This window comes from Echeneis naucrates, chromosome 19 (genome assembly GCF_900963305.1).
Source record: "Echeneis naucrates chromosome 19, fEcheNa1.1, whole genome shotgun sequence".
In the NCBI taxonomy this organism is placed as follows: Eukaryota; Metazoa; Chordata; class Actinopteri; order Carangiformes; family Echeneidae; genus Echeneis; species Echeneis naucrates.
Window position 1 is genome coordinate 11,180,036 of NC_042529.1, and position 139,869 is coordinate 11,319,904.

At 40.9% G+C, this 139,869-nt stretch overlaps 2 protein-coding genes across 2 annotated transcripts; one reads left to right on the forward strand and one right to left on the reverse strand.

Moving 5' to 3' along the window:
* Positions 1-951: 951 nt before the first annotated feature.
* On the reverse strand, positions 952-4,911 carry nptx2b (neuronal pentraxin IIb). The gene is made up of 6 exons (XM_029528049.1): positions 4,834-4,911; positions 4,396-4,767; positions 3,705-3,924; positions 2,946-3,190; positions 2,674-2,853; positions 952-1,564 (listed from the first exon to the last, which is right to left on the reverse strand). The coding sequence occupies exons 1-6, from the start codon at positions 4,909-4,911 to the stop codon at positions 1,334-1,336; spliced, it is 1,326 nt and encodes a 441-aa protein (XP_029383909.1). The 3' UTR covers positions 952-1,333.
* A 7,391-nt stretch (positions 4,912-12,302) lies between these two features.
* Positions 12,303-86,333, forward strand: trrap (transformation/transcription domain-associated protein). The gene is made up of 72 exons (XM_029527334.1): positions 12,303-12,333; positions 12,915-13,124; positions 13,778-13,827; positions 14,121-14,231; positions 14,458-14,562; positions 14,729-14,812; positions 15,056-15,112; positions 15,263-15,388; positions 15,936-16,013; positions 16,223-16,311; positions 16,921-17,017; positions 17,803-17,941; positions 18,253-18,331; positions 18,963-19,197; positions 19,300-19,636; positions 19,780-19,877; positions 20,048-20,242; positions 20,380-20,571; positions 20,661-20,826; positions 20,943-21,199; positions 21,614-21,814; positions 24,700-24,851; positions 26,545-26,744; positions 27,004-27,221; positions 27,395-27,592; positions 27,808-28,068; positions 28,279-28,440; positions 28,759-28,855; positions 29,151-29,272; positions 30,703-30,873; positions 31,360-31,428; positions 33,193-33,312; positions 33,591-33,710; positions 34,012-34,176; positions 34,324-34,505; positions 34,648-34,846; positions 38,549-38,677; positions 39,544-39,810; positions 40,212-40,418; positions 42,381-42,539; positions 42,789-42,926; positions 43,709-43,819; positions 44,643-44,789; positions 46,590-46,803; positions 47,081-47,209; positions 48,047-48,196; positions 49,629-49,828; positions 50,245-50,366; positions 51,924-52,137; positions 52,315-52,494; positions 52,741-52,887; positions 53,716-53,835; positions 55,074-55,361; positions 55,843-55,980; positions 56,266-56,378; positions 56,934-57,069; positions 58,634-58,825; positions 61,076-61,271; positions 61,979-62,097; positions 62,220-62,366; positions 63,460-63,560; positions 65,772-65,973; positions 67,434-67,595; positions 71,190-71,280; positions 71,569-71,774; positions 72,632-72,893; positions 78,752-78,977; positions 79,351-79,568; positions 80,406-80,590; positions 81,532-81,735; positions 83,378-83,572; positions 85,084-86,333. Exons 2-72 carry the CDS (start codon positions 13,025-13,027, stop codon positions 85,366-85,368), a joined length of 11,532 nt encoding a protein of 3,843 aa, XP_029383194.1. The 5' UTR covers positions 12,303-12,333; positions 12,915-13,024; the 3' UTR covers positions 85,369-86,333.
* The last annotated feature ends 53,536 nt before the right edge of the window (positions 86,334-139,869 follow it).

Sequence of the window (139,869 nt, forward strand, 5' to 3'; positions counted from 1 at the left end):
AAATGTCACAGAGCATCGGGCAGTTGAGTTGAGCGTTGAGCTCTCAGGGCCACAGTAAAAATAAGAAAAATTTAATGGCTGACGCTTCATCCACAGGCATTCTGAAATTAATTTCACAGCAGTGGGTTTTTTTTTTTTTTTCACATTTTCATTTATTGGCAAGGCGAATCATTTTTAACATTTACAAAACATTGAATGGCACTTAAGTCTCCATTACAAGGCCACAAGACAATATTGATACTGCCTATTATGAGGACTAAAAACAGAGATCACATAAAAAAAAAAAAAAAAAAACTAAAGTCTTTTACAAGAAAGACATTACATGATGAAAATCTACACAACACACACAGATGAATAATGTCTAACGTCTACGTTATAAATACATGTGCTAATGGGTAATTTTTTGTTCTTTATGCATGGCTACAATATCTACTGCACATTACGAATCCCAGATAAAAATATGTCACAAGACTGATAACTATATATAAAATTATAAGAATAGGAATATTTTTTTATATGATCCACCATTTTAAACATGTTTTGTCCAAATGGAAAGGCAAGATTGAAAGCACTGTGACTCACTAGTATCACTGGTATCAGTTACACAAACAAAAAGCAAAGCTTTCCAATAAGGTCAGGTTTCAACTACCTTATACTTAAACTGGTGAAATATTGCATGTATGATTCAGGACTACGGCACCAGCCAGTGCTACACCACAGATACAGTGCCAAATGGTAATTTTCCAGTTATAGCTCCCCGACAAATGGCGGAACATGTCAGGATCAGAGGCTTGATTGATGTTGGCTCTAAGCCCATTCCCTGGTTAAGGAAAAGACATAACATTAGCCAGACCTTTAATCTTTCCTCCCACACAGCACGCAACACCAACTCACATGCCAGTGCCAAACAGTCAGCTTGTCTGGACGTCAATGTATTTGTAGTAGTAGCACGGCTTGCGTGTGTCTGTGCCGCATTTGGGTGGACTGTCATTACTTCAAAGCTTTCAAGTTTGAAAGGAGGGGGTTGGTGTTTGCAGTAATACCTGAGGGGACCTCTTTGCTGTGGTGGGTGTAGTAAAGTTAATTATTTGTAGCAGTGAAATAAATGGCATGTTAATGCTGATTGTCACTATTCAGCCTAAATGAAAGCCTCATTAAAATTTGCACTTTGGTGTGTAACCACATTCACCACTATGGGAGCCGATTGTCTGTCATCAGATTCACAAATCCTAAATATCTCAGTGCGTTAACTGCCTTACAGTAAGCAGGCAATAAAAAAGTGCTGCAGGGATGGAAACACTAGTTAATAAAGATAGAAGCAGACAGGCAGTTTCTAAGCATTGGGCAGCCGCTCCTGACACATCTCTAAAGGCCGTTTGAATGCCCCCCTCCCAAAGACTTCAACATTGCTTGCCAGCCAGGAGATTATGTTCCCGGCGATGTAAGAGCTGCAGTTGGCCATCGACTGGATCTCAACCGGCTTCAGAACGCGGTCCCAAATGTTCACCTGACTCAGCTCGCCCACAAAGGCCTGTCCGGCGTCAAACCGCCCGCCCACAACATCCTGTAAGGGCCATAAACAGGAACACGTGAATATAAAGCATTGCCAACAGCAAAACTATAATCAAAGGTATTATCTCATTGAGGAGGAGGCGGTTGTCTGTGGGGCCATGTTGGATGAGCCATTAACTTTAAAACTTTCAGGTTTTAATAAGTGTTACTGCTTTGTTCGGGTCTAGTCCGAGCAGTACACAGCGGCTGCCACTGAGAACAATGATGTCAAGTCCTTGGTATAATTTTACAGGAAGGTTTTGATTTTAACAGCCTGCGGGGAGGTTACACTCTGTTATTAAAATATTAGCACATGGTGAGCAAGTTCAGACCACTGTTACTAGAGTCGGTACATTAAAATGCGACTTTCTGCTCCTGCCACTGAAAAGAATGACTTTCATGTTGGAAGATAAAACACACAAAAGATATATTCAGACTGTTTAAACTGAATAAATGAAATGTGAAAAAAGTTAAAATTTTAAACTTATTAGGCTCAGACTTTAGACTTATTTTTTAACGTCGAAGCCCAAAACATGCTGATTGTGGTGCTTTCAGCTAAAGGCTAATGTACGCATGACAATGCTAACATGGTTACATTTTGCACATGTGGTGAACCCCTAGCTGCTGAATCTGATGGGAATGTAATTCATATTACACATTTGCTCTTAAATCAAAGTAAATAATGGAAACAAAAACATTGTCTTGGAGATTTAATTAAGTAATTACAATTGATGCTTAGGGAAGGATGCTGCTTTTCATCCTCCACATCTTATTCCTTCATTTTCACATCGTTAATGATGCACTGATTGGTCCAGAGGGAGACCTCAGTGTGATGGGCCTGCTGTTGTCATGTTAATTGTTTTGTCATGATACCCTGCTATGAGAAATACTGCTGCTCTAAGACTGGCTGATTTTCTTTTTTCAACCTGCAGTTTTCCAAAATTAACACTTAAGTAACTCTTAATAGCAGAGCTACTTGTTGAGTTTTGAAATTTAAAAATTTTAAAACTGTGAACATGCAGCACTGAAAAATTAATGGGACACTGCTAGTGAACTTCACTGTTTAAAAAGAAAAAAAAAAAACCTCTCATGAGATTTAGATTTCCTTCTACACTTCCTTACCTGCTCCTGTCCCAGGATGATGACTCCCCCAGGTTTGATAGGGTGCCAGGCCGCCAGGTTGTCACCACTTCCCAGCTTTTGTCCATTCTGGTAAGCCTCCCATTGGCCGTCCCGTGTGGTCCAGGAGATGCAGATGTGGTTCCACCTTCCATCACGCACTTCTAAAGGCAGTTGAGCGACCTGGAATCACAATACTTAATGAAATAAAAAATTTGTAATCATAGTTTTAAGATTTTCAAGATGTGAATTACACACGAGAATGAGCTAATTGCCTTGTCATTGATGAGAAGCTCTATTGGGTTATTGCCCCATTCAATGAGCACTATTTCATTTGCTTGACCCGGCACTCCATATGAGAAGGGCGTCCCGATGCCAGGACTGGCACTGGACTTGATCCACATGCAGAGTGTAAAGGCGTACATCTCTGGCAAGCTCTTTGTGATGCGGCCGTACAAGTAGTTGGTCCGCTGAGGCAGCGACAGCTTAAACTGCTCTGGGGACTTGAAGTCTCCTCCCCCTGTAGTGAGACAGGCAGAGGAAGCGGGGAGAAGGAGATGTGGGAGGTATCCTGTGGCAGTCTGTATTTTCTTAAACTTGTTCACCTTTGCATGATAATTGAAATGAGGAGACGAAAGCATCTCCTCCCTTCATTTTACACAGGCAGCCAGCGAAAAAGTACTTTTGCTGTGAATAATATATACGTCTTTCACTTTTATTTGCCAGTCTAATTCATCAGCTCTCTCATCTTCTTTATACCAAAGTGCCCTCCTCTGCTTTCTCACCATTATTATATTACAGGAAAAACAAGGTTGAATGTGTCAGTAACATCATGCATCTTCGCCAATTCACTCATCCTCTCCACTGTTCACTAATACTGTATCTGCTACCCAACTGGATACCTGTCTCCAGCTGGCAGTGACTTCCCTCATACAAAAACATGTCATCTTGATTTTAGCAAGAAAACTCTGATGGTGTCAAAGTGACAATGTAGCAGTTGAGCAAACACTTTGTTCTTTAATGTATTCCTTCACCTTTCTCCAGCTCACTGATCCTTTCCACTAGGGCGTTCAGTGTGCTCTCAGTCTTCAGCCTGTAGGCAGCTGTGGCATTAGACAGCATGCTCTTCTCCTCTTCCAGGTTGCTGACTTTCTTTAGGAGCTGCTTCTCCAGCTCGCCGAGCCGACGCTGCAGCAGGTCGCGGAGCTCACTGGGGAACGAAGTGCCAGATATGTTGGCCCGCATCTGCTGTTGCTAAGGAGAGATGGACAGAAAGAAATCAGCACTAGGTGTATAGAGATAATCAGGAATGTGCAATGTTTGAGTGACTGGCAGGCCTACAAATGCTTTTTCTGAATTTTTCCATCAGTAGAAATTGAGGGGGAAAGTACATTCCCTGCATTGTTGGATTACTGTAAAAGGTTTTTCTTATCCTGTTCTTTATATAAAATCATGAATGGAAACATTGAAACAGTGTGGTTTCCTTTTTTTTTATCACATGCACTGATGTTGTGCTGTCAGATCTCAGAGAGTGAGAAAGATACTGTATAAGCTTTATAACACGCTGTCAGGGATGAACAGCTATAACAAACACATCCAATAAGAAGGTGAGGTGAGTTGAGATTGATCAGTTACACAATGAATCTCTTTCAGTGTTCTGAAGACTCTCAGTTTACTGCTGAGCATCTACAAAGTGTCCTGATTGTGCCATCAGTGCCGCCTTACCTCCAGGGTCTCCAGCCGGTCCTTGAGCCCTTGCATCGTTTTTCCAAGACTGTCAATGGTGTCGTTTGGATCTCTGGGCACATCCCCCATTGTATTCTGCTTTTCTTTGCCCCAGGAACCCCCATTGTCGTACTTCCTATCGTCGGTGGCCGAGGCGCAGAGGGACAGCTTGGTGGTCAGCTCGTTGATGGTGCCCAGCTGTTTGGAAATAGTTTCTTTCTGTTGTAAAATGGTCTCTCTCAGCTGCATGACGGTGTTTCTGAGCTCCTCTTCTTGTCTCCCGGTGTTCAGCTCCGGTAGCAGCGTCACGGGGCAGCTGGCGTCTCCACTCAAGGGGATCGCCCGGCAAATGTACCGCTTTCCGTCGTCGGCCTGGCCGCCGGCCGGCTGAACGGAGCCCGGCTGACCGGAGCCCGGCTGACCGGAGCCCGGCTGAACGGAGCCCTGCTGGCCGGAGCCCGGCTGACCGGAGCCCAGCGCGCACAGACACAAAAACCCGCACAGAAGTGAGAACATACCGGCGGCCTGTCACCGTTAAAGGAGACCAGTAGAGGGGTGAAAAGCCAAATACTTTACACTCTCTAACGAAACTCTGACGTCAGTGCGTAAAAGTGGATCGAACATCACTCCTATCGATTTCTACAAAATCGGCGTCATGTTCGACCAACAACGTGAGGAAAACTCCGAGCAGGAAATCGGATGAAGGAGAGTCGGTCCCGGTAAGCCCGGTAATGGGACTATTCCTGGAGCAGGCGGAGCGCCCTGTGTCGCTGATCGGACAGCTCCTCCGAGGAAAGAGGATTACCAAAAAGAAAAGTGCCCGTGGAGGCTCCGAGATTGGCTGCAGGAGGATGACGACACGGACCAGCAGGGTCACACTTAACACAGTTCTCATGCTGACAAAATTATACATGTTCAAATCCAAATCCCACCTTTAACGCTTTCTCTAGCGAATTTAAATGGCACCGGAGACTCATCAAGCAAACACATCAAGTGAAAACAAAAACAAACAAACGAAATATACGTTTTAGAGTTGTACATTTTAGAGTTGTCCATATAAGACAAGAAATTTTCCCTGCTCTCAAAAAACGTCACAAGTGGTTTTAACCCTTACAGACTGGTCAAATTTGACCCGTTTTGACATTTAGCAGCAGGAAAAAAATGCCTAAAAATCACTCTTTTAGCCTGAAATTTGATGAGGGGGCACACAAAGAACACAAGAACACAAGTCATCCAGAGGTCAGAGGTCAGGCACAAGATCTGCACCTGTCAGCAAAAGCACATTCAATGTAACAAAATAATCTACAAAGCAGGATATTTGAAACACTTTGGGTTGTCAGGGTAGGCCTTGTGGGTGTGTGTGGGGGGTTCATAACCTGACATAAACTGACAGCGACTTGGAGGAGGATGTGTCACAGCAGGAAGACAATGTGGAGGAAAACTCTGATCACAGCCCCTCGGAAGAAGAAGACTGATGGAGACGAGCAGACAGCAAGGGAGACATTTATGTCCAAAAACAGTTTTATCTCTTTGTCTTCAATTCCACGGCGAACTGCAGGCAGGATGGCAGCAGAAAATGTCATTAGAACGACGCCAGGACCCACAAGACTGGCCCCCTTCCAAATCTTCATCCCTCCAGCAATTGAAAATAATTCATTGAACTGACAAACACTGAGGGGACTAAAAGGCCTGGTGAAGAATTGAAGACCATGGATGTGACTGACCTGCATGCTCACATGGGACTTCTAATACTGGCTGGTGTGTACAGGTCACAAGGTGAAGCTGCTTCTAGTCTGTGGAATGCTGAGATGGGAAGCTACCATGACCCTGCAAATGTTCTGTACCATATTGGCAGTGCTCAGATTTGACAATCGTGACACAAGAACTGCACGGTGTGCCACTGACTAATTGGCAGCAATCTGGGATGTCTGGGACAAGTGGGTGGAACGGCTGCCTCTCATGTGCAATCCTGGTCCTGGGGTCACAGTGGATGAAAGACTGGTTCCATTTAGAGATAAGAATTGTATTGTAAATTGTAAAGGGTTTTGTCGTTTCCTAGGTCGCTGTCCTTTCCGTCAGTGCATGCCAAACAAGCGTGGAAAGTATGCAATTAAGTTATGGGCTGCCTGTGATGCACATTCCAGTTATGCTTGGAATATCCAAGTATACACTGGGAAGCCAGCTGGGGGAGCTCCAGAGAAACAGCAAGGCACATGTGTTGTGCTAGAGATGACAGAAAGGCTAAGAGGACACAGTGTAACATGCAACAACTTCCTCACCTGTAACGAGCTTGGTCACGCGCTTATGAAGAAGAAATTCACAATGGTTGGCGCTGTGAGGTGGAACAAACCTGAGCCGCCACCCACTCATATTTGCAGAAGAAGAACAAGAATGTCGCCCTCATGAGCACAATACATAAGGCTGCAGAGATAATGCTCGGGAGGACAGAAAACCAGCCGTCATTCTTGACTATAATATCAACAAAGGAGGAGTGGATAACCTGGAGAAAGTAACAGGCACATACAGCTGCAAGAGGAGAATCGCCCTTTGGCCTCTACAATATGATTGACGTATCAGGCTACAATGCCTTTGTTATATGGACTGAGCTGAACCCTATCTGGAGGGCAAGCAGGAGCAACTGGAGGAGATTCTTTTGGGAGGAACTTGGAAAGGCCTTTGTTATTCCTTGCATTGAAAAGCGAGAGCACCTTCCTCGCACAGCAGCTTCAGAAGCACCGGTAAGGGCTGTGCAACAATCTGAGCCGAGCCCTGATCAAGTCCCACAAGAAGCCAACACAAGGGGACAGAAAAGAAAGCAATGCAACTTCTGCCCCGCAAAACAGGGACAACCTGCTGCAAATGCGGGAGGCACGTGTGCAAGTCTCACACAAGGAAAGTTTCCTACCACTGCTTTGAATGCAGAGATTAGTTTGAAAGACTGAGAGTCTTGAGAGATTTTCTTTCTTTCTTTTTTTATGTTGTGTTTATTGTTAATTAATGTTGAATGTTATGATATAGCCGTGAGGGCAGCATTTAATGGATTGCAGTGGTTATAAATGGTTATTTTGTGAATTTCAACTGTTCCAGAACATTCATTAAATTTTAATTTTCAATAAAAAATATTTAAGTCATTATGGCTGTTATGTTTTCATTTCTTGTGTAAAACAAGACATGATATTGTGTATTAGATGTTTGGCTCCAAAAACAAATTTAGTAAAGCCTAAAAAATACACACTCCCTGCTGTCTGGAACGTATTTTAAAGTTTAATGTCAGATAGGCTATTTAATCATTCTAAATAGGTCTGGGGTTCAAAATTTTATAAACACTTAATATGAGGGAATTCTTGGGGTGGGTCAAAATTGGCCCGCTCCTCACCCAAAAGGTTTCTGATATGTCCGGTTTGTCAGGGTTAAACACAAATGAGTGTCTAGGACAGGGGTCGGCATTTGGGCGTGGTTCCCACCAAATAAAACTCACCTGGAGCCACAAAACCTACCAAAGGGGTCAGGAACTCAAAATAAGTCACCAGGAGACACACACAAGGAAGGACGCATATTTCAATCAACAAAATATTTTAAAAAATGTTTTATTTTGATGTTGCAAGATCACCTAAATCTCTAGAATCATAACTATTACATTGAAAAAAATAACTAAATAGAATAAAATGTATTTAAATTAAATAGCTATTATTTATTCACAATATTTTCTCAAAGCCACAGGGAGCCATGGCAGAGGGATGAAAGAGCTGCGGGTTGTCGACCCCTGGTCTAGGACAAACCAGGCACTGAAGAACCAGGATGTGGTGATAAACAATTAGCAACAGCTACTTGTCTGTCACTGAAAGGTCAATAAAACCTGGGGTGCAGACCACCTAACATACCACTGTGCTGTGAAGAGTCTGTGAAGAACTCACGTTGGCAATTTAGATAAATGATCCTCAGGGTTGGCTAAATAGAAGCTGTTGGGATTGAAAATTTATTTGGCCTTTGCAGAACAGTTATCTGCAAAAGGAAGTCAGATTTGGGAATTTGTATTTGTTGAAGTGGATGTAAAATTATTACAAATCTTTCAGGTGGCTTCAGACTGTCAGGGGGTTACACCAATACACATCATTGCAGGTTGACTCATGACAGTTAAATATTTCCCCCATCAGTTAGGTTATCAGCTTTGTGACGATTCTGCCCAAAGCCTAATTCAGCAAATTCCCACTTACTACATCATAAGAGCATCACTTATGGTTTTAAGCTGTTGTTTTTTTTTTTTTCAGCCCTTTCCTTAGTAAAAGTCAGTGACTTCTGCAAAAAGAACATGGTTAGATTGTTGGGCAGGACAGATTTGTCACTGCAAAACAGTTATTTACTCTGCTGCTGGTCTAGGTGTGTATGTTTAATACTTTAAAAACAGCTAGGCAGCTTAAAGCCTCCCAGGGTCGGGGCACTTTCAGTTAGACACTTCAGAGAGAGGAAAAAACACTGCCCCTTTTTAAAATATTATTTAACTCTAAACCTTGTGCTTTGTGAAATATTAAACAATGTTGCATTTTCTGCCCTCTGGCAAATGTTTGAAAGCACTGGATAAGACCAAAATGTCGGCTACCACTGGTTTAATATTTAAAAGTGTGAAGGTTTTATATCAGCTTGTCATATAGCACAACCCTTTATTACAGTTCTCCCTATTAATTGCACAACTGGAGCCTCTAAACTTTTAATAAATGAGTGAACACTGCATTAAAATGCATATGTGGGGAGTAAATATGTTTACAGATACACAATGGGCCTGGTGCATAAACAAATAATTGATGATTATATATATATAAATAAAGATGTATAAGATACAGCTACATAGTGATGACAACTTTCCATCAACAAATTTAAACAATGCATTTATATCTGTTCTGTTTACTGTGTGTACATTACTGACTGACATTTATTAAATGTATTTGTATACCCATTGTATTTAGTCACATGTTACCTTGGCTATCTGTCAATATCTGTGATCCAAGTCTGGTACATTGGTTGCATGTCATATCCTGTCTCCCCTCATTTCCTGTAAAAAGGAGGAGGCACAATATTTTGGAGCAAATGCACTTTCAAATGAACAATAAAAAGCCTTTAAATGTGGCTTATGTCACCGGTCACTGCCATCCAGGCAATGCAAAATTTTTAGCAGCTTTGTAATAACATAACTACCACAGAACAAAAGGTTTGGCGCTTCCCTGGAGCCTGTGCAAACCAATTACCACCATCAGTAACAGACTCTGCCCCCCTCTGTTATACAGAAAATTGTGCTCACGCCTGTTGTCTGGTTACCAGGTGATAGAGACAAAAGGAACCTGCCTGTCCAAGATAAATTCAAATTCTAAACAACCCTTGTAAATGGAAGAAAATCTATTTTGACTACTCTAGATACAGCACTAATCTTTCAATAACAAGCATATTGACAGATGTGGAAAACTGTGATATGAGCCTTTTACTCATCTGTTTGTCTGGTTCACAGAAAACACCCTCTCCTATTCTGCGAAGCTCAGAAGTGCATATTGGTAAAAAAGGTGAATGTACATGGGGGCTTTAGCTGCAGGAAAAGATTCTTGGCGCTCATTGTTGGTGATTCAGATTCAGTCTCAAGGAAAGTGCATCTCTTTTTATGTGAGAAATAATGCAGGGGTGATCCAGTTTCATCATGAGGGCATCAATAGCCAAAGCAGTGCAGTGAGAAAACATACATCTAATGGACAGATGAGTGGTTTTGGAAAGCTGTAGAACCAATGTGTCATCTACTCTCCCATCTCAGGATAAAGCCCATGTCAGAAAAGAAAAAAATCCCTCAAATGAAATGAAAGGGACAGTGCAATAAGCCTGAGACAAACATCTTTTAGCAGATCATTATTACTAAGGGAGCAGAGAGCGCAAAAGAGAATGAGAATGTCACATTACATGTCAAATTGTCTCTGATATTACATGGGACATTCACTGAAAAGAATATCCCATTCTGCTGTCTTTTACCAGGGGGTTCACTCCATGGATGGAGGAAGCAGTAAAAGAAAGAATGGTGAATTAAAACCTATTAGCAAAGCATGTGGGCAAGAGACAGGCTTGATAGACTAGACAAGGTAAATAGTGACTGTCTTTCTACTAGACTTCATTATTTCTAAAGCCATTAAAAGAGGCATAATAGGGTAAAAAAATCTAGGCTTGTTGCCTTACACACACACACATAATTTCATTTATGAACCAACAAAGCACACGACAGTATATAAATTTGCTGACGAGACATGGGGCAGATTATTGATGTGCTTATTTCACTGTCCCACTCAATTCATAGAGAAAAAGAGCAGCCTCGAAGAGGAATATCCATGGAAATGTCTACATTTTGGCACCCTCCCCCAAAAATAAATAATGTCAGTACATTTCTACAAAATTATTAAACCCCTCACACATTACTCCATAATCTTTTCTCACCTCTACTAAATATTGTCCCAGTCTTACGAAAGTTTATTATAAAAAAAAAAAAAAAAAAGCCCCCAAGATCTCAGCTCAAAAACAGTTGATGCCAGGCACCAGATTAAAAAAACAACGTGGAAGTTTAAGGTTTGTGCCGCTTCATACCTATGTCTATTCATTTTGCTGAAATTGGTCTCACTGACTCTGATGAAAAGTGTAAAGAGAAGTTGGATTTATGCTTGTCACTTGGATCACTGAGAAATTTAGAACCTGCAGAGTTTAGTCTGCCATCTTCAGTGGGCTGCCATCTTGTGGTAAAAACAAGCCACACTGCAACTAGTACAACAGAAGGAGACAAATTCAAACAGTGATTGAAGGAGTGATTTTATTCACGTGTTATTCCATCTCCTGCACTATCACTAATGATGCTTCACAATTCTTAACCTTCACCAATAACATCTTGCGGGTTGCAATACCACTGTGTTTTAATTCTCCTTCTGCAAAACAAGTTGCCCTCTGGAACGTATAAATATTTAACTGCAACTTTACAGATTCTTGTTGAAACAACAAGAAGAGAATTTCAGATATATTTATCCATACTTCCATTAATATGCATTAATGCTAGTGACAAAATGCTTGTAAAATAAAAATGATTAAAATTACTTTATCTGTTGAATACAGGCTACTAGTCTGCAGGAGATCTGCAGGAGATCCTGAAATCATTCGGATATATATATGGACGGCGTCTTTATATATATATATATATATATATATATATATATATATATATATTCATCATAAAGTTTTCCGTCACGTTCTTTAATATTGGCAAAGAAAAGCTTTTTGGGTAGATGTATGCGTTTTCCTCTTGTGCTCTGAGCAAAAATCAGAAACAAATGAATAAGACGCAGACAAACCAGTTCAGCTTGGTAACTTGTCTATCACAGCAAAGCTGCTAGCTCTGCGTCTTTGAAGTATTGATTCACATCAAATTCACATTTCGCCCTTTAAGATATTTATATACAGATTGTACGGAAGACTTAACTGTGACAATTGATAGGGTATCAGATTCGGGATTGAGATTAGCATCGGCATCAAGTAGATCTTAATTTCACAGGCTCAAACTATGTTTCAATGCCAAATTTTAGCATGCATCAATCAGCAAGCATGCGCAGTTCACCTCTCATTCACTTCCTCCCGGAGCCCGATGACCATCGAAAACGATGGTCTAACATCCACTGTTAATTTACGGTGTATCCTTCCGTTAGCACTAGAAACTTTGGATTGAAACATACCATATTTTCACATAATATAAGGTCGATGTGTGACCTTTGTGCATCGATATGCACCAGTACAACATGCTAAAGTGTACATATACATTAGAAGTGGAAATTAGAGATATAATCCGCGGAGGGATAACACTCATTTTTACCTGCCGGGCAGCAGCAGCACGAGCGCGGCGGATACAGAACGACAGCTTCCTGTCTGCGGCGCTAGGTTAGTATGGACGGCTGGGCTTTTATTAGAAAACTAGCGAAATATACAAATTTTCACCCAATTCGTAAGTAATTTTGGGGTTTTCGGGCGCTGAATAGCCTGCATTCTCCTCGTTGCTTGTGTTTGTTGTGTTTTTAACTGAGTTTGACAGCAGGGCTTGTGCGAGCGCTTTCTTTTTGTAGGAAGCTAACTCATTAGCTAGTGGTCGCTAGTGTGTTTTGCAGAATGGATATCATTCGAGACTTATATTTACAGCTTATTTTCTGTGCGAAAGGTCTGTTAAGCTTTTGTGTGACAGACGGGAATCAATTCCGACACCAAAAAAAATACAGTTTTTCATTCACAAATACCTCGGACAAATTGTGCTAACTGATGCTCCAAATGATGTCATCATTGTGCGCCCTTTAAGCGGTGTGTTTGTGGACTGGTATTGGTTTTGCCTTTGCTTTAACAACACGAGTTACATCTATTTTGAATTGTTTATTTTCTGCATTTAGATTACATACTTATCGTATTAGTTCTAGTGTTTAAGTGTCTTGCTCCTCTCATTTCCGCATTTCCCACTTCTCTCATTTCTGCAGCGTACGTGATCTGTCATGATCAAATCTGATCTCAGTGTGATACTGAGATCTTTGCAGACTACTGTCTGTTGCCCTTCCCCATAGCAGCCCAGACTGTCCCAGCTACCACCATGGCCTTTGTTCCAGCTCCCAGCCCCACTGTGGTCGACCAGACCACACTAATGAAGAAGTACCTGCAGTTTGTGGCTGCGCTCACAGACACCAACACCCGTAAGTTCCTGGATCCAAGACCATTTTGCTAGACATGAGTAATCACAGTTGACACAAAGTTGTTCCAACAGTATACAGCTACAGAAAATGTCCATTTGGATTCAGTCACATTTATATTACCAAATGTGGGTTAACTGATAAAATAATTGATTTATGCATGTCAGCTAATAGATGTACACTTCTTATAAGTTTGGCATTTTGTGCTTTGCTTGAAATGCCTATCCCTAGAATTTACAGCTTTGGATAAAGAAATTGAGAGGTCTACACATAATTATTGTTTGGTCTGCAATAGTAATATTCTGAAAGAATGCATTAATTGTTACACATCTTGTCATTGCATTGAGCTCTTTTCTTATCGTTATCAGCAGACTTGAATGTTCAGGTTAGGCATCTGTGCTTACCATGGGCAATGTGATGAGAGCGATATGCTTTAGTCCAGTCAAAGGTATATGTGGTTGGGAGAGTTGTGTGTACGTCTGATGTGTATGAGTGAGAGTGTGTGTTTCTATGTACCTTTTGAGCTATCTGGACGCTGAAAGTAAAACTGATAAGATCTGAAAAGCCCTGCTGAGCACATGAAGGCAGTAGTGATCAGTGACACTGTATCATTAACAAGTGTGATTAATGACTGTGCTCTGTCCTTCAATTCCCAGCTGATGAAACCAAGCTGAAGATGATGCAGGAGGTCAGCGAAAACTTTGAGGTGAGTTTGATGAATGCTTGTAGTGTATGATGGAGAGGATTAATTCTCTTTGTCACTGTTGATGGATCACAATAGATTTTCAGGAGGTTTTATGGTTCTCAAAGTTTTATTGTTTTAAGTCTAAGCTGTAATCTAGTGAGAGCTTGAAGAATACATTTTATTTCTGATGCAGTTAAGTAAAGCATATAGCAATAACTTATTAATTAAAATCAACTTTCACAGCTTTGACATTAGTATGTAGGAGATGTTAAGTTGTTGCCTTGCATTAAATGTCTTGGGCTTGTCAATTGCAGAATGTGACATCTTCACCTCAATACTCCACCTTTTTGGAACACATCATCCCTCGCTTCCTCACATTTCTTCAAGATGGAGAAGTGCAGTTCCTTCAAGAAAAACCTACACAGGTATGAGGCTTAACACAAGTGCAAGATAGCCATATGTGTTAAATGTCATGTTATGACCTTGCATTAACAGTTTTTAGGATTAAAATCGCATCTATCCACCTTTTGAAAATTAGGACTTAATGCTCTTTCAATCAGCCAATTTAATTTCTGGAATTAAATGAGTGAACGTCTTCAGATGTATTAAATGGGTATTACATTTATTTCAAAATCTTGTTCATTTGTTTAGCAATTGAGAAAGTTGGTCCTGGAAATCATCCACCGTATTCCAACAAATGAACACCTTCGTCCGCACACCAAGAACATCCTGTCTGTGATGTTCAGATTCCTGGAGGTATGAGTCTTAATCCATTATGCCACTACATAAACACAACATAAACACGCTTAAATGTCTATATTACATTTTTATGGCTGTGACACAAATACCTTGGATGTGTGCGTGTGCGCAATATATTTTTGTGTTAAATTATGTTAATTTTTTTCCCCTTTGTTTTTTCCAGATTGAGAGTGAGGAAAATGTGCTGATATGTCTTCGTATCATTATTGAGCTGCACAAACAGTTTCGCCCTCCAATTTCTCAGGAGGTGAGTTTATGAGTCAATGAAAGAACTTTCTAAATGCTTTGATATGGCTGGACTCACCTTTAGAAATGTGAAAAATTTTCAATATTCCTGAAATCTCAGTCATTTTTTTAAACTATCTTTTTCTCTGCCGACCAAACCCAAATGAAACAAAAGCAGCAGCATTATGTACTCTATTTGGGTTTACCAGGCTGAATAAACATATTTTCTTGGATTAACATGTTTTCTTTAATCCACTCCTTTCAGATTCATCATTTTCTGGATTTTGTGAAGCAGATTTATAAAGACCTTCCTAAAGTTGTTGTAAGTACATCTTCCACAGGAGATAACTGTTCTTGGTTCTCTTTTAAGTGAGTTTCCAATCGATGGATACACTGAATCGTTTGCCCTGCCTCACTTCCATTTTAACCCTGATTGTCCATCTAATGATTGTTTCTTTTCTCCTCCTACCAGGCCAGGTACTTTGAGAACCCTCAGGTGATAGCAGAGAACACAGTTCCCTCTCCAGAAATGGTGGGGATGATCACCTCTGTGTTGGTTAAGACTGCACCTGAGAGGGAAGACAGCGAAACACGAACGGTAAGCAAACCCAACAGCTTTCTCTGTGTTTATTCTCCATACTTTTTTAGTATTGTCTCTGACCACTGGAGGGCAGTAGTGCATTCTGTTTTCACACTAACAAAGCTACCACAAAGTGCGAGAATGCTGAAGTAGAAAAGATGCAGAAAGCACATTGTGCTCTCTGTTAGCAGTGGCCTGTTTCACATCAGTTGGTACATTATTGTTGATTACTCAGGGATCCCTAACTTTATGGAAAGTTGATGATGTGACACTAAATCTGCGTTTCATTGTTGTTATGTGCAATAATCAGCAATTATTGTTTGTGAATGTTCAAAGGAATGTAAATAATGCCAAATAAATAGCACATTGCTCAGAGTAAAATAAAGGTTTTATCACCCATTCACTTAATGTCTGTCTCATTGAGAAACTTATCCCTTCATTGAAGATCGGCTCTAGAGATTGTGCTGGAAACATGAGAGAAAAGATAGTTGTTAAACTTAAACTCCATGTGTCTACCTTTACTGCAGCAGTGGCAGCATGTTTTGCCTTTTGTTTCTGCCCCCAGCACACCATCATACCTCGAGGGTCTTTGTCTCTGAAGGTTCTAGCAGAGCTGCCTATAATAGTGGTGCTCATGTATCAGGTGAGTGAAATACTACTGGACTTCTCTGAATTATACCCACGTTTTCCCTATTTACTTTGGTAAAGTGGGTCAATAACTGGAAGAGGGACAAAATGGAATATCTTGTTTTTTACATGAAATCCAACTACAACATTTAATAGAACTATGAAAGTTTTAGTACATTTTCTGTTCAATTAATAATAAAATTTGCATTTGCTCTGCTTCCTCAGTTGTATAAACTGAACATCCACAACGTGGTCTCAGAGTTTGTACCCCTCATTATGAACACCATCATGCTCCAGGTGTCCCCACAGGCCAGGTAAGGTGTGAGTGTTTAGTTGTTTGTGTGCGTGTGGGCAGACAAATTCATATTATATATGTCCTGGGCAAAAGCATCTGAGATAGTTGTTTGAGTGGGCCTTGAACAAATTTCATTTACACTTTACAGCCTTTGAAATGAGTTTGGGCACATTTAAGAGAATTGATTTAGTTTTCTCTTCCTCTCTCAAACAAAGTTTGTTGATGGTGTTGCTCGGCACTTTGCCTGCCAGAGCTGGAGTTAAAATCCATTTGGAGAAGCTAAAATGGTAGGAATTGGCTTAGCAGGAGGTGAAAACTCTCCAGGTAGGAAGAGAGTTGCGTTAAGCATTTTGAACAGGCAGGAAATGGAGCAGAGTTAATTTAGAAAAAAGACCTCAGCAGTGTCTGGCAGGTATCGAGAGAATTTCTTTCTGACACGCAGTAACAGCTGTGATGCAGAAACAAACAGGGAAAAAAAACCCAACTCACTCAAGTAGAATTGCCTCCCGTATGTAGATACACGATTTCAACCCGTGTAATTGCCACCTACTGCAGGTATGTAACATCATTAATGGCTTTGATGGGACTAAATGGTTTTTGTATGTAAATTGTGCTGTTTCATTTGCAGGCAACACAAGCTTTATAACAAGGAGCTGTATGCTGACTTCATTGCTGCGCAGATCAAGACATTATCATTCCTGGCTTACATCATTCGAATCTACCAGGTATGTCTGTAATGTCTGCATGTTTCATCATCCACTAGCAATGAATAGGTTCAATTAATCCTCTTATCTTAATAGAAAATAGTTGCCGTTTGACTTGCAGCATTGCTTGGTTATTGTCACTATTTTTTTTTTTTTTTTTTTTGCATATATTCTATATAATGACTTTTTAAAAACTTGTTTTATCATCAGTTATTAACAAAGACCGCTTTAATATAAAGGTGTAAATAAAATGAACCAAGCACACATTGTTTTGTACACTTGTTTTCTAGATGTCATTTCATTCTAGATGTGGGTGTCAGGTGATTGGCAGGAAACAGAGTGTAAATAATTTGCTTGCTGATATAAAGTTATAAAGACTTGGGAAATAAGTATGAAACAGATTATTTAAAAAAGTAAATAAAGACTTTGTACTTACTTTCGTTTTTTTTACACCAGAATGAATGAATGATGCCTGAAGTTATTTCCTACTATACTCTGTGTGCAAACATAAATAAGGATAATAAAACCCCACAACTGGCACAAACATAAAAATACTGATAGTACCATAAAGAACTTCTAACTTGCCTAGAAGAATTTCATTAGTATGTGATTTAGTGTTCTGCTGTTTATGCAGTTGCAGAAATTTAAATTAAACTAAAATATATTGAACACAGTCCCAAAATATGAGGTGTTTGAAGCATTGGTCTACAAATATTAGTAATTGGAGAGAATTAGCCTTTTTCCAGCATACAGTACATTTTTTTAAATTAATTGTGCTTTTAATGTGTCTGTCTCTCCTCTATCAGGACCTGGTAGGCAAATATTCACAGCAGATGGTAAAGGGTATGCTGCAGCTGCTGTCCAACTGCCCCTCAGAGACTGCTCACCTCCGCAAGGAACTTCTCATTGCAGCCAAACACATTCTCACAACTGACCTACGCAGCCGTATGTACATGCAAGCACACACATGTACTCAAATGCAGGCTGAATAATTTTTTCACTGATGCATATTTTAGAGTGCACACCATGTTTTTAAGCACTAAGTTTTTTTTTTTTTTCTATTCAGTGAGTTACACATCCCCCCTTATTAAATTTGATATAACACATTTTTTATTGAGTGTATATTCATTATTACTATGCTTTCTCCGAATTTAGTATTAGCAGCATGTCTTTTAAACCCAATCCAGTTCTTTTTATTTTTAGGTAGACATAACATCTTTGAATTTTGGCATGAAACTGTATCTTTTTTGTTTCAGAGTTTATCCCTTGTATGGACAAACTTTTTGATGAATCCATCCTGATTGGTTCTGGCTACACTGCCCGAGAGACTCTCAGGTGAGTCTTGTGTGCATACTTGATAATATGATCTCCTTGGTGCCAGAACTGCACTTCCTCTTTCTCTATCTTGTTGTTGATTGCTCAGCCAGGTGCATGTTAAGTGTCCTAGCATATTAATCAGGCAGCTCTCACAGCTGCGAAATTTCTCAGGGAAGCTGACTGCAACTGCAACATTGCAGCACAGATCGAACTGTCAAGCTGTCATGTACACCTGCATCACCAGAGGGCAAGCTGCCCACACATCCTCCCAGAGGTCGAAAACCACCTTGAACCCTCCTCAAATGCCAAACTACCTCACCTCATCAACAAAATAGCTGTCATTTCACATTAGTACTGCATTAGCAAACGAGGCAGCTGGACCTGGCAAGACTATCAGTGTCACTCATTATCTCACCTTTTCTTTCCCTCACATGCTACTTTAATTTGCATATACAGCTGCTTTCAATATATGTCAAGCTTTTCCTGGCTTAAACTATTCTGATCACCTCATTTTCTGCCTTTAGGAAAGTGTCACTTGACTGGAACACAGACTTTTTAGTTTTTGTTCTATTTAGTCATGAAATGTGACTATATATATATATATATTCATCTCCAAATGCTACAGTGACCCATATCCCTTTCTTTCCAGACCCTTGGCCTATAGTACACTGGCAGACCTGGTGCACCATGTTCGTCAGAACCTGCCCCTGACAGATTTATCCCTTGCTGTGCAGCTCTTTGCTAAAAATATTGATGATGAGTCACTTCCTAGTAACATCCAAACTATGTCCTGCAAATTACTGCTCAACTTGGTGGACTGCATCCGTTCAAAATCAGAGCAGGAGAATGGCAATGGGCGAGACATCTTGATGAGGATGCTGGAGGTAGGCTGGTCAGAGCTGTGTTCGGTAGGAAAGGCAGGCATTCTGATTTTGATGCACAATTAATGACTTTTTTTTTTTCCCCTCCATCATTGCTTACTTCAGGTCTTTGTGCTAAAGTTCCACACGATTGCACGCTACCAGCTTGTCTCCATTTTCAAGAAATGCAAGCCTCAGTCAGAGATGGGTGTGGTAGACCCAGGGCCGTTACCTGGGGTACCAGCCACACCCACTCCATCCACCACCCCAGCCCTTCCACCCCCTGCTCCTCCCACGCCTGTTGCTGCAGCGCCTCAGCCACCTGCAACTCCCTTTGATCGACCTGGAGAAAAAGAGGATAAGCAGACATTTCAGGTGTCCGACTGCCGCAGCTTAGTAAAGACTCTTGTTTGTGGAGTGAAGACGATTACTTGGGGCATCACCTCTTGCAAGGCCCCAGGAGGTGAGAGGACATACATCTTAAGTAACCGACCTTCATGCCAATAGTCAAACACATCATCACGAGTTTGAATGCGTTTGGATAAAATACTTGAAACTAGTTTTATTTTCTGTTTTTTTTTTTTTTTTTTTTCTTTTCTTCTCCAGAGGCTCAGTTTATTCCAAATAAACAGCTCCAACCAAAGGAGACTCAAATCTACATTAAATTGGTCAAATATGCCATGCAGGCATTGGATATCTACCAGGTATGATAAGTGACTAAACGTTTTTCATATTTGTCCAGTGCAATGAAAGTAGGTGCAGATGGACGCCCCTATTAAAAAAAAATGTGCATAAGCCAGTAAGACAAGGCTCTAATACAGCAAGGTTTTAAATCCATCAACAGTGCAATGTAACAGATGTTTCTCTTGCCTAGGTACAGGTTGCTAATAACCAGCAGACATACATTAGGGTGGCCAATTGTCAGACTGTGCGTATGAAGGAAGAGAAGGAGGTTCTGGAGCATTTTGCTGGGGTTTTCACTATGATGAACCCCCTCACATTTAAGGAGATCTTTCAGACCACTGTGCCATATATGGTGGAGAGAATCTCCAAGAACTATGCACTACAGGTACATGCTATCCTATACCACTAATAATGTGGTGTGTACATCATGAACTGAAATGAAAATTTTTTTTTCTCAGAATTTTAAATTCTTGGTCTGAATTCATTACATATGGTTATGTTGTCTTCCTCCCTCCGTTGCAGATTGTGGCAAACTCTTTCCTGGCCAACTTGTCAACGTCTGCTCTATTTGCCACCATCCTAGTGGAATATCTTCTTGAAAGACTGCCAGAGATGGGCTCAAATGTTGAGCTCTCAAACCTTTACCTCAAACTCTTCAAACTAGTGTTTGGCTCTGTGTCACTCTTTGCTGCAGAGAATGAACAGATGCTGAAGGTAAGTAGAGAAATTTGTGCATTTTTGTGAGTTTTTTTTTTTTTTAATCTTGTGTTTTCTTAGTCATATGACTCTCCCCTTTTCTGTAGCCACACCTCCACAAGATAGTGAACAGTTCCATGGAGTTGGCCCAGTCAGCTAAGGAGCCCTACAACTACTTCTTGCTTCTTCGGGCTCTCTTTCGCTCTATTGGTGGAGGCAGCCATGACCTACTCTACCAGGAGTTTTTACCCCTTTTGCCAAACCTTCTTCAAGGTAATGTCTCACACAATTTCTTTTCTTATTGGTTAATCATATTTTAAAACATATAACCTTTTGCATACAATTTAACTCTTTCTTGTCTCTATCAAATTTTTTTTCTGTGCAACCAGGTCTTAACATGCTACAGAGTGGCCTTCACAAGCAACACATGAAGGACCTGTTTGTGGAGTTGTGTTTGACAGTGCCAGTGCGTCTGAGCTCTTTGCTGCCCTACCTGCCAATGCTAATGGATCCGCTAGTATCTGCCCTCAATGGCTCTCAGACTCTGGTTAGCCAGGGCCTTCGCACCCTGGAGTTGTGTGTGGACAACCTACAGCCTGACTTTCTTTACGACCACATTCAGCCTGTCAGAGCGGAGCTCATGCAGGTGAGCTGGTGTTCTCATCGTCATGTCCAATGATTGCACAGCTCAATGCAATTCATACTGAGCTGATTGACAGCACACTGTTTTAATCAATCTAAAAGTAACTCACTTGAGTTTGACAGTTCCTCAATCATTTGTTGTATCTGTTAGTATATCTGCCCTCTAGTGGTCAGCAGGGCAGCATCTCTGTACATTTTACTGCTGCTGAACTGTGGAAGCAGATCTTTAATATTAAGATATTAAGATCATGCCATTTGAGACACCAGTTCAGTTTGTTGGACATTTTCAGCTGCATAAAATAAATCATAACATATCTGCTAACTTTCCCAGCAGTTGGTTGATTTCATATGCATTTCAGTCTCTACTTTCTCAATACTGTACTCTTTTTACAAATTTCTCCTCACCTGCTTACTCCAGGCCTTGTGGCGCACCCTCCGGAATCCAGCAGAGAGCATTTCCCATGTAGCTTATCGTGTGTTGGGAAAATTTGGAGGCAGCAACAGGAAGATGCTGAAGGAGTCTCAGAGACTGCATTATGTAGTGACTGAGGTCCAGGGCCCAAGCATTAAGGCCGAATTCACTGACTGCAAGGCTTCCATTCAGCTACCTATGGAGAAGGTAAAAGATGATGTGTAGATGAGTGCTGTCTACTTTGTGTTTGAAGAGATCTGATGAGGAAAGTTTTTGGAAGATTTCGCTCCATAAACTGAAACAGTTTGAAGCCCGTTCCTTCCTTTTTTACTTTTGAATAGTAGTTTTAAAAGGAAAGACTTCCGCGTAAAACAGCATGATATTCCTCATTATTGTTCTCCACAGAGAGTAATATATCCTTGTCAGGGCTTTGTGTGTGTGCAAGGGAGGGAGCAGTGAGGATATGTGTGTGTCCTCCACGTAATTAAATTCATCTCCTGTTTCTCCTCCTCATCCCCAGTCAGTTATCATCAATCTAGTGTGGGCCACCATGACGGCATTATTTACTCTCACTAATGGCTGCTCCTTCTTCCTGGCTATCCATCTGTGTGTTTGCCATCATCATAAGCAAAGGCAGCACACATACTCACATGCTGCACACCCACATGCACAGACTGAAGGCACAAATCTCTTGCAGGCTCTAGATGCAGCCGTACGGTTAGTTGGCACATTGAGGGAACAACGGCTTAAAATGCTGTAAGGTAGGCAGAGAGATCAAATACCAGTGATCTGAACAATGTGAACCTCGTGAAGGTAGAGCGATGAGTTAAAAAAAAAAAAAAAAAAAAGAAAAAGAAACATTCACAGTGGATATAAGCTTCATATCTCAGAATTTCCAGTTTCTTTTGCCTTTCAAGTTCTTTTCTATTTCTTGCATTCCGCTTGAATCTTATTTCTTCTTGGAGTTCCTCAGAAATAGTCTTTCTAAGTTTGTACTTTTAAAAGGCTAATGTAGAAACTAATTTATGCTCAGAAGTTGCTTTCAAAAGCATTTCTTTTTCGTGTCTACACTAAGTTTGGAAAATATTGAAATCTGGTAACATCCTCTACACTTTACTGTGATGTATTCATGTAAAAGTGAATCTACTATTGCATCTTTTTCTGATCAGTTTACACTCAACCACTAATGACAAATTCAAAATCAATTTTTAAAGGTGTGTGCAATTTTATTACATATCCAGTTGCAATTATTTTAATTCAAAAATATGCTGTGGTACCCAAAACTGTGGTCAGGTGTGTGCACTTTGCTTAAAATTTTCCTCCAAATATATCTCCCAACTTACTGTATTTTTCGCACTATAAGGCGCACTTAAAATCCTTAAATTTTCTCAAAAATCGGCAGAGCATCTTATGTATGAATTCTTGTTGTGCTTACTGACCTCGAACCAATTTTATGTGGTACACTGTGCTCAAAAGCCAGTCAAAATGTCTTCGTGCGACTTTGGTAAGCGACAAAGCCGCTCCACTTGATGGATTGTGGAGCATTCCCAGCTGACACAGGGACGGTGTATTAACGTTGGTCCTTGGTTGAATATGGGTTGCAACGTCAGACAACGTTGAATAACTAATTATGTAGTGCAAGTTTGACTTTTCTGACTGTTTTCCTTTTCTTTATATATGTTTTATCGTCTGCCTTACAACCCGGTGCGCCTTATGTATGAAAATAGACCCTTTCATTGGTATTGCGCCTTATAATGCGGTGCGCTTTATGGTCCCCAAAATACGGCAAATGGATTGCACATGTGGCTGATGGCATTGACAAAATTAAAAAAGGCACATACACTTGTATACAAATGCCCACAATTCACACTGCATCTCAGGACAAAAAACAAAACAACATTAAGAAGTTGCTTAAAGATACAAGATACAAAACAGTTTTTTAAGTATTGGGGGCTCCCAGGAACACAGTGACTTCAGTCATTGTGAAATGGAAGATGTTTGGAACTACTACTAGACCCTTTCTAGAGTAAAGGTGAATTAATCAACATGGCAGTCATTCTAAACTAAAACAGCTCTGGAAGAGGGAAGAACCAGCTGTGGAGATTCCCATTTCAGCAGCCTTTATCAATCAGGCTTTAATATTAGAGTGGACAGACAGAAGCCACTCTTGAGTAAGGATGTGACTGACTTCTTGGAGATTGCTCAACCCTGAGATTGCACAAAAATGTGTGCCCAAAATGAAACACTGTCACATCCAAACCTCATGGTGAAAATCGTGCTTTTGGGTGTTTCTTAGTGGCGGGGATTTGAGGCTGGGTAGATTAGAAAAGAGCATAAATATCACCAAATAGTGAGTTGTCAGTGAAGAAAATCTGCAGTTAATCTTTCATCACTGCAGTGACACAAAGCATAGAATGTCTTGAGTGGTCCGGCTGAAATCCAAATATAAACCCAATAAAACATGCATGGGTTGATCTGTTGGCAGTTGATGGCAGACATTTCCTATTTAATATGTCACCATGTAAGGGGGACTTTTACATAGACATAGACAGATTCAGATGTACAAATACAAAGGGAAAATGGCAATTTTTTTAAAATCAGTTGACATTTAGTCTGACACAAAATGACAGGGTTAGAAACCTTTCTGAAACTAACTGTTGCTCGTACCTATAATGGAATACTTGTCAGAGTCACAGTCCTGACACAAGTATGCTGATATCTTTATACACTGGATAGGCCCACAATTCAATTACATTGTGCCCTCATCTCTTTTTTACATCCTTCTTCCATTCTTGCATCCTCTTAATCTTTCCCCCTTTGTTCTGAGTGGCATTAATTTGTTAATTTTCTTTTTTTAATTGTCTGGCTGCTGTGGTTTTTCAGCCCATAATGTAAGAATTATGACCTTTGCTTTGCCAGAAGGCATTGCATTGCTTTCTAGAAAAATTTTTTATATATATATATATATATATATATATATATATATGACAGTTCAATTTCCATATTGATAATTTAAGACTATCTGCATTTTGTAACATGAAGGAATAACTTCAGTATGAAAATGGTGATGGTTTGTTTATGCTCCTTCAAAGGCGATAGAGACAGCTTTAGACTGTCTGAAGAGTGCCAACACAGAGCCCTACTACAGACGACAGGCCTGGGAGGTCATTAAGTGTTTCCTGGTGGCCATGACCAGTCTCGATGACAATAAGCACGCTCTCTACCAGCTTCTGTCTCATCCCAAGTAAGTAAACGTAATTGGTTTTTATATATATATATATATATATATATATATAATTTTTTTTTTTTTTTAAGTGCCATATGTCTAGTTATTGGGGTTACTAAAGCATTAGAATATAAATGCTTATTTCAGTTACAATGCACTATTCAATACTATTTATAGATATACAGATTTTAAAAAATGTATATAACATTTTTGTTTTGTTTTGTTTTTTTTTTTTTTCCTCCTTCCTTTTAACCACATTCATGATCATATGCATTGTAAGGAATGTCTTTTGTTGGTGCATTTATCTACATAAATGATGCCCTGATATATTTTGATTTACTAGTTATTCGATTATATTTGTGTGTTTTTGGTTGCTGCCATGATAAATAGCTACTCAAGTATGCACAAATGCCACGAGGCGATAAAACTATTTGCCATGTGTTTGACATTGGCTCAGTACACAGCCAGCTCTCACATCAATCATCCCCCTCTTTAACCTTTCCTTGGCCTAACTTGAGCATGAACTCTGCCCTATGTGCTCTATTTACCCCTTTGTTTCCCTGTCTGTCCTCCCCAAAGCCCACCCATCATGCCAGTTCAGAATCTATTTCTCATATCTTCTCTTCCTTCCCCAACACACTGCCTCATCAATTCTGTCTCAGGCCTAGGAATTGGTAATTACACACATGCAGCCACCCCCACTCTCTGGTAGGTGTCACTGTGAGGCGGAGACACATACATGAACAGAAACAAGAATGGGAAGGTGGTTGCCGTGTGGGTTAGTCACATTATCATCATTGATCTCTGGGCAGGGGCTAATTGACTTTCCTGTCTGTTTACACTACACCATGCCCCTTGCACTCTCCTGTCATTAAGCACTAACACACACATGCACATGATTGTGTCTGTGTGCACATCTCTGTGGGGATAATGAAGTGTGTCAGTTAAGATGAAGGGGGCTGCACTGTTTCCTGCTTTTGTCTGATGTCTCGATTTGAGCTGTCTCTCTCGCTCTTTCATGTGATTTTGACTCATTTTCTCATTTTCCACCCTTCTTTTTACTTTATGCCGTCTCTTTTCCTTAGCATTGGGTCACTATGAGCAAAGCCTTTTAGTTTAAAGAAAAATGACAGAGTAATTCATAAAATGCCAACTGGATAGAATGGAGGACTGCAGGAGTGACAGGCCTCCCAACGAATGAAGGGCAATTGATCTGACATTCTGTGCCAACCTCACTTTCTCCATCTGCCACATTCCTTGCTTGCCTTTTTCCTTTTCTCTCAGCCCTCCTTCTCTTTCTCCAAATAGCAGTCCTTTAAATGGCAATAATGAAATGAAGTGATCCATCAGGTCTGCCCCTGGCGTGTGGCATTATAAAACACAAGCTCAAGCATGGAGAAAACAGCTGCTCAATCACATCACGGCCTAGTTGCCTTCAGCTGCAGTAAATAACAAAAATACCAACTGGGGACAAAGAGAGAGGCAAAAGGAAATAAGATGGGAGAAAATGTGAGGCCTAAAAGAATGGGAGATACAGACCTTTAGACTCAGAGGTAACAGAGATGGGTCTTTACTTTGAAATACTTGGCAAACGGGCTGAACACAGACCATTAAATGACTTTAAGGTTTCCAGCTAAAACAAAGTGTCAGTACTATTGTCGCATTCAAATATACTGTCCTTGTTAATATGTAATCCCCCCCCCCCCATTAGCTTCACTGAGAAGTGGATCCCCAATGTCATCATCTCTCATCGCTACAAAGCACAAGACACCCCTGCCCGCAGAACGTTTGAACAGGCCCTGACTGGGGCATTCATGTCTGCTGTGATAAAGGACCTGAGGCCCAGTGCGCTGCCCTTCGTAGCCAGCCTGATTCGCCATTATACCATGGTTGCTGTGGCCCAGCAGTGCGGTGAGGGACTGCTGCTCTTCACATACTCTAAATCTAATATTGGCTTTCTGTTTTGCACGGCATTGGCATCTATTCCCGACTGCGCAAAAAAATCTGTCATTATCCAATTTTTCCCCTTTTGTGATATTATTAAAGCTTGGTTTTGTTTAACACCAAAGAGAGATTAAGTTACACCTAACGTTGCGTAATATAGTATTGTTTATATTCAAATAAATATGTTTAATATTAAACATAATTTTGTCCTTTCCCTTGATCCCAGGGCCATTCTTGCTTCAGTGCTACCAATTAGGCAGCCAGCCAAGCACAGCCATGTTCCACAGTGAGGAGAATGGCTCAAAGGGCATGGATCCATTGGTTCTGATTGATGCCATAGCTATTTGCATGGCCTACGAAGAGAAAGAGCTATGTAAGATAGGAGAAGTGGCACTGGCCGTCATCTTTGATGTGGCCAGCATCATCCTTGGTTCTAAGGAGAGGGTGAGTAAACATCAGAGGAGTGTTTTTGGTAAATTTAATAAAGACCTCAACACCCAAGGTCATTGTGCCCATAGTTTGCAGGGGTCATTAAGAAAACTTCTAATAAATCCACTCTGAAATTAACAAGTGTTTACTTATTCTTTGACATATTTAATTTTTTGCTACATCTGCAGGCATGTCAGCTGCCCTTGTTCTCCTACATTGTGGAGCGTCTGTGTGCCTGCTGTTATGAGCAGGCCTGGTACGCCAAGCTTGGTGGTGTTGTGTCCATTAAGTTCCTGATGGAGAGACTGCCTCTGATATGGGTGCTTCAGAACCAGCTCACCTTTCTTAAGGCCCTGCTGTTTGTCATGATGGACCTCACAGGAGAGGTTAGAGTGAATGAGTGCACAATATAATATTGAAGATAATTTCAAAAGGATAGAGGTAACTTGTTAATTTGTAGTTGTGTACAGAATTATTTTGTCTTCCTATGATGCCTTACTTTTATTTTTCTACGAGCTTGCATCCTTGTTCTCTCATCTGAGCGCTTCACTTGTACCGCTGTTCCATTGCACCAAACCAACATCTTTTGATTTTCACATAGGTGTCAAATGGAGCAGTGGCCATGGCTAAGACCACCCTGGAGCAGTTGCTGGTACGCTGTGCCACCCCACTGAAGGATGAAGAAAAGACTGAGGAACTGCTGGCTGCCCAGGACAAGTCTTTCCACATGGTCACGCACGACTTGGTTCGAGAGGTGACTTCTCCCAACTCCACTGTCAGAAAGCAGGCCATGCACTCTCTGCAGGTTCTTGCCCAGGTCACTGGCAAGAGTGTTACTGTGATCATGGAACCACACAAAGAGGTAAAACCAAGAAGTGTGAAGTTTTCTACAAGTGTATGTTGTGATAAAATTCAACAAGACTTTTGTATGAAACTGAACTCTATTTCACCTTAAATACAAACAGGACTACCACAAAGGAATGAGTGATCAATGATGACGCAGAACTTGAATGTAAATTGAAAGTATTGTTCAATTTACATTCATTGTTTTTGATGGTGTTTCCTTTTCCAGGTGCTACAAGATATGGTTCCCCCAAAGAAACACCTGTTACGACACCAGCCTGCCAACGCCCAGATTGGCCTGATGGAAGGCAATACCTTCTGCACCACCCTGCAGCCCCGCCTCTTCACAATGGACCTTAATTTCATGGAGCACAAGGTGTTCTACACAGAGGTATGCAAGATAGACAGCAGTCAAACATCAAACCGGTTATTAATATAGAATAAAAAAATTTACTACTTGCACAATGCTGCATGGTCCAAAGGCACCTTACAATTAGATCACAAGATATTCACAAAATAGATGCTTCATGCAATCTCATGTTTGGTTTTTGCTAATTGAGAACCTTGTCTGCTGAAGCGGCGACACATCATTATTCTACCTGAAATATTTACCTACAGTGGACTTTTCTTAATGAAATTATAGCATTCAGCAGTCTTGATCACTGACCTCTGACCTCTTTTTCCCCCTTCCCCCTCCACATTTCCTAAGCTGTTGAACCTATGTGAGGCAGAGGACGCTGCTCTAATGAAGCTGCCGTGCTACAAGAGCCTTCCCTCCCTGGTTCCCCTACGCATTGCTGCCCTCAGTGAGTAGAAACTGAGTGGGCCCTTTTGCCACGTCATAGTGTCATGTATAAATTAATGCTTACTTGTTTTTATGTTCATTGCAAAATGTATGTTGATGTAAACTGCGATCTTCTATCATTGGGATAGTCTAACTACTTTCATGTCAGTATAGTTTATTTTCATAATCTTCCATTATTATGATAATTTGGTTAATTACAATTTAGCATAATCTTAAAAGCGCTGAGTCTTATGTTTGTATTATTTTAGCAATTTCATCATCATCTAATGTGAGTTATTTATACTCTTACTGTGCAGATGCCCTGGCAGCCTGTAATTACTTGCCACAATCTAGAGAAAAGATCATTGCAGCACTGTTTAAGGCCCTCAACTCAACCAACAATGAACTCCAAGAAGCAGGAGAGGCATGCATGAGGAAGGTCAGTATGAAGTCACTGTTGACTTTCTAAATGGTTTTCAGTGTAGGTGACAATACATTGCACCACGATGTAGAATAAATTGTATACTTGAAATAGTTGTTGCCGTTGTTCAATTTTATAACAAGCAAGTTTTTTTTCCCAGTTCCTTAATTTAAAGCAGTTTTATAGGAGAACTGGAGTGGCGTCTCTTCTTTATGAAATCTTTTATTAGACTTATCAAATTGATAACATTATGGTTTCATTGCAAACAAAGCCCAGCAGGTGTTTATAAATTGACATTCACCATCACAATGCTGTAGAAGATTTCCAGGAGTGCATTACCTACCTACTTTTTCAAGATATTAGTGTTCAAGCAACACTGTTTTAGGTTCACTTATTTTGAATTGATTTCAAGAGCTGACACCTCTCTAATATCACGGTTTTCAATCCCAATGCCCTTTGAACAAAAACACTACCATTCCTTATTTGCCTCTTTACTGTAACTGTTATGTACATTCATTATTTCATGTTCCTTTTTTCTATGTATATTTTAAGTATAGTTTTTACAATCCTGATTTTCATACTCTTCCTTACCCTTTCATAAGAATTGTATCTATCACCATTTGTCATCTTAAAAGTTCTTTATTAATCTATATTCATCGAAGTATCCGTATCATTGTAACCGATCCAACCACCTCCCAAACTCTTTTTTCTATTTCTATGTTCTTCATTTTCTTTCTTTACCTGTCACTCTTTTTCACTATCCTGTGACTTATTTATTTATTTATTTCTTAGCCATTCTCTGCCCTCTCGCCATTCTTTCATCTCTGCCCTGCCAGCCTTAATGAGCGTTGCCATGGCCCGATCGATACAGGATGGAGTGTTTGTTCTCAGTGCTGAGAGGAAAATGAATGCGGCTGCCATGCATCATTCCCCTCCCATGTGTGTGAAGGTGTGGATGTGCGTCATCCATGCTTAGTGTTGGCATGTGTGCTTGTTTACGGCTGGCCATGCCCTCATTTGAGTGGCCTTAGTTTCTTAATGGAGATGTAAAGGGGTCGAGAGCAGTTCATGGGGCTGGAAATCCAGACAAGGCCAGGTCTGATGTAGAAGGGAAGATGATTTGTGGATGGAAACTAGAATTGATTTGGTTTTATATTTTGGGAAAGCAGAATTTCCCGAATCACAGATTTGGAAAATATTTCACAGCTTTACCAGCTTCATCAGAAGTTTGTCGGAGAAAAACAATCCTGCATTTCCAGATTGCACTTATATTGTAAACTTTGAGTTATCATAATATATGTACATTTGGTAGATCTTATGAACTAAACTGCAATACTCGATATGGCTTTTGTGCCTTGTTTTTCTTTTTTTTTACAGTATTTATTTTAAGAATTTTAAACAAGTTGAGTTCAGATTTTTTTAAATTGTGTTCTTGTATCTTATTCTAGTTCCTGGAAGGTGCTACAATAGAGGTGGACCAGATCCACACTCATATGCGTCCGCTGCTAATGATGCTGGGTGATTACCGCAGCCTGACACTCAACGTGGTGAACCGGCTAACGTCGGTCACGCGGCTTTTCCCCAATTCGTTTAATGACAAGTTCTGTGACCAAATGATGGTGAGAAACGTCAACTTTGTCCTCTTCCTTGTGTTTATCACGCAATATGTATTTGTCGCTTATTCAGAGCACTTGACAGTGCAGAACGCAGTTTCATGACATTCATTATGCCATACATTATACCTAAAATTTTAGCTTTGGCAGTGCCAGTTATAAGGTCGAAACAAATAAAAACAAAACCCACAAGACTTGGACTGCCAACACATTGTTTTTCTGATATATACCAGCAGCATCTAAACAATTCTGACACATACTGATACAATCCTTGCTTGCACCTGTGTCACTTTCAGGCTAGCAAAGCCAACACATTAAATACACAGTGAGAACCATGGAGCAACAACAACTATTGTTTGGGTACATCTTCAACTAATTAACAAAACATCTGCTGAAAATTTCAAACTACGCAACTATTACAGAATAAACTGTCATTTATAACTCAAGTCTCTTAAGGAAAGATTCATTCCTTTTTGCTACCATGTTCTACAGCAACACCTGAGGAAGTGGATGGAGGTGGTTGTGATAACACATAAAGGAGGTCAGCGTGGTGATGGCAATGTAAGTATATGCCGTTCCAATTGTCCTCTACTCACACCTTATAGCACTGTGAACTGCACAACAAATGTGAAGTTTTCATCACTCATGACATGTCTCTTATTTCTTTCATCTATCTTGGTGGATATTCTGCTAGAATACAAAAGAGGAGCACTCATAGCCTGTAGGAATGGGTCCATACAACTGTCTTCTGGCACTTTTTATGTTCAGTTGATCTGTCATGCCTAAACCAACCATCTTTTACAGTAGGGGTAGAGAAATTGGCTTTTATACCCACAAAGCCATAGTCACATGTAGTCAACACCTCTTCAATGTGGCCTCCTCCCAGATGAGTTGTGAATGGCCATATTACAATCAATGATTAATTAGGCGCCAGGCAGGCAGTCGTGGGCCCAGCATTGCGTCTCCTCATTATCTTCTCGACAGATAACCTTGTAAAGGCAGGACAAAGGTGTGAGAGAGGATAAAAACAACTCACTCCCCCTTATAGAAGTAAAACACTTTTTTTCTTGCCTTGCCTTTTATGCAAGTTCATCCTGCCCCATCACATGGTGGTGTGCTTAATTAGATGCAAATTGGTCCTTTGTCTATCCCTCCTTTAGGTTTGTGGTCTTTGTGCCTGTTGACAGGAAAGCTGGCAAAGACATAAAGGAGGGGTCAAGGGGTCAATTAGGGGAGCATGATAAAGACAAAAACTGGAGAAAGACAGATGGAGCAGGGCCAAGAAAAATGGCCTGTAGACATGAAGGCATGAAAGAAGGGTTTGACATGGAGAATATGGAGAGGAATAATGAGGTGTGAGGAAGACTGTGAAACTTGCAGGGGAAAAAAAGAACCATTTTAATTTGACTGAAAAGGTTTGGACAAAATAAAATGTCAGTTTCTGTATTCATTACCTTTTAATTGTCAGAGGAGTGTTTTCCCTGCAAATGCCATGGACTCTGTGTTGGATTCTCTGCAAACAATCCAATGTGGTCACCACACTGCTATTGACCTATAGCTGAGAATAGTTGATTCTTAGGTCACCTGCAACGGGTGCTGCTGTCCCATTCATTTCATTATCACACTGTCTTATCTCCTCACCCTCCATATGGAACAAAGACAGACAACACACAGCCACACAAAAATACACACATACTGCTCTGCTGACTCTGATCATTGTTTCCGTTCCGGTACAGCCTGCGTTGGAGGGCGTTGAGGTGAGATGTGACCTGGTGTTGCGCCCTCTGTTGGTGGCTCTGTCAGTGATTGAAATATAGTTTAACCAATGTTGTGCTGGTGAATTTAACCAATGTGATAGTATTGGTGCTGGTGAAGTTACCCTGTATTTTTGTGTCCATGTGTCTGTGGTCGTCTTCAGAAATGCTGCTGTCATCTAAAGTCTTGCTCTAACCTTGTATTGTAACTGATAAAAATGGCCAGTTTTCCCCCTTTTCATTTTGACTTTTTGTCCAAGATCTCAGTTAAACAGGGTCTATGGAGATTGTTGTAAATGTCTTTGGTTTGTATCTTGTTGCTTCACTCCAAGAGCTCATGTGAGCTTGGTGCTTTGCACCTTTCCTGATGGAAGTCATATTTCTAATGATGATAGAAGCCAATGTCAGACTTTTGACTAAGATTCATTCTTGTCTTTCCACAGTGGCTGTCCATCAAGACTTTCTGTCAGAAATTATGTCCGTGGTTAGTCCAGTCATCTTTCCAAAAAAAGAGGGGAAAAAAATCATCCTTTCCCTTCTTCCCTCTCTCCCTTTCTGCCTCTATCTTTAGGAGATGAAGATCTGTTCTGCCATCATTAACCTTTTCCACCTGATCCCAGCTGCACCACAGACTCTGGTCAAACCACTGCTAGAGGTAGTCATGAAGACAGAGAGGGCCATGCTCATAGAGGTAGGTCATCAACGCCATTCTTTTGACAGACTTGTTGGGATTGTCCAGCCTTTCTTTACAAGTAAAGTTAAAAATAGGTAATCGATTCACATAAAACAAAAGTCGGAGCATCAGTGAGCAAGTCCAAGAGCATCACCCCAACAGTCCAGAGGAAAAGAGCAAACTGGCTTGAAGATAAAATGGCTATAGCTATGCTTTAATGAATGTTATAGTAAATATCTTTAAATTTAAAATGATCATAATTGCTCTTTCTTTCTCATTCTTCCCTCCTGTATCAGGCTGGTAGTCCATTCAGGGAGCCTTTGATCAAGTTCCTGACACGCCACCCATCTCAGACAGTGGAGTTGTTCATGATGGAGGCTACGCTAAATGATCCACAGTGGAGCCGCATGTTCATGGTCAGAGAATGGAAACTTCAAATAGCACTCATTTCATTGACACATTTGCCATTAGAACAACATTTTGCTTTCTTGCTCCTTTAGTAATAGACTTTAATCAGGTCTAAATTAGTTATTGCCAGGCTCTGTGGTCCTTTTTTAAAACCATATTGATCACACCAAATGGGGAAAAAAAAAGTAATTTTCTAAATTATACATCTCAAAAATGTCTTGTTAAAGTAATTAAGTCAATTGTGAGAACTTTTCTCTGTTAATTTGTAATTTTGTGTTATACGTACTGTATGGTTATTTATTCCTCTAGAGTTTTCTGAAACACAAAGATGCCAAGCCATTAAGAGATGTGCTGGCCTCTAATCCCACCCGCTTTGTTCCACTGCTGGTTCCTGCTGGCACAGCAGCATCTGTTCGACCTGGGTCTCCTTCCACCACCACAGCTAGACTGGACCTCCAGTTTCAAGCCATCAAGGTGTGCCCCTTTTCAATGCAGTTCTATGGAAGTAAACATCCTTTACATACATTTTACACATATTTTCAGAAAGTCCAAAGCTGAATATTGTATAACAGTAATTCCACCATGGAACCTCTCATGGTTTTTCATCATCCTCTCGCTCAGATCATCAGCATTATAGTGAAGAATGATGAGGGTTGGCTAGCAGGACAACACTCCCTGGTCAGTCAGCTCAGACGAGTCTGGGTAAGCGAGGCCTTCCAGGAGAGACATCGTAAAGACAACATGGCTGCCACCAACTGGAAGGAGCCCAAGCTGCTTGCTTACTGTTTGCTAAGCTACTGCAAGTGAGTACAGTTTTTCAAATTGAGAAAAATTGCTATCAAAAATGATTCAAAAACAATGTCATACAATATCACTGGTTTTGACATGAGTCATATGTCTTTCTACCCATGCAATGAATTTATTGACTGCCTGTCTCTTCTAAAGGCGCAATTACTCAGAAATTGAGCTGCTGTTCCAGTTGCTTCGTGCCTTTACGGGTCGTTTCTTGTGCAACATGACCTTCCTGAAGGAATATATGGAAGAGGAGATTCCCAGGAACTACTCCATCCCCCAGAAACGGGCCCTGTTCTTTCGTTTTGTTGAGTTCAACGACCCACACTTTAGTGACGAGCTCAAAGCTAAGGTAATCAAGTTCAATCATCAATGCCTTAAAATTCCCCAGTAACTTTTACAGTTTCGCCAACAATCATTTGAAATTGATATTGCAATGATGATTGGATATTGAATTCACATCACTAACCACACAAGAAAAAACAGTGATATGTATGATGTTTGGTTTGGTTTTGTTGGTATAATGGGGCAAGGGAGGGATTATAGACTCTAGCTTTGTTTATTTGTTTCTGTCCTGTTCTGGTACCACAGCAGATATTACTTATTTTTTTTATCTTGTTATTATTATTCCCCTTTTGGTGTTTTATCATTTAAGAAATATTGTGAAGGTAAGGATTTTTATATCCCAGGTGAACTATTAAAAATTCTTTCATGGTTTTATTTCCTGCTGGCTAGACTGCTATAACACTTGTCTCACAGGAATATCCCAAAGCATCTCAATTGTCTGCAGCTACTTTTACTATGAAAGGCAGCCACCAGAGTTTTAATGAGAAAAAATTAATAAGACCAAATCGTATTTTGAAATTGTAATGCTTGTTTTGAATGCCATACATGGTCTGGTACCTCAGTGCCTCAGATTTTCTTGAGATTTATTAATCTGCTAGACCCTTCAGGTCAGCTGGAACAGACCATCTAGTTATTCCTCAGCTCTCAATGAAAACTCTCTTTAGCTCTAGTGTTCCAGGCTACAGAAACATGAAACAAAATTATATTAGAGTGCTCCATAGTGACTGTCTTTCAAGCATATATATATATATATCTCTCAAGCGGTGCCGTTCATTTGCGTGGTTTTATTTATTTTGTGGTTGCAACTTCTGTGATGGCGCACACTTCATGCAGCACATTGCCTTTCCCATCCGGAGTGAAATTTACTGTATAAACAAAGTTTTGTTTAGTTGCTCCTAAAGCCTGCTAAAGAGAGAAAATACAAATCCAACCAATGCATTGGATTTCACTTGAAAAACCTATGGAAAAAATGCCCCATATTACCCAGTCCTTGATAGAAATATGGATTATAAATCATGTTGCAAAATTATTTGAGCATCATCTAGGAAATGCAGTCATTTAGGGACCTGATCTGTGTGACTTTTATGGTTGGTGTGTTTTGTAGCAGAAGTTCTTTGATCGAGTCAGGAAGGTCATTTTCTCTGGTAGTAGACCCTCAGAGACTCACAGATGAATGCTTCTGTCCTCTTCACCTGACCTGCTGCTGCAAGCATTACAATCGCTCAGGCTGCTTTTTAATTAAACTCACACACGCCGACAGATGCGCACACACATATTTTGCATAGTTGTAACAGCCACACAACCTGGCACAGAGGAGCAACAGCACTGCTGTTAAGTCCAAACGGGTCAGTAGGGAAGGCCTGCCCTGGCACTCAATTGCGCATAGCCAAATGGCAAAAACGCACAGACAGACACACAAAGCTGGCAAATGTACCAAAATCCAAGGACATGCACTTGTGTCTGAAGCTCCACCCTGCTTTTCTTCCCTCATTTTCAGCTTGTGTTGCTTTAGTGGCATATGGACTAGAAAAAGAGATAAAATAAAGGGAGGCAGATTCCAGCCACCTCACTGTGCTATGTTTTTCTGGGGCGTTCCCATCCCCTCCCCCCCAGCAGTGCAGAATTTAGTCTCTTTGGTCAGAGATCTGCAACCGGCCAGAGTTGTTTTGTTAATTGGTTTCCTCTGTTGTACCGTGTGTGTGTGTGTGTGTGTGTGTGTGTCTCTTGTCTTTGTGAGGTAGAGAGACAGACATAAAGACATGCGTTGATTGATGTGGGAGAGAATGTGTTTCTCTGTGAACTAACTTGCGTTAATTGGTGTGTGAGTCATATCAAAGAGAATGAATGTGGGTGTTACCGCTGCCAACATTTATATAATTGCTGTTGGTATTCTCCCACTAGCATAATATCACAGGTGTGTGTGGATAGAGGCTCATGTTCTTGTGTAGCATGCAGAGGGGTCTGGGAGAATATTTCACTTCTAGTGATACACGGACAGAAGTGTGTAAAACACAAGAGACAGTGTGGAACAGCAACAGTGAATCATCTACAATAGCACGGACTGACCTCATGCTGCTCCTGTATTGCATCCTTTGTTCTTTTTAAACTGTTCTTAAAGAAAAGCACTTTGTTCTGTGCTGTACTGCTCTTTTGTCCCAAGTATCTGACTATTCATGGAATAGATTTCAAGCAGACAAACAAGCACACGTGTATGAAATTTATGAAGCACAGTGCATCTGTTTCACATTCTGCTGCTTTTTTAATGCAGACATGACACAGTGTAGCAGATTTCTGTGCTGGTAGCATCTCCTCTGTCAAGGGTCAAGATAAACTATTAGTACTAGCACCTACATGCAAACAAAACCTTTCTTCAGATTCAAAGCATGTTTCTAATATTCACATATAACAACAACATAGATGATTAATGCCATGATACATGATGACTATATGATACAAGACATGTTTTTATAATACTACTGCAGTTTAAAAGAAATTAACATCTGAATTCAACTGTATTATTATTATTATTGTTGTTGTTGTTGTTGTTGTTCTTTGGCTTGTTTATTTAGCAGTCAGATTTAAGCAAATAACAAAATGGGTTGAATGCATGTGACGAGGCAGACCGCGACTGAGCTTTGAGATTGCCCTCGGTAAAATTAAATCGCACAGCTCTTCGCCTAACTGAAATGAAATGATCTACTGACGAAAAACTTTAAAAAGGTGCTTATATAGCTCGAATTGACTATTATTCAAGACTTCCTGTGGCTATTTCACAATAAAATCCACACACAATTTTTCAGATTTTTGATGTGTATGAACATTATATTATTCTGGCTCTCCCTTTGCCTCCATCTCATTTCTGTTATTGGCAAAGAACACTCACAGCACTGCAACACACACACGCACACACATACATTCACAACAGACTCTTGTTATTTGTTTAAGTGTATGGAAATTGGATTTAAGATAATTAAGGCACCTGCAGAATGAGATTCAGGCTACTTGCCCAGAGCCATTGTATGTGCACACATGTACCAACACACACACAGCCTGCAGCATCACATCCTTTAATGGCATTATAGGCAAAGCCTGGAGAGCACAATCATGCTCATTGCTTTGTGTCTTCATTTAAGGGCGTGTGAGTGTTTCCGCTTGCATGTGTGAGTCTGTCAACCATGGATGTACATTGTGCAGAGCGTGTGTGAATAATGTTCTAATGGAGGAACCTGAACATCAGCTGCCACAGCTCGTTTTCCACTGAGTGATACCATGTCCTCCTCAATGATTGATTGAATGTGGCGGTTCATTAACAGATAGCAGCTCCTTCAATGAATGCAGTCATTAGTTGTTCTTTGGTGGGGTTATTCCACCTTATACAAGCTAATAAAGCTGTGTCTTATTTCAGTACAGAATTTCATCATAACGTTTCTCCATGATCACTCTGAAAAGGATTTGTGTACTTCTGATTTTAAATTTTGGTAGTAGATTATACTTTCATCACTCAATTATGTGTCTTGAAGCAGATTTGTCTTTTCATGCAGTTTCTGAAAGTTCACTCCAGGTGATTTCACTGATTAGTTTCTCCTTTCTTGGTGGTGTGCAAGTCAGCCATCATCACATTTTAACACCTGGAAGAGTAGAGGCTATGCATTCCTCCAACTGAATGGAGCTATTTAGATTTTATTTATTGTTTTTTTCTGTTTCATAGGTGCTGCAACACATCTTGAATCCAGCCTTCCTGCACAGCTTTGAGAAAGGGGAAGGTGAACAGCTGCTTGGGCCCCCTAACCCTGAAGGAGACAATCCGGAAAGTATTACCAGTGTCTTCATCACTAAGGTATACATGCACATGTGAACCTGCGGGCATTTTTTCTCTTCAGTATCTTTCTTTACACTCAGCCTACTAATTTCTTCCCTGAGCTTCATTTGTTCATTACCCAACAACATTACTTTGTCTCTCCATTGGCCTCTCTGATTTCATTAGTTTCTGCATTTGCTCTCAAACGTTATCAACTCAACACATCTTCATACTTTCAGCCATCATCAACTAAATTCCAGTTAGCCTGATTGTTGCCTACTCGATCACTTTATTGTTGGCATCTCATCCTTCTTTTCTTCTTTACCATCCCTCCTATCTGTCTTTGTATTGCTCTCCATCTCACCATTCCACTGGTCCCTCTTTTCATCACGTTTCATTCATCAGGCCAGACTATAATTCCTGGTGTAAATGTCATGGTGTGACCATGCTAAAGGTCAGCATGTTTGTTTGTGCTGTGGCAGATCTCATCACTGACTAACACCAGTCCTAATGGCTGCTAATGGCTCCTCTACGGTGTGGTTAAAACTCATTTCCTCCCTCCCCTCACCTTCCTCTTTCTATCTGCTCTCCTCTCTAACTCTTCTCCAGGGAATTGACATGTTGGTGGGTATTTTTGATGAGGATGACATGAGGATTTCAGTATGTAAAAAGAGCAGGTTGCTTTTGTGCTGTGATATCATCCAAATGGAAAGTTTGAGGCCTTTCTCTGCAGAGTTTGCCTGTTCTTCCCACATTTTCATGGGTTTCCTCCAAGTGCTCCGATTACCTTCCACCATCCAAAGACGTGCAAGTTTAGGTTAATAGATGACTCTAAGTTGTCAAAAAACCTGTTTCCTTTTTACCAATCACTGTTAAACCTTGTATCTCTCCTGTCCCCTTTCAAGGTTCTGGACCCAGAGAAGCAGGCTGACTTGCTAGACTCACTGCGAATCTGTCTGCTGCAGTTCTCCACTCTGCTCGTCGAGCATGCACCCCATCACATTCATGACAACAACAAGTCACGCAACAGCAAACTGCGTCGTCTCATGACTTTTGCCTGGCCGTGTCTACTGCCCAAAGCCTGCGTGGACCCTGCCTGTAAATACAGTGGACACTTACTCCTGGCTCACATAATTGCAAAGTTTGCAATTCACAAGAAGATCGTACTGCAGGTGAGGAGGCATGCAAGGATAGAAAGACTGGAGAGACATAAAACTGTGCTTAGCGTCACAACACCCAATGTGTTTGTAAAACACAGAAACAAATAAAATTAAGAAATCATCCAGATGACAAGAACTAAGTGAAATGAAATAACAGCAGCTGAATACACAATGGAAGACCCTTAAAATAAGGGCAGTTACTACATTTAATGTGGTACGGATGTGTATATGCTCGCAAGAAAAAATAAATGTGTGTGCTTTCTGCTGCCTAAAACCTTGCATTCAATGAAGTTTGGGTGTATAGAGAAAGAAACAGCCGTTAAAGGGCTTAAAAAAAGAAACAATGGAAAAAAAAAAACCTGAAATTTTGCTATCTTACAAAGTTGACTATGAGAGTTTATGTGCTTTTGTAGGTCTTCCACAGCCTTTTGAAGGCCCACACCATGGAGGCACGGGCCATTGTACGGCAGGCTATGGCCATCCTGACACCAGCTGTGCCTGCTCGCATGGAGGACGGCCACCAGATGTTGACCCACTGGACTCGTAAAATCATTGTGGAAGAGGGTCACACAGTGCCTCAGCTGGTCCATATACTGCATCTTATAGTGCAGCACTTCCGGGTAAGGTGATATAAAAGAACAACTGGTCCGCTGTGCACTTCCCCCTGTCAGTCCATCACTATTGAGCGTATTGATTCGCAGTATATTCAACCAGCCAGGATGGTGCAGACGGAAAAGTCAAAACAAATTTGATTTCTGTCCCTGTGTTTTACAATAATAATGATAAACTTTTCTGCATGTTTTTGCTATAATATTCATGTTCTGTTTATCCTAATGAAGATAACACAGACATATTAAGTGATACTTAGAGGTAAGCTGCCATTCCAAGGAGTAAAAGGCTAACTCTGTGTCCAGATCCATTTTTTAAGATATATTTATTGATTATCTGGGTACCTTGAATCGCATGCCACTTCTTAAGTAGTCAAGAGGCACCAACGTTAAAAGATGGTTGTTTTATTTCACATCTCATATGCAACTAATTAATGTGATTATTAGTTACCTACTCTTAAATGGGAATAGTCACAATTATGCTGTGCACTGTTTTCCCTCTTAGTCAAAAGCTGGATCATTAACTGTGAGCAGTGAGGTTGATAGTAACCGCCTGCTGCCTGTAATCGTCTTAGTACAGATATATTCTCAGTCTCACCCTCACAGTGATGATCGCAGAGTCAAAAAGGGACTCATCTATGCACAAATCAACACTGGCAAAGGATCATTGGCCTTTATGTTCACCTTCTTCCTTTAGCTTCAAAGACACTGTCTGGCCTCTTGTTCCTTCAGCTGATGTTCGCTGCCTGGCCAGTTAAAGAGCGACAGTCTCTTAGCAGAAGACTGACATTTTCCTCAGCTCTGCTCTCTATCTCAGTGACAGGCTGCTCTCACTGGGCCAGATGACTAATCTAATGTAATCACATCAGCATAATTACACTGGGGAGGAGATAATGACAGACGGATGAGAGACTGTGTGTGTTGTGTGTGCATGTGAGTTAGCGTACATGTGAAAATGAAATGCAAAAATTGTGTGTGTGTTTGTCAGTGTGCACACGTGATGGACAGGGCTTAGCCACTCTGTCATTAAGGGGCTGTGAAGTCCTGCTCTATCGACCATAATTACCATCAAAGTGAGAAGCTTTAATATTCTTTGACACTGGCAACAGCCCTCAGATAGACATCTCATCTCTTGCTCTTTTGTCTACGCATGTCTTGGTGTTTGAGAGTTCCAGTTCAGTTTGAGATGAAGTTAAGTGACTCTTGAGTGTCTGAATACTTGAGGCTAAGTGTGTCTCATCATGTCCTTGAGACTAAGTGGGAACACAACTTTAGAGTTTGCCTCTTCTGATTCAGGATCTGAGAGATTGAGTGCCCTGCTTAACTTTGCATGTGCTGTCCAAAAATCTAAAGCGTCGTAGGGACAGTATGGAAGAAGTGTCTGTAGCTGCTTTTGGTTAACAGCCATTACAAGTCGATCTTATGCAGCCTCATGTCATCTGACATGAGGCTGTGGTCAGATTATGGGACTTTCAGCAACAACTCTAATAATAGTTGGACCAGATTTAAACATCAAAACCATAAAATAAGTGTCCAAAACATTGAGGCTTCCCTTCTCAAATATATAATCCAGATTTAAGATGTGGCTGTAAGAAAGGGCACACAATCCTAACCTTGAGATCCTAACTTTAACCCGGTCTTTCAGATTAAAATCAATATAACCTTAGAATTCTGCAAAATATCTTTTTTTTTTTTTTTTTTTTTTTCATTTCATTACAGCAGATTCTGTATCATGTGTCTCAAGATGACTACAACAAAAAAATAGGCCACCAGCTACCACGGCTACATTTTATGTTTGCTTTATCTTTAAGGACTGCTCATGCATCTGCTCAGCCTTGCTGGCTATAATTACATATGTCAATGGCAACAATGATCATCTGTCACTGATGCTAGAACAGAAGTTTGTTTAGAATCAAATACAAACACTAGAACCTCTTGATTGACTGTGTATTTATTGCTGCTGTCTCTTCCCAGGTGTACTACCCTGTGCGCCACCACTTGGTGCAGCACATGATCAGTGCAATGCAGCGTCTGGGGTTCACTCCCAGTGTCACCATAGAGCAAAGGAAACTTGCTGTTGACCTGGCTGAGGTAGTCATTAAGTGGGAATTGCAGAGAATCAAAGACCAACAGGTTTGTTCCTTAATCATGTAGATATACACACAGATATGCAAAACCTTACAAAGAAGCTGCCTGAACAATAGTTTCTAATCATTTGAAATGCTGATAACTTAATCATTTTATGACTACCAATATTCTCATCTGTCATAACTATTAATCTCGTAGGAGCTCGTAATAAACCTTGACAAAATATGCATGTTTATTCTGTTAAGTTGAACTTTTACTTTTCCTCCCCATTTATTCCTCATTTCTGCATGGCAGCCTGAGTCTGAGGCTGAAGTAGCTGCTGGTGGTGAAGGAACCAGTGGGGGAGCTGTGAAAAGAGGACTGTCTCTTGACACTGCTGCTGCTGGACAGGATGTCAAGAGATTCCGTACTGCAGCTGGAGCTGCTTCCACGGTAAGCTCAATCAGAAAACTCACAGATGTCAGTGGAATGTGTTTGTCACCGGCAAATTCCTGTCAGCAAGGAGCCGGTCCCTCTATGCCGCATGCTTCTCATCATCAAAGATCAAGCAACAATTTTTTTTCTAACAATTTTAGGCATAGACTGCATCTGGACTCCCACTGCAAGGAACCGTCTCTATCCGTTTATCTGTAGCTGTGTGTTGTCAATGGGACAACCATAGTAATTTGAAAATACTCAGGAGGCTGAATGTGTCAAAGGAGTTAATAAATGCATCAAACCATGACCATAATCAACAAAAAGGCACCATCCATATATCCAGGCAGCATCCTGCATACCATCACAAATGACAGACTATATTTTAAGATGATTGGCTTTGTATTATGATGCGTGAAATCACTGCTGGAAAACCTGACACAAGTCATAGTAGCTAGTAGCTACTTCTTCTTTCCCCTGGTGTCAGGGGAGAAATGCAATTACAGTATTTGTTTCTGCTGGAGCTGTGGACATGTTAATTTCCCAGAAAGTCGCAACGGTAATTATCAGGAAATCATAGTTCCAGAACTACTTTTTTACTGTACACAATGCAAGCAAAAGGTCTTTGATATTCTTTCCTGACTAAAGGTTTTTGCAATGTTACTACTGCTGTCTAAGTATGTCTTTATTTTCCTAACTTGTGAAAGTTTAAGTCTTATTTTTTTTAGAAGGCTCTTTCTTTTTTTTTTTTGGCGTTCAGACAAAAGAATACCACATTATTAATGTGAGCGTGTTTTCAGGTGTTTGGCCGCAGCCAGTCCATGCCAGGTACAGAGACCATGCTCACCAAGCCTGTTGAGAAACAACATACGGACACTGTGGTCAACTTCCTCATCAGGATCGCATGCCAGGTAATACCACCAGACACACTGAGCACTTTGTTACGCTGATACACACAAACACTTGGCTAGAGTTCTGCCATCCATAGCAGCTGGCAGGTAGGACACAACTATTCTAACCTCTCAGTGGTGAAGGTAGGACACACCTGGTGGCTGTCCTGAACACATCTTTACGCACTCAAATGTGCACATACACTGACACACACATACGCAGTCCTTTTATGTGTCTCCTCACACAGCTGTCCCTCGTGGCAGTTGTGACCTTGGTTACAAGCCTGAAATAGACTGTTGAGATTTCACTCACCTTGACTTTCCTACTTTCTGTTTTTGGGCCAAGCTCCATTGTCACTGTTCATCCAACCATCTCTGTTGAATATAACCAGTTAGAATCACTCGCTGCTCAGAGAGCAGTCTATAGGAGCATAATCTTTTCTTTGTATTTCACTTGATAACAGTGTATTGTGATAGTAAATTGATTCCTGTAGAAAAATTGTATCTTTCCACTGCCCACAGGGATTACAATCAGCCAAAGAGCATCGTACCTTGAGCTGATAGGCATTTGTTGTTTTGTTCAAGGATGCTTGGTGGATGTTTGTCACTTGACAAACTTGGCTTGAACTTGCCTTTCTGATTGAAGTACTGTCTCCTTCCTGGCTATGCCACTGTTGAAGAATGGTTATGTGAATGAAATCACAATATATGGTTGATGGCTTCATCTTTTCTTGTCCGATGTCATTTGTTACCTCAACAGAACACCATTGTTATATTGGAGATAGAGAACCATTGTCACTGCTGAAGATAATGATACCACTCTCCCTTCTTGTACTCTACCTAGGTGAACGACAGCACCAATGTGGCTGGTTCTCCAGGGGAGCTGCTCTCTCGTCGCTGCGTTAGCCTGATGAAGACGGCCCTCAGGCCTGACATGTGGCCTCGTGCGGAGTTGAAGCTACAGTGGTTTGACAAGCTGCTTATGACAGTGGTAAGATGGCAATGCCTTCAGAATAGCAGCACAATATTTGCCTGTCTTGATAGTTCATATAACCAGATTCGTGTTGCAAAGTTAGTCTGGAGCCCACTGAAATATAATTGCTGTGTGTTTCTACACAGCTTTTTTGTCAGATCTGTCATGGCATTTCCATTAATAAATATTGCGCCTTTCTGGCTCAGGATACCATACTTTTCAAAAAAGTAAAAAAAAAAAAAAGAAAAAGAAAAAAAAAAAGTATTTGTTAGCATATCAAACATGATTTGAAATTGCTTGTGAATGTCACAACACAGTTTAAGGCAAACATTCATTCATTCATCTTCTACTGCTTATCCATTTAAGGCAAACATGTTCAATAAAATTCAAAATAGTCAGACTTGTTGTTACAGCTCAAAGCAATAAATGGCAGACGGTAAAGGATGACTAATATGTCTCTGCTGTTTGCCTTCCCAGAGACTGCAGAAGTTTCCTGCTCCCTGCTTAAGCTCTCAGTATTTGCTCTAATGCCTCCAAGTCCTTTGTCTGTTATCAGTAATACATGAAGTGAGGCGCAAACTGCCATAATGACAAAATAATGACAGTGGTGAGATAAGAGGAGTCTATCCGGTTTGGCCTGTGCCTTCTCATTCAACCCCACAGTCCCCTTCATCCTAGACTCCTTATCCTTGGCTTCTGTATCACCCCAATGTGCCTCTCTGCATCTCTCCTTGACTTTCTCAGTCTCTTACCACCACTTCTTCCTCTCATCTCTTTCTTTTCGGACTCTTATCACGGTGTCTCTTCTTTGTCTCTCTGGTATGATTTGGTGCCACTGTTAAGATGAGGTTATCTCCATGTGGCAATTGTCACATACTTCCCTTGGCCTCCATTGGGCATTGGCAGCGCCTTTGTCTCTGCCTACGCACACACAAACTAAGTCAACCCCTCCAGTTCCCATAAGGATGGCCTCACAAACAAGGCTTTCTGTAGGTCTTATGCAGATGCACATACGCAGGCCCTTTCCCCTCGGGAGCTTGCTCTACCTGCTCAGCCGTCTTACTCAGACTAATGAACAATGCTCTAAATCGGATTACCTTTTATCATCTCATTGTACTAGCTTGACAGTGATTAAGAGTCAGGAGGAGTGGCTTGAGAGGGCAAATTAGGAGGGGGCAGAGGACATTCACACAAAACATTGATACACTCAGGCACATACAAGAATGTGCCCTCTGTGCATGTCTCCAGAGACATGGTCCCATTCTGTTAATACAGTGCAAAAATCAATATTACCTTAATATCTACCTGCAGTCTTATCATGAGAGTCACCTTGTTCATTAGCCAAGATTAGTGCCATGAATCTGTCCTAGATTATCCTCCTGGCCCCGCCATTGTTGTAAACTTTGATTATAATTTAGACAAAATCACTACTGATGTTGGCCATTGATCTTTGGTTTAGCAGTGACCCCAAAGCCCTGGTTCTTTTGTGTGAAAAATACTTCAGTGTAGAGAATACAGATTTTTCTTATTTATTTATTTATTCCTCAAATTGGTTTGGACCAGAAACTTGTCAGTGGGATCCAAAAAAACTGCTGTTCTGTTGGTAAAATGCACCATGATTTTTTTTTTTTTTGTTATGGTTTAGGATTCGGAGCTGAAAGCTGAATTGTGTTTTTGCTCAATAGGAGTGATCATATTCATTCAGCATAATAAGTGCCGAAATAAAATTGTGTCTGTTGTGACAAAAACAGACATAATTGATGGACACACTCAATTTTACTGACCTCCTGTTCACGCTTCTCATTTGTGTACTCTCAGGAGCAACCAGCACAGGCCAACATCTCCAACATCTGCACTGGACTGGAGATTCTGTGCTTCCTGCTGACTGTGCTGCAGTCCCCAGCCATCCTGGCCCACTTTAAACCCCTCCAGCGAGGCATCGCTGCATGTATGACCTGTGGCAACACCAAAGTTCTACGTGCTGTCCACTCTCTGCTTTCTCGCCTTATGAGCATCTTCCCCACTGAGCCGAGTAAGTTAACAGTGCTGAAGACGTAAATTTAATCTGGGAGTGAGTCAGACCAGTATCACTCACTTAAACTGCATATTTCAGTTGTGTCTGAGAAAGCGTCTGCTCCCTGTTGTGTTCATTAAAGAGTGCCAAAATATTTGGAACATTCTTCTGTTTGGTTTGGATAATTCATTATTCAATTCTTAAGGTTGTTTTGCTATGTGTTAAAAGAAAGACATATGATTTTCATTTCCATTTTTAAGCTTTGTTCAAAGCAAATGCTCCTTTCTTTTTCCAGGCACATCGACTGTGGCATCCAAGTATGAGGAATTGGAGTGTCTGTATGCTGCTGTGGGCAAAGTCATCTATGAGGGACTTACCAACTATGAAAAAGCCACAAGTAGCACTAACCCCACACAGCTCTTTGGTAAGAACTTCAGTATTCCAGCTCTCCCTTCTATCTTCTTATTAATCCCTTTCTAACCTCTTACACCCACTTTGTTGCTCATAAACCCTGTATTTTTATTTTTTTTTTATTTGTATTTTTCACACTTCCAGTCTTTTTCCTACAAAACTGAGCTACCTCTTAGTCACTTTTAGCAATTATCCTGGTGAGTGGATCGTTAAAATGCAAGTTGATGGGGCCTGCTGCTTGGGCAAACATCTGGTCTGTTTAAACTGAGGCCACAGTCCAGTGGCTTGGGAAAGGTTGTCTTGGGAAGGATTGCTGCTTTCGGTCACTTTCCCTGTAGAAACATTACTGTTATCCACCCAGATGTAGGGAGTATTTATGAAAAAAGCGTATCCTAAAAAGCAAATCAGCAAAATATAGTGTTATAAATTTCCAACTAAAGGACCCTCAAGGTGTCCAGAAGGCTATAAGAAAGAAGGCTAAAGGTAGACAGTGTTTCATATGGTTTCCCAGAGCAGCAGTTGTCAGTGGACAGCTTTTGTTATCCTGCTGTCAAAAACAGGGAGCACTGATGGAACACATCCATCTGGCTGGCAGGTGACATTTTAACATTTGTCTCCCCTCCAGAGAGCAGCAGCACAGAGAGATGTTACTCATACCTATCCCAGCCTTGGCAAACACCAGAACCTTTGCTAGATTTCCTCAAAAAAGAAGGAAAAAAAACTGTCCTTGTCATGCCATAAGTATGAGCACAGACTGCCGTGTTGAAAATCTAGTTTATCTAGATTATTGAATTTACATTTATTCTTGTCCCTAACTTCATCAGCCCCCTCCTCTTTGTTTTTCTTCCAGGAACACTGATGATCCTGAAGTCAGCCTGCAGTTACAATGCTAGCTACATCGACCGCCTCATCTCTGTGTTCATGCGCTCACTACAAAAAATGGTGCGGGAACACCTGAGCCCCCAGCAGGCAAACCCTGGGGTCACTGAAAACAGCACAGGTACTTGAATGAACATGAATTATATATATATATATATATATATATATATATAGCAAGCATGTAGAACATACTCGTCAAAAATGTCAGGAAGAGAGATTCAATATATGTATGTAAGAGTAACACCGTGTACAAAAATGATATGTAAAATAATTGAGGGATGAGCTGGTGGGCAAAACTCGAAGATTTTCAAGTATGAATTAAAAATCATTTACACACTCATGTCTCCACACAAACCCCAATGCTTTTGAAAAAAATTGTTGCAATCACAGTAAATCCACATTCTTGCCCCAATAACTATCTTTTCCAGTATCTAGCTCAAGTATTTAGTGATTTAGTGATTCACTTGAGCAGGGCTATAGTTAAAGTTTGCTGACATTAGCAGGGAGGCTCGTTTTTGTACTTCCCCCAGCTCTGATCCAAGAAGGGGTTGACTGTGTGTGAGTTTGGCTGGTACACATGTTCACTAATCATGACCTTCCTCAGACTCTTTAAGAGATCATATATCACATGCATCAACAGTGCCTGTCTACATACAATGACACTATCAAAAGTTCTATATCAACGTTCCCAGCTGTTCTTGGTAGTTGCCGTGGTCAGGGGAAATCCACTCTACAGATAGTCCAGTTTCACAGGGAATGTTCTCGGCTCTGGTTTCTAGCCTGTATTCTATCCTAGCCACTCTCTGGATACAGCGAACAGATGGTTACCTTGTGCTGTTTTTCTGTGAGTTTGAAAGGCTGGACTGTTTGACGAGGAAACACAACCTGCCTTGTATGCCTGCCAGCAAGGGTAAAGAGTTTCACAAGTTTAAGTATTGTTAATAGCTTTGGGTTTTTCAGATTTGTCATGACTTTTCCAAAATTCATTAATGCTTGCTGTTCACTACCTTCTGAGCATTGGTTCACCAGCTTGATAGAAATAGAGAGTACATAATTTCTTTTACCTCCAAACAGGGGATAATAGTTTTACTATGTTATCTGTTTTTTAAATGGGCCTCGAATGACTACATCAAGAAACGCAGACGTTTACTCTCAAGTAGGAACGGTTGTAGTCACCAAAACCAAAGGTTATCTGACCAAGGCTGTTCCTTCTGATTGAAGTGCTGTTTCTATTGAAACTGATAAGTTATATTTTGTCTGCAATCAATGTAAAAAAAAAAACGTTCTGCAAGGCCAGCTTGAGAAAGAGAGAGAGAGAGCAACATGTGAACTATATTTTGTCTTAAACCTGTAAGACTTAGAAAAGGAATAAAAGTACCAAGGCAATTTCTATTATGGTGGTTGCATAAGTTGCAGATCTATTTGTGTGTTCAACTCAGATTATAGAAACAACATATTAAACTTCAACAAATAATTTATCTATCAAGATTGGTACTTTCCACTAGTATAAATACTTAAATTACTAATGTTGTGGCTCCTCTTTGTGCTCATAGTGACAAGTGAGCTGGTAATGCTGAGTCTTGACCTGGTGAAGACCCGATTGTCAGTCATGAGCATGGAAATGAGGAAGAACTTCATCCAGGTCATCCTCACTTCGCTGATTGAGAAGTCGAATGATGCTAAAATCCTGCGAGCTGTCGTCAAGATTGTGGAGGAATGGGTGAAAAACAATTCGCCCATGGCGGCCAATCAGGTAGGAAGGCGATTTTCAGTCAGGCAGTTGATAATGTTAGGCACTGAAACAGCAATAAGTCTTACAAATGTAGCATATGAAGAAAAACATGTCATTCAGTCAGCATTATTTCTTGGGTAATTAAGGGTGACTAAGCAATGTACGTTGTAAAAAGCGTAAGACCTTTCAACAAACAACCAGCAAAGCATATTATTATAAAACCAGTCAGGGTATTACTAGCATTATCTACAAAGATGTCTGTGGTCTATACTGTCTTTGAAGTGTTAGAATGAGATCACACACTAGAGGGCTTAGGTGGGCAGAGATGCACTTATTCCACTTATTTATTTTCTGTTTTCTTTCCTCCTTTATTTTATATTGATAATAGTATCTCCATGTATCTCTCTTTTGTAAATACACATTTTTCTTCCACTCAGATGCCAAATCTGCGAGAGAAGTCCATCTTACTGGTGAAGATGATGACTTACATAGAGAAGCGTTTCCCCGATGAACTTGAGTTAAATGCCCAGTTCCTGGACCTCGTTAATTACGTCTACAGGTAATTACTGCTATTCATCACATGGCCAAATGGCCGTGCCACTAAAACCTTGCCACTGTTGCATCCATCTTCACAGCATGGAGGTCGGCAGGTCGATGGGTTGGGGTGAAGAAAGACATAGGAGGTTAGGTCAAAAAGTAAAAGAAACTGGAGAGAGGTGGAGAAGAGGGTTGAAGTATGAGCAGTCTCTCATTTAACTTTATTTTGAAATATATAAGTTATGATAGAGAAATATTTATCCTGGAAGATAGATAGGCATACTTAGGATCAGTTGAAGATACAAAAAAAATAATTTTAGGCTGTATATAGAAAAAAGGTGGAGAAGAGGGGGATGTTATTGTGCAGAAGGGGTGAGAAAGACAGCAGATAGTGATAGATTTTGCTACTAGGTTGTTCAGAGGGTTACAGTAGAGTCAACTCATGACAGGACACCCAGCAAGTGGAGGCCAGAAGGGAGTGACTATCCTCCTACCTGCTATTCATCAAATCTCAGCTCTCTTTGTCTTTCTGTCTTGCGCACATACAGATTTAATCAGCCAAATGCAACCAGCATCTCTCCATCCTATCTGCTCTTCATGTCATATGGTTTAAAATGAGCAGTAAAGCCTTGATGGACAGCAAAAAAATGTAATTAAATTGATAAACAAGCTGTTCCAGAACGACATGCATTTAAGAGAATAGCGCAAATAGTGGCACTGGTCAGCTGGTGTAGCTTTGCCTTTGTTGTCGCTTTCATCCCACCTCCCCACTTTGCTTCTGTGATGTGAATCATACTCATGAGGTGCTTTCAGTGCAGAAGGATGATTTAGGAATGACGCCATTGTTATTTAGGTGTTTAATACGTTGCTGTCAGTGTTTTATATCACAGCTCTATATACAAGTCAAACAGATTTAATTCCACCCAAAAGTTGCTGTTAACTGCAGTCCCCTCGCATTTCACTGACCCACGGCATGATATCACATGGCTGTACAAACATCCTGCATCCTTGCTGCTCCTTGCATTTCAGTATTGTTGTAATATGCTTGTAATTGTATCTGGCTTCATAATTATGAATAACAACTTAAACCAAATAAAGATTGGTTAGATCATATTTTTGATAATCAGTGGTATCGTTACATAAAAATACTTGAAAAGGTTGAGGTGCCAATATTAATATTTGAATTTTTAGTATTTATTTATTTTAAGGTTAATCTCTTGATTAGACTGCATGAATACTTAAAATGATGAAAACATTGTGGAAATAAAATAAATAATGATAATAATGAAGAAAAACTAGCTAACCTTTGGTCTCTGAAATAGAACTATCCTTGTATAAAAGCCTTTTACATTTATTGAGGGTCTCATTTTTCTGTTTCTGCAACTTGTTCTTCTGCTGCTTTTGTTGTAGTTTTTGGCATAAATTCTGCAACTTCGTTCCGTAAAGGTCCAAAATGCATTAAATGTTTTATTGTTAACACAAAGTGTGTTTTCTGCCTTCATGAATCATGGAAGGAGAATGGGTCAGAGTCAGAATGCTAGCTCTGTTAAATCAATGTTTTGTCCCTCATATTATTCAGAGACGAGAGCCTTTCAGGAAGTGATATCACATCCAAATTAGAGCCAGCATTCCTCTCAGGGCTTCGCTGCACTCAGCCACTGATCAGAGCCAAGTTCTTTGAGGTGTTTGATGGGTCCATGAAACGGCGTGTCTATGAGAGGCTACTCTACATCTGCTGCTCTCAGAACTGGGAGGCCATGGGCAGCCACTTCTGGATCAAACAGTGCATAGAGGTAAACAGAGTACTGTCTGTGATCTTCCCACAGGCCTTCAAGCCTTTATCCGACTAAAAAAAGAAATGTTGTTGACTCACAGAGTAAAACTTTTAAGTTTAAGCGGTCTCTTTTCATGCACATCACTTGCCCTGTCAGTTACTCCCACTGATCTTATTGTGTTTGTATATTTATTAGCTACTGCTGGCAGTGTGTGAACGAAACACAATCATTGGGACCAGCTGCCAGGGATCTATGTTGCCATCTATCACGAACGTCATCAACCTGGCTGACAGCCATGACCGTGCCGCCTTTGCCATGGCAACACATGTCAAGCAGGAGCCACGTGAGAGGGAGAACAGTGAGACTAAGGAGGAGGTGGGACACAAAAAAAATCACATAACACAATGAATGACAAGGCATGATCCCCCACACTAATTATCACATTATCCCATTAGGAATGTGTTGCATACTGTGATCCTGAAAAAAGGGTTGTCTCTGTCCATCTGTAAAATAAGTCTGTTCTCATCCCTTAACCTGTTACCCTGTTGGTGGTTCATGTCCTATATTTCAAAAAGTTTTCTCAAAAGTTGATTTCCTCTCCAATCTTCTTGTCCCTGACAGGATGTGGAGATTGACATAGAGCTTGCACCAGGTGACCAGACTGCAATCCCCAAAACCAAGGAGCAGGCTGAAAGAGACACAGGCAACCAACTACACATGCTTACCAACCGCCATGACAAGTTCCTTGACTCACTGCGGGAGGTCAAGGTAAGGTTGGTCCTCATGGTACAGAAATGTAGGCTACACTTAGTAGGGATGCTACATGTCAAGTTCTCTTAACACATCTGCTCTATATAGACAGTGTATAAGCAGCGGTTTAAATTGAATAATATAATGATGAAACCATGATGTGAAAATTGTAATTCTTAAAAGTCACAGTTATGTTTTAACAAACTGTAGAGTGATTAATTTAACTTGATAGTATTGGTGTAAAATGATGAGCAGTTCTTTAGACAAACCAAACTAGCATTAACCTCTGTGAACATTGTCTGTAGAAAGTTGTGATAAGTTGTGATTTAGTTTTTATATCACACCAGGATGATTGTTGGGTTATGGTGCTGCTCTCCCCTGTGCCGACAGAATCATATCTCTAATTTCGGTATCAGGAGTATTTATTCTTCTGTACAGTTCATCCCAAAATTCTGAAAATACAAGGGTACAATAAGATTTGTTCTTGTAACATTCCTAACAGTATACATTTATTAAACTGAGTGTTGACATGGTTGCAGTCAATGATGCATCTAACCCTTATTTTGAGGTGTTTTTAAAATCCCCTCAGATGCTTAGTGGTGACTACTTTATTACAAGATAATACAAAGTTTGAAATGTTGAACTTTAATGTATAAACATTTTTCACGACCTGGAATCCTGCTGATCTTTATTCTAGCTATAAAATCAAGAAGCAATTTTGACCTGAGCCATCAGTAAAATACAATTAACCACCCATGAGGACAGTAAAGAGGGCAGTAATATTGAGTCCTGAGGATTGACATGGCTAAGTCATTAAATGCCTTTTTTTTTCCTGGTCTTTGTTAGACAGGGGCTCTTCTCAATGCTCTGGTCCAGCTTTGCCACATCTCCACACCGCTAGCTGAGAGGACATGGGTTCAGCTCTTCCCTCGCCTCTGGAAGATCCTTTCTGACAGGCAGCAGCATGTGAGTATTACATACTGGCCTCTGTTTAGTTACAGACAGACCAGAGAAGCAGCATGTATATACATTATGCTTTAATACTATTTCTTCATCAACATGGTAACCATCAAGAGACATGATCTCATTTGATATAGGTCCTTGATGTGTACTATTTTCTGAATATTAATCATAAACACAGACATGAACCTAATTATAATCTTCCCAAGTATCTTTGATTTGCACACAGGTTTTTTACGCAGTCTTCTACACCCTGTATGCCAAGTTATCTAGTATTTTGAGACTTATTGAAAGGCCTTGATTTGAAGTGATTGAGCTCTTAAACAGCTGAAAGATGCTATGAGGAGAAAGATATCTTAAAAAATAATATTTCTTCCTTTGAATGACATTAAGTGACAAACACATCACGTGTTTATTCTGATGCTTGACCCAGCTCTTCATTTCATAATCACATTACACCACATCAACTTGTAGTGAAAATAGACTAATTACTAATGCCAGGGCTTTAAATCTTAGAGTTGATTATTACATTCGAATGATAGAAAACCATATTTTTCACAGGAAAGAATTTGACATATTGGCCTTCTCCACCACCAGCCTAATTAAAGTAACCATCAAGGCATTAATTATCCCATGCTGTCAACTGGCAGTGAAAATTATATTCATTACAAATGCATCATTTATTCGTGAGTGTGTGTCATTTATGATAATTGCTGAAAAAACTTCTTTCCATCTGTGGGGGCCTCTCTGATTGGCTCTCATTGCATAAAGCTGCCCTGTGCAGTTCAATAAAGAAAATTGTGCTTTTTATCTACAATTCTATTTATTGCCTCAAATAACAGTAAAGTAATAAATAGGCTGAATTAAATGAAGGTAAATGGGAAACCAAGCCACCTGAGTAGAAAAATGGATGAAGTGTTTGAAGTCACGATCAGAATATCAATATCAGTGCTTTCAACATACACTGTGTATGTGTATTCAAAATCACATTGTCCATTGTTACAGGAAATGTAATGGATTTGCAGTGACTTCTTGGTCATACTTGTTTACATTTAATTTCACAGGGATGCTGTGTATAATTTCCCAAATGTGCATATTTCTAACCTCCCACTTCTGTAGTGCTGGAAAAGGTCATCATGTTACATGACATACTAGCAACAGAATACCTTTATCAGTATGCAATGTCGGTGCACTGTTGTTCAATTGAACTGGTGAAGTTTATGAATTTTCATTGCCCTGTCCAGGCTTTGTCAGGAGAAATGAGTCCATTCCTGTGCAGTGGTAGTCACCAGGCCCAGCGAGACTGTCAGCCCAGTGCCCTGAACTGCTTTGTGGAGGCCATGTCCCAGTGTGTGCCTCCTATTCCCATCCGCCCTTGTGTTCTTAAGTACTTGGGCAAGACACACAATCTCTGGCTGCGCTCCACTCTAATGCTGGAGCAGCAGGCCTTTGAAAAAGGCCTCAGCCTACACAGCAAACCCAAGCAGAGTACAGAGTTTTATGAGCAGGAGAGCATCACACCACCTCAGCAGGTAATGTATTTTTGTATGTATTTGTCTTGATGGGTTGATGGTCTAAGCTCTAAACATGTTACACTCCATATTATTGGTAGGTGAAACTCATGCTACATTTGAATAGATTTTAATCACTATACTTTTCAATATCAAGTACTGGACCTCAATATCAGCCCAATACTCTAACTCATCATCATTGTTCCTTTTGCAAATTCATCATGAGCAAAGTAGATGTTAACATTTTGATGAACAGAACTGATTTTATTACTAGCCCTGCAGTTGTTAATATTCTTTTTATTCATCCTGCTTTTCCATTGTCAATGGTCTGGTTATATAACTTTGCATGTGTCTGTTGCAGCTTCATGTTTAAATCTGTCTCCTATCCTGTCTTAAAGTTTTCATTAACAAAACTGCTCAATCAAATTATAGCTTTCTTTCTTCTCTGAAAAATTTCCAAGTCGTTCTGCCTTCATCCACATTTTGTTTTATCTATGTACAGGAGATTTTGGACTCCCTAGCAGAGCTTTACTCTCTGCTCCAAGAGGAGGACATGTGGGCAGGTCTGTGGCAGAAGAGGTGCAAGTTTCCTGAGACAGCCACAGCCATTGCCTATGAACAGCATGGCTTCTTCGAACAGGTTAGGGAAAGTATGAGGGGAAAAAAACTGTGCGCCACAACAAAATTTGTATATAATCTCACATGCAACTACATAGTTCTAAAAATAATTACCTTCATGGGGGCTGGAGGTCGGATGGATGTGAATGTATAAAAGAAATGTATTTGCAAAACTCTGTACTTCATTTATATCAGTGACAGTCTACTTAACATTATTGTATTGTGCGTCACAAAGACATGTTGTAATTATAATTCTTTTATTTGGCTAAAAATCTAGTCCTAAAATGTTTACTATGTGTTTTCTCAGGCCCAGGAAAGCTATGAGAAAGCGATGGAGAAGGCTAGAAAAGAACATGAGAGAAGTAATGTCTCCCCAGCCATCTTCCCTGAGTATCAGCTCTGGGAGGACCACTGGATACGGTAAGATTTTTGGAATAGGGGGCAGTCTGTCTTACACATTAAGTGAGAACCATAGTGGACTAACTTTCATGCCTTCATATATATATTACACACTGTTGATTCTACAAACCTTTAGCAAAACATTTCTTCCATTATTCACATCATGAATGATACAGCAGGGCATCCAGGAGTCAAATGATTTAAATAATTTAATGAACAGATTCAGATAGGTGGTGTTAATGGGAATATATGCCTGAGAACAGGGAACTCTCTATCAAATCTGTTTATTTTGGGATGCATTTGTGTCTGTATATGCGTGTTCAGAAATTGACAATCTAGATAAAAATAATAATGTGTGTGTATCTATATATAAAATTACAATTTAATAAAATGTATTTTCATTTTAAAAGGTATTCCATCCATACAAACTGTAAGGATGAATATTAGAAACTGTCTAAATGTGAAATATCCTGAATGTCGATCTCCCCCACTCTTTTACTTTTTTTTTTTTTCCATTTATTTATGCCATTATGAGGTATGGATTAAACGTTTAATTTTTCTTGTCTTCATGTCCAGCTGTTCCAAGGAGTTGAACCAGTGGGAACCGTTGACAGAATATGGCCAATCCAAAGGCCACTCAAACCCATATCTTGTGCTCGAGTGTGCTTGGAGAGTTTCCAATTGGGCAGCTATGAAAGAGGCTCTGGTACAGGTGAGCCGTTTTGCACAGTCAGCTCACAGAAATCAATCCATGTATGATATCTGCACACAAACTTTCACATACAAGCATGCTCTCACTGTCCCGAAAGGTGCAGTAACCCCTTACCACAAGTTCTCACTAATATAGTCACAGACGCACTGGAGCCTGTAGGTTTGAACCCTGTGAACCAAATTCTCTGCCTTATTTTTTTTTCATTTTGCTCACTGTTTCTGGTACTTTGCTGTGTATTAAGCTCAGGCCACATGTCAGTATGAAGTATAGTAACTTGATATGGTACCGTCCAGCCCTCTTACAATCCAACGCCCCTGGGGAGAATAAGAGAGTCAGCTGTAAAGCTGTGGAAATGCAGTTCAGCTGTTTGGTCCGTTAATTTATTGGCCCCATGTTTCCTAAAACAATGTATGGACGGGGAGCGAGTGCGTGATAGTACCAGACATATAACAAATACTCCTGCTTTGCTCTTTCAAGGAGACTTGGAACCAATCCATTGAGCTGCTCTGTCCTAAGGTGACACCTAATTAAATTGTCCGGATGGCAGCACCAACTCCGCTATATCCCCTCCTCCTCATTTTGTTCTTTCCTACACCCATTCCTCTTTCTTTTGTCTCTCACTTCTCCACCTTTTCTTTATGTTGCCTTACCTTTGCTAATTCAGCCCTCTCTACTCCTATTTTCACCTCCATCTCTTCATCCCTCCTCCACAGCTCTCACTCTAGCAGCTAATATTTATGATAGCGGCGTGTGTGAATAATTACCCAGGCATCTGCTCCAGGGTGATTTGTTTTATGGTGGAGAAGAGCAAAGCTTTCTGTTACCTGCCTGCCCAAAGCTCACCAGCTCAGAGGCAAAGTCCAAATATCCCTGCTTTCAATTACAGCTAGCTCTTGATAAGGGCGGCCCTGTCTCTGGGATATTCATCAAGCGTCACCTCTGATAAGTGCACTTTGACCGATCACTGTAATTTTCTCCTACATCCAAAGAGCTTATACAAATACACAACTGTGCTTTCTGTCTCTTGCTATTTCCACTGGTCCTCTTTTGGGTTTCTCTTGGTCTGTCACTTGCTCACCTGCTTTGCCCACCCATCCACTGACTCACTCACTCACAAAGGCAAACCACAGGCCTGATGTACCAGGCTCCCCAAGGCTATTGTTTGATTGATTGATTGCTTTTTGTTTTGGTTTGGGTTTTTTTTTATTCCCCAATGACATTTATTTACTTTACATGAACAATGATAGAATAGCAAAACAAAGCAGCAATGTCTGATTCATCCAATAGTACACAAACATTAAGACTACAACTAATTTGAGATTTGAGCCTCCTGTCAACAGTCTCTTTTTTTTTTTTTTCTTCTTCTTCTTCTTACCCAAGTATACCAAATAATACAAATGTGATACTCTGTATATTGTGTTTTTAAAAGACAATATTGAGAATAATACTAAACAAATTAATGGATATGTTTAGAATTTAATGATGCATTGTATTTTTATTTTTATTTTTTTTTTTACTAATGAATAGTTAGTTTTGAAAATTGACCCCCTGTGTGACCATCTAGGTGGAGCTGAGCTGTCCAAAGGAGATGGCCTGGAAGGTGAACATGCACCGAGGGTACCTGGCCATTTGCCACCCAGAGGAGCAGCAGCTGAACTTCATAGAGCGGCTTGTTGAGATGGCTTCCAGCCTGGCCATCCGAGAGTGGAGGAGGCTGCCTCATATTGTTTCCCATGTGCACACGCCTTTGCTTCAGGTCAGCATACAAAATGCATTAAGAGTTTTCCTGTTGCGAGGCTCCATTTAGAGTGACGTGACAGTCAGATAGCCAGGAAGAGTAGTGAAGGCAAGTAATTTTCTGGTGATATGCACTTGCAGAGATGCATTTTGAGAGATCATCTGTAGCCTTGAGATGTTGAGTTGTTTAGTAAGTCAGTCTCTCTCTCACTCAATTTTGTAAAATTGAGATAGATGATTAAAAAAAAATTTAAAAACCTTTAAGCCTCTTTGATTCCATCATGAGAAATTACAATAGACAGGACAAAGATGAAAAGGAAGAATGAGAAAATAAGGGATAAGGCAATGGAAATTGAAAAAGGTGGAGGGTGAACAGAATGGGAGGACATGGGGAGAAAGAGAGAGGAGAAGAGGAGGGCAGAAAAGGAGTTAGTTTAGAATGGCTGTAATTACTTCCCTGCCATCAGATACCATTTGATTAAATACCTGCAGTAGAATTACATTTACATGATGAATGGGATGGTCTGAATGAAGGTTAGAAATGGGCCATCAGCTGATATTAACAGATAATTGGGAAAAATATTGTATTTCTTAATTTATTTTGTTTTGGGAGATTGTACTTCAGAGCAGGGAGGTTAAATCTTCAGCAAAATTTAGATTCACTGCATTGATCTTTTCAAAATTGGTATTTGAATTGGGTGACTACGATCTTGTTATTATGTATGTGTTTTGGTGTTTGTGTGTGTGTGTGTCTGTATTTTTGTGTCCATATGCTTGCATATGTACAGTCCAATTATTTACCCTAGCTGAGAGAAAATAAGCTATTTATTCCTCTACCCAACCAAACAGTCTGTTGTAAATCTCTATTCCAAATTCTATATCTATATTCATGACTCCATGAGCCTTAGAAAACAAGAAGCCTAGATCCCACAAATACAGTAGAGTTCAAATACCATTTGAATCAAGTTATCATCAAATCACAGCTGTCAGCACTAACGGACGATCAATGGATTATCGCCCACACTATCGATTATGGGAGTTGACATTAATATTGATTGATGAGTAGTTATAATGGAATGATTGATTATATTTTCACAAAGCAGCTTTAAGGGAATCAATGAGGCTTCTTTTCATGGAATGAGATAGAAGCCCCTACTTATCATTTTCACATTTTCCCATCTCCTTGTCCTCTTTTTTTTTTTTTTTTTTTGTGAAGAAAAAGATTGAAACAATGTAGGAAGTTGTGATGTTTTTCCTGCAAAATTTTGGTATAATAAATATATACTGCAGAACTTTACATCTAAGGCCAAACAATTACTGTTTCTTTTCACGTGAAATTTTTGCAATATGCAGGCCCAATTGCTACTTATTCAATCAAAGTGCCAGAACTACTAAATACAATTGTTTGCTTCGATTCATTTTGTTTTGGAGTATGCATGTTAAGCTAGTGACTAGCATTGCCTTTTCCTTTTGTTTGTATACTATACTTTACTATCTGTACTAGTCTTTTATGCTTTTTACTGTCCATACATTTACCTTACAGTGTGAAACTTTTGTTTTTTCATTCACACAGCTGCTTCAGTTTTTTTTTTTTTTTTTTTTTGGGGGGGGGGGGGGGGGGGGGGACATTACAGTCTTCAATCCTTGGCCCACCTATATCCCTGCATCTGCTGCAGTGGCTTTCCTCTTCTTAAATTAACTCTATACTCCAACTGCCTGAATATCTACGCCGTATTCTAAACATCTTAATTGGATATCATTTTGTTTATTGTGCTGAACACTAAATGTTGGGGGGCAAGGCTATATGGGAATGAGATGGGGAGGAAATGCACATGAGTTAAGAATCACCTGAAATCAAGCAAAGCTCAAAAGTGTGTTTGTTCTCAAGCATGAAAAGAGAGACATTTCTTAAACTTTAAATAAGTGACCAGTCATTGATGGACAGCAGATGGACACAAAGTGTATAATGCAGTGCAAAGCAAGCAGGAAATTTAGCTAGGAGCATGTATTTGTTTAGATGTGTGGACCAAATATTAACAAGATTAAGTGCAGCTGGTATTCTGTCTGGACCAAAGCTTTGAAGTATACTGTGAAGTAGCCCTGGAAACACAAAATTTTAGCTGTAAACAAAAAAGTTTGCCATTGCAAGCATTTGCCTTTTGCCATCTGGCATACACCGTAAAATTTTAAAGTTACAGACAGAGTCATGTGGTCAAGACACTCAAGATATTGTACAATAACATAGGCATTACTTATGATTTATCCACAGGCAGCACAGCAGATAATTGAGCTTCAAGAAGCAGCCCAAATTAATGCAGGGCTTCAGCCAGCTAACCTTGGCCGTAACACCAGCCTCCATGACATGAAGACAGTGGTGAAGACCTGGAGAAACCGGCTGCCCATTGTGTCTGATGACCTGTCACACTGGAGCAGCATCTTCATGTGGCGCCAGCACCATTACCAAGGTAGGACTCACACATTGACCGTCTATGTTTGACCTCAGCAATATTAAAACCTGTATTTATGTGTTTATTTATTAGCATTTGTGTCACTTTTCACAAATTTTAGTTCCGTTACAGGGAGCTAGTCTCATGCAGTCAAACACTCATTTTGCTGCATAGGTTTACCAGAAAGGAGTCGTCTTTAACATTCTACAAAGTGCAGAACCACCTCAGGGGCTCTGTATATTTTGAAATGTCAGCTTCTCAAGGCACTCTTACTGCAGGACATAATACGCACACGTGTGCACACACACACTCATTTACCTTTCCTAGTGCTCAACTCTCTCCCATGGTGACTTTAAAACCATTCAGAGAGGCAGCCACTGCAAAATGTGATGTCTCAAGCAACTTGAACTCCAACTTGCGCTGTGAGGAGCTGAAATAATAGCACTGCTTCTGCATCCCCATGTCCATAAAATCTGCTTCATTTATACATGACTGCTTTCAAACGTATGCTAAAGTGAAATAATATATTCTTGATGAAATTCATCGGCACAGCCTAATTTCTGCTCAGTCCATTGAGCATTCACAATCTGTGCTATGAAAGCAGAGGTTTCAGTGTGAGAACATTCCCAGCTGACCTTCTCTTTGTTTACCTTAACTTATACTTAATTTTGACCTTTGTTCTGAAAGAAAAGCCACATTTATAACTGTATTGTCTTTGTCTGCAGCCATAGTAACAGCATATGAGACTAACACACAGCACGATCCAAATAACAACAATGCCATGTTAGGAGTCCATGCTTCGGCCTCTGCCATCATTCAGTATGGCAAGATAGCACGAAAACAGGTAATGGCACACTCTCCTTTTATCATATGAAAAAATATGTGAATAACATCAAATTTAACTTTTATCTTTCTCAAGTTTCTTACCTGTGTTTGTGAAGTCATATCATATTCTTGTCTCTCTAGGGTTTGGTAAATGTGGCACTGGACATTCTGAGTCGTATCCATACCATCCCCACAGTGCCCATTGTTGACTGCTTCCAGAAGATCAGACAGCAGGTCAAATGTTATTTGCAGCTTGCTGGTGTAATGGGCAAGAATGAATGCATGCAGGTAATGTGACTATCTCTGATCTTATTTTGTTTCAAATTAGCAGATCTGTTTATACTTCAATGATGTTATGGCGCCAGTGACTAAGTATGGTTTTATATGCAATCATAAACTTAATTTACTTTTATTCTGTGCATTTTATATATTGCTTTCAAAAATGTTAACTTAAAATGTGAAAGCAAGTGTGGCATTACTAGTAGTATATTAAAAACGTGATTGGTGTCATCTTAATATATTTTAAACTCCAGGGCTCTCCTCATAATCAATAATTTATTACAAATCTTATGTTGTTGGAAAATGCATATTTTTTTTGTTTCAGTTTGAAAGTAATTCATGTTTTAATTGGCAAAGTCACTCTGTAAAAAGAGTAAAAATTATTTTTACTTGTACAATCTAATTACGTGTGATCAAAACATGATAAATATAACCTACCCATGCAACATCTGGACCATAATGTAGCACAGCTGCAGGAGATTTAGACCGTGGCAATGAATGCTCTCATTTGAAATGAGCCAGTTTCTACAGAGGAACATACTTGATGCATGTAGGCTCATTTACAGTAAGTACTTGGGTGGATTTCTATTGGCAATAGCTGCAAGCATAGCTAGTGATACTTTGAGTTGGAAAAGTAGTAAGAGCATGTAGTGTTTGGGGTGGCTCTAGGTGACAAGTTATAGCAGGGAGACTTATAAGAGAGTGTAACTCAGGAGCTCGCTCTTAAGCCCATGGACTACTCTGATTAATAGAAGCAGTCCAGCACACCACAAGTCATTAAAAGTGCCAGTAGACACTCCTCTCTTTCTCCTGTTCTCTCCTCTATCTCATATCCTCTGGTGCTCTCTGTCTCTCTCTCCTGCTACACATCGTTTGTCACAGCAGTACATAGGGGACACCTAATCAGAGGCTCACCATAATGGAAGTTTAGTTCCCTTAACACCTCTTTTCTTACTTCTTAATGAACACCCAGCAGTTTGTTTGTTTTTCACCTGTAATTATGGCCCCTTCTAAAGATACCTCTCTCTAGTGTCAATGAAAGTTCCTTTACTATGGTTTTGTTTGAAGTTAAACATCTATTGTTCTCTGCCCTATCTGTCAGGGTTTGGAGGTGATAGAGTCAACCAACCTGAAGTACTTTACCAAGGAGATGACCGCTGAGTTCTATGCTCTGAAGGGCATGTTCCTGGCTCAAATCAACAAGTATGTTCACTAAGACTCCAGTTTCCCCATCTATAAACTCTTTTACTCACCCATTTCAAGCCTGTTATTCTCCCTCGTCATTCTGTATAAAACAGTAATGCATCATCTTTCGTCTTCATTGTGTCAGTGTAGTAATAGAGCTGAATCGGCCTGTAAAAGATAAAATTGGCATGGTGTGACAGGATGCTGATGCTATTGTCATATGTTGCACCTCTTAGTATAGAATTCCAGCATGTTATCAAAGATTTTGAGATTTTTCTCTTTCTTGACAGAAGCATTGTGACTTTATGCCCAAAATTCAACCTTTGTTTTTGATCATCTAAATTGCTCTGTCTGTCTGCCAATGCCTTATTCCTTTGTTCATTATTGCATTGTCCTCAAACTGTCAGTGACCCCCCCCCCCCCCCCCCCCCCCCCCCCAATCCTCTCTCTCTGAGTCCATGCCTGACATATTTAATAAACATTTCTCGCTGACACGTCTTTGAGATTATATTTTGCCAGGTAACCCCCATGAAGTTGGTTAAAAGCACATCTGTGTAATCAGCTTGTCACATTGTCAGTATTGTTTCTGGATAAAAGAATTGCATGTGGAGCATTTGACTCTGCTCTCCAGCTTTATTGGGCTATGTACACCCACAGCCTCTTTAACAACCCCCCGCCACCCACCCCTTCGGCACTCTCCTTTCGCCCATCATCTTTGACGTGACATGGCATCCTGAGGGGTGAAAGACAAATTGAGGAAGGCTTATTAAATGTATATGCAGCTCAATAATTAACTTGAGGCAATTTGCAGAAATCTATGGGATCAGCAGAACTTGCCTCCACCTCAGCAGGGTTTATTGCAATCATTAAGTTTCCCCTACACTGGGGGAGAATTAACAGCAGAGTGGGGGCTAGTGGTTCGTGTGTGTGTGTCTGTCTGTTTGTATATTCGTGCATGTGCAGCCACATGTGCTAAGGATTTTGGGATCATTCAATTAAATGGGTGTCATAGATTTGACAGTCTGTTGGGTGCCTGTGCTCCTGTTGAGCCGGGTAGAAAGAAACTGTTAATGTACTTTAACACTGGCAAAGTGACTGAGGCAACCCCATTAAGTGTTACTGGAGGGTCTTTGGCTCTGAATCCCATAGCAATCAAGTTCCCTTTTCTTAATCACATGCCAAAATGCCTTTTATAATAACACATTTTAATTGATTGGCTTGGGAGAATATTTCGCTGTAAGTGCAAGAGTACTTTTTGGAAGCACTCCTAAAATGGACGTCCATTTACCAACTGTAGCGCAGGAAGGCTTTTTCATTGACAGGCCTGTCTCTGTGTTTTGACTGCAGAGCCGTTAGTCTGTAGGTGCCTCTTGCATCTTATTTATTAATCAAAGGCTGAAAGGTGTGTAAAAATTATTCAGCATGCTTGCCAGCAAGTGGTGGGAAAACGCTTGGTGTAGTGAAAACAGCTGATGAGTCAGAATATATTTCCATGTCAGCATAAATGGCGCCGTCAAAACTTGGGTGTCCTGCCAGATTTCACCTGTTTCCTTTCCTGCTATTTAACTGTGTCCAAATGGAATACCTTAAGTGTGACTGCCAGATTACAGTATCCGGATAAAAATCCCAAGGATTCTCAGGTCTATCAGGCTGCAGATATCTCTAAGCAGTAGCAATGCTCTTCACGGTCAGTGTATTTGTATACAGATAATATGCTGAGGATTTTACCTTGCTGAGGCTCTATCATTTCTGATTAAATAGGAAGATGTTAAGCTCATATGTCACCCAGTATTAAATGGATTGATCTGCACAGTATGATAGGGCTGGGTTTAACTCATATTACGGTGTAGCAAAACAGCTGAACCCTTGGTGACATTAATTCATGCTGGGTGAAATGCATACTCTGTAATGCCAAGTGGAAAAGCCTTGAAGATTACAGCAAATGAAATATGGTGCTTACTGATGTGTAGTACATAATATAGAATATGATCATCATAATCTGTTTCTTTGCACACTCGATCTTTCTCATTTTATTTAGCCCCTTAAACCATCCCTATCCACTCTTTGACGCAAATATTACATCCATCTCTTCGATTCACTCAGCCCAGCCCTCATTCCACCAACTTTAGTATCCATCCTCCTTTCCTAACAACTGCCTACTTTCATTCACTTGCACTGGCCACTTTACACCCTTTAACTCTCTCAACCTTTTCTTCCCCCTTGTTCCAGGTCAGAGGAGGCCAACAAGGCCTTTTCAGCAGCCGTACAGATGCACGACGTCCTTGTGAAGGCGTGGGCCATGTGGGGTGACTATCTGGAGAACATCTTTGTCAAGGACCGCCAGCTCCACTTGGGAGTGTCCGCTATAACCTGCTACCTACACGCCTGCCGCCACCAAAATGAGAGCAAGTCTCGCAAATACCTAGCAAAGGTAAGAGAGATCTGGGAAGGTTTCTTTTATTTAAATTTATTTATGATTAATTCTGGTACTCTTAGTTGTGTTTTGTTTTTTTCTCTTATCAGTTGTGGATGTTTTCTCTCACTTTCTCTCTCTCTCTGAATAGCATGGCAGCAACTGCTTTTACTGTTGCACCTCTGGTTCTATAAATTCTTTCTTTTTTGCAAATGGTTTAGAGTTAATTCCCTTGTTTCCTGACCCCATCCATCCCCTATATTATTGGTGCTGATGAGAAGACCCCCTCCCTCCCTAGACTCTGCCACAGTGAAAGGCAGAGTGGTAATTTGATTGATTACAGTCCATGGGTGTACAATGTGGATCAGCTCTCATAGAAGATCGATAGTGGAGTGAAGCCCATCCTCTGGCACACAAGGGTTTGACAGTGTAATGGCAAACAGTCCAATGCTACCATACTTACAGTTGACTAAGCCCTGTGTGGGGCTAAAAGAGATAGACTCTTTGCTAACAAGAACACTACCTTCTTTCTCAAATTCACACCACTGCACTTATTACAGTGCCTCCAGAACTTAGCACAGAAAGACTTGTATGTCCTTACATTTGCAATCTGCCCTACCATAATATATATTCAGGTCAGGTTGTGCTCAATATCAGAAAAGGGGTGACATTAAACCATGTGATTACAGCACAAAATGTAAGAAAATGAAAGCACATTTAGGTAGATTCTTCTTGGAAGGATTTCGCTTTATTTAAAGAAGTCCTCTTCTCTATTATTAATAGACTTGAGGACTCTGAGAAAATGTGAAAACTTCCCTAAACTGTCTGCCTCCCTGTTTTCAAAAAGTCATAGGCGTTTCACAGGGTGTAAACATTACTAGATACCTCTCTGTGTCAGGTGGGACCTATCATAAATATGATCTTGGAATATCCAGTATTAATACCAAGCATTACTGTCATTATCCACTTGCACAACATTACAGTTAGATTTTTTTCTGGTTACCCTCCCTTGTTTTTTGCTGCCAAGTTTGGTTGGCTGTGCTTAGTCCTGATGGATGAGGAGAGATGACCAGTCATTATCAGTAATTATACACTATCTGTGTACCCAGGTTGGCTTGCTGAAGAGAGCCTGAGAGGTTTGAGTGGGGTTAATGTCTTCATCATAATATAGATGCACACAGAAGCACACCAGGGGAGAGAGATCAGCTCCACATTGGCTCAGCTTTGATCATAGTCAGACGGTGTACTCATTCTTTCTTTTGTGTCCCCTTTCCTGCTGTGAACAGCCTGGGAAGCAGCCATGATCTGATTAATGAGTCCTCATGTGTCCGTTATTTTTGTTGTGGAATTTATAGAGTCTACCTTGACAAAAAAGCATTGACTAGTGCTTTTGCGTGTTTGTTTTTTTGTTTGCTTGTTTCATAAATAATAATGCCTTTCTTATTTGTGTCACTTCCTGATTTCATCTTCACCCCCAGGTGTTGTGGCTACTCAGCTTTGATGACAAGAACACCCTGGCAGATGCTGTGGACAAGTACTGCATTGGAGTTCCACCCATCCAGTGGCTGGCTTGGATACCCCAGCTCCTGACCTGCCTAGTTGGTTCAGAAGGCAAACCCCTGCTCAACCTTATCAGCCAGGTGAGGCCATAACAACCAAAAACCCCTGTTGGTATTCATCCCCTCAACATATGTTCAACAGCTTTGTCAAATAATATTCCCAGTCAGAATATGTTTGAATTTTTCTTTTCTCTCTTTTTGTGTTTGGATATCTGCCCCAGCCTTTAATGATTAATGTTGTCCTCGGCTCCTTTCATCCATTTTTGGGACTCACATCCGGTTGGTGTGTTCACATTAGTGCTCAAACTCTTCTTTCTAATCAAGATAAATTAACTTCATTCATGCCAAAGCGGCATCTCCTAGGTTCTATTTACTACACCAAATATTCACACCATTTTACTGTCCCTTATAGCAAATTATTGGCTTTCACCAGTCACTGGTGAATTGATTCTTCAATTATTTGTTCAATAAATGATTATAAAGTTAATACTGTACACATTTGCACTGCGGGAACAGAGCTAGTAATTATTCTGAGGGCTAATTTGCATTGCTTAATGTAGTATTATTTCTGCACAATTTGAAGAGGGTGATCGTCAAAGAGTTGTCCGCTCTAACAGACAACAGTCTTCTCAGCAGAGCAGGAATATTGCATGGAGCATATGAGGAGAGGGGAAAAAGAGGGGAAGAGACAGCGTTTTATGTAGCTAAGGTGACAGATATAGGAGTAATATGATGTTCAAGTGTGATCAAGCAATGATTACTCTTTTACTCTTTAAATATGCAGATGATTTGTTTGTAAATCCATTAGCAACCTGTCTTAATGCACATTAGCTGTTGCTGTTAATAAGTATGCCAAATAATTACCATTTACATTTTCTCTTTAATCTTTTTTTTTTTTTATTTGATTTTATCTGGTTGTGGTCCCTTAGTTATAGTTGAATCATTTAAACTAGTGCCTTTTGCATGTCCATAAAAAGAGATCTAAACCATCCTGTGGTCTGCTGCATTGCCCTGTGAAGACTGAAGGGCAAAAGGTTGCCACTTTTTTCTTTCCTTTTTTCATGTATAGAGAACCAAATTTTAATGCATGGCAGGATTCATCCCTGTCGCTTATCTGAATTATTTAGAGTTTCTCTGCGGCGGCGGGATGTTTAAAAAACGTATGTTGAAATATTGATGAAGGTGAGGAGAAGAGTGAGTGGGGGGTGGCGGGAAGATGAATCAGAAGTTAACAGAGAATCTCAACAGCCCTCCCCACGCGCACCCCCCTCCTCCTGTGGCTGCCTCCTCCTTGTCTACCACTCACCCTCTTCCCCTCAGCCCACCTCAGCCTTGCCAAAATATGGCATTTCTTATCTTACCATTAGTGTACTGATCTCTGATTCCTCCTCTTCCTCTCTGCCGTACTTTCTCTTTCATCTTTAATGCTGCTGTTAGATGCACTTAGAACTCCCTCTCCTTGTCACTCCTGATTCTAGTCTTTCAATTCTCATCTTTGTGGTGTAATTTTTCATTTTACATCTTTCCTTTTGACACATCATTAATACACACAAAACTGAAATTAGTGCATTGTGTAAACAATTACAGACTGCTATAATGCACAATGTGTGCAAATGTTCAATTTTGAACTTAATACACACTATTGAAATTAACTTGACTCAAACATGTATGCTTAATTCGTACATTTTTACAAATTATAAGCAGAAAGGTAGAACCAGAATCCACCAGAGGTCATGTCTTTGTGTAGTGAAAGCATTGTACTTCAGTGGGTTTTCTTTGGCCTCTAAAGAGTAGTTAAAGCCTTTTAGCAATGGCTAAATGTGCACTACAGCTTTATCAGCTCGCCATTGAGGAAGTGCTTTTTTTTTTGGTCTGTTTTTGAATTTCATGTGACTTTTCCTTTTTACCCTTTGCATTGTTCTGCAAGACTAGGACCTTGAGCAGCAGCAGCTGCCTCTTTCACAATTGAGTTAATCCTATCTCTCTCCCTTGCCTCGCTGTTGTATTTACAGCACCCTATTGTAGAATGAACATTTTGAGTTGTGAGTTAAATGCATTTAGGGAACTGTCTCTCTTAAAGAATTTGAGACCCGGCAAGATCTGAAACACCTCTTTTAGTTGTCCATGTAGTCAAAGGAGAACTATAGTGTGTTCTAGTTTGCTGTTGGCTGACCTATTCCCACCTTTGGCTGCTAGTTTTTGTAAGATTTTTGTAGTTTGAGGGTTCCTCTGAGGACCTAGACTCAGTGTCAGAGGAATGTTGATAGACTCAGGAAAAACTTAGAGGTTCCAAGATACATTTAGACCTAGGTTAAAGTGTGTAGGAAAAATGCTTCTTTTCTTCTCAATCTCTCTACTGCATCCTCCAGCACAAGCACTGTCTACGCTGAACCCACCTTTGGTCAGTATTGAGCTTTTGATGCTGAGATGTGAAGGTATCTCTTCCTCCCCTGCAGACAAAAAAGGCTCTAGAAAGGATCAAGTAGCTATGTAATAGCAGCTTGTGAAATTTTGCTCTGACTTCTGAGACAACCTTGTGGTTTGGTCTTCCACCAATATCCAGTCAGTCTAACACCAGCCTCAGAGGTCTCTCGTTCCTACTGAGTTTGTCTATGTATGTGTGTGTATGTAAAAAACACTTTTACTGTAAGATTACCTTTGGACAAAAAGAAAAGCTGTGGGCAAGGGCTTGTTTTATTTCTGTGTGTAGTTTTTAAAAATGACAGATCTTTATTGTTGACTCATAGCATTTCAGGGGACTTTGTCACAGCTCATGTTCTACCTTTAGGCACTCATTCAGTGCAGTTGCAGTGATGGCTAAATGTCAAACATATCAATGTCGAGTTGCGTTTGTGGCTCTTTCAAAGGGGCATTCCTTTACAATTTCCTTATGTGGTGACTCTCAGTGGTTCAATTCACTTAATTCACCAAGGTAGAATGATGCATTTTTCTAGGTTTTTGACCTTGGGTTGGTTTTGTATTGGACATTCATTTGATGACAAGTGTGGTGTGGTTGTGGTTGGATTTTGGCCCGAGAGGGCACATCTGAGAATTTGGGTTAGGGTCAGGGTTGAGCTTGAGAGAACACCACCCCCATATTTCCTAAAGTAATGAATCTTAGATGCTGAACTAAATTACAGGATATGCAGCTAATGACTACTTTATGTAAGCTGATGTATATTTATAAAGTTTTTTGGGTGCAATTGTTTTGCTTTTAAAATTTGAAACCTCATATGTCCTGAGTTCAACCATTAAGCCTTCCAGTGTTGTCAGTGACTTCTCTCGAAAGTCTTAAGGGCAATTTCATCATCAGTCACATTCAGCTTTGTAATTCAGCCATAGCGTGTTTTTAACTTCCAGAACTCCCATGGCTCAAAGCTTCAAACACTCCCTCTGTTATACCAGAGGTTTCTGACTGTATCAGTATGATCTTGCTGTCTCTCTCTCTCTCTCTCTCTCTCTCTCTCTCTCTCTCTCTCTCTCTCTCTCTCTCTCTCTCTCTCTCTCTCTCTCTCTCTCTCTCTCTCTCTGACACGCAGACACAAGCAGTATCTCTCTATCCCTCTCGCTCACCCCGTCTCCTCCTTTTCCACCTCTGTATGCCTCCTCTCTCTCTTTTGTGGTCCTAAGGGGTAGTCTTTGAAATGAAATCTGTGACCCTCTTTTATCTGCTAGGTGGGACGAGTGTACCCTCAGGCTGTCTACTTTCCTATCCGCACCCTTTACCTGACGCTCAAGATCGAGCAGAGGGAGCGCTACAAAAGTGGTAAGTAAACATGGCTGTCTGTGGTCCACTTCTTCTTTACCATTCTCTGAGCATTAAACACTCTTTTCTGACATTCTGATGCTGAGTTATTATGCTTGAAAGTACATGAAAGTCCAAACATGTCTTTAGCATATAGAATATATTCTTTTGACATTTTATCTCTGGGCTGCTCATTTTATTTGTACTTTGAAAGGGTTGAATCTGCCCTGTCTACTGTCTACTTTCTTTCCTCTCCATCATATCTCCTTCTTTACCACCTTTCCTTCTCTTATCCACTCATTTCCTTAGATGCATCTGGACAACAGCAGCCCAGTTCAGTGGGGGCCCAGCCTCATTCAGGGGCCTCTGATCCAGGACCTATCCGAGCCACTGCCCCAATGTGGCGCTGCAGCAGGATTATGCACATGCAGCGGGAACTACACCCCACCTTGCTCTCCTCCCTGGAGGGCATTGTGGACCAGATGGTGTGGTTCAGGGAGAATTGGCATGAAGAGGTGAGAAGATCAGAGGTGCTAGTTTTGTGTGTGTCTGATTTTGTTGATATGTGTTTTTCACAGATCAGATGGTAAGAAAACAATACTGGTGGATGTGAGAATCGTCTACATTTGTGCATATGTGTGAAAGCAAGTTGGCACCCACATCCTTTATATGTGTATCACACCAGCTGGTCAACCAGATGACCACAGTTTGGCAGATACTGCCTCTTGCGGTCTGATACATGTGGTTACACTAAGGTGATATGACTTGTCTGTGAAGAGGTTGTCACTCTCATATCCCTGATTGAACCAGTGTGCGCTACTAAACAAATGAGTCACATTCAAGACAGAATAGTCAGTGGACTCACATACAGTTCTGGCATTAGATTTTCCCCATGACCTAATTATATCTAGGTAAGAATTTTTTCAAATCCTCTGTTATCAACTTCAATCACATATCAGTTTCTGTTTTTTGCCCAAGCAAGTTGTGTGAGTGCCAATACAGTAGATAGACCCGTTATGATAGGCTAAACTAGACTTGGTCCTGCTGCAAATTGTTGTAGCACGCTATGCGTGCATAGGATGGGATTTAGGGCTCCAAGTTTGTGGGGGGGGGGTTGTTTGAGGCACACGGCAGCAGCTGCAGGCTCTGTGGTTCATTCCACTGGGCAAACAGGGGCACAGAAATGCCTATACCATCACCTCTTTCTTGCTGTCATTGCTGTATATCACATCACACAGCTGCATCTCTCTGTGTTGCTAAGATTTGTTTCACTTGAGGTTCCATTTTACAAAGATCAGACGTTATTCAGATTGGAGATTAATATTAGAGAATAACAACTGCAAATAATATTAATGGAACTATCTTTCTGCAGGTATTGAGGCAGCTCCAACAGGGCCTAGCTAAATGTTACTCAGTGGCGTTTGAAAAGAGTGGAGCTGTGTCTGATGCCAAGATCACTCCGCACACACTCAACTTTGTTAAGAAGCTGGTTAGCACCTTTGGTGTTGGCTTGGAGAACGTCTCCAACGTTTCCACTATGTTCTCCAGCGCCGCCTCTGAGTCACTGGCCCGCCGTGCTCAGGCCACAGCCCAAGACCCTGTTTTCCAGAAGATGAAGGGGCAGTTCACAACAGGTTGGTTCTTTGGCTTTTTAAATATACTCACCTCTGCATGTATTACTTAGAACTATAAAGAACAGACAGAAAGAAAAACAGCCATTGAGGAACCATGTCATTCCCAGGTTGTTGTTTACATTTGCCCTCCCCCTGTTTCCTGTATCGACTTTATTGGCATAGTTGTTAGTTCACTCTTGCTTCATGGATGCCGGCCCAGTTAACATTCTGCACTGCTGCTGTCACCTCTATCTAGCTTCATCATACCAATAGTAAATTTGAGGATACTTTAGAACACGACACTTGTACAGTATTTTTAGGCTATGAAAAAAGGCAGTTTGAGTATTTGACAAGGTGCAACAATTGGCCAGGTTATGAATTCTCCCTGAAGCCCTGCATCAAGCATTAGCCTCCTTGCAAACACGAACAGCATTGCTGGTAACATCTACACTACTGCCTAAATTGACCTTATGTGACAATATATTGACCAGGTTATGTTGTGTCTGTATTGACTGTTGTGCTGCTCATATCTGTACTGCCAGTACAGACTTCACTGTTGCTTTCAGCAGCTGACATGTTGCTGTTGTGCATTGTAATTTAGATTTCCAATTAGATGATTGATTGATTGATGATGATGATTTATTTATTTTTTTATTAATATTATTGTTGGGTTTTTTTTACACAGCACTTCTAATCTAATAAGATAATGCTCCTCTGGAGTGATCATTTCAATGACCTGTCTATGTTTTCTGAAATAAAGCAGAGGCCCTTATTTTGCTCTTGCCGTTGCAGAAATATATGAAAGCGAGAACTCCTCGTATAGAAGTTTGGTTTCCCATTTTGGTAGCATTTAAGAGTCTCTAAAACAGTGTATCTCTCTACTGAAATACACTGTAATGAAATTACTTTATTCCTGGGCAGTTTTGTCTCTCTGAGTGAAATGGATTCTCAATGCAGGTTTTATAGACTTGCGGTCTACCAGAGGCTGAATTGATATGAGTGAAGTGATTTTTATTTTTTTTTTTTGACCAAATTGGCACTGGACAACTTATGCCTACTTATTTTATACTCTGATGTAAATTTATTTGAACTATCAATTGTTATAGACTAAGTACCAACAGCCAACGGTCACGTACTGGCAAGTTCTGTCTGCTGTTTTATCCTTTCTCAGGAAATGTCAGTGTTTATTGTGTTTATTTATTTTTTATTTTATTTTTATTTATTTATTTATTTAATATTATTTTATTTTATTTTATTTTTTGAATATATCTCCAATATATTGGAATTCAAGAGTCTGCTTCGGCTGCTCTGGGCAAAGAAATAAAACGTTTTGTTCCCTTTGCCCACTATATATTGGCCTAGAACATTACAACGTTGTACAACATTGTAGCTATTTTCAATACAGTGAAGAACAGTCATTGTAGAGCAGATTTGGCACTGAATTACCAACACAAATAACCTTTGTCTGCAGATTAATTTAATTGACTAAGGTAGGATGATGCATTTTTCAAAGTTTTTGACCTTGGGCTGCTTGAAACATCCACTGTTCTTCATTTTACTTGGTCTTGGATTGTAGACGGTATCTAGCTCTGTTTCAAATTGCCACCCTTTTTAAGCAGGAAATCCCAACGGCAATTTCTCTATTTTTTCTCAGTTGTAGTACATTGATTAAAGATTAAGAATAGGAAGGCCTAATCTGAAATGAGAGGCTATTCAATTATCTGCTGCAAGGTTTGAATATGGATTGACACATCCAAAAGTAAAAAGTATGTTAAATTCACGTGAAAGCCTGTAAGGCAGTGAAGAAGCCTAGAGTATTTTGGCCCACATGTTAAATTCATAGACGAGCTGTGGAATCCAACAGGACAGGTGCAGTTGTTTAGCAAAGGCCCCCTCTGAGACATTTTCTCAAAACAATCATTCTCCTGTTGTCGGAGCCATGTGTCTGTTTTCCTACATTACATAAGGGAGTTGAACACAGTTCACTGGACCTGGTTTAAACAAGGATTTTCTGCAGCTCCTTCAGTGTTCAAATAAACCTCTCTCTCACCTACTGACTGCACAAACATATTCAGTGAATTATTCTCACAGCAAAACACCTTTCCCTTTTTATCATAATACCGCAGAGCAGCTCTTCCCTCCAATTCCACTTCCTCTTCTCTTCTATCTTTTTTTTTTTTTTACAATCTACGGGTTCTGAAATGGATCGGTAGAGCAGGTGAATGAGGAAAAGCTTGATGGAGAAAAAAATGATCACCTAAGTTTAGAAAAGAACAAGCAAACATAAGATCAGGAAGGAGAACCTAGGAGGAAGCATTAAGACAGGTGTGATGTCATTAGCAGACATAAGCATGGGAACAGCACATGGACTGAATGAACAACACAAACAAGACTGATTGAGTCTCATGGTGAGTGCTACGCTGATGAATTTTACCAGATGTTGCAGTGCCAGCTGTGCTCATGCAGCCAGGCATCACCAGGGCTTCTGCCTCGCAGGGTGCCTGCCGACCATCGCTACCCAGCTGTCCCCACGGTGACGTGGGAGCAGGGCCGACAGAGACTGAAACCACACAAACCTTCTAGAGCGGAACAAACAGGGTTTACAGAGCTGCTGAGCAGCCAAGCTCCCATTCCCCGCACCACGTTAGTGGCTCACTCGCTTTCACAGGGTTTGTGGGCCGGAAAATATGGGTTTATGTTTGCACATATAACATTTGGCAGCAGGGAGGCATTCAAATCCAATTACGGCGAATGCTATTTGCATGAGTTACTGTTTTAGCTGTGGATCTGTTCCAGAGACTTTTGTCAGAAGGAAAAAAAATGCAAGTTTCTTGGCTTTCGTATTTTGTGCCTGAATAGTCATTTGTCATGCTAAAATGATATTTAACATGGTTAAATGTAGCTCAATATAATTCTGCTTAGCAATTTGGCTTTGCACCTATGACCTATGTACCTTCATTCAGACAGAAATCAAATCAAATATATTTATATTATATTACAAAATCATAACAGAGTCGTATCAAGGCACTTTACATATACAGTGGGTCTAGACCAAATTCTGTGTGTGTGTGTTTTTTAAGAGACCCAACAAATTCTACCACGAGGAAGCACTTGCTGACAGTAGCAAGGAAAAGCGAAAAGTGGCAGAAGAGGTGGAAACCTTAGACAGAACCAGGCCCGAGGAGGCTGACCATCTGCCTCAACCGGTTTGGCTGAGAGGTTGGGGGGAGCAGAAGTAAAAATAGGGCTTTTAACAGAATACATTATAAAGAAAATGATTGATAGCATTTAAAGATAACTAATGGTAACTATTGCAGGAGCAGGTGTTGAACAGGTACATGGAGCAGAAATTATTTGCCACCTTTGTAAGCTCCAAATGTGACCTTTTATTGCCAGGAGCTCCTCTCCTACCATCCTTGCTGCTGTAATGACCTCTGAAATGCTCACAGGCACAACCAACCAGCCAGTTGACTTCATCTCACCACAAACATGTGGAACACATACAGCTCCACAGTCAGGGGCAGTACATGAGGGAATAATAGTTCTATATACAGAGGTGACCCACCTCCTCAGTCTGGATCCATAATTTAGCACACCAGTGCTGATCCTCCGCTGTGGTCTGTCAGTCGGGCCAGGTAGGGCAGAATATTGGCCCTGGTTTCTACACACAGGTCAGAGAGCAGCCTGGTACTTTTCAGTGCTACACTCTTTCTCTCAGCATCTTGTTCCCTCTGCTAGCAGACAGAGCAAGGGTCAAAGATAAGTTCAGGGGGACTGAAAATAACTCTCCTCTGGTCTCTTTGGCTATATTGCCCTCACTACAGTGCACTTCTGCAGTTTCTCTCAGCATCTGTCTGTTTTTCAATATCCAAATGTCCAAACAAAATATATGTACCATCAGAGGGATAATTATATAATTGCAAATATGAGTGTTACGGTCATAGGTTGGCACGCTAACTGAATTGAACAATCATAAGTTGTTGGGATTTTTTTTTTTTTTTTTTTTTTTTTTTTTGGTGTGTGTGTGTGTTTGTTTATTTTGGTTTGGGTTTTTTTGTAACTGAGTAGGTGGAGGCTGCATCTCTTTTTCACCCATTAATGTGTCATGCACATTACACCCCTGTAGAAGTGCATGTAATTATGAAATGTGATGTCAGATATGAGTTTTTGAGAAAAGGTGTGTTTGACAAAATGTTTAACAGCATTAAATATTCATATGTTTCTCTTTGTACATATATATATTGCATAGTGGCTCTTCCTTGTGTTCATCCTTCTCTAGATAAATGGGTAAAATGCGTTATATCTGATAAGGGTGGAATGATATTACTATATTGCTTCATGGCTCTAAAGGAGTAGAGCATGTCTAGCTTCCTCTGTTTAAAGGCATTATACACTTTTATGGTGTTGAATTGTTGTCGGGCTTGCAATTTCTCAGGACTGTTTCAATTTTACCTCTGGTATCAAGGCAGGTGAATTGCAGGCGGATGGATAGCGAAATAGGGCCACTCCGAAAAGAACATTGGCTGTTTTAAAGGGCTTATTTAAAGTATTAGGAGGTCTCACTCTGGGAGAGATTGAACAGGGTTGAAATGGCAAGGCCTTGCAGTTTCATGTATTCATTATAACAGGCAGCACAATGGGGTTGGCTGAAATGGGAGTGTGTGTGTGTGTGTGTGTGTGTGCGCGCGCCTATGTTACAGAGATGTCCTGGGGGCTTTACTCTAAAATGGAAAACCTGCCTGGCTCACTTCCCCTCCTTCTGTTGTTATTGCTACAGCTCATCACAATATGTTGTGTGCAATATGAGTTGTGACTTGAAACAGGAATTTAATACTTTAAGACACTCATTTTTATAGCTCTGATTTAATCAGCTCCCTTCCTCCACTGGCGAGCTTTAAGTTGATAGAGCAAACAGCTTTCATTTTGCTGCCACCCTGCCATGAATAACTTACCCGTGAAGTTCTCTTAAGCAAGGCACTGCACCACACCACTAGAGTGGAGTGGCCAATGGTGCAACACAATATTTATAATGGACATTTTCCAAATGTAAGTTTGTATAACCATTGCCCTCCCTTAGGCCCTTTCTGTGAATAACAATGTGTTCTTAGTGCGTGTTACTGGGGAAATAACAATAAAATAAATACCCATATCTCACTTTAATTAATCTTCACAATTTCTGGTTTTAAACATCCATTGCAACATTTTCAATGTTACGGACCAGTAAGTGTTTAGTGTTATCTTTTTTTATTCTGTTTATCTCTGTATTATTATTATTACTTATTTTATTTTTGTTTTTATTTTTTTATTTTTAAGTACTTTCTCTTGTGTCTTTTGTGTCATTTGCCTGTCTTGCAAGGTTACTTAGACACATCTGTATTTATACCATAAGTACGGGAGTAACATATAACTGCAGGGGAGGTTAAAGGTCACACACCTACAAAAACACAACAGAGCTGCTCACAACTGTTAATCTTGTACTGTTGGCAGCTGGGAGCAGCTCTACTGGAGCAGTCGAGCAGTTGGGGGGCTCGCTGTCTTTCTGAAGGGCATTTTGAGGGTAGTTGATCAGGGGGAAAAAGTGTGAGGCTCCTTCCCATCATCTTGCCACTATCACATCACCAACAACCTGCATCTGCTTTTGACTGCCTTTTTTCCTGTTTAGTCTGTAATTACACATTCTTTCTTCAGTGATGGATGCTAAATTATTCAAGTTCACCGTTCCATTGTAATTTCAAACCTATTTAAAGAACAGGAACTTTCTTTGGGGTTTTTAATTCCTGCTAGACACTTTGAGAGTATGGGAAATAAGGCGAAAGGTCCAGTGCTAAAAGATGATTCTAGTTGTAACCAAGGCTTTCCTTTTTTTTTTCCCCTGCCAGACTTTGATTTCAGTGTTCCAGGCTCCATGAAGCTTCACAACCTGATCTCCAAGTTGAAAAAGTGGATCAAAATCCTAGAGGCCAAAACAAAGCAGTTGCCCAAGTTCTTCCTCATTGAGGAGAAGTGCCGCTTCCTCAGCAACTTCTCTGCACAGACAGCTGAGGTGGAGATCCCAGGGGAATTCCTCATGCCCAAACCCACACACTACTATATCAAGATTGCAAGGTAAAGCGCTTTTCCATACAAGGACACTTGGGGTTAGTGAACAGGAGTGTGAATTCACATTAGCCTCGAACTAAAAATCAACTCTGGTCCACCAAATACATATTGCACTTAGTTCTTACTAGTAAATTATTTTAAATGGTAGCTGAATGCAATGTAATAAAATTACATACACAAAGAAAGGTAATGTGCTTATTATCCTTTTAAGACTGACATCAGTGATTTTGAATTCCAAGTTGTTTTATAAATATAATTTGCAATCAAAAAAAGGTTTTCAATAATGTTGTGCATATAAGTAAGGAATCACACAAAACTGAGTTCTTATCATTCCTCCCACACAAATACTTTAGACTAATTTCTCTGCGCCTCTCTCTAGGTTCATGCCCAGAGTAGAAATTGTTCAGAAACACAATACTGCAGCACGTCGCCTCTATATCCGCGGCCACAATGGCAAAATCTACCCCTACCTGGTGATGAACGATGCATGTCTGACTGAGTCACGCAGAGAAGAGAGGGTTCTGCAGCTCCTGCGCCTCCTCAACCCATGTCTGGAGAAGAGGAAAGAGACCACCAAAAGACATTTGTTCTTCACTGGTAAGACCATAGATGATAGACATGGGGGTTTAAGAAAAGGGGCTGGATGTAATTCACTTAGATAACGAAAACTTTATGTTTTTGTTTTGTTTTGTTTTTTATCTTTTATGAGCTATCAACAGCTTTTGAAAGAAAGAGGGCAGTTTCTTTTTTTCACCCCTGGTTGTCCACTGAGAACAGTTGGCACTGACCATCTCTTTTCTTCTTTTTCTCTCTGTCCCTGTCACACGCCACACACACACAATTTAAATTCACTTTCAAGCACAATTTCCTCTCTTGTTATCCCCTTGGGGTTTGCCTCCACCCAGATGTTTGCTCACTCTCCATCTATGCACTTGATTGGTTTGTTTAAGGGGAAATATGGAAGGGGAATTCAACAGTCCCTTCGAACCCATTTCCTCCCAACTGCAATGGCTGGTATTGATTTGATTTGGGGTGCCAGTTTATGTAAATGCTTAGACGGCTTTCTCTGGGCAACCCATTCACAGTCTCTTACCTCCTTAAAGTCTGCCTGGCTTGATCGATGCCACATCTTCACTGCAGCTGTTTCCACTGGTCTATTTTAGTTGTAGGTTTATGTCTTTTTTTTTTTCTTTTTTTTTTTTTACACTGTGGTAAAACAGGGGCTATACACCAGCAAGTGTAGCCAAATGTTTACAGCTTGTGTCACTGACTTTGTTGTTTTCCCCTCTTGTGACCTCCTCCTTTCTGCCACATCCTCCTCCTCTCCTTTCTTGCTTTGGGTTTCCCTACATCCTATTCCTCCCCCCTTCATCCTCCTCCTCATCTATTCCCCACCTTCATCCTGTCCCCCTCTTCTCCCCCCCATCTCTCTAGTGCCCCGAGTGGTGGCAGTGTCGCCTCAGATGCGGTTAGTGGAGGACAACCCTTCATCTCTGTCACTGGTGGAAATCTATAAACAGCGCTGTGCCAAAAAGGGCATTGAACATGACAACCCTATTTCTCGATATTATGATCGTCTGGCCACTGTACAGGCTCGAGGCACACAGGCCAGCCACCAGGTATGGAGGCATTTGTACACATCTGCATACACACAGCACATACACAGCAACACACCTTCGTATAATTGCGGCCATCTTTTTTTGCTCTATATTTCTCTGTGTTTGAACTGTAATTTAGCAGTGGCCTGTGCCAGTGTAGCCTTGTGACATCTAGGAAGGAGCATTTGATCCCCATCCTTTTTAAAACCACATCTTTTTAAAAAACATGATCTTTGAATAGAAGATCTATTTGATTGTCAATGAGTTGTCAGTTTTTGTTTTGGTTTAGTGCTCTTAACCCAACCCATAATTCATTTCTTTTGTTAATTTAAAAATGTAAATAGAGATTTACTCTCATGAATTACTCAGTGCTTGTCAGCCAGGCAACTACATCAACCGAATAATTTGGTCTTCATTAAAAAACCATCAACCTGAGTCCTTCACCTTGTTGGCTGAATGCACTACTATAAGTGTTGTCATTAGCTTAAACACAAAGTGTAAAATTATGATGACTATTCCTGGAGACTGATTATCAGCCAAGCTTTCAATCAATAGTAAAAATTGGATCAACCAGGTCTGTTGCTTAATTTTGTGTGCCTGCATTGCTCAATTTGATAGAGAAATTGTATCTCTGCCCTTTCTCTATGATGGATGCTTATTTTTGATAATGGTTCAACACAAAGCAGATATCCTATTCCCTGATTCATAGATCATAGAACAAAATCTGACATGTTAATGGTTAAAAATTTTGATTGCCAGGCAGTTATGTGCTCTCAGATACTTTGACTACTTTTACTCTACTTTTGTGTTCTCGAGTAGGAACTAAAAATAGGAATTGATCAACTCTGAACTGGCATTGAATCCTAACTATTTAGCGCTCGCACTGAGGAAAACAAAACCTGAAAACGATGTAGCACAGCAGTATTCCTAACGTCCATCCCCCCTCTCGTGTCTATTGCCAGGTCCTGCGGGACATCCTGAAGGAGGTGCAGGGCAACATGGTGCCTCGCAGCATGTTGAAAGAGTGGGCGCTCCATACCTTCCCCAATGCCACAGATTACTGGACCTTCCGAAAGATGTTCACCATCCAGCTGGCTCTCATAGGTCTGGCAGAGTTCATGCTCCACCTTAACAGGCTCAACCCTGAAATGCTGCAGATAGCACAGGTAGGAAATTTATACTAACAGAAAGATGCTGGGCTCTCTGTCAAGGGCAAGTGGGATCTATGTGACGGAAGCTAATTGAATAGATATACGCTCTCATAAACGCATTAAGACATCACCATTACCTTCCTCATATCTGAGCGTATGAATTACCATTCTCCCCCATGACATTCACGCTGGGCATATCAGTCAGTCAGTCACTGTCAATGCAAAGGATGTTTTGACAGAATGTTATATTCAGTTTGTCTGCTCTTCAGCTATCAAAAACATTTCAATTTGAAGATGGCGTGTGTGCGTGCATGCGTGCGTGCATGTGAGAGAGAGAGACTGAGCGTGTGCATTTTAGTCCACATGCATTTGGTGCTCAGGGTCTACAGACAGCTTTCTTAAAGTCATTATTAAAGATGATTGTGTCAGTCGGCCACCCCTCCCCTCTGATCCTAATCGGCCTTTGCTGACAGGCCTTCCTTTGGGCAGCTAAGCGCTGGTATTAAGCCCCTCTGCCTGTTCCACTCTGCAGATCCCATTAGACACAGGAGGATTATGGTGCGCAGAGTGTACACACCGACACAAAAAGAGAGAGAGTGCAGGGGCAGGACATCACAGTAGTAGCATCATGCTCCGTGCTGCTGAAACTGGCGCCTTATATACACACATTTTATATGTTGCTTCTCACAGGGCAGAGTGACCATGTGAGGCAGCAGCTGCTTTGTGCTGTTTATCAGGCCTTAATTCAGTTACAAACTTCATTCTTTCAACTCTTGTCTTCATAAGGTTAGGCCATTCATATTGCTGTGCAGATTAGTTTGTATATCTCTTTTGATACTTGACACCTATTTTTAAAATCACCCCAAATCACAAGGCACTACAGGTCCCACACAAATTGTGTTATCACATTCGCACCAGTGCTAAAAGGAAGCCATCACTGGCCCCAAGTCTGGTGATTTAGCATTCTGAACGAGGCCTCCCTACCCATCTGTCTGCAGGGATATCAGAGCCCCGTGGGGGTTGCTGGTGTCTCAGCCCAATACCCTGAGGCCTTCTGCTGAGGCCTGGAGAAGCAAATCACAGTGCAGAGAGACAGACCAGAAGTGGGGGCAAGGGCAAGCGAGACAGAGGAGGAGAGGGAGCACGAGCTGCAATGAAATGTTCTGCTATAAAGCTGTCAGAGCCACTCACCTTTTCATATAAGGGAGCTTATCTTCCCCAGAATGGCTGCTTGTGTAGCGGCCCTCTTGCACATAAATGCAGGCTTAAAGATGAAAACTTGGCTGTATATATTTAAGTCAGCAGGGAGCGACAGAGGAGAGGAGTGGGAGTGAATTGAGGATTATAGATGTTCTGCTCCTGATAGTTTGACGTGTTACTATGTCTGGAGCAAGCAGATCAATAGCAGCAGCCATTTCATTGGTGTGAGCTTGTTTTGTAGCTCCCATAGCCTTTCTGAAGAAGTCATTTTCTTGCACTGCCTATATGGACTAAGAACACAAGGGTGAAACCAAACTATACAGAGGAATATTTATAGAGATATTTATTTAGTAGGCACTTCTAAAAAAGTGCCTCATTTAAAATGTCCTCGCTTTTCACATAGACGCTTGTTTTCCAGACTGCTGACTATATATTTTCCTCTGCTCTCTGCTTACAGGACACAGGAAAACTCAACGTCTCCTACTTCCGCTTTGACATCAACGATGCTACAGGTGACCTGGATGCTAATCGCCCTGTTCCATTCCGCCTGACACCAAACATCTCTGAGTTCCTGACCACCATTGGTGTCTCAGGCCCGCTAACAGCCTCCATGATTGCTGTGGCAAGGTGCTTTGCACAGCCCAACTTCAAGGTAATTTCAAGGTTACCATATCATGATTATCCTGTGGTTTCAAGTATGCAGCTCAAAATAAATATATATTATTTTATTGACTAATAAAGAGATTTGATACATGATCAGAGGTGCACATGCTGTCCTATTCAAGTTTAGTGTGATAATTTTCACTTAATGATTTAGGATTTGAATTTTTTGTGATGACCCTGTTTGAAACAGTTTTCTCGTGGTCCCCCCCACCCCCCTCAAAATGACCGAATTTCCCGTCTGGTTTTATTGGAGACACAACCAAACAAAAACAATGGTATGAAAGAAGAAACAGTCATAGAGCTGTGTAATGTTTCTACAGCAGGGCTGTAATGACAGGAGTGTGGTGTCTATGTATAGCTCTGGCTCATACTTAAAGTCTGGCTGATGTGGCGGGAACAACAGTGCTTAAAATGTGAATAAACACTCTCTCAATGATGTCAACTAGTTAAGGACTAGTGCCAGAGGCCAGTGTTTGTTGTGGTTGAAGAAAATGGCCGTCTCTAGGGAACACAATGAATACACAACAACCATTCACTCAAATATAGTGAAGCCTTAACCCATATAAACAATCCAGGTCTGCCTGAAACCATACAAACACTTAAGCTAAGAGTAGGAAAACAGCATGTACCTTGTTAGGTGATGATTGCTAGTGTTGCGGCTCGTCATGGTTTAGGTGGTTATGTATTTCAGTTCTGTGCTGCCATAATGAGCTCTTAACAACACAGAGATTTCCCTCAGAATGATTGACGCATCTTTAATTGGAGTTAACAGCTCTGTTTTATGTCTGTGTTTGCAATTGGAAATGGCATCATATAAACTGAGGTTTTATCGTGCTTTGCTCACATTCCCATGGGAGACATTTGGAACACACGGCTTTAGGAAAGTGCCCAGCAGAGGGGCAGACGTGTACATAAACAGCACTCTTTGACACGTAAGCTGATCGCTAGAGTGTTTATCAAATTAACTTGGAATCTTATGAGCAGCTGTAATATGTTATCTACCATCTATATCGTTGTACTGCAGAGCTATGAAATTATTTTATATAAATATAATGCTGATTAAAAAAATATATGGAAGTCTGATATGTTATTTTTTCATATTCCTTTTTCTGGAACTTTTGCAGCTGTTTTTGTGTGAACTGCTCATTATAGGTCAATAATGATATAACAACAATAAGAAAATATCCTATTTTTGTTGAAGCAGCTTGAATTTAATAAAACTAAATTAAGTCAGCAACCTGTTTTCAGACATTGTCATCAAGATTTTATGGCAACAATGTCATAATCTGATTATTTGGCAAGATTAAACACATTTTTCTCGAGTTAAAGCTAAGAGGCTACTTTAGAAAGCTTTGGCACCAACTTGGAGGTAACTAACACAACTATCTGAAAGTGAGTAGTGAATATTTGAGCATCCAGTCCAGCTAAAGGCAAAATGATAAATGTTTCAGCAACATAAATTCTGAAAATTGACATCTTCATTTTCTTGGTGTCCAATAGGTGGATGGCATCCTAAAGGCAGTGCTTCGCGATGAGATCATCGCATGGCACAAGAAGACCCAAGAGGACACATCCATGCCCCTGTCCCCAGCCGGCCAGCCAGAGAACATGGACTCCCAGCAGCTGGTGTCACTGGTCCAGAAAGCTGTCACAGCCATCATGACCCGCCTCCATAACCTGGCTCAGTTTGAAGGAGGGGAGAGTAAAGTCAATACACTGGTGGCTGCAGCGAACAGTCTTGACAATCTGTGTCGCATGGACCCTGCCTGGCACCCCTGGCTCTGAGAAACCTAAGGAGAGAGGTGGGGGTAAGAGTGTGAGCAGGATGGCATGAGAAACCAGGCAATTAAAGTTGTTTTATTGTTTGTCTTACACTTTTCAAACACATCAGACAAACGGAGACAACGGCTGAATGCATGTTGCTCTTCACTGTGTAAAACCTTGATGGATATGCTGAAACGTTTGGCAAAGTTCAAAGAAAGAGCTGACTGTCATACTGGTAGTTTGAACAGGTCCTGCCAATGAATTGAATATCAGTACCTGGACTGATCTTTTTTTTATGAAAACACAGGTTCCTCCTTTGACCTATATTTATTTTTATAACTGAAAGACATGGACTTATCTGTGATGCCTCCTCCTCCTGTCAGTCTGTCTTTAATGACAAGCAGCCTGTACAAACAGTGTAGGTATCATAATGAGCCACTCATTCAAGCTAACAGTTTTTTTAACTAAAGACATGGAAAAATCCAGCTGTTTGCTTCATCTGCATCTGTGTCGTATTTTACCTGCACCCATCTGACCTGACATTGTTCCTGGAAATCATTTTGTCTCTGTTTTTTAAAAAGAAAACTATGTAACACAATTTCCATCACTATGAAATGAGGAATTTTGTTGCCCTGTGAATAAAATATGATGCTCTTTTTTTTTTTTTTTTTTTTTTATCCAAGTCTTGAAATATATTTAGGCGTCTGATGATTTAAAAGCCATTTTTCTTCATATTATGTTTGTCTTTCCATTAGTTCTGTAGTGAAAAAGTAAAACTTGAGGGGGGAAATTGACACTGTCATAAGCTATAACTGCTGTAATGCAAATATCATTCCCAAGCTGGCTGCATATGCATATTCCTCTCCCTTTTGTAAAGGTACAAAGCCTTTTCCAGCAGCGGTATTATCTCTTGCCTTGTACATAAGCATTTTGTTTTAATAAAATGCTCTTTCTTTTTAATATAAAAAACTCTCAGCTCTTTTTCCTTACTCTTGTATTTTTATATATGTTTATAAATTAAGGAGACTTAAAACAATTAAATCTAAAGAATAGGATTCAGCTATACTCAGTGAACATAAAGATTTCTGCTTGAATTGTCTTCTTTACCAATTGTAAAAGAGCAATAATAAGTAATTCCTCTGTATGCTTCTAATCTAATGCATCACTGTCATAGCTGTAATCACCCTGAAGGACTCACTCTTGGATATTATTGCAGTAATAACTCGCGCTGTGAAATGACTCCAGACAACCTGATCCCTGACGTTAAAAAGTCTACTGTCATCATCCTTGTGGTTCACAGTTAGTAGACATTTATGGAGAGGCATTTCAGTGCAGCAGTGTCGAATCAGAGTGTGACTGTTTTGCGGAGGTACAATAACCTTGTGGTCATCCCCTCCCTCCGGTTAGAAAGTCCTGCAGAGGTGTGCCGAGGCGTTTGTCTCCTCCCCTGGTGCTTGATTAATGCGTGCCAGTAGATCTCAGAGTGGGCTGGCCTCTTTTGACTTATACACACTGTCAGCAGGCCTGCCTGCACTCATAAACAAAGGTTATATCTTTGTTCTGCTCTATGCAACCCACAAACACAGTCTCTGCCTCAAAACATGTTTACACACTGACTCCAACATTTCTCTTCCTCCCTGAGCCACAGGAGAAAAGAAACGTTCACTTTCAACGTTCAGCACTTATTTCCTTTTTTGTTTTTTTATATGTGCCTTCGTGGTAAGTGTAGCCTTTTTAATTGGTTTTTATTCATCTATTCCTTTTAATTTGATGTAGTTTGTAGTCATGACCCCCTGCTACACCTTGAGGGGAGCAAGACAAGTTTTTCCACTCAGTATCTAGTTGGAAGAAGAGGTGACTTTAACCTTACAGCGTCTTCACCTAGTAGGTGTCCAGCATGACATTAGATAGTCTGTGATAGCCTGTTGTCATAGCCATGTTTCAGTTTTGAACACCCATTGGCATTTTTCAATTTAGAGAGTCCTCTCCCAGTTTCATCAGATTTCATGGAAATTTATCCAATAGTTCTCGACACAGTTCACTCAAACTTCAAAATTCTGATGCTAAAGGAAAAGGTTCATTTCTCAATGAATATCTTTAATAATTTAATTATGAGAATAGTTATTGTTAGACACTTGGAGTGTGAAAGCTTCCAGGAGCTTGTTGTGCCGAGTTGGAAGTTCTGGATTAGTTCTCTCAGGACAACGAACACGTAGAAAATTTCACAGCAAGCCATCAAACAAATGTAGATACATTTCAGTTGCCTTTTCTTAAAAAACCCATTAAAGTTTGTGCATTTTTTTAAAACCCATCCATGTGCCAGTTTCCTCAAAACCTACACCTAAATACATACCTGTCTGAGCACTGTGTGAATCTGAATACAATGTAGATGTCACCAGAATGGATAATGTCTCTAATTTGGCCGAACAGCTTTTTCCTGGATGTATGGTTTCCCCATCAGCATCACTCTGGTTTCAACCCCATGACCTGAAACTTCAGTAACAAGAAAGGATATTCATTTCAAGTAGGAACAAAACATAATGGAGGGATTTAGTTCCTCTGTAAATGGAGACAGAGACAGTCGGGACCAACTGCTTAGCCCTTTTGCACCATTATGTTTGAAGTAGTGGGTGCCCTCTGTTGGAACAGGCATCCATTTCATGCCTCAGGTGTCTGCTGTGATTTGAGACAGATTAGGTGAAATGTGAAATCCACAGCAGCAGAAGACAACAACAACACACCAGCGCACGTCGATAGTCTTCCCCCTCTCGATCTGTCGTAACCTGCCTTCTGGGCTCATCCCGTGACTGCACAGACATCGCAGGAGCAGAGGTGACAGCTGCTGCAGCTCCGCCTCCATCTCTTTTCCTCTTCTGACGCTCTTTCTCTGATATGAGTGAAGTGAAGGTGAAGTTTTCACCCCCCCACGCCAGTCTCTTTTCTCTCCCAGCAGTGTGAGAGCAGTGGGAGTGGAGGTGTAGAGCCTGGATCATCATCAGCGCTGCATCTCAGAGGACACACCAAAGCAGGAATAGATTCTGGCAGGACCAGATGATGAAATCTTCCCTCTTCATCCCCACTGAGGACAGCTGATGGGAGTGGGGAAGGCTGAGGTTGCTGTGAGAGGAGTGGGGAGGGCTGCGGCTCAGAAACTAAACTAAGCTGTCATAATATTTTTCCGAAGATGCATTTGTGTACAGTGTGATAAAAACTTTCCAGTTGACTCACAAGCGCACTCATCAGTGTTTGAGTCAAGCTGTCGTGAGTCTGAAAGAGTACAAATGGGAAAATACCTCGCCAATTCCCTTATCCACATCTCTTTTTTCCTCTTCGCAATTCATCATTCAAGATCAGGATGCCACCGAGTCTTTTGTGTTTTTACAGCCTGCATCCAATTATACATCACATTGTGTCAGGCCTTGTAGCGCACAGTTGGGGGGAAAAGCCTCTTTGTATCTTTATGTAAACAAACAGTATTAATCAAATAATGACTGTGTGTTGATCTCTAGTCTGGTGAAGCGGTGCTTCTCATATCCAGCAGCTGAGGATTTGTTTTCTTACTCAGTGAGGCAGGCCCATTAGGACTTCTAATGGCATTTCCACTCAGAGGAGTTGAGCTCATTAGTTCTGTCTCTAAAATCTGCCATTATGATTTTAATTGCCCAAGCTGTACACACAGTTGAATGGGAAGCAATCAAAGTCACTATTTTTCTTTGGTGACATTGATTCAGCAGCACATCAACGACCCACATGCTGATCTAAATTTGCATTGATATACTTTGCATGGAAGGCTTTATACTAAACTAACCCCATACTGGCTGCAGCTTCATATTTAACAGACAGGATGGAGAATGGTATCAATCTTCTCTAAATTTCTGCCAGAAAGTGAATTACTGAATTTTCCAAAAACTCAGGCTTTTTTTTTTTTTTTTGTGACTGAAGAACATACTGCAGTGGCAAATGCTGCGTTACGAAACTTGTAATGATAGTTTACCTCCTACATGTATCACGATTACGTAAATAACTGTAAATGTTGACATTGCACTTAAAAGGAAGATTTTGCCTCCACGTGAAATGTATTCTGTGGTCTCTGCTTACTACGAAGGACCCGTTTGTAGTAATTTTGATGCAGAACCAGCTGACACAAGTTAATGTGCTACTCCCGAAGTGTCGTCCTACTCTTCCCATACGTTAATCCTGCATTATTTTTGACATGGTTCCATCAGTAAAAGTCAAATAGACAATACTGCGTGAATAAGCGTATATTTCTTCCAACACAATCTACTGCAAGAGTTTTTTTTGCATTAAGATAAGAGCTTTGGCAATCTTCAGTTTGGCCCCTCTAACAGCATAATATATGCTTCAGCAGGCAGCAGAGAGACACGATGGATAAGGGAGCAGCTTTGAAACAAAATAACATTAAAGTGAACTAACAGCACTGACAAAGATAGAAATTTTTTTTGTCTACGTACTCTCTCTTATTTGTAACTGTGTTTCTAAGCTTTCTTTCACTACTTCTTATAATAGATTCTTTGTTGTTCGGCGCTCTTAACAAATGTTTCTTTAATTTCATGATTTGGAGGCCTTTTTCTTGGTGAAATCAAACAGGGTGATCAGACAAGTGGTTGGCTGAGAGCCTTTAACAGGATTCTGATTGTCAAACAGTGTTTAGTGCAACAACGTGCTTCTGAAACCAGTTTGTGTGCAGCGGGACTCCGAGTCAGTGTTACTGTGGGAGGAGAGCAAGAAGCAGCCAGTTTATTTCTTATGATGAATATAGGAACTGAGTGAATGTGTGTATGTGAGGGGTCGATCTGATGGTGCTCTAACCTTCACTAACTCCTTAACATTATTAAGCCATTAATGACATATATTTCAACCTAGGACAAGCAGCTGCATTATTGGTGTCAGTGTTTCCTTATCACCTCAGTACAGTTTAGGTTAACATTACATAAGGCTAAGTTAGTTGGGTAGGTAGGTAGGTAGGGGGACCAGATGTGACGGTCTCTGTACCAGTCTAAATATTAAACAGATTTTTGATGTCCAGTAGAGCAGGTCAAACCAAGAGAGAAAAGATGGCAGGCTCACTCGGTTGAAAGGAGTTTATAACCCTGCAATAAACTACAAAAACACCCTGGATGAATAAGGAGTTCCAGGGTTGCCTGGGATGGATTTCATATGAGAATATCACGACCTGGGGTCCCTTCATGAAAAACATCACCAATGACCAGGTGGTCTCCAGGGCATCAGCCTTATTTTTATTCATGTCATGGTAAAAAAAAAAAACACAAAAGCAACAAAATTGTGTGAGCTGATTTAACATGTTCATATTTGGAAAGTATGAAAACGGATTGTAAAGTGAACAGATGCAGGCATCTTCACCAAGTGATGTGACAAAGTTCATTTCACAACATCCTTTTAGAAGGCTGAAAAGTAATGGAGAGAAAATATGACATACGCCAGCAGGAAAAGGTCAATTAACCTATTTTCATTTGAAGTAAGCGTCACCTCCTGCTGATGAAGGGAAGTAATAATCTATACTGTGTGGGGCAATAATTTCCCCCACACTGCCTTCTCTGCTTCTGAAGTCGAGTTTTGAGTTTCACCAACAGCTGCACTGAGCCCAAACATGCTTGACTTATGTTTTCTATGTGTAGCCTGAGATGTCAAATGTAATAATGGTGGTGGTGAGTTGAGTCAAGAAGAAGTAAGCCCGATCTCTTAGCTACCACTGCATTGCTTTCCAGCTTCTTGGTGTCCTCGGTTTTAATCTTTCTTTCTTAGAGTATGAGATGGAAAGCAGTATAACCAGAGTCAGGAAGCTCTGCTCCGGTCAGTTGAGGACAATGCTCTTGTTGCAACTGGCTGTTCTGTTTCTCGGGTAATGAATTTATCCCTGTACTATTGTTGAACAAAACAATTATGAGGCTGTGATGCCAGAAATGACCTTGTTCTGTTGATGCGTTTACTTTGCCTCTATAGGTTGGTTTAATATCTTCCCGTTGTTCCTGAAATATCTCAGCAGCTATAGACAAGTGCTACCGTCCCTGTGGCCTGGACACAAAAACAAAGTGCAGCCAGATAAACCGTGGCTTATTAGCATGTTAATGTGGCTGCAGATTTCCTCTGGGTGCTCCTGATCCCTCCCCCGGTCCGAACATATGCAGGTTACATTGATCATTCTAAATTTCCCACGTGTGAACGTTAGCGTGAATTGTTTTGTGTGCCAGCTTTGTGATAGACTTGCTGCATGTTTGGGGTGCGACCTCTGAGCCCATGTCAACTGAGATCGACTCCAACTTCCTCACCACCCTGACAGGAAGAGCAAGACAGCTAAAACAAATGTCCAGAAGAAACATGTTACCACGGCATGGAAGAGGAAGAATAACAAATATTGCCAGGAAGTGTATGCATGTTATAGAATTACCAGTCAGGTTTATAATTGTACCTTTTGTAGCTGTTTAATCTTTGATCAGGACTTTAATTGCCAGCCATCAAGGCTTAAATCATGGACAGGCAGCAACAGAAGCGTCTCCCACCAGCCAATTACTGATTTTCCTCTCAGGATGTCCTGTTCAGACTGAGCGGAGAGCTGTTAAACCTGTTTGACAACTGCTTCCCCCTCCTCCTCCCTCCTGGCCCTCCACCCGACCATCTCAGCATCCTCAGCAGTCTCACTCTCCTCTGCGCCCAACCGCGTGATTTAATTTGTTTGGTAATATCAGGATTGGCATGTTCAGCCCAGCTTCACTCCAAAGTGAAATTGGAAAAGGGCATTGGAGCCTCACCATGTAAAACTGCCTCACCTTGACAGCTGCTTGAGTGGGCAGCGGATTGCTGTAGAGCGGGAGGAAGGAGAGGAGAGGGTGGCGGGATGAAAGATGTAGCTGAGAGGAACGCAGACTCCAATTCACTCCTCTGTTTTCCACTGGGGCGTTTTGTGTCAGGAAGGGAGCCAGACACTAAGACGGAAGCTGTTTAAAGTGGAGAAAAAGCACCAGGTGCTACCGGGGACCAATCTGCTCCACAACAACATGTTGGAGCTCGTCCAATCTGGCCAATCAGCTTCCAAGGAGAGTCTGCTAGGACAGCTCCTCCTGTGGTGTGTGATGGATCTTTTTGTAATTTGTCATGTAGTTGGTTAACTCAGATCTTCAAATGTGGCGTTTGATCATTGTGATCACAGACATGTGGACAAGAGAGCTTCTCTCTGTTTAGTCCTCAGAGCCCAAACAGCTGTTTATTTGCAAACGTTTTTTAATGGGCTTATCTTTGTAGTACTTGAAAAGCATGGCAGGGATCCTTTGTAGCCTCAGAATCGGGGAGCGAAGCCATTATTAGCATCTAAAGAACCATCAATAAAATGTTTAAAATGAAAATATATATTTAGATTTTTAAAAGAACTGTGGCATTTTCAGGAAAGATGTTTTTACACACTTACTGATATAACTGAGAAGAGCAGCCTCATTCTCACGGCCGGTGAGCTTTTCATTTCAAACACAAACAGACATGAAAAAATGTGCATAATTAAGTTCCGGCTGATCACGTGGGAACTCCGCCGTTGATTCATGGACTGATTGATATGAATTTGCTACATCTGTGCTGAAGTCAACAACCTACTTTGTATACATCTGTCTCTGATTGGCTGGCAAAGTTGTCAGTGCCTGTTTTCTCAGTCTTAATTCAGAGCTGAGCTAAAGGCCTTCTGGCTCCAGCCGCGGACTAGAAACCAACTCCAGATTATGCTCCGTAATAGCGAGCTGTGAGCGATCGTGTCCATACACTGATTGTTCTCTTTACCCAAGGTGAGACCCTCTGTGTGTGTGTGTGTGTGTGTGTTTGGTACGATAATAAGGTCATTTAAGGTTATTTATGGTTCTGTCTCTGACTGTACAAGTGTTATTTACAGCCATGGAGAGCTGCCGCTGAGGAACTGAACTAAGTGACATGTCCTGCCCTGTCTATCGATCCGGCTCCTCTGCTCGCTTTAATCACAGTCCAGCACCTTCAGTGACAGTGAACTGCTTCACCAACATTCATTGTGATTCAAAAATAATCATACATGGAAGTTTCTGGGCATCTATGACAGGCTGAAAACCAAAATGCTTTGTTGAATGTCCGCTTCAGGCTGACTCCATCGACAGACTCCAGCGAGGCTCCCTCCTTAATGACGACTGCACAGGCGCAGCCAACTCTGACCGTCAAAACTGAAACTGAGTGGTGATGCTACATCCACCCTCTTCAGCTTTTAGACATAAAGGCACATTTGATTGACAGCAACAAGTTTGACCCTCGTACAATATAATTCATTAAGGAAACTACTGAAAAAGTAGGAAAGAGGGAAAATAGGGTTCAGCTAATAATGAATTACGGTTTCATTTGTTTTTGTTTTTGAATGGCAGTTTAATTTTAGCCATTGTCGGTAGACTCCCTTGGACAATATATTGAATGTTGTTGCCCACCAAGGTGACCTTTTCTCTCATCAGAAATGTACAACCACCCCACCAAAAAAAAAAAAAAAAAAGAAAGTCTGTGAGTCTAAACAGAGAAGCCGTGTATGTGTCTGGAGCAACATGTTAACAACCCAGCCGACAGACAGGACGACCAGTGAACCGTGTCACATGTACATATGGAAAGTCAAGGTCTTTGTCTTGGCTTACTCCACTGTAACTCAAACAGTAGAAGAATCTGGACTCGAAATCCTGCTGACGCAGCAAGCAAGCAAAGATGGCAGTCAGATCAGTTTTCCCAAAACTTCGTGCAAGGCATATGGCCATCATTTGTGAAAATGTGTCGACGTACTAAGGCCTCTGTTGTTCCGGATAAATCATAAAGCGGTTTGATGGGCAGTCATGAATAGCTGGAAAAATGTGAGTCCCTGAGTGTTTGGCTGAGTCGGCTGCTTTTAGAGCATTGGATGAGCCAGAGTTAGAATCAAAGGTAATTGGCTTCAATAAAATTGTTCTGCAATTGATCATTGTGTAGTTTCGGAAAGTTGAGACGTTGGCTCACAGATACCCACCCACCCACACACACACAGACACACACGCACACGTACACACGTCTGTTGCTCCCGTCAAACAAAGTGAGATGGCCTAGATAGGTAGATGGGGAGACAAGCAGGGTGTGAGAGGAAGCAGAAAGGAGTGAGGATCTCTGGCCAGATTCATTTCCACCTCCAGTGGAGGGAGACCACCTATTTAGCCTGTCTGAGAGAGGCCAGGCCACAGGGACGATAACAGATCACAGCCCATCAGCCTTCAGTCCCAGATCTAAGTGATGGCATTAAGAGAAGAAGTCATGGCTGCATTTCACGAACTAAGACTTCAATTTCCATATCATTAAACTTGTCTGCGTCATTGCACTTCAGCTGTAGTTTCCACAAAACAGCGTTGCAAATATCCTAAACAGTTGCCAGGACCCCACAGCGTCAGTGCTTGTGGTATTTATAGGTTTATATCCAAAATATGTTTTTCCACTTGGACTCATTTTGTCTGTCATATCAACAGCATATCACCTCGTTTCACTTGTAGGGACAGAGGGAAACATTTTTTATGTGACTCTCGTACACACTGAAAGATGATACTCTCTTGTTTAGTGAAAGAATGGAGGAGGAGCCCCGATCTCCCGTCTTCCCACCTCATTACCCACACCTGAATAGGACAGCAGAGGATCCTAATTGAAGTCACTCGTTAGCAACGTCCTAACATGTTCTGACAGCTACAAGAGCTGCGGATGGAAGGAGGTGAAAGGAAAGATCGAAGGAGAAAGAGGGTGAGTTAGGGCGAGGATGGCACAGAATCAACTTCACGGCGACGACCAGAACGAGGGGAGGCATCTGTGCGTTACGAGAACTATTCTTATTTCTTGCTTTGATTTCCATAAAATGAGCATCATCCTAAATCATCCGAGCCCTCTGCTGGTGGCCTTGTGTGCATAAACCATTAGGTTCCATTGCTAATGCACATAAACTAATGAACACAATATCATTTTCCACTACTGTACACTGCTGCACAACAGGAAATCAAATAAAACCCTGTTTACCAAATAAATTCTTCTGTGTCTGTTAGGCCTGCCTCCGGTTGATTGTATGTTTTGCAGCTAGCACAGCTGCACGGTGACTGCAAACAACACACCAGCGTTCTGGGTAATGGATCGGAAGAAATTATCAAGGGAGTTGGGGTAAATTTGACTTCTGAGAGTGAAGCGCAGTGAATTTACAACCTCCAAATGGCTTTGGAACAAGGTCGGAAACATTCTCAGTCAAAGCAAATCTCTTTGTCTGCCCGAGATGTGGAAGGATATATTCTTCATTACTTTACAATTGCAGGAACCAAGAACCATTCCATTTGATCGGCCCCACTGAAATGTTTTCCAACATTTCCATATTAAGCCAGTTACATCCTTTATTCAGTGATTGGAAGTCACTGAACGCCTCTTTCAGAATGCTGCCAGTAAAAGACAGTTTTGTTATTCATCTAAAGCAGAAGAGCGAGGTCAGTAGATATATGGCAAGTAGCACAGAAAGAAATATAGCAATGGTGGAATACAGAAAATTAAAGACAATTTTAATGCCGGACAAACAAGATTCAATTTGGTATTCATTATGACCAGAAATATTCTTTTTACTTTTACTTGAATGCAGCAAAAAAGAAGCATACCAAAGAAATGCCAAAACAAGTCCCCGGCCGGTCTCCCAGCTCAGATCACACAGCTGTCAAGAGACGCTCTGAGATGTACATTATTTTCTATACATAAGTGTTCTGTGATCTGGAGAGTGTCTGAGGCAGCACTCCCCTAAAACTGTGAGACTACAAACTGAAACAAAAGAGTAGGTTGGAGAGGCCGGGGATCAGCAAGTTCATCTTGATAAATATGAGAAAATGTTCCAAACCGACTCATTAGTCCTGACCTGGTGTATAATTCTGCCTCGGCAGCCTGTCGAAACAGAGCGCAGAGAAGCAGGGAGGCAGAGAGAAGTGACAACACAAGTCTGGAGGAAAAGAACAGCTGGTGACAATATGCTTCATGTTGGCATTTGCAGATTATAAGGGACCTTCTGCCTTCAAAGACACTGAAACATGAGTACAAAAAGAGAAAGGCGGAATAATAGAAAAAAGTGCCAGGATGAATAGATCTTCAGTGGACATCACTCTTGTCTTTTCTGAGGGAAAGTGACAGCAAAAACCGGACCCTGTGGGTGAAGTTCTTCGCTAAAAATAAGTCTTTTAGGTTGGTTTCTCTGACAAGAAAAATCCAGACTGTGAGACACTATATAATGGAAACACAGCAGGAGAGCAGTGTTTTAATTTGACCTTGAATTTTCTCTGCAAATGAATGCAATAAGACACTCCGCGACGATAATTACTGTTGGTATAAGCTGAGTTTGCAATGTAAAACCTGCCGAGGATGATAAATTCACAGTCAATCTGGCTCCGCTTTCAGTCTTGTAATGGAAAAGTTGGTTGGAGAAGCGTTGCTTACATTTAAAAAAAATGTTTTAACACATGTGATTTAAAGAAATATAATGTGGGGATCAGAATGAGGTCAGAATGAAAAATTACAAAGCAAAAATAGTGCAGAAAAGCACTAAAAGGCTAAAGCCATGCCACTGATGAACTGTTGCTCCCGGTCGGCATGGCATATCATTTTTAAAATAAGAAAATATGTTGATATTGTATTTATAGTTTTCTGTGCTGAACTTAAGCGGCCAGTAGCAAGTAACCGCAGCTGTAAGGAAGCAGCTACCTTCATCATTCTGCCACGAAGCAGAGATTACACAGCCAACCAATATTTACATTTTGTTCCACATTTAGCACATTTACAACCCTGAACAATTCCTCATACTGGTCCTTCCTACGTCTGTTTGCAAAGTCACTGAGGAATGAAAGAAACCATTTCTAAAACACTCAGACAAGCATTACAGCAAGATTTAAAAAAAAAAAGTCATCAGTGACCAATAAATCCAGCATAAAGCTTGAAATGTGCTTTTTGTGTTAAAGACAAAAGACAGCAACGGCCAAATAGTCACATGTTGTGTCACATCCTGAGTGTGAACGAGAACACCAGAAGCAGCGGCAGATCGCATCTAGTTTTCTTATCGTAAGTAAGACTTGAATATGAAAGAAATTCGATTTTTTATATATATATTTTTTTTATAATCAGTCATGCCTGAAATGCGTTTTTGGCACTCATATTTTTATGGCTTGACAGTTGTCCAACAGAAAGGAGGGCTCTTTCCCCAGCACAGCCTGAGCGCATTTCAGCAGGTGAGATAAATAATAATGTGCAGTTTAAATAACTGCACAATTAATATTTAATCTTGTCCTTACTGTAGCCTACCATGCTGGTAATGCAGCCTCACCGTTTTGCTCAGAGCTGAATAATTCTCTCCCTGATTTATTGGAAATAATGCTGGGAAGCCTGGAGCACAAAGATATGAGCTTTAATTTGGTTTGTGGATAAATTCTGAGGGATAAACAAATAGATAGTGGCGTGATCTTAGACAGGCAGAGATGGATTTCCTGGTTACTTTTTCATGGTTGACTTTGTTTTTTGTAGCATGAAGTTAGACACTGGTGGCGGCAATTTAAAGTAAATTGTGGTGTGTGCGGATTGGTGGGGAAAGCTAATGTGAGGAGAATTTAGAGCTTTTATTTGTATCATCATATTCTCATTACAGTTACATTTGGTGCATCTGTAACGTCCACCTAATCTGATACGTGCTTTAGAATGAAAACCAAGTAGCACCCAATAGTGACAGAACCCAAAGGTCGGTAAAATGCCAATTTTAAGTTTCCAGTTTGTAAATTGGTTTTTGCCATTTTGGTTTTTGAAACCAGATGAAGCCACATTTGGAGGAGAAGGTGGATCGGAACAGCTCGGTAATCAGGTCACGGTGATTTCAACATGCCAATCAAACAGTAGCCCCGCTCTTAATGCAGATTATCGTCTATTTTGCTCTAAATGGAAAAGCTAGTTGAGCTAGTTGACCCCTGGAATAATAATAATGAAAAATAAAAATCATAACATTGCTGGATTCCATTTCTAAAACTTGGAAGATACACATCTCCTTCTGACCGATGTTAGATTAATTATGAGACAGCTATTATTTTGGCTGATAAAATCTTTCAAGGACAGCTGTGTATGTTGTGCTGTTCGAAAAAATCACCAGAGAAGGGCCATTAAGGGAACTTAAACGCTTGCTTTTATCTGCAAGAGTTATTCTGTTCAAACTCTACATGTGCTGTGCATCAAAGAGCCAGACGTGACGCAGCAGGAACAGAAGGTTATATACATCCACTTCACGTCTTCCTGCCCCTCAGTTATAACTGCCGAATAAAAAATTTGCCTTGATATTAGACTGATCGGACTCTAATTCTGTTCTTGCCCACTGTACTAAGACATTTCAGGCCATAGCCATATTCTGTTTTGTCCTTGTCCAGGGTGCCTGAACGGTTTCCAGCTAGTTGATCCCTGCCACAGCTTCGGGGGGACTTTCCAGCTATTCTATTAATTTGTTCTGGGCTCCTGCAGTACTAGAACAGCGGCAGTGAAAATGTTATGCAGTGCAGCGTACTGTACCTTCACAGGAGGACTGTAATTAGCGCAATGCCTTATCTTCCCCTGTGCGGCATGACAGACGCCTTAAATGATAAACACAGTGTGCAACGACGTAAGATTGCATTTACAGTTATGTTATAAAATCTGGATAAACACCATGGATGGCTATTTCAGTGTGAGCAGGATCACTTAACCTTTTCATTTAACCTCTTAATGTGTTTTTTCACACATTCCCACTGAGGCACAATTTAAAGAGGGGTCACCCCTTGACCTTCAGCTCCGCTAATAGTGTCAGTATCTCAGACGGAAGACTTGTAACTCTGGCTAGAAGATTAAATGGATTTAAACGTGCATGTGTGCAGCTTGCACTTGTGAACATGCGCATGTACCTCCTGGTAAGGTGGGCCAATGTCACCGGATCACTGCAAATAGCCTTCTTATCTATCCGCCATAGCTGTTCTACTTGACACAAGGGACGGTTGTCAAATGAATCTAAGTTTAAGGGCCTTCGCCACAACAAATAACCCCATTGCCTTTGTGGCTGGATTGAGAGATGACTCCCACAGTCTCTTCCCTATCAATAATTAAAAACACTGATGCTGTTGTCACTTTTCATAAATCAAATTTAACAGTAAGGCGGTGGAGCGTTCGCGCACATGCCTCGCTGCGAATTCTCATGTCGGTGTGTGCATGAAATGCAAACTACACAATGTGACCTTAGCTGTCTGATGATGGATTGTTGTGTAGTTTAACATCAGTAACAGAATTATTTTGATGAGCTGCTGACAGCCGATGGCAGAACTGTGGAGATAATCAGTGTAAAAAAAACAAACAAACAAACAAACAAAACAATACATGCTGCACTCAACAAATGTCTGTAAGAAATAATAAATGGCCGAGACATAATTTCTTTAATTGGATCTTATGTTAATGTTGCATAACGCCAAGCTGTGAAAGGTTTGCTTGCCCACAAAATTAAAACGAATTGAATTAAAATGCTTTATATTTCCAATTTGCTGGGTCCGAGTTTAAAACGGTTTCCTCCCAAAGCGTCATCCTCACGATCAACAACCAACAACACAGCGAAATGTACTACCACCGTGACACCTGCGTGTCTTTGAGGCTTTGTGTGCCAACGCTAGCATTTGTGTATGTGCTTTCATGTGTGCGCGCGTGCAGTCACGTCCAGCCTTTGTGCAGGAGCCCGTGGGACCCTGGTGATAAATTGTTGACAGCTTGCAGTAATTACTGATCTGTGCTCTGATAGTTTTCAGCCACCAAATCTGAGGAGAAGCGATAAAGCAGGAGATAGTTTTCAATCTGCCAGTTCGTCATATATAATGAAGACATTGTCCCATTTGATCATCACTGAAATCTGCTCAGGCAAATTAATAGTAGTCTAATAATGTTTGTTTCAGGGGGCGTCTCTTGTTTAAGAGGGGAAAAGTATCCCATATTATCCTTGGCGCTGACTTTTAACTTTTGCTTTCCAATTTCTCTCCTTCTGTGAGTCACATTCCTTTGACAGAGTTATAAAGGCAGCAAGATGAAAATACATGCAAGTAATAAATTCACTGTGCACATTCTCACACAACGCTCTGCAACTACAGTGTGCCTGATGACATTTAGATAGTATTTGTGTTTCTCTGTGGGTGACCCGTGTCAAAGAGCAAATCTGCTCCTTTCATCTCACTGAATCTCTAATTACAGTGCAGTGAATCGTGTTATTTCCTCCTATTGATATCGTCCCACTGACTCATTCACAAGCGCCTTCATTTGCAGGGGGGAAGGAGGAAATCAAGTAAATTGTGTCAACTGATGTTTGGGATGTGACGTCTTTCTTGCAGCATCTGTTTGCATTATCAGACTGCTTGTTTTCAACTTTTCTTCTTAATCATGGCTGTTTTTTGCAGAGCCATGATAGCAACATGGCATAATGGGAAATGATCCCCTTCAAGGTAAAGAAAACATTTTGGATCAACCACTTAAGGCATTCAGGAAATGAATGGGTTAATTTATGATTGTACATTCATGCTTCTTAACTGATGTGGTGCTATTTGGAAGGCTTGAGACTCTCTGATTACTGAAGGCTCTGCAGCGAGAGGGTTTGAAACATATCATATATTTATTTTGGATTTGTGTTATCTTCTGTGACATTGTTTTACCGTGTTAACATCACCCTTCCACTGAGCATCCAAATGACTGCGCTGTTCTGGTATTATCTCCGGCACAAGTGAAGTTCAGGATTCTAAATGGCTCTAATCAACTTTTTATTTTCCATTTTGCCGTTTACCAGGTGGAGCTGTTATTCATTAAATCCATCGCGTCAGCAACAAAACCAGGATTGCAAAATTTCATTGGCTGGCGATGGTGAACGTCGTGAGTTTCATCTCCAGACTGAACTTTTAGGTTCAAACCTTTAGATGAAGAAACTGTGAATTAGGCCTTTAACAATGTTTGACAAAAGCAAACGCTAGAGGTTTTTCCATTTCGTAGTGGCAAAAGCACAAGAGCCACTACCATTAACAGCGGCAATTCATGACTGTATGAAGCAGCCAAATGGAATTTATCCATCAGTAGTTTTATTATTTCTTTGCACCTGTGGTGGTCAAAATGAAAATTTGATTCATGTGCTCTAAGTTTTGAACCTCCATAAATAAATTTTGGTCACTTGAAAGGCAGGGCAATAAACTATTTCACTGGCATTCACTTTAGATGTAGTTGTGTTGGTCCTCACCAGCTACTGAGCTGCTCAACACTCCACTATGTCCCCCCAGCCAGACAACCCGCTGAAGCAGCGTGCAGGAGGTTTACAGGTAAACACAAATCCTCATGATGAGACAGAATCAAAAGAGGAGAGTTAAAACCAGTGCAGCTTCTGATGTGTGCTGATATTATTCATAATGTGCAGACATAATGTGTAACTGAACTGGCCAAAGTCTCCCACAGACCACTACAACTTTATTATATTTTTTAATTACTCCAAATCACAATAATGTGATGTAAATGTCGAATGGCCGATAAATGTCTTTTTTTTTTTTTAGAATAGAAATGCTATTATAGCATCGTCTTTCACAATAGTAGATATTCACAGCGGTGATAACATTTAATGATATTGAGCAAACTCAGATAAAAGGTAAAGATGATTTATAACTTAAAAAAAAAAAACACTGTATCTGACTGTTCCATATCAAACATCTTTATCTGACCATTCACACGTTGATCCAAACTATATAAACGTTATCACATTTATTTGTTCAGTTGCACTTTAATCAATTCTGGTTTTATCATTTGACGTACTTGAGTTGCTCCCCCCTCATGGCTGCCAACTATTTTTGGCCAGCAAATCTGTTGTGTGTCATCACGCTGGCTGAGTTTCTCTGTTCACTGGGCTCTGCAGGAAATGAATGGACCTCCGGTGACTTGTTGATCACGCGGCGCACAGTGGGAACATATGGTAAGGTCTTAGAAAACGCAGCGAAACATGTTGCGTCAACATAATCAGATCTGGAAAGGTCAGTGTGTTTTGCCTGTAGTTTCTGCATTTGTTTCACAATCACAGAGAGAAAATGGCACAGATATCTGTCAGGATACAGGTATGATGTGGATTCATCTTATGTGGAAGCATGTTTGTGTTAGTTCTTAACTCTCTCTCTAACTCTTCACCAAATCAATGACTTTAATTTAACAATTAACATCTGGTGTGTTTTGTTTAACTGGCTGGCACATTTGAGCAGCTTGGATGTAATTAATCATCTGTGTTGAGTTCAGAGGCTCCAAACTTTTTATGCAGTGTTTGGATAAGACATGCTCCAAAATGAACCCACTGCCCTCCAACTATGAGGCCAAATGAATCAAAAACCTGACTGTTTTAACCGAACCAAACTACTGCCTGTGTGTGGCAGCTGCATTCAGGTTACAGCCCTCCACTTGACACTGTGAGTATTTCTCTGCGGTCCATCCGCTTCCTGCTCTGCTGATCCGCCGCCAAGCTGTTTGCAAAATCCAGGCTGCTGAAGCAAGACTCTCCTCAAAAAGTCCTTTCAGGTAATCATCACATCCAAGAGTTCCAAGTCAATAAATGAGTCCTTGCAGAGACCAGTCCTCTGAAGTGGGAAAAACAGACTGAAGAAAAGAGAGAATATGCTGTTTGAGTTCGGACAGAGCTGTTCCTTTCTCTCAAGCACGCAGCTGGCTCTGCACAAACACTCAAACGTTGTTTGGATCTTTCTTTTTTTTTAAAGACCTCAGTTATTATCTGAGCCAAACAAACACAGAGGATTGTCACGCTCTGTCCTCCAGCTATTGTTTGCTGACGCAGCCAGTCATTGCATCAATGAAGAGCAAAGGATGTACCAGGACGGTTGTCTCTACAGCTGAAGGGAATTATTGGTTAATTGATTCAGATTATTAGTTAGCCATCTCTAGATGAGGTCTTATAATAATACATAATAATACATCATTTTTAGTCATTTTAATTAAAGGTGCCTTTCTGGACGCTCAACCACGCCTTATGAAACATGACAATAAACTAAAAAAATGGATGAAATACAAGCAGTTGGTAGATACAAAACAAAAAGCAGTAAACCAAACAGAGAAGTTAAATGGTAAAAAGTAGAGGTGAAAGTGAAGTCGTTCGATGTAAACTCTGTATCATTAGGATAGGGATCTAGATTTTTTATTTAAAAAGCTTTAGTGCTAGTTGAAGCCCCATTTCTTTACTTTCCTTTCTCTTCAAGTTCAAACTGCCAAGTTAAAATAACCCAGTGCAGCGTGTAATGCTGATTGATTAGGATTTATAGTGTGTTTGTTTTGTTTAATTCTTGCTCCTCACTTTCATTATTTAGTGTGTTCAAAGTCATAATCAGTATGAATAAATGAACATGCCCCTACAGGGTAAAAGTGTTTTTTAAATCAATGCCTTTTATTTGGTTCCTACACCAAATTTCTTATTTCCCCTCACATGCTATAATTAGTTGCATTTGCTTGATTGCATTGGTTTATTGATTTTCTTCTTCATTTAGTGTTTACCAAACATGGACGGTAGAAACAACTAAACGCAGGCAATGAGTTGAGCGCTAATCTATCAGTGTGTGTGCTGGAGAGATTAGCGGTGATTATCAGGCAGAACTGCTCGTGAACCAGGGGGGATTTTTGTTGCACTGTAGATTTTACTCTCTCGGTAATGACTCTGTACTCAGGTGGCAGACAGACCATTGGATTTTTTACGTTTATAGTGTGTCCTTTATCTTTCTGACGCCACAGCAGCTGCGAACTGAGCCGTGATACAGCCCCTAATTAGATGTGATGGTTTAATCAGCCTAACAAGGCAGAGTCAGTCCGTCACTCCGACAGGGTCCTAATGAAGCAACAAGTGTTTTCTGTGAAAGCAAACTTCATACTGTGGGTGAGCTGTCGCCGAATCACAAGGGTGTATTTCTCTGTGCCCATTTTTCTTCATCCACACAGCACTGCAAATAGCTAATCAATAGATGACGAAGAGAGTGCTGATAAAAATAAAGCAGAAGGTTCTGATTCTCGGTCAGTAAGAGACCTAAGGATTATACAGAGCCAGGAGAGGGCAGGAATAATGCAGACACTTACATGTTTCAATTTCATAACCGCAGATGTTATAGAGAATGTCCTTCGCTTTCAGGACTCTATTTAAATAAATCTCATTATCAATATGCTGAAGCAGCTTTTACATCACAGAGCAAAAGACGTAAAGAGAAAAAGTGAGCGTGAGGAAAGAAAGTGACAAAGAGGAGATGGACGGAGGAGGAGACTGGGCGAGATGTAAAATAATGTCAAACAGAGATGAGAAACAAAGGAGGAGGGGTGGATGGGGTTGAGGAGATATGAAAATAGATTCACCACAGAGCCAAACCAATTTCCATTCTTAACCTCATCCAGACCAGCTGATGATTAAGAACACAGCCAGGGTCACCTTGCTCCAGCTCTTCTGTTCCCATCCTAAATTAAAGGCACTTATGGATTCATGACATGCATATATATATATATATATAGAGGATAGAGTCACTCTGAATTATATCCCAATACATAAATCAGGAAAGTCACTGTTAATAAGTCAGACTTGCCAAAATAGCATATATTTGAGAACATGTTAAAGCAGCAGAATGGTTGGACTCGGTCTATTTCCATGCTGCTTGGGCAAGTTATGACACACACTTATAGTCGAGAACTTTACTTGTACTGATAGGATGTTGAGGTTCATCAACTTGTGACCTCAGAGCTGCAAGGTTGTTTTTGAAGTTGGTGTTATTTATTTTTAAAGAAGCACTTGAGTTTTCAGATATTTCACCTTCATACAGTTGAAGAGAGAAATTGCTGCAGAGCAAATGTATGACCAGCCAGTGTAGCATGTTTCCGTTCAAAGGTAAGATAATCCATCTATCATCAGTGAAACAGCTCACCAGTTAACACATTATACTGTATCAAGCTGTGTCATTTGTAAAAACTTCAGCTAAGTTCAGGTTTTATGCCAAGCTACACTTCTTATTCACTACATAGCATGAATGATGTTTCCCAAAATGCCAAACTATTGCTTGAAAAAGATTGAAATTTTAACAGCAAAAGCACAAATAACTCCAAAAAGCTGTTTTTTTCAAAAAGAGCATATTTCCCACAATTCAACTTAATAGCCCCTTCATTAAATCATCTGTGCCTGATGGATTGCCCCTTTCCACTGAAGTCCTCACCCCTCCGTTTCCAAGTTTTCCGAGTTTAGTCTGATGCTCATCCTGACCGCAGTGACATCATCCAGATAGATTTAGCAGCCATTCTGATTGGATAGCCGTTGACTGCTAGTAGGTTCAATATTAAACAACCCCGTATTTGTAAGTAGCTCCTTCAGTTTCAAGTTTGAGCTGTTGCAGGTGATTTTATTTTCTTTGCGTTCTTTTTCCCAGCTCCTCCTCTAATTATTCCAAACAAATCGCTTTTGCCCCAGCAGATTTGCAGCTCCAGGACCTTGTTAGAACAGCGTAGCAGCAGGATTTTGTTTTCCAGGACACCGACGTTCAAAGATAATCTGGTATTCAGTGAAATCCCACACTGCACTGATGTGAGGACTGCCTGTGTTGCTACAACCAACAGATCCATCCCTTTCTTTCATCCATCCTTCCACTGACAACCTCTTCTTCTGCGGGCTCATTTATCCCATTGGAGTGTAGCTTAGCGTAATTGACTCCCAGTGCCAAGTAGAGCTGAATTTATTCACAGAAGAACCTAAATTTCCATTATTGTAGAAGGAACATTGAATGGAAAGTCCTATTTTTTCTCCTTTTCAAATGATTGCTTTCACTGAAGTAGGTGCTATCTGACCCTGTACAATCCTGGAGGTACAATTAATATACAGTCAGTGTGTTACGTTACATTAGAATCACGTGAGCTGCAGCCAGCTTTCCTGCCAGATTCTCACATAACATAAAGTCTGGAAGTTCAGCTTCCATTGCATTAATATCATCATTGTGAGGGAAAAACAGTCAACAGCATAATCACTGGAGTCCCCGAGCTGATGTTTAATCACTGCCTCTTTTTACCGACATGATCACTAACACAGGCAAACTCAGCCTGTACGATGATGCACTCGAAAGATAACGATCATGATCGAATGAGTTTGGATTGCAAAAAACAAAAAACAAAAACAAAAAAAAAAAACAGCACTATCGGCCGGCCAGAAGAGAGAATTACAATTTCAGAATCTGAGGGACAGAGAGCGAGACTGAGGTGGCATTTTAAACAAATCAGAGTAATACTCCTGACAGTAGATTTGATGACTGTTACACAGGTAAGGTACGTGAGTACGTGTCCTGGAGTCCTGTGAGCAAATGCCACCTCTCGGATCTTATTTTGCTCCACCTGAGTGGCACAAATTACATGATCTCCATCAGAAAATACCACATGACATCCCTCTTCCAGCATCCAATTTCCTGGTAGTGGCTGTGCGGGCGAACAGGTCAGTAGGTTCAGTGGTGACCCTGTGGTAAATAGTTTTCTGTGTCGTGGTTAAAGGAGTAATCAAAGCGGCGAAATGCAACCCGCTCACCTGCCCTGATCCTCAGATGGCTAATTGAACAGGCCTGGTCTTTCAGAGGGAAGATAAAGAAGACGATAGGGGGACAAAGGGCCGAGGCGGGGGAGGGGGCTGAAGGGAGCGCTTGTAAGAATATATGCTTTCATATTTTTATTGGAAGGTGAGCTGCAGAAAGATGGCCCCAAACTGAGAGGCTGCTGCCCAAAGCTGTGACCTCGTTCATGTTCGAGGTCACAGCTTTGGGCAGCAGCCGCTGTTGAAACATGTGTATCAGCCAAACATAGTATTTACTTAATATTATGTAAATGGTTCTCAACATGGAACCAAGATGAAGATGTGTGATTTCTTGACAGCCAAATCTTTAGCTCGAACACTTTTCTTGGCACATGTAAGCCGAGGTTTCTTGAAGCGAAAGTTTTCAGAAGGTCAAAAGATCCTTGTGGTCGAGTGGTTAGCGCACATGCTCTGTAATTGCAGCATCCCTGGTTTGAATCCACCGAAGTGACCTATGCTGCAGGTAATTTCTCTCTCTCTCTGCTTCTTGTTGGTCTCTCTGCCAATTACTGTCTGAGATAAAGGCAAAAAAAAAAAAGCTTGTACCTTTGATGACCAAACTATGAATAGTCACACGCATCTATAGGGGGAATCCATTGGGCTTTTACTCAGCCCATCTGATGTCACGTCTCTATTGAACTGTAGAGGAAAAGGAACAGAAAGAAGGAACATGTTTCCGCTTTCTTTCTGAAGGACAGATGAGAAAATTGATCACAGTCAAATACATGAATGCCAAAGCAACAGCCAGTTAGCTTAGCATAAATCCTGGAAACAGCTTAACAGCCGCTGTGCCAAAGCAGCCAACAGCTCACAAAAATGAAAAACACTTTAAAGTATTAAGCATGGAAGAAATGAAGCAATCCGTGGGGTCATTCAGTCAACATGACCTATGTCAGTCTTTTCAAACACGCCAGCAGTTTAGATAACGGCCACTTTCCATTTGCCCAACATGACCCCTGCACTTTGGATCTGAACATTTATGGAAACAACATGCAGAGGAAGAAGCTTTGCTGCACATTATCCCAGTGAGAGAGAGAAATTCATCTGCTATTCCCTCGCACTGAAATAAATGCTTAAAATTTTTTTTAACACACCGCATGCAATTTCTTCCCTCAGTGAGAGCTCAATTTGCAGACAAGCTGTGGCCAGTTTCCCTTGCTCTGATTAGCACGGTGACACTGAGCTTTTCACCTTGAATATCAAGTCATATCTACATTGAGGTAAATGTAGTCCACAGCTTTGGTTTGCAGGACAAAGGATTTGAAAGAAATGATTTGGAGTAAGTCACATGGCATATTGGCTTTTGCAGATGCTCTCTCAGATGCTAATTTGATTTGTCTATTCGTGCTATTTCATTTTTGTTGTGTGACAGCTGACAGGGTGCTTGTCCTAATCACATGTCAAGATAAAGGCATCAGTAATAGATGTTCCTTTCATTTCCATTTTCCTGTGTCTGATTTCCTTTCTGGCTCACACCAGCAGGCAGCTACTGGGAAATGCAGGCGCGATGAGAGACAGATGTGCACAGGTAGTCAAATATTCAGGCATTTGGAGAGTCAGGCCAGCAAGCTGTTTGACAGACATCTAGTCAGCCTTCGGGCAGGGATTCAGACGGTCGAGTTTTCAGAACGAGAGGCAGGCGTCTAGGAAATTCGATATTGATGCAGTCAGTTAGACAAAATCAGCCGTCCAGACAGGTGGTCAGGCAGACAGTGGGGAAATATTTATGCCAGACAGGCAGGGCAGGTAGATCAGTAGGTAGTGCTGCTGTGCAGGGAATACAAATAACATTCAGTCAGTGTCATTACAGCAACAATATACACAGGCCGTATGGCAGATTAGCCACTCTCCACTGATCAGAAGCTCTGAAATCAATCCACAGAGCCTCAGAGAAAGAATGAATCATGTAACAAAGGTCCCTCCTCCTGGAGTGGAGGCTGGGTTTAAGATAACTGATACGGCTGCCAGAGAGACAACTATGAATACTTTAGGTTTGAGCACGGCAAGGTCTGACTTGGTTGGTGGAAATAGTTGCTACATTGGGCTTCTGGGTGCTGAACATGGAGAGCTCTGTTGGTGCATGCCGAACTTTACGTGATAACAATGCAAAAGAGGGACTGACCGCTTGGTTAAATTGACTGGAATGGTGCAGTTTCAGCCTCATTAGTCAAACGTTGCCCATTATGTTATGTTATTTATTTCTTTTTGAATTGGTGTTGTGATGCGGGGTTTGTGGCATGGACGTTATCCATCACCCTCTCTTCAACATTAATGATCAGGCATTCTTGTAATAGATCACCTCTGGAACTTTGGTGCTGTAGGCGTAGAAAGAAACTGTAGGAAAAGCACGTTATTCTGCAGTTTCCCAGCCCCCACATTACGTGTCTGCACTGAATTGTGAGGCTCCTATTGTTGGAGAAATGAATGTGATGGATTTATCACGTTTACCTAAGAAAGAGAATGAGGGCGGAGTTCAGTCAAATGGTCTGCGCTGGCTTGGGGCCCCCTTCACCAGCTCTTCCACTTGTGATAAACCTGTTAACTAAACACATTGGCACCTCATTCAAATAAAAAAAAAGGTGATGGTGGCTCACCTGCTAGGGCGCACACCATGATGGCTTTCTCCTAATGGCAGTGGCCCACATGTAACTTACGTCCCGTGGCTGCGTGTCATCCCTCTCTCTCCCTGACCCTCCTGTCTCTGTCAAAGTGAAGGCAAAAATAACTTAATTGAAGAATGGTTGGACAACATTTGTAGTTTTTATTGTTTTGTTATCAGCAGTATGTCAAGGTCTGATGTTGGGTGAGGCCTGGACAAAGCCTCCAGTCTGCCATACAGCTGACACGTCAAAACCATTCACACATGCTGTTTATTTGCACCAACGGGTAATTTAGAGCTGCCAATCAACCATCCTGGGAATTTTTTAAAAGTTTCTTTTTCACATTTCTGATATACTTCCTAGATGTGGAAATATGCCAAAGCCTACATTTGCATGGACTAACAAACATTGCATTTAAAATTTCTATTTTAAAATCCATTTTTCTGACTGCAACATGTCAAAATGAGTTTTGTTAAAAACAAGAGCCATTATCAGGCCAGGCCAGTGCAGCAGCACCTTTCTTTGGGTCTACTTTGAATCTGCACTAACAAACTCTGTGAACTCCTATAAATTCCCCTCACTTCTTCTGGCAGGATGTTTCTATATTTTTTTTCTTCTCACTGCTGCTAAATGATATAGAGAGATTTATTCCAACTCTTGTTCAGGTCAAAAGCCTTGTGTGGCTTCTGGGTGCAGCATATTAATGCCCATAACAAGGGCTGACAGAGAATTAATATAAATTAAAATCGTCCAAAGAGTGCCTGCAAAACTTGTCTTCATTAATAGGTAAGTGACAATATAATTTTTGTGTGGTACTCTTGCCAAGAGGCTCATACATAAGCTCTGTAAAGGCTGCCATCCTATGAGTTATTTCATTGTTTTTGAGCTTAATTAGCTTTTGATAAAGCATTATGGAGGGGTGTAGACGGAGGCAGGAAAGAGGAAGGACGGAATAAAACTGCTTTAACAGGGTATTAGTCTCTGGGCCCTGCTCTCTTTCTGTGGGGTCTGGACTCTTCACGTTGTGTATTAAGTTATATTAATTTGAAGAGTGGTATCTCTTGCAGGAAGGGAGGGCCACTCTTTGATGTGCTCTTCTCTGCGGCTTACCCTGAACCACTTTATCATGTAGGTGCTCCACTCCGTATTGATTAGGCCTCATAAATTGTGAAAGAGTATAGGGGCAATGGAGAGGCCTAAAAGCTGCCCTAAATAGGTTAATGCTGGGCAGCAAGAGCCAGCAGGGAGGAGAGTAGCAGTGAGAACCTCATCTCAGAGTGGCTCATCTGAAGGCACTTTTGAGACTGTGTATAATCCCCTTATGAAATTAACTAAATGTGCAAGGAACGCTTTATCCATGTCTGTGTCTGTCTCATACAAATACAGATGCGTGCTGCTTAAAGTCAACCATTATTATGAGAAACCTTGTCTCGGTGTGAAAAGCTAAAAGATTCATTGTCTTGCAATTTTTCAATCTTGTGTTGGAAACGAACGTTGGACACCGGCAGGCTACATGTAGTGATGTGCCCTAAATTCCGTGTTCACCCATTAACCAGTCCCTACACGGCAGACAATCAGGAGATTATTCCATATTGTGCAGTAAAAGGAGATTTCCAGCACTTACAGCATAACGTTAAACTTTTCATTGTTAACCGAAAATCACATGGAAACTATTTCTTTTGTTCCATTATTTGAATTTCTGAAGGCAAAATTTAATGTTACTTTCACACCCAAATAGTGTGACATTTAGTGATGCTGCACTAAATATCGTGCAGCATACGCAGATTAGCATTTCAGAATTGAAAATTGTCAGTGTCAGTGGCTGAATATTGAAGCAGAGAAAACCATTTTTCAGATTAAAAAGGTTCAAACCCCTTTTTGCTGATCCTTTATTATTTTATCATAATTGCAGAGATTCATTATTTGTTTTGGAGCTAATTCAACATCATTCTCAAAATTATCCTGGAGCAGAAAGTAGTCGAATTGAAGTGAAATTTGCAGTTTATTTTGTTTGTATATATCAAAAGAAACATCATTGAAAAATAATAATAAAAAAATGTATGCGCTCGGTTTCTCTTGAGGCCTAAATCAGTTTTAGGCCAAACCTCATGTCAGCGTCACAGCGTGTTTATATGGAATATAAAGCAGGTTACAGCCTTCACATCCAGCTTGTGAGCTGCGATTGAATCCTCAAAAATGAACATGGTCACACAGCCAGTCGTGTAAAACCAGCTCTGTTTTTTCTAATGCTCACGTTGTTCCTGTCTAAAGTGAATATGTGTTTAGAGTCGTGCTTTGATTTCCCAGATGCTGACACGTTTAGATTAAAGCCCCCTCTCTCCCTTTTCCTTCATCACACTCCTCTGCTGGCTGTCACTGCCACAATGAATGTCTCTTTTTTCCTCATTGGACAGTATACTGAAGGTAGTCTGCAACAGCGTGCTTGTGCTGAACGTCCTACACACGTGTGTGTGTGTGTGCGTCGAGTGAATGGAAATAAGCTCTGAGTTGTAATGGCATAGCAGGGAGCCCCAGTCATCAGTCTTTGTTCAACGCTGATGTCCTGTTATATATCAGAGGCAAAGATGAATGCAGTTAATAGACTGTGACACAGCCATTAACTACAGCTGTTATAGAAGTGTAATGGAATCAAACAGCCATTTCTCCCCTCAGCACAGGTAAATGTTTAAAGACCAGTCAGTTCTGGAAACTGCCTTCCTTCCTCACTCTCCTCGTTATGTTTCTCTTTTATCTCGTCTGGTCTTTGCTCATTTCTCTTGCATACATGCACATATTCAGCCCTACCGCCCAACCCTGCACCTGCCCCTCCCTTCCCCAGTTCCTACCCCTCCTGTGGCTTTGCAACCGCCCTTGAACCGCCATTAGTCGCTTCACCAACATCAAAGCCAGCAGATAAAAGTGTCCAATTGTCCATTTTTCCACTGATACTCGCTGCCACCAGACGGATCCACTGATGTCTGCTTTTATCCTTGGCGTCTTGGGGATAAAATATGACTTTTCTCCCCACACACCTCCCCCTGGAATCCTATTTGTAACTCCTTGTATATTCCTGTATGAAATTACCGTATTGATTGGTGAAATTGTCGTTTATGGTCAAGCTCTTGAGTTTCAGGAGATAATGGAAGGCGTGTTATGTACCAGCTATGACAGGAAATCATTGGAAAATGGAGAGCAGTCATATCTAAACGATGTGGGGAACAGTCCTCATGAGTTTATATGGCACATTTTTCAGTGTGCGCATCAAAAATATTTGTTAAAGATGCTGAAAGCCTACTTTTATGTGATTTGGCTGCGTTTTGTTTTTTGTACGATGCGGCGAAGTGTTTGTGCTCTGTGCTCGGCTTGAGACTGCTTTCACAGGAATGCAAGTGTTTGACTGTAGCTTTGCTCTGAGAAAACACACCCTTTGACAGTTTTATCTAAAGCCAGTGCATATCCAGTACATTTTATCAGAGCTCAGTAAACTGCAATGTGTAGATTTCACTGCTGCTGTAAATACAGAGATCAGTTGACTCAGGTGATGCAACCTATTAAAATGCTTTTGTAAAGAAACGCTTTTATTTTTAAAGAAAAATAAGCACCCAAGTTCATAATCTAGTTATTCCCCATCCCCGTCAACTAGAGATGATCCTTTTTCATAAGTTTTAGCATGCGAGAGTGAGCTAGCGTGGATTAGGTGTAAGCAAACAAATGTCACATTTTCAGTGTAAATCACCAAAATGCATTGTGTGTAACCTTCGGGCCTTTATTGCTCAGGAAACATTTGCAAAGCCAACTGTTGAATAACAGTTTAATAAAGGAAATATTCTCTTCTTCTTCTCTTTCTCTGCCACCAAATGCATGTTTCGCTGCTAGTGGCCCACTACCCACTTTCTATCAGCAATAGTTGGAGAAACCACTGGCAGGCGTGTGTACAAAAATGATGTGGGTAAAAACAAAAAACAAGCTCCCAATTGGGGCAGCACAGTAGCATAGTGGTTAAGAAGGTTGCGGGTTCGGTGCCCGGCCTGAGTTTGCATGTTCTCCCCATGCTTGGCATGAGCTTCCTCCCACCGCCCAAAGACATCATGTTTGGGTTAACTGGTGACTCTAAATTGTCCGTAGGTCTGAGTGTGAGTGGTTGTTGGTCTCTGTCTGTCTCTGTGTGTTAGCCCTGTGATGGACTGGTGACCTATCCAGGGTGTGAGCTGGGATTGGCTCCAGCACCCCCACAGAACCCAGGAACAGATAGGTGGTAGAAGATGCTGAAAAAAAAGCCAAAACATTACTCCAGAGCGCTCCCAGTGGTTAGAATGATCACACTTCCTGTTGATTGAAACTCATCTGCCAACAAGGTTAAAGGGTAAATTTCCTATAAATAACAGCATGAATGCTAATGTACCATTTCTGGAGAGTTTAACTCTCTAGAGCAAATTCAAACAAACTATTTGCACAGTTTGTTTGAATACACACAATACAAACTAAGCATGCATCATTTGTGAAAATGAAAGCCTTCTTCTCAACCAATACACTTAAAGCATCTGAGTGTGAAATGAGAGCTGCAACAGGTTATAATTTTCTTTGAAAACTTGTTAAGGATCTTATATCTGGTATAAAAATGTCAGATTTGGTTTGTAACTCTTTACAAAATGAAAAGATACTGACAGTGATACTGATGTGTGTTTGTATCCCAACAATTATTCAGCTGTGCGTTTGCTTATCGCTCCCTTATGTCCCGCCAAAAACCTCACACTGAGAACTTGAGCTGTCATTTTCTGATTTTTGACCAAAATATCTATATTCTAAGATCTTTGTGTGTTCAAACCTCAAATACAGCACTCATTCACCCTGCATTAAGATTTGCTTATGACTGCGCCTCTGCTTTGTCAGCTCACATTTCAATTGAAATGTGAAATTGAAATATATATATATATATATATATACCGTGTATGCTGTTGCCCTCGGAAACAATATAAAAATGATCCCATCTTGATGCTTTGTATGGCTTGTTACATTTTGACAAGAAACGGTTGAAATGATGTAATTTTGCATCTGTTTTTCAGCACCACTGGCCTTGAAGGGCAGGATTGGATGTCAGGGACTTGTGAAGCAGTTGAGGAGACTTTTACAGAATCAGTTTACACAATCAGAATATGATATCCAACATGTTCCAAAGTGGCAAGAGGTTGTCTCTTAAAAGTAACGCTTAAAGTAACAAAGAACAAAATCACCATCCACAATACTGTTTAGTTGGACTTCTGGGAGGTCCACCTCTGCATGCTAACGGGGACATATTTCAGAAGTGATTAAGGTTCGGCCCGCTCCGTCCCGTCCAGCTGAGTACAATCATGCGGATATATGAATTGTGTCTGCGTAGCTGTTTATCAGAGCTGCGTAGCTGCCTCCTGATTAATCAGACTCACCTGTTTTCGGCCCGTCTGGGACTGCACTGACTGAGCAGCGCGTCATTACCTGGTCTGATTAGACCTGGACGGTTGCAGATGGCCAACTCTGGGCTTTCTTTTTTTGTTTTTTTACCAGGTAAAAACAGCATCAGGATTTCATTCCTCACCTTTATTTTGTCTACTTTTGGGGTTCGTTTCTACATCCTTTCTTTTTCTCTTCACTTGTCACTAAATTATGAAAAATAATGAATGTTAGGATGCAAATATTTACACGACGCTTGTTATAATCTCAGCAGGCACAACGGCTCCTCTGTTGGCTGAGAAGTAAATCAAGCTCAACTTGTCCTTCCACCTACTGTCCCACACATCAGTTTTATGAGTCATTGCCCTCTGGAGCACAATCCACCACTCCGCCTGCTTATATTGCTGCCCGCTTGGGATTTAGTAGACTGGTAAATTATGTCATCCATAGTGCTCACACACATACACACTTAAGGCCTCATGTGTCGAAAAGTCAGACAGATGGAGAATTACAGTCCTGAAAATTGTGGTTTGTTCACATTATGCAAGCGGTCTCTCCTGCGAAAATGCACCCACAACCCGACACGGTCCTGAGCACACACAAGTGGAGTCAGATTAAAATGAAACACTTGGAAAATTAGCTGGGCCTGGAATGCCTGACTGCCTGAAAAATTCAACATTGGGAGTATAGTTTTTCTCAGGTTATTCATTGAGCAATAAGAACGGTCACACCAGGTGAGTGTGAAGCAGTTAACTCCAGTTTTGTTTTGTTTTTTTATCTGGAAAGTACGAGAATGCTGTCTGAAGTGGTGAAAAATGTTGGCACTGTGGCAGCAGAAAGTGCCAACTCCACACAAACAATTTTGCAAGTGAAAAATAAAACCAACCAACATGGTGAGGAAAACAGCTTAAGGAAGGTGCTTGGTGGCAAAAAAACCCCCAAAAAACCAAACAGCAGCCAATTTAGTAGTCAGGCAGCAGGCGGAGGGCCTCTCACTTACTTACATGCACTGGTTCATTAAAAATGCCTCCCACAAACTTGTTGTCTTTGAGGCTGATACAAGGAAGGAGTTCTGACAGACACACACATGTTGAAGGGAGGGGGAGTGAGGCAGGCAGGCTCACCTTGCTGTGTACTCTGTGAATGAGATGTAAATGTGCTGCTCACCTTGCCTCCACAGGATCCTGCTGTGATCAAAGCATTTTTCGAGACATGACTGCGCTTATTCACTGTGAAAGTGTGCTGAGAAGAGGCTCAGCGCACGTGGAGACACAGGCGCTTTAATTACACTGCTCGAGCGCGTGCACATGAAAAAGCATTTCGTGGGTTGGCATTCTAGCAGTGCGTGTCTGTTTTCTGTGCAGCGCGCATGGGCTTGAGTCAGTGAAGTGTGCGTTTATGCGCATATGTTAGCAGGCTGAAGAGTGACACCAGGCTGCCAATGATATCTCAAAGAGGCAGGTGGATCTCTGAGAAAAATCTTTTCATCATAACAGCAGCAGCCACGGCGCTCAGAGGCTCGGCCACCTGCTGTTTACATTACAAGCCTCCGGACCATAAAGCATATCATGCAGGTCTTTGTGTCAGCATAGTTAACAATGTTTTAGCCTCCTCAAAATGCAGCATTTTTCCCCCTTGACATATTTTTGGTTCACCTTAGTGAATTCATTCAACTGTGAAAGGTTGTGCAAAACGTATCTGGGTGGCAAAGGATATTAGCCACTTCTTAAATGGTTTATGACACGAACACTGCGGCGGCATATGAGGCCCATGACTCTGAAGCAACCCAGAGAGAGAGAGATCATTGCAAGAAAACTCTGCAGTGTCTTGAAGATAGTCAAACAATTTTCAAGACCAGCAACTTTCAAGTCTATAAAAATTGATCTGTTTGTCATGAGAGCAGACCCATTTGGGATTCCTCAAGCGTGAAATCTTCGTGAAATGGCTGTATCAATCAGAAAAACAGAGAGACAGAGATTGAAAGATGATAGAGGGAAAGAGAGAAATATGAGAGAGGAGGAGTGAGGGGAAGAGTTGGAGAGAGAGAGAGAGAGAAAAGACAATACTGTTTTAATTTAGTCAGCGTCTCAGCTTTCCACAATCCTTTCAAGAAGAAAGGTCGTCTTCCTGCCATCTTCCTCTGAGCTAAGAGCAGCAGAATACCATTGCACTGTCACAGCAGATATGAAAAGCAATCGGCTCCTATTACACGTACAAGTGTATGATATCTTGTATCTTCTTTATGTTCCTAATAACATGGGGGGTCGCTGTCAGACAAATGCTTTCGATTCCCGCAGCATTGTTGTGCGGGATCTGTCTAAATAAAATGGAAATTCAGCATCCAAAAGGCCGACACATGCCTGCCGTCGCCGAGCACGGAAACATACAGCAACAAAAGCGTCTCAGCAAATCCAAGTGTTTGCAAATCCACCAGAGGACATTACTCACCAGCAAAGTGTCACTGTTGGCTGTGATTTTAAGAGCACCTGATCTCAGGGGGAAGACCGCTGCCAATATACGAATCATTTCTGCATTTTCATGTGAGAGATGCAGTATGAATGAATCAGGTTCAGTGAGTTTTTTCTTTGGGTGGGGGGGGTAGATTTACTGTGAAGCATTTGACACAATGCGGCTTCTGTTTCACACAGAAGGAGAGACAAAGGCAGTTTATGTTGATGTGTGAGGAGTTTGTTTGTTGCCTGTGGAGGGACTTTGTCAGATGTAGGTAGGAGAAGTGAGCTAACGCTGACACTGACCCTCTGAGAACTGGTTGAAAACTTGAAATATGATGTGATGTTTTATTTCATCATGGAAATCATGGAAATCTTTTTGGCAAAATAATAAAATTATAAATGAAAGGTTGAATACACGTACATGTGAAACACCACCACGAATGCTTCAAAGGCTGGCTTGCTTTGAGGAATGAGGAACAGCCGATGAGTCTGTTTGCAGAAGTGTATCTTAAAAAGAAAAGGACAGACGTGCTAAAAAATCAGCAGCTCTTTCCTGCTCCAGGCCAGTTGAGCGTGTTTTTTTTTTTTTTCATAATTCCACATAATAACACGCTCAACTAATGACATGCTTCTAACGCTGGGAAATAAAGCGTTAAGCTTATTATTGGGAGTTACACACATGCAGTTTACCTCAGCAAAAACGAATACCTCTTACATTTGCTGCTTTGGGATGCTGACAAAAATAAAATAATAATCTGACACCAACCACCACACTCTTTAAATATGGAATGCTGCACCTATTATCATACGGAGAAATGGAAAGTTGATTTACCTGCCCTGCTCCGTTACAGCTAAACAGCCATAACGCAGCAGGGGCATAATGAACAGTCAAAAAGGAGATGTGGGACAATTCTGGTTTTATATAACTCCAGGCATTTGTGTATGTAGAATGAATACATTTATTAGTAAAGGAAAACAAATCACAAAAACTTTTTAGCCTTTTTAGAAGATAAACAAATCTCTGTTGTCGTAGGTGAATATGTATAACACATAATGCACTCTTTTCTTTGGCACTCAAAATCAAGCATGCAAAAAAATCTTTAAGAGGATAAATAGATATTAAATCATATGGGAAAGGAATATAACTTTTGGCTTTGGGTGTCTGCTTCTTTCTAATAAATCTTGCTTGTGAGATGAACTGCTGTTTGAATTTGCACCTGTGAGCAAAAGAAAGAAAGGAAAATTCAATCAGGAGGGAGACAAGGAAGAGCACAACGCCTATTGTTGATGGGAAACGCTGCATGACTGCCACTCTGAGTAGCCTCAGCTTTCTGTGAGTCACTAACACTCACACCTAATGCTAATCATAGGGAGGTCTACGAAGGGCTTGCCTGTTGCCCCATCTCAGTCCTGTTTATTAGAAATCTGGGAATTTTTTTTTTGTTTTGGGTTTGTTTTGAAAGCCAGACCGCCGTCCTCTGCGCTGCCACGCCACAGCTTTGCATGTCTGTCACACACTCTCAAGGTTGTGAAAGCGTTGTGAGGATCTACAGCGTGACGGCCACATCCTGCCTCTGGCTGGGACGGACATTCAGTCAATAGCTATGCGTCCTTACTTGACACGGACAACGAGCTGCCATGGAGATATAATGATAAGATGTAACTGCCCTCTCCATCAGTTATGGTCATTGAGAGCGCCTCAGTGTTCATTCTTACTGTTAAAGTGAAAGGAGGAGAATGATCATAATCCTTGAAAGGGATTATGATCATATTTTCCGCCTGAAACTTGTTGTTTTTAGACTCTAATCATCATATATCTCTGATACAACTGCTAATATCATTGTTGGTGCCACGTTGAGTCTTTTTCCTGTAGCAGAAGTGACACAGAGGTCAGTCAGTATAGACGCGTATACATAAAGATGAACTCAGACACAGAGACTTCTCTTTTATCAGTTGAAGTGCAGGACGACTGAGCTAATGTGTGCCATTCTTTGCATGTTCACAGTAACACAAAGACACTCCGTTTGGAAACAAAAACTGCAATGATCAACTTTTATGCTTTTATGCTACTATTGTACATATTATTCAATTGTCACATATTTCCTGCATGTTGCTTTTCATCCATGTTATATCAACATTGCCCCTGTTTGCGTATACACACAGAGGTCATTAGTGTTTGTAATTTATGGAGTCATTGGGCAATAGAGAAAATGCTTAAAAGCACAGGAACTAAGCTAATAACAGGACGAGTCTACCAGCCTCAATATGGTTAACCCTGCGCATGTGTCTCTCAAAGCAATATATAACAAACCTGTTTTGGTGCCTGCACAGACTGAAACACACACTGCGTGCATGAAATAAGCAGCACAGGCATCGCCAATTCGCACCCAAAGTCCCCAAATACTGTTCTTCTGCAGATTTAATCATCATTTTGAACAAATATTTTATATTTGTAGAAATCCAAGACTCTACGTCACACGGCTGGTGGACAGCTCGGTCAGTTGCCAGTAAGTCTGATCTTAGCTGTGAAGACATGCAGCTAAAAGCCCTCAAAATTGCTAGCGCTTTTGGTCACTACTGCTTCCCCACCATAACATGAAATGAAATGGAGCATGATCCTCCCCACCACCTACAAGTCACACACACACACACACCATCAGCACCTGCAGCTCTGCTCCTCTTCCTCCATTTGTCATCAGCCTCAGAGAATGGCGAGAAGGAGAGAGAGAGGGAGAGAGAGCACCTGAAAATGAGCACGGTGGTAGAGATATAATTGCTTTCTTGTCTTATTCGTTCCCTCCCAAAAGGAGGAGGCATAGCTGTGAGTGACTGAGGTTATCTTCCCCGCACTATCTGCTGAAGAAGCACATTAATGAATAGTGCATTAAAAGTTTGAGTCCGTGCTGCACAAAAAACACACTACCCTCTAACTGTTGTAATTTTAAAAACACAAAAGATGCTATGCAATCTTGAAAGCAAAAAATAAGGGTCTCCGGGCAATGTGCACAGAATTTCTTTTTATTAAACAAAGCAGAGGAAAAGTAACATGTACCTACTTGTGGTTACAGCCTAATGGATTTATTTCACACCTTCCTTGTGAGAGACGTACATTATGAGCAAATATATACCCAGGTGCACATGGTAATAAATAAGGCAAAACAAACAGTAACTTGTGTGAATTCAGGTAAGAAATTAAAAACACGAGACCAAAAAAAATATATTGGAAAATATTCAATTGGGATTTAAGCAGCATTTTGTGTCTGCACAGTGAACCATCGGTGGAAACTGTTTGGGGGGCTCTCTGAACTAAAAATCTAAGCACTGTAGCATGAATGCTTGTTTAATTAGCCTTGGATGATGGGGTGCCCATCAATTACGTGGCTAATTGCTATCCTATCAGACCAAATAAAACATGCTATCACACTGCATGATTGCACCAGATGATATGATTTCCTTGTGAATCATCTGAATAACAGAAACAGGAGAGTGACTTACTGAGGGGGGTGGAGCGAGGGGGGAGAGACTAAATGTGTGTATGTGAGGAATGCAGTAGGAAACCGGCACAGTACGAGCTGGTTTTGCATTGTAGCCATAGCAACAGCTTGCAAGATATGTTCATCTGTCTTAATCAAGGACAAGTTGTGATGTTTGTGAGTAAGTCAGTGTGTGTGTGTGTGTGTGTGTGTTAGGTCCACATCAGAAGACCTTTTCTCCCTCCCCAGCTCCCTATAGAGCGTAGTGTGGTTCTTGAGCTCATCTGAAGATAGATCTGCTCTCCACAAACCCTCGCACACAACTTCACACTGTCGCCGCTGCAGCTACTGCGCAAACAAAGGAAGTGAAAGCTGCAGTTCATTCATTTGTCCGCCGGTAGATACCATCCAAACCAGCCTTCCCTGGAATCAGTTTACTTACCCCCAAAAACTTCCCATCCACGGGTCCTGCAGCCATTTACCATATTTGCTCCATTTAGAGCCCCACCACGGTGTACTCTCCTGATGAAATTGAAGCAGATGACGACTATGAGTAGATTTTCACACCGGCCGGCCCATGTGAAGTAGAAGAGACTGTCATTATGTTGTTCAGTGGAGCAGCAATATCTCTGGCTGCTTGGGGACATTGGGTATCTGGCTGCCCTCCTGTCTGTCTGCCTCTAACTGACTGTCTGCGTGCCTACCTGCCTGCGTGCTCGTCGTCTGTATGGTTGCATGTGCGTCTCTGTGCTTATCAGATTCTTCTATAGTGTGTAGCTGATGGATTTACCTGTGTGTGTCTGAATGGAGGCACAAGCTGTACCCACGGGATCAGGCACACGGCTCTTAGACTGTATAGCAGATAATAGAAAGATTACTAGACCTTGTTCTGTCGACAGCAGCCTCTCGTCTTCCCCCAGCACCTGTTTTAAACCTAGCTGGTAAGGTTGTCAAAGCAATTAAAGGGACTCTCCCTTTGTCACTGCCCTGTTGATTCCTTATTTTGCCTTTATTTTTATATTTAAATTATTCCATTGGCCGCCTTTCTGCCCTTTTTTTTTTTTTTTTTTGGCTTCTCGTCTTAACTTCCCTTCTCTATCTATAAAATAGCAAAGGTTTCAGGAAACGAGAAATCGGGCACCTGTCCTTGTCCTTGTCCTTACTCCTTCCTTAAACCCTATCACCCTATCCTTCTCTTTTATGTAAGACCTTGACAGCTGTCCTCGTGGAGAGGACAGCAGCCCTGAGTGAGACAGATACAGATTCTGTGCAGCCAATGATGCCTTTTGTAACTAATGCCTACTGCACCGGAAAAGAGCAAAATTATCACTCTATTGGAGTTTATTTTCAGGCCCTTGTACTGATTTTATTGCCTGTGACTACTTTGGAGAATCCAACAAGAAACAGCCACTGGAGTTAGAGTAAAATGGACATCTGACATTAATTCCATGCCTAAAAGATAATCTTTAGCAGCTATAAACTATATTTTTATATTAACAATGGCTCACATAACTAATGGAGCGTTGAAGGAGTACCTGATGGTGGCCTCAGCCTTGCTGAGCTTTATAGGGCCTACAACTTTACTGTCTTAGTTCCCATAACGCTATTTGCTGCTGTAAGAGAAAAGGCCCTACATTAGTCTTTCTTCCTGCTTAGCATAAAAGGTGGCCACTGACTGCTGTACAGCATTTAGTCATTAGTCTTTCAGTATTTGGCAGAGCCCAAAATTTGAGTTTAGAGGAAGTTAGTATTGCAATTGATACCTTCGCCATTATCAGTTTAGAAGGTGATACAGAGTTTTGTTCTCACAGCTTGTTTTTGCCACCCACATGTAAACAAAAATAAATTTAACACTGTGGGAAAAGTTATTTTCGTGTTAATAGCAAAGGACCACAAATAAGAAAATATCCTTAGAGTAATAGAGAATTTCATGTTTGTTCACAATCAAGATGTTTTGATAATCTTTTAAAATTTCTGTGTACAGTTAATCAAAGTAAATATATAAAAGGACAACGTGTACACAGATTGTCAGAACAAATTTGGTCTTGTGGTATTATGGTATTCACAGGGGCAAAAACCATTGATTTGAATTCCTTATTATAAGAGTGAGAATTTTCTCTCAAGCACCAACTCATTTCTGCTTCAAAGCAAATTGCAAAGACTTTTTCTCTCTCTTTCATATACAAAGACACACACAAACAGAACAAACTATAACCAACATGTTTTGACATTTGACATACACTGCTCTTAAAGAATCAATAAAAATCATTCATGATTTTTTAAAGCCAAGGTTGGCTTCATAACATGTATTGAGCGGTACATTTAGAAGATTGGCAGGTGAGGAGAGTCGGTGCTGAACCTGAAGGATGGTGCATTTTCATTTAGTTGTGCTCATTTTTGTCAAATGCAAGCTAAAGCAGCTGGGCCTTTCTTTAGTGGAGCATTGTGTGAAAGAGGGGAATGAATTCCCGCAGATTGCTGTGGAGACGCCAAATGTTAAGGCACGTTTGAAAGTAGTCTGTACACTGGGCATTGCAATCAGACCACCACTTCCATAGTGTGTAGCATAAGATATGCTCCTTTGACGATTGATGTGCTTGAAAAGCCTAATCTCCCTTCTCAGCATTTTCCTAGTTGTAGAAGCCAACACTCACAAAGACACCAAGTGCCTGAGACCTCCCGCTGTCGCTAAGCAGCCAACGGAAAAAAACTAAATGTGATATTAGTATTGAGACTATATTCAAGCCAGTTTCGAGTGGAGATAAATGAACACCTTCCACTGAAAATGCTGGCAGGGTGTTGTTGTAGTGCTGTTTGGTTCTGGACACTCCTGAGGCCATCCATGGGCTGTCTTCCACAGCTAACCCTAACCTAGCAGAACACTGTTACTGCTCCTCAGAGCGAGGTTTTTCCCACCAAAGACTCATCCTGTTGGAAAACTCATTTGGCTTCCCAAAACTTGAACACATTCTTATTTTCACATTCTTAATTCTTATAAGACTGATTTATATTCAAGTGATTATTTTTCCTGTAAGCTTGATTTTATTTATTATTTAAAAAACAAAACAAAACAAAAAAACTTTATTGTCATTTTCATTTGTACAATTAAAATATATTTGTTATGTTATGGTATCTGATTGCATAACAGAAATTTGAAAGCTGTGATTGACACAGAGTGGGGCCGCAATATTAGCTCCTTAAGACCAATTACCAACATGTCATGGTAGTGTGCCAATTATGTTTTGGTTTCATTTTATACAATGAAAGTAATGGGAAACATGTTGTACATCTTTATTTACTGCTTACAAAGGCTTATATGTCTCATTTTATATGGAATATATTCGCAATCATTATTCCGCAAGTTAATCATTTACTAAATAAATATATAGGCATATATAGAAAAAAAAACCCAACAACAACAAAAACAACAAACTAACGAATAATGTCAAAACAAATCAGCCAATAAAGCATCAGATCAATAAACCAAACGTGGATCCAAAAATGTAGAATTAGGCAGTGCCAATCACTTCTGTAATTAAATGACATAACAGCCCCTCATCCCACTTAGACCCTTATGTCAATATTAGCGACACTTAGTGAAATGAGGATTAACTTATAAAACAAAAATTACAGAATATCTGTACCAGGCAATTGTTTATCCACTTTACTTTTAAATGGATAAAGTGATTTAAAAACAGCTAATGGAGGTAGAGCTCTATTTGACTTTAATTTGTACAGTGTTTTCTCCCCCCTCCCTCTAACCCCGGGGGCTAATCCAGACCCTGTGGTCCTCACCCTGACAGCCAATGAAATCAAGCCTGATACACACGCCCCAACATCGTTAGCAAAAGCACAAGAAAAATTTGCCTCTGGCTGCTGGGTCTGTCACTGTCCCTCTTAACGCTCACTCAAAACACAAGGGTGGCGATGCCCTGTGACAGTATGAGAGTATGTGTGCGTTAGAGGAGGGTGTGGGTGTCATGTGGTGTCAAGATATGTGTGTTACAGAGCAGCTCTTTTGCTAATTGCAGCTATTAGGCCTCCAGAGACTGTCTCAGAGTCCAGCACGGTTAATGAGGAGAGCACAGTGAGATAAATGATACACTGTGTATCTCATGTCGGAACAATGACGGAGCGATGCTGTATGTGCAGCCGAGGGTCACTTGGAGCGGTCGTGATCTTCATGACCCTCGCTCCAACAGTGCTGAAAGGTATCACTTAAAAATGATTTCTGAATGAAAATGATAAAAGTAATTGCCTCTCTTTTGGCTGATGATTTGAGCTTTGTTCTTGAGAGCTCAAAGCCTACGATGACATATACTTTTTTCGCTGTTCACTGTGTTTCTGTGTCGACCACTATCATCAGAGATTAAACTAAAAAAGTTGACAGAAGCCAGAGGCTGTTAAATCTGAACCCATAGGCAAATGTGAGGCCCTTCAATTAATGCTGTAATATTGTCATTGTCAGATGAAAAGAACTCTTGCAGCTCTAAAATGTCCCTGTTGAGGCAGTAAAACTAATAGGTAATAAAATAGATGAGACATTTTTTAGGATTTATTTGATCCTGTATTAAAGAGTTGTTAACCCCCTGATCCCTGAGAATCATGAGCTGAATAGAACAGTCCTTTAGTTTAAATGAACACCTTCTGTGCAGTCACTTGAGATTTTTACCCAGCATCACCCTGAATTAGAGTGAAATAGAAGGTTCATCTAGATTTATTCACATGGACATAGTATATTATTTGTTGGGTGCAGCTATAAAGAAAAGAGTTGGGACTGGAGTAACGGGACGTTCTTTTTTCTCATTGTGTGAGCGTGTTGTAGAACTGTGTGTAGGTGCAGCGTGTTGATGTATCACAGGTGTGGATGAGTATTGATCTAATAAGCAGGGTCTGTAGCGGCTCTGTGCATTAGCACCTTCAGGGACTGTTGATTCTTTAGTTTAACAGCACGTAATGCTAGTTACCTAAGTCCAGAAACAAGCAGAGTACGATATCTGCAGGTCTAATACTGTGTTTGTGAAAGATTGGCAACTGTATGAAACCGCCACTGAAATATTAACAGGGTCTGATACATCAGACTGCTCTACAGCCTGCAATGTAGAATTGTCTGAGCTTTACCAGGATCCTATATAACTGGCCATGCGGGCTTTCACGGGGGTTTTGTCTTCTGTTTACTGTTTTTGGTTTTGTGGAGGCCTGGTTGCTGCACCCTCTCTCTCAGTCTCTCTCTTTGCTGTGCAGGTGGAGGCGTGCACCCTCACATGTATTATTAAAATGGTTACTGTATGAAACATTAACCTTTAAGGAGTACTTTTTGTGATGTTAACTATTGTGGGATCTCACTGGGGCATGTGGTAGATGGGTGCTACATCCCAGTCTAGGATAGCCGAACACACCACAAGAGGGTCATCATGACATACACTACATCTCCCAGAATGCCCTATAACTCACTCAGGTGCAGGTCCTTAAGCCACCTGATTGAGGCAGGGCTTACAGACCTGAAGGAGCTGGGAGCAGGAACCAAGAGATACTCAAAACAAGAGACATGCAACATTTTTTTTCTAAAGATAAAATGTTTGTCATGGCAGCCACTCCTGGAGAAGGATGAACCACTGCATGTTGCGATGCTGTGCTGTGTACAACTCAAGGAAAGCAAGGTAGTCTCTGTCTCTTGCTAGCGTTAGCACAGAATCCCATCAGATGTTTCTTTTATTTCTTTCTTTTTAGTTCCTGTTGTGTCATTGGGCTGCTTTGCACTCAGTCTGCTGCAACCTGCACTGTTTCACAACATGACTGATGATGTAACCTCACAACTCTATAGGTCACATGCAAAGTACACTCAGACACACCCAGAAGGTATGTTAAACATGAGGAACAAGTTTGAGTGGTGGAAACGTCAGAAAGCTTTTCTTCACTTGCATTCATAAGAAAATGTAACTTACTTTGTAATTTGACATGTGGAGGAACAAGAAATGCCATGACTAAACTGACACATAGTCTACATATATATATATATATATATATATATATATATATATATCCTTCCTTACAGTAGATGCAGACACAGAAGAAACTCTATGTCCAAAATTATAATATATTAATGTACTGTGGTTTGGATTGAGTTCTACAAGGGAGCAGGGATCATGTGGACTCTCGGCTTGCAAACATTTGAAGGCAGCATCAGCAACAGTGATCAAAATCAAACAATGCTGCCCTCAGCACCACAGGCAGCTGGGTAACCAGGTTTAAGTTGTATGACCACTTGATTTACCTCTCAAATTATGACTGAGCGCTGTCATGGCAGAACCTAACAAATCCATGGTGACTGTAACCTTCGTAGACAAGTCCAAACAGACCTGAAGGATACATAGTGTATGTGTGTCTATGTGTATACATATTATATTCTTTTTTTTCTTTTTTTTAACACATGGGCACATCTCTAAGGAGACTTTTTTTTTTTTTTATGTCAGTGAAATAACATGCCAGCTGCTTCCCTCCTAAGGACAGATAGAGTAAATGGTGTTGTCCTCCTGTCACAAAAATTCATACTCTCCTGTCAGTGTAATGTCTGCCACTGGTGAGATTGGAGGGGGGGGTGAGAGATTGTTTTTAAAAGGAACCTGATGTGTCTTTTCATCTGTGAATCACTCAGTCTCTCACAGTCTTAAGTGAACGATGGCAGCGTATACTGTACCCTATATTTTCAACGGGAACTGTAAATGAAACGCATCATGCTCGAGGAAAAGTGAGTGAAATATTGAGGGTGACATTTTACATACATGTTTACACTCTGGTCTGCAGGAAATGTAAAAAAAAAATACTTAATGTGGAAGCAGAGAAATTATTCTCAGGGCACCAATTTGCAATCAGCACTTGCATTAATACTGTAATGGAAGCTCTCAGCGATGATGACAGCCGTGCAGTGAAACATGCTTGAGCCATTCATTTCTGTCTCTTTTGTCAGCTGTAATGAAGTTATACTCTTCACTGTGACCATGGAGACTGAAAAACATCAAAGATCTGTTCTTTGTTCCATCTTAACTCTGAATGAATTTATTCGTTCCTTCTTCTCAGTCTCCTCCTTTTCTGTCTTAGCGGTTCCTCTCTGCTATACTTCTCTTTCAGGCTTAAATCTCCTGCGGTCGCTCTCTGCTTGCTGATGATACCCCCCCCCCCGCTTTTTTTTTCTCCTCTGAAACTCATCTCCATTTGGGATTTCTCATACAAATCCCTCTTCCCCATCAAAGACCTTCTTATTATGCCTCTCTTTTCAAGACCAAATCAATACCTTGCCACAGTAGGAGGTGAAGAGCCAACTGCCGGCAGCAGTTTGACATTAAATTATTAGTACCTGTTAACTTGAGTAAGAGATCAGTGGAGAAGAGGCTTTTTTTATCATCTGGACAAACAAACCAATCGGTTTAAAGGCTAACTTCACAGACGGGTGCTGTTGATCAAAAGGCGTCATTAACATTTCAGTCTGCCACTGGCCAGATAAGACAACAACAGCCATTTTGAGATGGGCCGTCTGTCAGATATGCTGGGTGGCCAATAATGATGGTGATATTTCATGTATGCTATCACAATCTCCATGCATCTATCTTTCAAATGACAGATGCCACAAGCTTAATGCATCTACCTTCCATTATGATCAAAACGTTGTTTACCAAGCGTTTTTGATTTGCTAACACATTTTATTCTTTATTTTTTTTGGCAAATTCAATAGATAAATTGATTAATCGCTGTTTTGATAGATTTGAGAAACATAAATCAATTTATCAATGTATGTCAGCCTTCTGGACTCCCAGCCAGAAGATCAATAATTCACATAGTTTGCAGACCATAGCACAAAGTGATATAGCTTTTAAAAATCTACATTACATCATCCAAAGAAGTATGACCTCGAAGTTTAATTAAAGTTTTACTCAAAGCTACTGAAAAATCAATGATTTGATACAACAGAGGTGTGTTTAAAAAAAAAACAAAAAACAAAAACCTGATTCGTCTACCTGGATGGCGCTGTAAATTTCATGCATTGCCATTTCTGTAAGGCACTTCAATTTCCTATAATTTAGAGGCACATAAAGAAAAGCATGTTCATGTACAGTGCACCGTCTGAGCAGCTAGAAAAACATGTTGGCAGTCAGATGAAATGACTTACTGAGTCTCTGTCCCCCTCTTTTGCCACCAGGTCACGCCCCCATGATAGTTGCGACAGAGAAGAGGTTGGTTGACCAGAAGGGGACAGCAGCATGCGAAGGAGAAGAGGGAAGAGAGGACAAACGATGTCAGGCAGTGGTGATGTGAGTAAAATGTGAAAGATGACAGAGGAAAAAATTCAAATTTCCTGATCTGGACTGATAAATCTCAACAACCCAGTCCTGCGATCTGATATAATTTGACTTGTATGTGAGCCAATGGAATTATGATTCCTCCTTTTTCAAGCCCGTGTTTTGACTTGTGCTGCCTGGCTGCCCTTCAAATAAACTGAACAAGACTGAGATTCCAAGTCTCATTAAATACAATAAGAGCAGACTGACAAGGTTGTCCATGCACAGGGACAGTAATTCCAGCTGAACTGGTCCAGCCAGTCAGTCTAAACTTCCCCGTATGTGCTACTGAACAGGAAATCAGGACTCTGGCAGCTCCGTTATGGTGTTGGATGTTTTCCCGGCATCATTTTGCACTACTTAAAAGGACCAACAAGTCAGACTTCTACTGCCCGACAGAACAAAATGTCCTGATGGGGGTCGATAAGGGTTGTTGATCAATACCTGTGACTAGTCAACCACGAAGGCTAAAAAGTGCTTTTCTCCAGACAAAAATCAAAGCAGTCCAAGCTTAATCTGCCTGTGTTGTGCTGCTCACATATCAACCCCGTTAGGAAATGTTTCCGTTATATTTCAGCTTTATTAAACTTAACTCTTTGCTCCATGAAGCCTCTCAGGTTTGTTGCATTTCCTGGTGGTGACAAAGATTGGCAATAGATGTAGATTAACCAGTGCCCCCTTCAGCTGCCAACTCTGCGTGAAACATGGCAGTACATTTATGTTGCATGTGTGTGGGTGGCTGCAGCCAGCAGGCCATAATGGAACCTCATGGGATCCTGCACCCAGTATGAGCCTTTAGACCAGTTTTGGCATATATTTTGCATTGATCTTGAACCTTACTGAAATTATTCTGAATTAGTCCACATCACTATAAATTTCATGACTGCATTCAAAGCAAGGCTGTTGACTGCAATTACGACCCATGGGTTCAGGCAGATTTTGTTGAGTTTTTTTTTTCACTGGTGTCTTATGTTTACGATGAAGGCAAATAAATTGGGTTAGTTAGCTGGGTACATTTAAAGTTATTGCATTTTAAAAAAATCTAATGGAGCCTCCTGCAGTACACAAATAAAACCTGGAATTGGTTGATTCCTCGCCTCACTTCACCATCACTAAAATCAGTCCGGTTGAGCCGGTGCAGAGGTGAATTATCAGAGCTGCTGTAACACTCTGCTGTGCAGTGATGGGAAAGCTTTGCTATCAAACCCTTTCAATACAAGTCATTTCCATGTGTGTGTCCGTGTGTAGTGCACACTTGCACAACTGTGGCCTTCTGAAATTGCATCTGTGTATCATACATTCAGCAGTCCGACCCAGTGAGATGCTAAGAAAACAGCACATATTTTAGAGTGTCACTGGAAAAACTGGATGTCTCAGAAGATGCAACGGTCGGTAGCGCCAGCCAAATTACAGCTCAGGGAAACATCAGGATAATTTACCATCCAACAATTTCTGGATATCCTATTTTTGTTTGTACACGTATGTTAGCATGCTGATAGTAGCATTTATCTCAAAATGGGGCACTGCAACCGGTCACACAGTCTTGTTTTAAACTTATTTCATGCATGTGTGTTTGTAGAGCTTGATTGGATGCATCAACTAAAACCTCAGTCTGTCCCATTTTCCCAATCAATCCCACTCTGGATACAGCAGCAGCCCTTCAGTTATTTCATCTGGCTGGGGATCAATAATGGGATTGAATGATTGAAGACTACTTATCGAATTGTCCAATTGACCCCCCCCGCAATCTATTCAGAGGCCCTGAATTGTTTTCCCTGCTTTTCCTTAATTGAAAGTGGGCCAAGTGACAGATAGAGACAGAGGGAATTAGTGTCTTTAGGCCTGATTGTGGTCACTGCTCACAGAGTACATCTGCGCTTGGTTTGAATTTGTCATTGTGCACTCTGCTTTTCAGTAGTACTGAGTGGCATCCTTTTAGGTGAGTGCTGTTATGAATCATCCGGCTTTCCACGGTATTTACCTTGGCACACCATCCATTGCTCCGAAATGCACAGAGTGCTGCAGACCTTTCCTTTGAATTCATCTCTCTTTGAAAGCCTGGAACATGCAACACAACGCGACTCCAGCTCTATTATGTTCAACAAACAAGCAGCAAAATGAGTCCTGTCGAGAACCATTTAATCCTGGCCCTATTTTTGGATGATTGCTTCAGTCGTGCATATCTGTGCTAATGGAGAACTAGGAGCTCTGTGGCCATTGTTGTGTGCTACCATTGATATTTAAATGGGTGCACAATCTCAAAAACAGTCTGAAAGATCTTGGCCTCACTTTACAGTCTTATTGGACAGTTTAAGATTTAAAAGAAGGCCTAAAGTGTGACCATCCTTGTACTACATACACTTAAAGAACTTGAGCTTTCCAGTCAGCAAAAGACCTTCGAGAGAAGGAAATGAGATGAGGCGGGAGGCCTGAGAGAAAGCCTTTGACCAGTTTAAGATCAGCCACAGGTATTAAGCTGCTCTTGGGGCTCAACAAAGCTCTGGCAAAATGCAGGTGGGAACTCAGACAACAGGGAATCAGATAGTGGGAAATCACTGTGATATAGCGGCAAAGTAATCTGGGCAAAACAGAAACCAGAGACTTTAGTGTTTGTTTTGTGTTCAGGGGAAAATTAGTTTTGCAATGGATTACTATTTGATGTTGAAATGAAAGATCAGTGCTGATACTGAATTCATACTTTGTTTTTGTTTTTTTTTGTTTTTTTCCCTCATCTTCTGCCAAGCTCTGACATTGCTTCAATCATGTCTAATGCATCGTCATCTGGTTCAATTCTCTGTCTAAAGCTTTAATTCTTCTCCCCCGTCCTACTCCATATCTCAGACAGTTTTTGCTCCCCTTTTTTTTTTGTTTTTTGCTACTACACCACTGGCAGGTGGCAAGAAACAGACACTGCCTTTTTTTTTTTTTTTTTCTTTTTCCTCCCTCCGTTGGCGTTTCATGCACGTCATCAGTCTAATGCGATCAAGACCAGCCACCTGCCCTGGCCACCGCAAACCACCACCTATTACAACAGAGCTGTTGTCTTCAGGCACAAAGACACAAGGCTTCTGTTTTCTAGGATCAAGAGGTGAAATGAAGCAAAGAGACATGGGGAGAAAGGTAGACAGACAGAAATTGAATCCAGTCAAGGTTTGTACAGCCTTTATGTGTAACTAAATGGGATCAATAAAACACACATAAAAAAAAAAAAAACAATAAGCACAACTAATTCGCCAGAGTTTCATTTCAAAGCCCTTTTACATTTTAGTGCTATGTGAAAACCCTTCTTATGTTTTAAATTCTATTGAAGGATTACATGGTTCTTTACAGGTTTAGAGAATTCAATGCCCTGCAGCACTTCAAAAGATTTCCGAGCAAATAATCGTGCTGAGATCATTTTTTTTTAATTTGCTTTTTAAATAAGTGAAAGAATTTCATCTGACAGATCAGATGTTCTGTAGGTTATAGTGTTAAGCAGAGGAAACCAAAGGTGTGTTGCAGCTTGTGCTGATCTATAAAGGGCAGCAGTTCAATATCTTCAGCACGGGCACAAGGGGCTTTCATCACTGCTGTCTTAAGGGAAATAAGATAGGAGTGGTTTTGTGTAAAGCTAAATCAATATGTCCTTTGAATGGCAAACACACGAGCAGCAGTGGTCTTGCATGTGCTGATATGTTTTATGAGGCACTAATGCTTCAAGGTTTGATCATATCTTCCTCAGCCTTTATTGCAGCAGATCTCCAGAAGCTAAGCCCTGTAAGTTGAAGTATAAAATCACAAGAACAATAAAATTATAAATGCACAAAGTGCAGACATAAAGGCATACGAGTTTCATGGCTCATATCACCCAGCATTAGGGAGTACACTGGAACATGTCCCTGACCCTGAATAGTTTCAATTTTTAATGCACCTTCCATCCCTAATGCGTTTGCATGGTGAGAACTATTTCTGTAAAATAAAAAAAATCAGTTGTCCAAGGTTGAGAAATGGATGAGGGTCAGACTTTGTCGCTATTCTGCCTGACATTGGATAGGGAAAGTGGAAGAGAAACAGCCGCGCTCCTTTCGCTTTCTCCCCCGTTCAATAAAGCTCCCATTGAGGGGAGGAAAACAGCAGACGCGCGTTTTCTTTTTACCCTGAAGGGAAAGTACCTCACATTGAGGCTATCACTGAAAGGTCAAGCTGCACTGACTCTCATGGAAACTCTATTCAGTATACACACTTCCCATGCCATACTGGGCTCCGTCCAGCTATCATCTCTGTTTTAATATTTTCATGACCTGGTGGGGGGGATATGAGCTCCAGAGGTGTAGAGAATGTCAGGACAACGCTTTGACCTTTTGATCATCGTGAATATAGATGGGCATCTAACCGTGTGTGGATATCGGAAATGGATACTGTGTTCTTTTGCATTTGCTTTGCCCTTTCACTCTCACTGCTCTGTCTTTCTTTAACTCACCCACTTTTAACATTTGACCATACTTTCATTTATATTGCCCTCAAAAAAAAGGGGACGATAAAGGTACCTCACCAAACAGGAGCGGCAGGTTATACAGAAAAAATGTTTTGTATAGCGCGTGTTATGGTATAATTCCAAGCTGTGGATAACCACAGCAAGAGTTTTCTGCAGTGATTTGGTCATGGTTGCATTGCACTCAGGCTTGTATTATCTGTCTGTGTCCTATTGATTTAAGCTATTGTTTTGGACAGGTATTCATGGGCCCCAGATGATGTCAGCTAATAACTTTGGTGACTCTTTAACTTTTTCTTTAACTCATATAAAATAAAATAAAATTCATAGTTTGGAATCTTGATAGATGTTAAATTGAGGATTAATTGTAAAATCAGTGATGATAATCTGACCTCCTCTTGCATAGTCATTATTTAGCATAAATTTCTATTTGTCGAACGCTTTGGGCTAAACTTTTTTTATATGTTCATACTGAACTATGAAGCTTAACATGGTTAATATTATACTGGTAAAACCATTCCTCGTATCAGCATGTAAGCTTTATAATACCTGCTGTAAGTGGAAGGTCTTGTATAATTTAAACATGGAGATAACTGTGTGTTTTCAGACAGTCCGTTGAAAAAGGGAGAGCTAGAAAAATGTAACCGACATCACGCCACAAAGGCTCATGGGTGCGATCACGCTGTGAAGTAGGTATGAATGTCAGGTTGTCGGAAAGTTACTGTAATGTCTCCTCCCCCAGCATGACGCTGGTAATGTCTCTTGGGAGGGTTTTCTGTAGCAGCCCTGGCAGCTTTACGACTGATGGTCAGACCGAGGTCCTATTTGTTGTTAAATCACTCCCCACTTGGTGCACGCACCACTGGTCTGCTGGCCTTGTGAATTACTGTAACCAAGAAGGAAAAATCCCTTTTACTCACATACAAGAATGTCCTGTAGCCAGGCACCGTAACATCAAGTTTGTCTTGATACAAAAGCAAGCCAGTCAATACTCAAATTTAAAAAAAAAAAAAAAAAAGATGGCACAACAGCAGACACTTGAATGAATGGTGCTATGTTGATCAATTCTTCATTGATCATACACACAGAAGCAGGCCTTTAAAATTGATCATATAAATGGGCTATGATATAAAATGAAATAAATTTCTTAAGTGTTTTTGTATGGCTCTATGGCCCAGGAGTATAATAACTCTATGAAATAATATCCTCAAATACATTTTATCTACCAAAATCCCTCTAATGGCAGCGGTGCGGGCTCCACAGTGTGTGTGACTCTAAGGCTTGACTACCTCCAGCAGAAAATCAAGTGTGCCTCTTTTCCTGTGTCACCGTGACTTGTTATCCTCCCACACGAAAAATCATGCAAGTGCACACACACGTGTGTGTTGTCCACTATGAGTAAAGATCCCAGATGGAATAGGTTCATATATCATTCTCATAATGGTTTTGGCACTGAGTCAAATCTTTGTGATATCTCTCCTTCTCTCTCATTATGACTAAATGACTTCAGGATCCGTCTCCATTTAGCTCCATTTTAGCTCGGCTGTCATAACCAGTGAGATTTACTGGGGTGTGATTCCCCCACTCCCCCTGCATTTAGCAACCCAAACATGTCTCTGCCGGGGAGACGGCTGGATTAATAGTGAGATTTGTGTTTCTAGCCATCAGAATGTTTATATCCTTTTCAGGCCCCGACATGAGGCTGTGCTCCAGCAGCACACCCTCTCCCTGTGAAGGTGGTCGGCACTGCACCTGTAAAATCTTCGAATATAAATGTTGATTTTTGTAAGATGGTATCTGTAGTAGAGGTCATGTAAAAGCATGGGAGCAAACATTTGTTTCGCAAAAGCAGCATGCCAAAAGATGTTTTTTTTTTTTTTTTTTTTTTTTTTTAAACATGGTGACAGTGATTAATTCAAATATTTGCGTGAAAATGAATGTCGGCATGTGGGAAAAGAGCAAAGGTACAAACAGTAAAGTGGAAATACAGCAGTTTAGCAGGGAATGTGAAAGTGCTATTTTGATGAAACTTTGAAAATGCGTAAAAATAAACTTTAAAAAATTCTATAGGAAACATAGGGAAAACCTGTGCCTAAGTAAAAGAATGGAAATCCGCAGAACATCCTTATGTGATAAAATATGAGAAAAGTAGATAAAGTGAAATTTTCTGCCAATAATTCAGGCAGTTTCATTAGTTCCAGTCCTTGAGTAAAACTGATTACTGAAAGTCAGGTTTCAACTAGTTTTTAATTTTACTTAATTTGTTTATCATTTAAAATAAAATATTGTGGAAACAACCCATTACATCTTACAGGAGCCAAAATATTACAAACCCAAACTGGCCGTCCAGAACCCTCACAAGTTAGTTTACAATAACAGAAAAGTGAAGACAGCTGCTAATTCTTTTCATTTTATTCAATAAAATAATTTTCTCTCAATTAACATAGCTTTATAAACAAATTATTCACATTTAAAATGTCTAAAATAGACCACCTGTTTTTAAATGAATTTTGCACTTGTTCATTTCGCCTGTGCAGCAATTAAGTAATTTTTAGCTATTTATTTTGACCAGATGAAGGATTTTAGTTTGCCAATTTGGGTTTCCAGTCACCAGAGAAAAAGCCAAACAGAAGTCTGGCAGCTCAGCTCTGCTGTCCCTCAAAAAGCATCCCATGTCCCCTGAAAAGTAATATCTGCCAATAAAAACCTCATGAATTCAAAGGCTAAAGTCTCTGCGACAATTGCATCAACCAAATTGTACAGGCTTGATCAGATATTAAGCCAGTGGCAAAAAACAAGCAGCAAAATCTAAAATTCACTATTTGCTGCTCATATTTGGGAATATTTACTTCAGTTTAGCATGAAGGCCAAAGAGTCACTTCGAAGTCAGTCAAGGAAATTCAGGCAGGGAGGACCAATGCATGCAGATTTTAAAAATCAATTTTCCGGCTGAAACTATGGTGATGGATCAACAGGCCAGAAAAAAATAGCTTACAATGTAAGAAATGGGAACAGTAAGCTTCACTTTGTTGAAAACATAGCTTTTATATATTAGCATAGCATGAACCTAAGGATCAAAGTGCATCTCAGAGTAAGTTATACAAACAGATGACAGATGGGAATAGCAATATAGCATCAATATATCTGGCCTGAGCAGTGAACGCCATGCTGGGGAGATCTGGTGGTCAAGAGCCTCTCTCTAAAATAAACACATGCTTGCGCTGAAATTATCCAAAAAGGAGCACTCATCCATCTGAGCCAACCTTCATTAAAGTGGTCCACCCAAGCTCTAATTATAGCATTACATAGCAGCCAGCAGGACAAACACAGCAAGGGCCTCTGGTTGGATGCAGCTGCCCCAAAACACACTGATCACTGTACCTAGTGACCCAGGTATCCACCCACCAACACACACGCACACACGCACACTTCTGCACTAACCCCAAACACTCATTTACACAGTGCTTGTCTTTCTCTCCCCGTCCGCAGGACGCGCTACACACCACTCGAGGTTTGAACTAACACTAGTGACACGCACACACCAAAGAAGGCATACACCTGGGTAAGTATAGTGCAGCCCGTGCACCTCCCAAACAGGTTTAAAAATAACCCCAAGGTGGAGCAGCAAAGAGAGTCAGTCCCAACAGTCTGATAGCAGAAAGAGACAGACAGGGTCAGGAGAACTTTTCTCAATAACATCTTATTATAGCTACAGACAGTCTGGGCTTTTAAGATGTTTTAAGAGACGACCCTGGGGAACCCGTATCATCACTTAAGAATCCTGATAGGATGAGTAACGTGTATTTTTTTTGTTTTTTCCCTCCCTTCTCCTTTTTTTTTCAAGTTATCTACTATACTGTGAGCAGCTTTGGTGCACACAACCTCATTTGTTTACTTCCTTCATTCTTCTGTCATTCATTCAATACCTCGTGGGTTAGATCAGTATCAGTGTACTCCCCCCCCCCCCCCCCCCCCCCCCCCCCCCCCCCCCCCGCAGAAGTGGATGTTCAACTTCCAAATGCTTCCATCATTTGAATTTTTCTGTGCTTTCAGTGACACTGTGACCATGACAGTGCACTTCGGTTGGCTAATCACTTTTGTCCAGAAATAGTTGAAGGACTGAATACATTTCCATGTAATTTTGCACAGACATTTGTGGTCCCTGGAGGATGAATCCTATTTACTGTAGTGAATCACCACATTTGACAGAATCCAGGAGACGTTACCATGTCATGGGTGTCTTCATCTCCATGAACTGGCTCTAACATCTTATTGATTTTCATGGACTCACTCCATGCCATATATGTGACCAGCTCCACTGGGAACACTATGCTTGTGTTGTGCATGTCTAGCAGCTGCATCGCAGACCTGCTGCTCCTTGCATGGAGCAGGCTATTTTAATGCTCATTTCCTTCTAATCAAAAAGTCATTTCGCTTCTAAATGTAAAATTTTCTTGTCCGACATTGACACTCAGCCACGTAGGGAAGGTATCAAGTCTATGTAGTGTTATTGGTATACACATGAGGTCGATGAGACGCCAATTCTCTGGATCAGTCAAAACAGGCAGTGTTCGCTACATGGGCGCCAAATTGAAAACCAAGACTGTCCTGTAGCTGCCATGCAGCCAGTTGGTGAACAGCCTTATGGGGCTTTTGGACAGACTGCTGCATAGGCAGAACTGCACTCCAAAGTCCAGTATTTCCAATAGCTTGTTCTGTGCCACATGGGTTTGTTGCATAAATTACACAAGCAGTGCTCTTTATCTGAGTAGAGCCACAATCTTAGCTGGGCTAGGACTAATGTGCGCTTCTTACCACTGGGAAAATAAATCTTTTTAGCAAGTAACGAAGGACTTTAAACTCAATGGGAGCATCTATCTTAGTAGTAACATGCTCTTTAGTAGATTTGGAAAATGCAAAGTTTGCAATTTTCTACACAATTCAGTTCCCTGCCACTGAAAACTGGAAATCTTCTTCATATATGAGCACGCGCATAATCTGAGATCATCAGACTGTCTCATTAATAGGAAGGTGTGAAACATGTATTTGGGGATGACCACTGATGTGTTAGCGTTTCATTTTAGTTAATTTCTAGCATATACCGTGAAATTTCTGCTGCTTTCTTTTCTATGTAATATCTAGCTCTGCAATTCAATTGATAAAGATGATCATTTCCAATTATCTGACAAAGAGCTGCAGGACATCTAGTCCAAAATGTATTTAAAATTGCACATAATAATTGCAACTCTCTTTACAGAGATGGCATAACACTGGAATGACTTTTAAAAAATAATAATTTATAGTTAATTTATTATTATTGGACCAAATTACAGGAGAGGTCATCGAAAGTGAACTAATGATTCCCACCGTGAGCAAGCACTTTGATAATTGCAGGAAAAAGAAAACCTGGAGCACAACTGGGGTCATGGTGGGCGGCTGTCTGCCTTGACTGGTTCAGGCAATGGGAGACGGGGGGGGGAGTAGTGGGGTAGATTATGAAAGCTCCAGTGAGACTGCACTTGTATGCACACGTAGCACAAGTCTGTCCCTGTTTTATATGGGTTATGAGACAGATTAAAAGATCTACAAGATCCCCCTTCCTCGAAACTGTTTCTTTGGATCTAGAGCCTCTGCAGAGCCTGGGTAGCCAGCTTTTCCCCTCCTGGCTGTCGTGTCTAAGACCTTGATGAAGCGCTCCAGATCGTTCATCCTGCAGTCATATGTTCTTCTCTTCTAACCACCACTGCTGCTCCCGCCTCAGGGTTTGCTGGAGCTTCTGGGGTGATTGTTGGAGAGATGCCCCTCTCCTTCTGCCACTGTTCCAGATAAACCCTTGGCCGTTCCTCTGCTCTCTTCACAGACACAGGAAACTCACCTTTTTCAGAAACACCACCTGAGTGACATTAGATGCCTTCACTTTTTCTCTCCCCCCTTTGAGCTAATTGAGCCCTCTTTGAAAGCAAAATACTTTTCATGAAGCTGCAGCTTCATTTCAAGGGCCGCTCTCCTAGTTTCTGATCTCACGGCTTGCTCAGCAGCGAGCTTTGCTTTGAGCTGCTGGATTTCACAGAGAGGAATTTCTTTCAGATGGT

Bases quoted from the DNA above. Each gene is read 5' to 3' on its own strand.
- nptx2b (XM_029528049.1), bottom strand. From the start codon at position 4,911: ATGTTCTCACTTCTGTGCGGGTTTTTGTGTCTGTGCGCGCTGGGCTCC. The intron at 3,925-4,395 runs GTAAGGCGGCAC...ATCTCTCCTTAG, and splicing joins ACCGGCTGGAGACCCTGGAG to CAACAGCAGATGCGGGCCAA. The intron at 2,854-2,945 runs GCAATTAGCTCA...TTGTGATTCCAG, and splicing joins AGCTTCTCATCAATGACAAG to GTCGCTCAACTGCCTTTAGA.
- trrap (XM_029527334.1), top strand. From the start codon at position 13,025: ATGGCCTTTGTTCCAGCTCCCAGCCCCACTGTGGTCGACCAGACCACA. The intron at 27,222-27,394 runs GTGAGTAAACAT...CTACATCTGCAG, and splicing joins TCCTTGGTTCTAAGGAGAGG to GCATGTCAGCTGCCCTTGTT. The intron at 53,836-55,073 runs GTGAGTATTACA...TGCCCTGTCCAG, and splicing joins TTTCTGACAGGCAGCAGCAT to GCTTTGTCAGGAGAAATGAG.